This window comes from Mustelus asterias, chromosome 12, assembly GCF_964213995.1.
Source record: "Mustelus asterias chromosome 12, sMusAst1.hap1.1, whole genome shotgun sequence".
Classification (NCBI taxonomy): Eukaryota; Metazoa; Chordata; class Chondrichthyes; order Carcharhiniformes; family Triakidae; genus Mustelus; species Mustelus asterias.
In genome coordinates, this window is record NC_135812.1 from 66,610,083 (window position 1) to 66,754,261 (window position 144,179).

At 42.9% G+C, this 144,179-nt stretch overlaps 3 protein-coding genes and 1 pseudogene across 24 annotated transcripts in view; 3 read left to right on the top strand and 1 right to left on the bottom strand.

The window, feature by feature from the left end:
- LOC144501531 (myosin-4-like) overlaps nt 1-12,010 on the top strand; it is a 24,612-nt gene extending 12,602 nt beyond the window's left edge. Inside the window, exons 27-42 of the mRNA XM_078225353.1 lie at nt 554-644; nt 751-1,140; nt 1,245-1,371; nt 1,463-1,581; nt 1,839-2,035; nt 2,125-2,308; nt 2,994-3,159; nt 3,389-3,513; nt 6,562-6,870; nt 7,113-7,316; nt 7,693-7,818; nt 7,952-8,122; nt 8,272-8,376; nt 8,487-8,582; nt 11,575-11,709; nt 11,880-12,010. Of these exons, the coding sequence (XP_078081479.1) occupies nt 554-644; nt 751-1,140; nt 1,245-1,371; nt 1,463-1,581; nt 1,839-2,035; nt 2,125-2,308; nt 2,994-3,159; nt 3,389-3,513; nt 6,562-6,870; nt 7,113-7,316; nt 7,693-7,818; nt 7,952-8,122; nt 8,272-8,376; nt 8,487-8,582; nt 11,575-11,709; nt 11,880-11,897 (2,563 nt within the window). The 3' untranslated portion in view covers nt 11,898-12,010. The remainder of the gene's footprint in view (nt 1-553; nt 645-750; nt 1,141-1,244; nt 1,372-1,462; nt 1,582-1,838; nt 2,036-2,124; nt 2,309-2,993; nt 3,160-3,388; nt 3,514-6,561; nt 6,871-7,112; nt 7,317-7,692; nt 7,819-7,951; nt 8,123-8,271; nt 8,377-8,486; nt 8,583-11,574; nt 11,710-11,879) is intronic.
- The window catches only part of gas7b (growth arrest-specific 7b), a 718,490-nt gene extending 678,456 nt beyond the window's left edge, over nt 1-40,034 (bottom strand). For 9 of the 21 annotated variants that reach the window (XR_013499141.1, XM_078225370.1, XM_078225385.1 and 6 more), the window contains exons 1-3: nt 39,852-40,034; nt 39,642-39,679; nt 16,927-16,964 (exon numbers count right to left, since the gene is read on the bottom strand). The gene's annotated coding sequence lies outside the window, so the exon portion shown is untranslated. Of the gene's footprint in view, nt 1-16,926; nt 16,965-17,141; nt 17,320-19,304; nt 19,369-36,608; nt 36,706-39,641; nt 39,680-39,851 lie in introns of those variants that run through there. The other 12 variants (XR_013499144.1, XM_078225369.1, XM_078225387.1 and 9 more) reach the window with 9 other exon arrangements.
- A 13,016-nt stretch (nt 40,035-53,050) lies between these two features.
- On the top strand, nt 53,051-75,861 carry LOC144501530 (myosin-4-like). The gene is made up of 41 exons (XM_078225352.1): nt 53,051-53,317; nt 53,534-53,573; nt 54,531-54,749; nt 54,857-55,000; nt 55,083-55,239; nt 55,373-55,400; nt 55,522-55,642; nt 55,744-55,836; nt 55,981-56,044; nt 56,155-56,253; nt 56,611-56,714; nt 57,069-57,207; nt 60,619-60,737; nt 60,833-60,982; nt 61,092-61,262; nt 61,369-61,669; nt 61,774-61,844; nt 62,276-62,363; nt 62,480-62,597; nt 62,706-62,829; nt 63,122-63,258; nt 63,398-63,653; nt 63,744-63,986; nt 64,104-64,280; nt 64,375-64,520; nt 65,364-65,454; nt 65,562-65,951; nt 66,056-66,182; nt 66,275-66,393; nt 66,651-66,847; nt 66,937-67,120; nt 67,817-67,982; nt 68,222-68,346; nt 71,401-71,709; nt 71,952-72,155; nt 72,532-72,657; nt 72,791-72,961; nt 73,111-73,215; nt 73,326-73,421; nt 75,426-75,560; nt 75,731-75,861. Exons 3-41 carry the CDS (start codon nt 54,546-54,548, stop codon nt 75,746-75,748), a joined length of 5,817 nt encoding a protein of 1,938 aa, XP_078081478.1. The 5' UTR covers nt 53,051-53,317; nt 53,534-53,573; nt 54,531-54,545; the 3' UTR covers nt 75,749-75,861.
- An 18,884-nt stretch (nt 75,862-94,745) lies between these two features.
- On the top strand, nt 94,746-120,263 carry LOC144501552 (myosin-4-like; annotated as a pseudogene). The gene is made up of 41 exons (XR_013499146.1): nt 94,746-94,830; nt 95,047-95,086; nt 96,043-96,261; nt 96,369-96,512; nt 96,595-96,751; nt 96,882-96,909; nt 97,031-97,151; nt 99,628-99,720; nt 99,893-99,956; nt 100,053-100,151; nt 100,498-100,601; nt 101,282-101,420; nt 104,822-104,940; nt 105,036-105,185; nt 105,295-105,465; nt 105,572-105,872; nt 105,977-106,047; nt 106,213-106,294; nt 106,409-106,532; nt 106,636-106,759; nt 107,060-107,196; nt 107,336-107,591; nt 107,682-107,924; nt 108,041-108,217; nt 108,310-108,455; nt 109,495-109,585; nt 109,692-110,081; nt 110,185-110,311; nt 110,404-110,522; nt 110,780-110,976; nt 111,058-111,241; nt 111,937-112,102; nt 112,332-112,456; nt 115,890-116,198; nt 116,435-116,638; nt 117,007-117,132; nt 117,266-117,436; nt 117,586-117,690; nt 117,801-117,896; nt 119,828-119,962; nt 120,133-120,263. The product of XR_013499146.1 is annotated as a myosin-4-like (transcript).
- Nucleotides 120,264-144,179: the final 23,916 nt, after the last annotated feature.

The window sequence follows — 144,179 nt, forward strand, 5'->3', positions numbered from 1 at the left end:
CACGGTGGCACAGTGGTTAGCATTGCTGCCTCACAGCGCCAGAGACCCAGGTGCAGTTCCAGCCTCGGGTGACTTTCTGTGTGGACTTTGCACGTTCTCCCCAAGTCTGTGTGGGTTTCCTCCAGGTGCTCTGATTTCCTCCCACAGTCCAAAGATGTGCGGGATAGATTGATTCGCCATTCTAAATTGATCCTAGTGTCAGTGGATTGGCAGGGTAAATGTGTGAGGTTATGGGAATAGGGCTTGGGTGGGATTGTGGTCGATACAGATTCGATGGGCCAAATGGCCTCCTTCTGTACTGTAGGAATTCTATGAAACATTAGTCATTGGAGCATTAGTAACCCATCTAATGTCTATAGTCTAGTGTCACTGTTCAAACAAGAGTGCTCTTCATTGTGAATAATATGAAGTTAACACAAGAAATAAGGCTGCGTTTTAAATAGCCCCACATCTTAGCCTGTCAGTGAAATAGTTCTCTGCTGTGAGTTCATTAAGAATACAGAAATTGCCTTACTAAGTGATTTTGTTGAATTTATCACTCTTACTATTAAAGGAAGGAATTTGAGATCAGCCAACTTCAAAGCAAAGTTGAAGATGAGCAGGCTTTGGCTTCACAACTGCAGAAAAAGATTAAAGAATTACAGGTGATTCATATGTTCATAACATAAGTGATCCATCCTTTGTAAAGGTTATGTGCATGAACTGATGTTACTTGTTCCAAAATTACAATCAATACATATTCATCTTAAGGCTCGTATTGAAGAGCTTGAAGAAGAAATTGAAGCTGAACGTGCCTCTCGTGCCAAGACTGAGAAACAGAGAGCTGATCTTTCCCGGGAACTTGAAGAGATCAGTGAACGTCTTGAAGAAGCTGGCGGTGTCACTGCAGCACAGATTGAAATGAACAAGAAACGAGAAGCAGAATTTCAGAAGATGCGCCGCGATCTGGAAGAGTCCACCCTACAGCATGAAGCCACGGCTGCTGCTCTTCGCAAGAAGCAGGCTGATAGTGTTGCAGAACTTGGGGAACAAATCGACAACCTGCAACGTGTCAAACAGAAACTAGAGAAAGAAAAGAGTGAGTTGAAGATGGAAATTGATGACCTTGCTAGCAACATGGAATCTGTGTCTAAAAACAAGGTATGGTTCCAATGTTACCAAACCTCCTCCTTCCTATAAATATGCCAAATAATTGTTGTCTGTTTGGTTTCACATCCTTTGACAATTCTGCATATTGGCTTTAGGCAAACCTTGAGAAAGTGGCCCGGACTCTTGAGGACCAGGTCAGTGAACTGAAGACCAAACATGATGAGCATCACCGTTTGATCAACGATTTATCAACTCACAAAGCACGCCTTGGAACAGAAAATGGTATTTATCACTTGCATAACCATTTTCATTGGTGTGTAGGAAATACAACATTTTTTGTAATACTTTGCTTGGAATCACTTCTGATTTGCAGGTGAACTGAATCGCCAGTTGGAGGAGAAAGAAGCCTTGGTATCTCAACTAACAAGAGGCAAACAAGCATATACTCAGCAGACTGAGGAGCTCAAGAGACAGCTGGAGGAGGAAACAAAGGTACCAGAATAATTTAAGTAATAAATGCATATTAGCTTCAGAAGAAAATATTAATAATTAATTTAAATTGTCCAATTTGAAACCTTATAAAATATTATGTTTTGCCATTTGATTGTCCAGTAATAGATCTCAGATGCTACCATTATAAGTGGCAATATTCCTTGTCATCCATAAGCAAAGTATCAAGATTTATTAACATAGTAATAACCACAGATATATTAACTATTATGCTATCACCAACTTGGTAATTATTTCAGGCTAAGGGTGCCTTGGCACATGCCCTGCAATCAGCCCGCCATGACTGTGATTTGCTCCGTGAGCAATATGAAGAGGAACAGGAGGCAAAGGCCGAGCTCCAACGTGGCATGTCCAAGGCCAACAGCGAAGTAGCTCAGTGGAGAACAAAATACGAAACTGATGCAATTCAGCGCACAGAGGAACTGGAGGAGGCCAAGTATGTTAGAATGAAATGAGAGTTTGGTTTCCCACAAAATGCTGTTTAAAATGATGTTATTAGAGCATCTTTGCTTTTGCACATTTTAGGAAAAAGCTTGCTCAGCGCTTGCAGGATGCAGAAGAGCACATTGAGGCTGTGAACTCCAAATGTGCTTCACTGGAAAAGACAAAACAGAGATTGCAAAATGAAGTGGAGGATCTTATGATAGATGTGGAGAGGGCAAACTCAGCAGCAGCAGCTCTTGACAAGAAACAGAAGAACTTTGACAAGGTAAGAGTTTGTTTATTATTATTTTTCATTCTCTATCATTCTATATATAACAGCAGTTTCATATTAATGTTAAGCAAATTCAGCTATAGCTAGGTACAGGTTTGACATAGGATTCGACTGGACTTTTGATCGGACAGAGCTCTTCACAACAGTTGAAGTGCAATTCATTCTTCGAGAAAATGCTGTGAATGATGTCCAAATCAAAACGAAGAAGCCTGAAATTGATAGATTTTTGTTGGGTACATTTAACAGGTATAAACAGGGAAGGAGATATATGAAGTTGAGACACATGCTCAGCCATGATCTAATAAGATAGCAGAAGAAACTCAAGGGGTTGAAATACCTACTTCTATTGTTTAAAGACAAGTTTTAAATGCACTCAAACTGTGCACTGCATTTCCTGGACATTTTAAAACTTAGTACTGAATCCTTTTGAGTATCATAAGCATGCAAGTACCATTCCCTCTTCTGCCTAATAAAATATAATCGTTCAGAAGCAGACCTTTGTGCTTCTGTTTAAACATGCATGCATCAAGTTCTTTAACAACAGGCGAGTCGCGTTCCGAAGTTTAGTTCCAGTCTTGCAGTCTGCATTCCATATTCCTCAACTATCATCTCATGTCAGCATTGGGATTGAATCGCATTCTCATACTTCATTTGTACCTTTTTCAATTGTCCACTACAGATCCTGGCAGACTGGAAACAGAAATTTGAAGAAAGCCAGGCTGAACTGGAAGCAGCTCAGAAGGAGTCTCGCAGTGTGAGCACTGAGCTCTTCAAGATGAAGAATGCATACGAGGAGTCTCTGGAACAACTTGAAACTCTTAAACGAGAAAACAAGAATCTGCAGCGTAAGTCTTAAACCTTCCTTATTATTTTAAGCATTTAAGAATGTTAATATTAATAAATGTACATGTGTTTACATTGCTGTTAAAATCTATAGTAAAGTGCTCTTCTTGCCTATTGTGCGTTGCACTATTAAATCAGTCTCACATCAAGAGTAGAAGCATATATTGGTCTGGTAATCTTAGCTAAATCACCACAAAATAGGTATAACTTTAAACTTTTTTCATAAACTAGAGGAGATCTCTGATCTGACTGAGCATCTGGCTGAAAGCAGCAAGGCCCTCCATGAGATAGAAAAGGCAAAGAAGACAGCTGAGCAGGAGAAGAGTGAAATTCAAGCAGCTCTAGAGGAAGCAGAGGTAAAACTAATAATTGTTTTAATTTAATCCTTACACAATAGAAGTTTAGAATCATAGTATTTGTCAAATAAATTAAGAGTTGCAACACTCATCTCATGCATTAAAATTGTTTGAAAGACCTATCAGTCAACAGGCGAAATCTTACCAAAAAATGTTGTTTCTGGTGTGAAAACTGGTGTGTTTCTCTTCAGAGGAACCAGTCAGTTCTCCCCGCAGAACTTATGACATTTGCCAAAAAAAATCAAGGAGACGCTATTTAAGCTATCATACGGGTGAAGGGGCCGAAACTGTTGCTGCACAGAAATCACCATCCTTAAAGGACATCCTGAACAGAGGAGTAAAACCTCACCCACCCCACCATGGTGGCCTCAGTAGTTCCCGTCTCCATGCCCGATCGGAGCCAGCATTCACTCTGACCCCCTTCCACCCCCGCTATCATCAGCCCCTTCGCTACCCATTCCCCCGGGTGATCATCAGCCACTTCTACCTGCCCCTCTGTGCTCCTTGGCCCCATTTGTAACCCCCTGCAATCATGGGCCCCTTTTTTTCCCCCTACCCTTCTCTATCCCTGCCAAACGACCACTGCCAGCATCCACTGCTTGTCAGTCCACTCCTGGCCCACAACCACATCTGTATGTATACCCCGCGCTGCTCCCTAAGAGGCTCCAAACATGCACAGGTTGGCATTGCGAGGATAACACTGCTAGGGTGGCATGGTGCCAACCTGGTATTGCGGACACATGCCAAGAGGCAGTGCCAGAGGGCATTTCCTGGCCAGTCCCTCATCGTTTGGAGGCTATACTTAGCTTTAAGCCCCCAAAGAGAGCCCCATGACAGGTTCACATCTGTGTAAACCTGTTGCAAACGGTTTGAGGATAAGGCCAGGTGTCAACAAACGGCAGTGGAGGTGTCTAATTATATCAAAATGCATGTAAATGACGTCACCAGCAAGGGGCACGGAAAGTTCAAAGTCGTGTTCCTCCCAGCGAAAACCGTGACTTCCAAATCTTGAGCCCCTGCTGACATTTGCACGGACGGCGAACATGGGTTCAAGATCGCCCCCACTATTTGATAGAGAACTCATTCAATGATGTCCATTGAGTGTAATTTCTGAGTGACTTTTCCAAAGGATAATTTTCTGTACATTTGACTAACAGGTAAACCAATGGATTTATACACAAAATTGTCATTGCACATTGATTGGCATAACTTTGTGCCAGGGTTACTGTTTTTACAATGAGTTTTTCAAAATGCATTTTTGAAACTCAGATGTTACAACTCTTACTTTTCCACATTGATATCCGCAAGCTAATGTTCGCTTGCAATCATGAATCAAAGAAACACAAAATCATAGCATTGTTACAGCATAGAAGGAGGTCATTTGGCCCATTCTAACCGTGCTGACTCTCTGCAAGAGCAGCTCAGCAGTCCCACTGCCGCACCATTTCCCTGTAGCCCATCCAAATTTTGTCATCAAATAATTTAAAAAGGTATTGAAAGCCACAACTAAATCTGTCCCGAACATACTCTCAGGCAGGTTATTCCAGACCCTATCCACTCACTGCGTAAAGAAAATTTCCTTGTGCAATTTTTGGATTCTTCAGCTAGTCAACTTGAAATGGTGCCTCTTCATTTTCCACCCTTCCAACAATGGAAATATTTTCTCCCTGTCTACTCTGTCCAGGGCCCTCATGTGTTTGAACACTATTATTAAATCCTTTTTCAACCTATTCTCTAATGAGAGCTGCTCCAGCTTCTCCAATCTATCCATGTGACTGAAGTTCCCTGGAACCATTCTTGAAACTCTTTTCTGCATCTTCTGTGTCTTCACATTCTTCCTGAAGTTTGATGCCCAGAATTAGACACAAGGCTCCAATTGAGACCAAACCAGTGTCTTATAAAGGTTTAGCAGAGCACAATGCTTCTGTTTATAAAGGCCAACTCGCATATGCCTTTTAATCACTGTCTCAACCTGCCTGCTACCTTGAACGATATGTGCACATATACCCTAGGTCCCTCTGCTCCTGCACCCCTTTATTATTGTATCTTTTATTTTATATTACCCCTCCTCACTCTTCCTACTAAAATGTATCACTGCACATTTTTCTACATTATTTCACCTGCCGCATCTCCCCCCCGCCCCCAACTTCCATCAGTCTGTCTAAGTCCCCTTCACGTCTATCACTATCTCCCCACAATTCACAATACTTCCAAGTTACATGTTAAGTAATGATATGTGGCATTTAATCAGCCACCTTTTGGAAATCCATGTACAGCATGTCAATTTCATTACTGTCATCAATCTGTTAACACCTGACAGAACTTTATCAAGTTTCTTAAATACATTTACGTTGTAAACAATCCAGACTGGCATTTGATAATTAATCCATATTTGTTCAACTGATTTAATTTTGTGACAGGTTATAATTTTTGAAAGACTTTGCATCACAGACCTTAAACTAATTGGCCTGTAGTCTCTGGGGTTTCCATACACTCGTTTTTAAACAAATTTTGTACTTATGAATTTGCAAATCCTCAATCCTCTTGCACCACCTCTGTGTCTAAAGTGGATTGGAAGATTATTGCCAGTGCTTCCATACTTTCAACCCTTTTTTTTCTTTTAGTGTCCTTGAATGCATCTAATCCAGTCCTGGTGACTTACCAGCTTTAAGTATTGCCAGCTTTCTTCAGTAGATAATCATCAAATAACATCTACAAACAAACAGTTGCAGAAGTTTGAAAATCTCTTCGACATATGGCAACTGATGCTTGATCAATTTTTGATTGTAAATCAGAAAGCGATAGATATGATATGAACTAAATGTTCAAAGGGATATGAGACAAAGGCAGATATATGAAGTTAAGTCACAGATCAGTCATAATCTCATTGAATGGCAGAACATGCTCAAGTGGCTAAATAACTTACTTCCTTTCCTGTAGTTCTATGTTCCAACAATGTAAGGATAGATGAATTTAGTGCACATTAGGATTATAGAGAGTACAAGCAACTGTTATGACTGTCACATGTGAAATTTTGAAAAATTATAGGCTTCTCTGGAACATGAAGAGAGCAAGATCCTCCGTCTTCAGCTAGAAATGAACCAAATCAAATCTGAAATTGATCGGAAAATTGCAGAGAAAGATGAGGAGATTGACCAGCTGAAGAGGAACCACCAGAGGGTTGTAGAGACAATGCAAAGTGCCTTGGACGCAGAAATCAGAAGCAGAAATGATGCTCTAAGAATCAAAAAGAAAATGGAGGGTGATCTAAATGAAATGGAGATTCAGTTAGGACATGCAAACCGTCAGGCTTCCGAAGCTCAGAAACATCTCAGAAACCTGCAGGGTCAACTAAAGGTTTGTTTCATAGGGTATTTCTATTTGATTTATTGTAAATTTTAATCTACTCCAAAATTCTGTGCAACCTTCTGTCACTAAAGTAAATATAATACATTTTTCCATGAGCTAACTAGCAGTTTTAGAATTGTCAAACTACTCAAGATTTAATTCAATAAATCATTTGAATTTTTGTTAATATAATATAAATACTATGGTTCACTGCAATATCTGCTTTCAACATATTTCTGCCATCTAAATAGGATACCCAGTTACATCTGGATGATGCTGTCAGAAGCCAGGAAGACTTGAAGGAGCAATTGGCCATGGTTGAGCGCAGAAGTGGTTTGCAGCAGGCTGAGATTGAAGAAATGAGAGCAGCACTGGAACAGACAGATAGATCTCGCAAAATTGCTGAACAAGAGCTTGTTGATGTCACTGAGAGAGTACAGCTGCTGCACTCACAGGTTTGTACAGACATTGATGACAATTTGAACTTGGGAAGAGTGTGGCTGAGGCCTAAGATCACCAAGGAAGCTGGCAAGGCCTGCATGAGGTGATTCTGTTGGAATGAATGGCAGAAACTCATTAATAGTGTGAGATGCATTTCCCACCTGGAACCAGATTAACTGGTTGGTTTGAAGGAACATCAGTGACAGGAGGCTGCAGCTTATGCCACCCTTTCACTGCCTCAATTCCCAATTTCTGGAAAACCCACAATAAATTGTAAATTGAATTTCCATTTGTTCAGTCATGGGGCTTATAAACAAGGCTTGAGCCTATTTGTGGTTACAGTTTACAATTCCTACAAAACATGTTTTTACAAATTGACTTTCCTTGCAGAACACAAGTCTCATCAACACCAAGAAGAAGCTGGATGCTGATCTGAATCATCTCCAAACTGAAATGGAGGACACAATTCAGGAATCGAGGAATGCTGAAGAAAAAGCAAAGAAGGCTATCACAGATGTAAGCCACAAGTTAACTTAATTATATGATCATATTTTCACAAATGGTGTTTTGCCACACTCAATTACTTTGTTCATACTATTTCAAGTTGGGGCTTGAATAATGATTTGCTCCATTACCTCGCGGTTATAAGGCTGCCATGATGGCTGAAGAGCTGAAGAAGGAACAAGATACCAGTTCTCACCTTGAAAGAATGAAGAAGAACCTTGAGCAGACAGTGAAGGACCTGCAGCATCGGCTGGATGAGGCTGAGCAGCTGGCAATGAAAGGAGGAAAGAAACAACTCCAGAAACTGGAGGCTAGGGTAAGTGGCATAACTGTGTTATCATGTGCTGCTTGCTAAGGCTTGTGAATATAATGAAGTTTTGGCTGCAAAACAAACTGCATAATTTTGCAGCAGTACGTATCTTGCATGGATGTAAAATAATTAATGCCATTTGGTGGCTGGTTTAGGTGCGTGAGCTGGAAAATGAACTGGAAGCTGAGCAGAAACGAGGTGCTGATGCCGTCAAAGGTGTTCGCAAATATGAAAGGAGAGTCAAGGAACTGACTTATCAGGTATTTATAACCTGGTTATTTGGCATGGGAACATCATTGTGGGAACTGGTGCTAATCATTACTTTTACAAAGTATCAATGTAACTGCTGCCTCTTTTGCATTATTTACAGTCTGAGGAAGACAGGAAAAATGTTCTGAGACTGCAGGACTTAGTTGATAAACTGCAGCTGAAAGTTAAGGCTTACAAGAGGCAATGCGAGGAGACTGTAAGTATCGAGGACTGTAGTTCCTTCAAAATGTTTTTTGGATGTTATTTCGTAAAGCTAAAATTTATCTTCAAATATTTGAGTTTTTTCCTGCAGTGTAAAGTTCATCAAATACTTGTGCAATCTACATTAAAGGCAAGTCAGGAATATCAAAAATCTGATCGTAAATAAATCATAGTGGGTCATTAGGCTTAACACCATCTCATTTCAATGATTTATGTATCCTGTTCAATAAGAACATATTTAGCATTGTGAACTTCAATTCACATTAACGTGAATCCAAATCCAGAACTATGGTACAGAATCATTGCTGTCATTATCAACTGAATCGTCAAATTCAATTGAGTGGCTTGCCAGTCAACCACATTGCTTTGGATCTGTACCACCTGTAGGCAAAACCAATTGAGGATGGCAGAGTTCCTTCCCTAAAGGCCATCAGTGAACCAGAAGGTTCTTTTTTATAATAGTCAACAATGGTCATTATTAGACGTTTTTAATTCCAGATTTTTATTGAATTCAAATGTCACCATTTGCTCTGGGGCTCTGGATTAGCAGTCCAATGACAATACCACTTGCCTCTCCATGGGTTCACCATCAATAAAAGGTTACAATTAACTATATTGTACTCAAGTGCTTTGAGAATTATCTTAGATTTTTTTTCTTTGTTATGGTGAAGTGATGCATTTTGGTAGAACTAACGTAGGGGGGAGCTATACGATAAATGGCAGAACCATAAAGGGTATAGATACGCAGAGGGACCTGGGTGTGCAAGTCCACAGATCCTTGAAGGTGACGTCACAGGTGGAGAAGGTAGTGAATAAGGCATATGGCATGCTTGCCTTTATAGGACGGGGCATAGAGTATAAAAGTTGGGGTCTGATGTTGAAGTTGTATAGAACGTTGGTTCGACCACATTTGGAATACTGCGCCCAGTTCTGAACCAGAAGGACGTGGAGGCCTTAGAGAGAGTGCAGAGGAGGGTTACCAGGATGTTGCCTGGTATGGAAGGGCTTAGTTATGAGGAGAGATTGAGTAAACTGGGGTTGTTCTCACTGGAAAGACGGAGGATGAGGGGTGACCTAATAGACGTGTATAAAATTATGAAAGGCAGAGAAAGGGTGAACGGTGGGAAGCTTTTTCCCAGATCGGTGGTGACGTTCACGAGGGGTCATAGGTTCAAGGTGAGGGCGGGGAGGTTTAACACGGATATCAGAAGGACGTATTTTACACAGAGGGTGGTGGGGGCCTGGAATGCACTGCCGGGCAAAGTGGTGGAGGCGGACACACTGGGAATGTTCAAGACTTATCTAGATAGCCACATGAACGGAGTGGGAATGGAGGGATACAAAAGAATGGTCTTGTTTGGACCAGGGAGCGGCGCGGGCTTGGAGGGCCGAAGGGCCTGTTCCTGTGCTGTAATGTTCTTTGTTCTTTGTTAACAACATAAGCCAGAGCAGCGGAAGGTTTCAGTGAACTATCATTAATCTGAAATTTTTCACCTTTCATTTTATAACCTTTCTATATTAAAATCTGTGCACCATTGCATATTCCAATTAATTGGTCTGGATGTACGCGATTGCATTTAATCACCTTTTATATTTAACAAAGAACAAAGAACAGCCTATCCTCATAAGGCATTCAAAGATTCCAGCACAACCTCTTTGTTAAAGTCCACATACTCAATCTTTTCAGTCCACCGCAAGCCCGCAGCACATCCATCCAGGTCCTTCTCCTCTGTGAAAACCGAGGCAAAATACTCATTCAGCACCTCTGCCATTTCTACTGGTTCCGTACAGATTTTCCCGCCTTCACCTTTTATGGGCCCTATTCCTTCACGTCTCATCCTTTTACTCTTCACATATTTATAGAACGCCTTCGGGTTTTCCTTAATCCTACCTGCCAAGGCCTTCTCGTGACCCCATCTTCAACATTCTATTTCGAAGGAAATTTTCAGTTTACCTCGCAATTGTTAAATTTCCCCTGGCCTCGGATTTAAAAAAAATTACACATGGTTCCTCAAATCCAATGGGCAATCTTCATCTGCTATAGTTTCAAAGAATTCTCAAAATGATTGCTTCTAATTTTTTTTGTTCTTTGGAACCACAAAGTGCAATACCCTCAAACATTTTTCCCAGTAGAGTTAGATTATGATTTCCTGATTCATATCTCACTCTTTTGAATATCAGAAATGTTTGTTCTGTTATCTAGAATCTAAATAAGGTTCTTATGGAACTTGTAAACATATTTATGAAGCTTCACCTATTTTTTCATAGATTATATGTTGTTTTGCACCGACACAGAAATGTTTGGCACAGAAATGATTGTGTCTGTGTTTGAGATGCAAATCAAACACTGTATATATTAATAAAGCTCTCTAACGAATGAAAAGACAGTTCAGAAAGTGAAAATGCTCTCCTTTGTCAAATGCATGGAGACTGAAGTCCCAGATATAAAGGGAAATATTTACACACTGCACAAAGCAATGTCCAATCGGTGTATCGAGACTTCCATCCAATTTAGGCTGGATTCAAATTCAAGTTGCAGATATAAAAGAACAATGTGATAAACGAATTCATTCTTCAGTTTTTTCTCACAAAGAATGAAAAGCTGGTGTAGCTTGTGAATAGTTGGATTATAGGTATCAAAATGTGTGAATCACAGCTTTAGACCTGGTAGTCACCCTTCCAAACATATTTGTCAAATCTTTTGTGAAAGATTCACACTTTTATTAACCAACTCCAAAGATGTGTGGGTCAGGTTGATTAGGCCATTGTAAATTGACCCTTTGTGTCAGTGGGATTAGCACGGTAAATATGTGGGGTTACGGGGATAGGGTCTGGGTGGGATTGTTGTCGGTGCAGGCTCAATAGGCCGAATGGCCTCCTTCTGCACTGTGGAGATTCTATGATTCTAAGTGAACAGCTACATTCTCCTACAATATTCAATATCCAAACCTGCAACCTAATCATTTCTTCGATTATATCCCCTTTAGGAGGAACAGGCCAACATTCACCTGTCCAAGTTTAGGAAGGTGCAGCATGAACTGGAGGAAGCCGAGGAACGTGCTGACATTGCAGAATCTCAAGTCAACAAACTGAGAAGCAAAAGCCGTGACATAAGTGTGAAGGTATGCTGGATGTAAATGATTTCAAAACTGAATAAAGAGTGGAGCTTAAAATACATTGACTAAAAATGTTGGTAAAGATTTCTATTGTTTGTCAAAATATAAATAATATTTTAAAAGCAATCTTTACATGATATTGATTTAACCATTTGCAATTTTGTTTTGCCCATTAGTCCTCCGCTGAAGAGTAGATGACGATTTGAAATGGTCCAAAGAAGAAATCCACAAAATGTGTGTTTCTTTGTAACATAGTTTTATAAAGGTAGCTCTGTCAGTAGAAATAAAAGCGCATCTCTGAAAAATCTTTCTTTGTCATCTTTGTCTGTTAGCTGTCTTGATAATGACTCTGGGAATAAAAATGCTGCACAGAAAAATCCAATGAAATTAGATTGTGAAAAAATGTAGGAAGGAGAATCCATTAGAATGGTGCACATGAAATTGTTGCAATCAAGAAACTGCCATATCTTTATTATACTGTTGAAACTAAGGGGTGGAAATTATTCTGGATCCTCATGAGCCCAACTGGGAGGCCCAGCATTAAAACCAGCCTCAAAGAACAAAGAGAATTACCGCACAGGAACAGGCCCTTCGGGCCTCCAAACCTGCACTGACCATGCTGCCTGATGTGACTAAAAGCCCCTACGCTTCCAGGGACCATATCCCTCTATTCCCATCCTATTCATGTACTTGTCAACCTTAAAAGTCACTACCGTATCCGCTTCCACTACCTCTCCTGGCAACGAGTTCCAGGCACCCTCTACTCTCTGTGTAAAAAATCTACCTTGTACATCTCCTTTAAACCTTGCCCCTCACACCTTAAACCTATCAGGTCTCAGTAAGTTTTTTTTGGCATGAGCTGCCAAAACCTGCGTTGCCTTGACAGGTAACTCCCTCATTTGAGGATGCTGATTGCTGGGTCACTGATTTCAAGTGCAGCAGACCTGGAAGTCGTTCTGAGGAGCAGTATGAGAGAAGGCAGGACAACCGTGGAGTCAAAAGGAGACTTCTGTTCTTCCTGGCTCACCACGAGATTTGCTGAATAATGTTCTATTAAAATGCCTAACCTTTTATTATTGGCTGCTATTACTGAAGAACCCTGACCAGGACAGGCTTATTGATTACAAGAACAGAGGAAACCGGCTTACTGATAAACCTGCTTAGCTCTTCTTTAAATTATGAGAACAGACTGGGAAAACTCTAATGTGAAGTTGCTGAACTGAAGAGGGATAAATTCCATGAGATCGTAGAATCCCTGCGGTGCACAAGGAGGCCATTCGGCCCATCAAGCCTGCACTGACAGCAATCCCACCCAGGCCCTATCCCCGTAACCGGTTCATCCCCCTGACATTAAGGGGTAATTTAGCATGGCCAATCAACCTAACCCACACATCTTTGGAGTTGGAAAGGAAACTGGCTCAAGTAGACGGGAAATAAAGATTGGGAGGCAAAATAATAAACAAAATGACAGAACACTACAAACCAATCAGATGGTTCAGTTACAAACTAGACCCACTGCTCGGAGGGAGATACGAGGGGTGCCCAGACTCTCTTCCCACCTACCCTTGAGCTGTCTAACATGGGGCAGGTGGGCTGGTTTCAAAATCAGCAGCAGACTCACCATATTAAAACAAATAATTAAAATCAAATGCGCTTGTTAACAAACCAATTGACCGGGATATTACACTGCCCAGTTGGTGTGGGTAGGTGGAGAAGCCATTCATGAGGCCAAGTTGAAAAAAGCCAGGAGGTATGTGACGAAGTCGATGGGGAGTGGGGAGGGTGGTACATCATTTGGGGGTGTTTGTAACGCATCATCCCTGTTGATGTAGACAGGGGCATGTCCTCCACTATGCTTCCTGAAGTTGATGACGAGCTCCTTCATTTTATTGACATTGAGGGAGAGATTATTGTCATCGCACCATTTCACCAGATTCTCGAACTCTACCCTGCACTCTGTCTCGTCATTGTTTGAGATCCGACCCAACATGATGGACTCATCAGCAAATTTGAAAATGGAGTTGGAGTGGAATTTGGCCACCTAGTCATAAGTGTATTAAGGAGTTTAGTAAGTAAATAAAGGCAAAATACAGGTTATCTTTAACTTAACTGAATCACTCTTTCTTGCACATTCAATGACGCTTGAACTACAAACCAGGGCAATAAGTATCTTTACACACGAGATGGTTAACTATGGCACGGAATCAGGAGATGGAGTTTGATAGTTGAATACATAATCTGATTGATGGAAGATGGGAGACACCATAAAAAGTTGCATAAACAATTTGAAAATGTCAAATTTTATGAAGCTCTGCAAGAAGAAATCCACCTGATCAGTGACGCCTTTCACTCTGCAAAGGTTTCAGAAACAGATGTGAATCAAATTCACAGTCATTTGATCAGTCTCCAGATGCCATGAATAACCAATGCAGCCATCCCAAAATAGACTGTACTATCTGCCAAAGCAATGTAAAATTAATCAGCCATTCGCCAATACTGAACAGAAATAATATTGAACAATAGGAGAATTGTTTGTTCTGGGCTGATTAAACATTTCCGACAACAAATGTATGGGGAGCAATTCTCCCCAAAAAATTGTAAGTGTTGAATTCACATAAAAACTGCAGTAAATCACACTGAATTTTTCACCAGGAGTTTCAAAATGAATCTCACAATCTCCCACACACAGCGCACTGCAGAGAGTACTTGCGTGAATCACGCTGAAAATCTGTGGGCCCGTTGGAGAGGCCGGTAGGAAAGCACTGAGCGGGCCACTGCGCATGAGCCGATCTGTCAGCGCCGAGATCGGCACATGTGTAAATGGCCCCTGTCTGCTGGCCTCCCAATTGCTGGCCAACCCCGCGACCCCCACATTGCTGGCCCTCCCAGCCCGATTTCTGGCTCCTTGGATGTGTCCGGGCCAGCCTCGTCCCGCCGCCCCCCCCCACCCAACACCCCCCCCCCATAAAAACAGTGCAGCGGGATGGGAGAATCGCCCCCATTGTCTTTTATGCGTTTCTTTGCAGTTCTTTCCAGATAACTTACCTGTTCTGAGCTGATAGCTTTCCATTTAAAAGATGTTTGTATGAAATTGGTATCAATCTCACCATGCTGTTTCTCGCAATACAGAATATAACTCCAATGTTGAATCTATTTAAAAAGTTTATTTCTCCCATATTCAGATGGAAAATTTTAATCTGCCATTGACATTTAAACATGGAACAAGGTCAGTCGTAAATCTTAACATCCAATGGTTGGTTCTAACTCCCCTTATCAGATTTTCCTAACTACCTCAGCGACTCCAAACCTGTTTGAGTCCCCATTTCTTTGGTTTAGGGTCATACAGCTGTCACTACATGAGGCAATTCAGCTCAAGCAGTGTTCATTATGGTGTCACCTGGTTACTTTTAACTAGGCCTACATTTTGAGTCCATTGAGCGCACGCACTGGGTGGACCAGAACTGAAAGCGAAGTGCATTTCCTGAATGCAATTTCACTCTCCTTGACCAATGAACAGGCAGCCAACATGAAACGTGCACTGGGAAAGGCACAGCACTGCTGAGGGAGCGGGAAGAGGTTAGATAGGCACTGAGAAAAGAGAGGGTGCAGGCTGCTACTTCTACTGGGATACCTCAAGGTGGACAGTTGTATGGTTCTGTCACAGGGAGCTGCAAGCCTCTCAAAATTAAGTGATGAAAAGTGCGGCAAACTGTGTCTATGCAGCACAGTCAAACACCTGACAGCAATCTTCAGATCCCAGACATCTCATCCTCCGGATAGGGGCTGAAGCAAAAATATAAATGCCACCTGGCCGATAAACTCATCGACCATAAAAGTGGATGTGCCAAGTGGAATTGATTTTATTTGACTCCTTAACGGGTTTAACTAGGTTTGTAATTGCCGGCAGATGCACTTTCGATTGCTGAGCAGGCCCGCTGAACAAAATGTGGCACAAGTGGACGATGAGGTCAAGACGTGCGCCTAATATCTATTGAAACAATTTCACATGCTGTTGTGTTGAATCTTGGGTGGTCGGGGGGTGAGGGGATCAGATCAGGCCTTGGGGAATTGGGTGGATCGGGCCAATTGGTGTGGGGGTGGCTGGGTTGGCCTTTGAGGGGTGGGGGAGATCAGATCAGAACTTGGGGCATGGGTGTGTGGGTTATGAGGTTGAATCTCGGGAGGGAGATGGGCAAATCGGGCCTTGAGAGGAGAGGAAGGAGGTCTGGCCGGGCCTTGTTGTGTGGAGGGCTCCAACTGCTCGGGCTGTGTCTTCTCATGGGGATGGAATAGGAGAGACGTACAGATGGGTGTCACCTGGGGGTTCAGGATATAAGGGGATTCCTGCGGGTGGGTGGAAAGTGGGGATTTGGTGCACATTTTGCAATAGTTAGAAGTGGTTCTAATTCTTCATACTAGTTCGAGATAAAACAATTGGAACCGTCCAAAGTTTGTGACTTAAATTGCAATTTTCGGATGATTCTAGTGCAAGGAAATTGATTGTTGAAGTTTGCACTTTGCGACCAATTGCCATGACCTGCGTACTTCGGGGGGAGGGGGGTTACTTAGTGGAGGCTTGGAATACGTCCTCAGATACCACACCCTGGAGCTCAGAAGATAGGGACTAATGTTTTACTTTAATAACATTGCAAAAGGAATAAGAACATTGAGGGAGAAAATGTCACCTGTGCATAATTTTTTCAACCTCATGATTCCTTCTGCCATCAGCTGCCTCAACCCTAATTCTCTTCCCTGCCTCTTTGATATCTGCCCGCATCTCATGTCAGTTCATGGGTGTCTAATTTTGTTTGATAAGGCTCCTCATTAAAGGAGCTATATAAATATATTGTAATGTATTGACAACACAGATTTAGACTTACCGCCTTTGAGGATAAGACAAGTATTTATGGGTCATTACATTTCAACCTCTGTATTAATTTAAGAAGAAAAAAGCTGAGTGTTATGAACAGATGAATACATAATACTATGTGCCCCGATTAAATGTCATTGAAATTGACATCTGATATCTTGTGCACGTCATTTCTGAATTAGTTGCTTGTCGTAAGGTATTGAATGACAACCGGGGTACAGTGAATAACGAGCTCCTTCCCTTATATTGAATAATCAGCATTTACAATCAAATTCAACTTTAAGATGATCGATTAAGGCTTGTTTTCACTTTACGCTAAATAGATTAGATTCTGCTATATTATCATCTCTTACCTTGATGAATTCAGCCTTTAAAAGGTGCACAACGGCCACTGTTACAAAAGAAGAGAAAAGAGACAGGTGAATCATCTGTCTATCATTTCTGAAAGCGGAAAGTACTATTTAGAAATTATACAATATGGTGCACAAAGTCATTACATATTAAACGAGGTCCTCACAAATATAAACATTTCAATATTTTAAGTACCACAAGATGTCTAAATAAATACCTCAAAATCACAAATCTCATTCAGAGCGATACTCTAATATCATGAGTACCCTCATAAGCGTGAAGAAAGTTAATGACAAAGAGACAAGATGGTCGGACTCCAGAAACATTCGATGCTCTGTCTGACAACTTATATACACATATTTTTCTGCCTCCACAGCAGTTTCATTCCCATTTGATATGTGAAAAGCCTGACCAGCAGATTTAGTTATTACATGAACTCTCGTGTTCTCACATCAGGATAAAATTAGAGAAGCAATGTCAGTAGTTTTGTGTGGAAATAATCCTGTCCTCATCAAATGTCTCCAGAACTGACCATGTCCAGCTCATGTGGCAATATTTTACGAAGTGCAAAATCTTGATGAGGTTGAAACTTTAAGACAAGTAGCTTTTCCTTAGCCATTACAAAGTGTAAATAAACTTAATTAAATTCATTCCCCCAAAAAACCTTGAGATATAGAAACTTAGTAATACCTTAATTATTACCATTGATCTGATAGCAAGGTTTGACACTTTTTTTCAATTAAATGATATTTAACTGTGGTTTATATTATTAATGAAAAAAAATCAACCCAACCCTAGGATTTCACATGGATTATATGCCAAAATGTGAGTTGTGGCAGTTTTCCAATGAATTTTGAATCTTTTTTCATCAAATTGTATTGCAAGTCCTAATTAAATTGTAAAAACCGTTTTGGGAATGGAACTGATTTATTTGACGTTTAAGTTATAGAGTCCGGACAGTGCAGAATGCGACGATACGGTCCATCGGGTCTGTGCCAACTCTTCGAAAGAGCATCTTACCCAGGCTCACCCGCCCACCACACCGCCCTATACCTGTAACCGCATGCATTTACCATGACTAATCCACCTAAACTATATATCTTTTCGACACTAAAGGGCAATTTAGCATGCCCAATCCACCTAACCTGCACATCTCTGCAGGAGGAAACCAGAGCACTGGGAGGAAACCCATGCAAACATGGGGAGAACGTACAAACTCCACACAGTCACCAAGGCCAGAATTGAACCCGGGTCCCTGGCGCTGTGAGGCAACAATGGTAATCACTGTGCCACCATCAACATGTTATCATTTCCATTAATAAATGAATGGATTACTTATGACTTACTGGCATTCCATAATTCATCCATGCCTTTTCTGTGAGTTAGTGTGTGAAGGGGCAAAGAGTCAAGTGGAGTGTAGATAATTTGGCATTTTCATTAGTGAAGCCATTTTAAAATGAGAAAATGCAATAAAGACAATTATTAAACTATCAATTTAAATTATGAAGAGAAATTGTATATTTTAACACAATTTCTAATAGTACAATGAGTTACTCTATAAAAGTATATTTGCGGAAGTTATGTGAAGTAGGAGCTTGAGATTGAAGAAACAGCTCAGGCGAGACATGCCTTACAATCAAATTCCTCATCATTATCTGTGTAAAATTGGCATGACTGGATGGGGTTGAGTGGGATGTCTCACATAGTCATGTATCCCTCCAAGTGTGGCATTAAACTACTTTCTGGAAACTAATTATTGGGCACTAGCCTGACAGTTGCACAGTTGGTAAACCCATCCTGTTGCCACAGGAAACATTAACTTTGGGCCATTTAAATGTTAGTGCTGGAAGAGGGCAGGTAGTAAATATGTCAACCTCTTGTAGTGGTGAGGAGTCTGAGCATTAAAGTAAGAGTTCTTGGTTTTCCACTGGCAATCTTACAATGTTTATTTTTAGTTTTCTGCAACTAAATCATCAAAATGCATCCGAAATAATTTTGAATTGATGTGAAAATGGTAGCATGACAACAGTGGCAGTGATTCCTAATGTTGACATGGGCATTCTTGTTAACGTAAGATGCAAAGCAGTTTGTGTTGACAATTGAACTGTACATCTGGCATGATTCAATGCCTTTAAGAAAGCAGAGCATGTCAGAAATGCAACGTAAAGTTCTAGAAGAAAAACTTCCGACAAAATAGGATATAAAATGATAAATAATGCTTGAATTTAGAACGCCGCATTCAACACCACAATAATTGAATGGAAGAAATAAATTATCACGAAAACTACTTGTTGGCTAACATGAAAAATGTTAATCTCCATGTACTCGTGGATGTGAACACAATAACAGCAGAAAAAAATATTTTAATTGAACAAATTACCATAATGAATTAAATCTCGACAGAAACAGAAAATGCAGGTAAATCTCAGCAAGTCTAACAGCATCTGCAGAGAGAGAACAGAGAGAAGAATCATCCAGACTTGAAATGTTAACTTTGTTCGTTCTCCACAGATGCTGCCAGACCTGCTGGGATTTTGGGCATTTTCTGTTTTTCTTTCAGATTCCAGCATCCACAGTAATTTGTTTTTTAACCAACAGTTCTATATGGTTTATTTTCTTTCTCCGTCTATACTTGTCATGGATTGCTCCATTTATGGCCTAATGGGGTATTGTTGGGTGTCATTGTGACCTGTTTACAGGAAAATGCAATATTATTTTTGATGCTGCTGTTACACGATCCATTAAATCTTACTGGATTAAATTTGGCACGATAGTGTAGAGATCAGGAAGTCACCCAATCAACAAATCATATACTTAAATCTATAATTTTATTACATAGTATCCAGGGGAAGATACATAAATACTTTGCACGTGTTATTTTTATTTAAATATTATGTTGCATAGTTGCTGGATACCTTCATCTCAGAGAAGTGTTATATTTCAGTCTGAAGTGTAAACACGTATTGCTGATGTTAATACGAGCCCAAGTATTTGCACCATCCACATTCTGGAGGATAACGTAACATAATCCTTCAAGGAGTATTTGGAGATTATAAAGCGTTGCTTGTTCATGAAGCAAATCTATTCATCCTTTCCAAAAGTTGCAGGTGCATTAAAAATGATATTATGTAAATCTATGTTCAAGACATTTTTAAATGTAACTATTAATATCCTTCAACTTAAGTTTTTAGATTAAATAATGCCTTCATTCTTCAATCTCCTTTCACCATGTGCTATTCTGTAATCAAAAGGATAATTGCATTTCAAAAAAAAAAATCAGCTTTATGTCTGAGGCTATCGTGAAAGGTCTAATTCTAGGTTTGGGATTTCCCTTCATAACAATTAATCAACCAAGGATTAATAAGACAAGGATCATTGGCTACCATCAATAGCCAATATTAGTGTACTACAGTATTGGTAGGAGTTTACTTTCTTGATATTTTTAAAATTAACATGGGGAACTGATTCACTCTTTTCACAAAAACATGCATTCATTTAAAAGCAAAATACTGCGGATGCTGGAATCTGAAACAAAAACTGAAGATGCTGGAAAATCTCAGCATGTCTGACAGCATCTGTGGGGAGAGAATTAATTTGCATTAATGTGTTTGTTTTCCATTCCAGTTCAACATGCTCACAAAATAGTTTTATGTTTTGCTCATTGCTGCAACTATGTGCTTAGCTAATCTACAACAGAGCATTTAATCAAGAAAAACCAGCAATAATGCCACTGGACTGTCAATTAACCTGCATAATATACACATAAATGCTAGACGTAATATTCAGCACATCAATTAAGCTGACAAGTCAAATGAATGTGAACTGAAGAGGACAAGGATATCCAAAAAAACCCAGATAATATTTGCAAATGGCCTCAAAAGCAGGACAACTCCAATCCTGCCAATTATCAAACTGTCATTCTATTCTCAATCATCAGCAAAGTAATGGAAGGTGTTAATGACAATGCTGTCAAATGGTGATTTCTCACCAATAACCTGCTCATTTAAGGTCATTTTAAGGTCAAGAGAACATGGCTCCAGACTTCATTGCAGTCTTGGTCCAAACATGGACAAAAAAGGTGAATTCTAGAGATGAGGTGAGACAGTGCCCTTGATATCAAGCCAGCACTTGACCAAGAGTGGCATCAGGAAGCCCTAGTGAAACTGAATTCAATGGGACTCAAAGGAAAACATTTTTAACTGCTTGGAATCATGCCTAACTCAAGGGAAGATGGTTGTGGTTCTTGGAAGCCAAGCATCTTAGCCCTAGAACATTGCTGCGGGTGCACCTCAGGGTAGCATCTCGCACCAATCATCCTCAGCTGCTTCATTGATGAAATTTGCTCTTATCACAAGGTCACACGCAAGTTCCCTTTATCGTGAACCAAAGGAAAAATCAATTTCTGCGGCTTACAGTCTGGTAGTCTTCACCTTGGAACCTACAACTAGTTTCAGGCTTAAGAACCCCTGCTCACTGCTTCCCATTGGGCGAGCCTCCACTCGCTCAATAAGGCAGCTCCACAAAGCCCTCGGTCTATTAATGATCCTCCAAGGCCTTTGTGGCCATCATAACTTTCCTCCACCTTAGGTCCCTGTTTCTCACAGCACCTCCACTGCGAGGATGTCCTTTTTGGTGCTTGGTGCTCGAGCGGATGTCCGTTGAAGGCAGGGCTGGGCCAGGTGACTTATATCGAACAGGGGACCTTCTACTTTGGTGGAAATGTCTTGGAGTTACTGAAGCAGGTTCCTCCTCAAGTTCTGCTTCAACACGGAAGTCTGTTTCTTCAGCCTCCATCTCAGAGTCTGTAACTTTGCTATCTGGAGGGACCAACGTGGAGTCAGTTTCAAGCTGAGGACTGGCACTGATAGCGGCTACCTCCATGGCCGGTGGAAGGGCGCTTCGGGCAAGGATTCCCTGGCCCTGAGGTGATCCAAGTACCCTGAACTTTGACTTTGTAAAATACTGGTCCGGTTTGTTCCATAATGATCCCAGGGACTCATGTTTCTTACATGAATCAGATCACCTGTTGCAAACGTTCTTTCTGCCCTTGTGGAATTGAAGTTTCTTTTTTTGGTTTTCCTGTTGGGACTCCACCTTCCCTGCCAAATTCTGAATAATAGAGTAAATCTGGTACAAAGCCATTGTCCCACCAACATCTATGCTGGAGCAACACCTGTTGTGGTGTGCGGTGTGGTCTTTAATTGAGCAATAATTGTGCCAGTTTAGTCTCCCTGGATGCCACCGGTGTTTCTTCATACCTGATGCGCGTTATCACACACGAGGCTTGAAATGCTCAAGGAAATAATGGCTTTATTTACTATTACAACGAAGCTACCATGTATAGTACACGATCCCAGACTGAGGGGTCCCAGACAGAGCAGTGATCTTTATACCTCTCCCAGGAGGCGGAGCCCGACTGGGATGTACCATAATAACTATAATACAGGTGTAACAGCCCAACCCTAACCCCAACAGCAACAAGTAGAACAACCCATCCCTAACCCCAACAGCAACATATATACATACTCGTAGTACTGGCCAGACCCTGGCTCAGTACTACCTAGTGGGAACCAACGATGGTTCACCACATTCACCCCTCCTTTGAAGACAGGCCGGCGGGGTACAAAAAAATAGAATAATTTGTCATCAGTCTATAAGTTCAGACGGTCAGGGGGACCGCACCGTCGTGACATCCTCAACACCGGTGATAACACCGGAGTAGGCACTCGCGGTGGCGTTCTCCTCAAGGCGATGTCCAACGGTTCCTCCACAGTCTCACGGGCCGGCTGACCCCGAGGTGATGATAATCCGTTGAGTTCCGACACGCCCTGAAGTGGTGACCATCTCCTGGACTCAGGCAAGCTGTACACGGGAGTAAAAGGGTTAAGTAATGGTCCCGATGCTGCCCGCGTCGTGTCAGGAAGAGAAACAATAGTTGGGGGGTCTCTAACAGGAGGTATGGGAGCGACAGGGGTTTCTACGTCCCCTGCTGGCGCCAGGTCTCGAATCGAGACCGTGTCCTCTCGCCCGTTAGGGTATGCCACATAGGCATACTGAGGGTTGGCGTGGAGGAGATGGACCTGTTCGACCAACGGGTCGGACTTGCAGGCCCTTACATGTCGCCGCAGGAGGACAGGTCCTGAGTACGTCAACCAAGACGGTAATGAGGTCCCAGAGGAAGACTTCCGAGGGAATGAAAACAGCCTCTCATGAGGAGTAGCGTTGGTTGCCGTACACAGGAGTGAGCGTATGGAATAGAGCGCATCAGGGAGCACCTCTTGCCAACGGGAGACTGGAAGGCTTTTTGACTTCAACGCCAGTAAGACAGCCTTCCAGACTGTAGCATTCTCACGTTCCACCTGTCCGTTACCCCTAGGGTTGTAGCTCGTGGTTCTACTAGAGGCAATCCCGTATGAGAGCAGGTATTGCCTCAAGTCATCGCTCATGAACGATGAGCCCCTATCGCTGTGAATGTAGCAGGGGTACCCGAACAGAGTAAAAAGATCACGGAATGCCATGATAACCGTGGCAGCGGATGTATCAGAGCAGGGAATAACAAAAGGGAATCTCGAGTACTCATCAATGATGTTGAGGAAGTACACATTCCGATCTGTTGAGAGAAGGGGGCCCTTAAAGTCGACACTCAGTCTTTCGAAGGGACGAGTGGCCTTGACTAGTTGTGCCCGGTCAGGTCGGTAAAAGTGCGGTTTGCATTCCGTGCATACCCGACAACTTCTCGTTATGGACCTGACATCCTCCACCGAGTAGGGCAGATTGAGGGCTTTTACGAAGTGGTAGAGCCGAGTGACCCCAGGATGGCATAGGTCATTATGGAGAGCCTGCAAACGGTCCTCCTGTATACTGGCGCATGTTCCACGCGACAGGGCATCCGAGGGCTCCTTGAGTTTCCCTGGACGATACATGATGTCGTAATTATAGGTGGAGAGTTCGATTCTCCACCTCAAGATCTTGTCGTTCTTGATCTTGCCCCGCAGCGTGTTATTGAACATGAACGCCACGGACCGCTGGTCCGTGATCAGGGTGAACCGTTTTCCCGCCAAGTAATGGCTCCAATGCCTGACGGCCTCCACAATGGCTTGGGCCTCCTTTTCCACCACTGAATGTCGAATTTCGGGGCCTTGGAGGGTGCGGGAAAAAAAGGCGACGGGCCTGCCCGCCTGGTTAAGTGTGGCGGCCAGGGCGAAATCAGATGCATCGCTCTCCACCTGAAAGGGGATGGACTCATCAACAGCGTGCATCGTGGCTTTCGCGATGTCGGCTTTTAGTTTATCAAAGGCCAATCGAGCCTCTGGTGTTAGGGGAAAAGAGGTGGACTTGATGAGCGGACGGGCTTTGTCCGCGTAATTGGGAACCCACTGTGCGTAGTAAGAGAAGAAGCCTAAGTATCTTCTCAGTGCTTTTGCGCTAGTGGGCAGGGGAAGTTCAAGGAGGGGACGCATACGGTCTGGATCAGGGCCAATGACCCCGTTTTCCACCACGTATCCGAGGATGGCTAAACGACGCGTACGAAATACACACTTCTCCCTGTTGTAGGTCAGATTCAGGCGAGATGCAGTGCGTAGGAACTTAAGGAGATTTGTGTCGTGGTCCTGTTGGTCATGGCCGCAGATGGTGACGTTATCCAGGTACGGGAAGGTAGCCCGCAGTCCGTTCTGGTCCACCATTCGGTCCATAGCACGCTGGAAGACCGAGACCCCATTGGTGACACCAAAAGGAACACTGAGAATGTGATACAAGCAACCATCCGCCTCAAAAGCCGTGTATTGTCGGTCCTCTGGGCGAATGGGGAGTTGGTGGTAGGCAGACTTGAGGTCTATGGTGGAGACCACCCGGTACTGCGCAATCTGGTTGACCATGTCAGATATGCGCGGGAGGGGATACGCATCCAGCTGCGTGTATCTATTAATGGTCTGACTATAGTCAATGACCATCCGGGGTTTGTTCCCACTCTTGACCACCACGACCTGCGCTCTCCATGGACTAGCGCTAGATTGTATGGTCCCTTCCTTGAGGAGCCGCTGAACTTCAGATCGAATGAAGATCCGATCCTCAGCGCTGTAACGCCTACTCTTAGTCGCGATGGGCTTGCAGCCTGGCACAAGATTCTGGAACAGGGAGGGTGTGGTAATCTTCAGCGTCGAGAGGCTACAGGCGGGGTGCGTTGGGCAATTTGGAAGCTGCTGTTCTCCCACTGAAAGCGGAGGGAGTGGCCCACCGTACTGTAGGGTTACACTCTTCAAGTGGACCATGAAATTTAGTCCGAGGAGTATTGGCGCGCAAAGGTGTGGTAACACCAGGAGCTTGAAGTGCTCGTAAACCGTGCCCTGCACCGTTAAATTTACCATGCAACTCCCTAGCACGGTGACAGACCGGGACCTTGATGCCATCGAAATCGTCTGTTTGACAGGTTGGATCTGGAGGCCACACTGCTTCACAGCGTCTGGGTGAATAAAACTCTCCGTGCTCCCGCTGTCAAACAGACAATAAATCAAGTGTTTGTTTACCTGAATGTCCATCATAGACTTGTCGAGTCTGTGAGGCTTGGCCTGGTCCAGGATGATCGACACCACCGTTGGTTCGTGAGCACCACTGCAGGCAGCTGAGATAGATGAAGATGACCCCTGCTGGTCGTTCGCGGTCGGTGCTGACCAATATGGCTGCTCCCATAGGTCGCACGTGGGTGATGGCGCCAAAATCAGCGACCCCTGGTGGTCGCGCATCTCTTGCGACTCCGTCGACTGTAATGGCGACGTCCTGGCCTCGCACGTGGACGAAACCCTCGACGATACCGACGACGAAGAACCGGGCTCCGGGGAGTTACAGGCCGCACTGCTGTTCCTGGAAGTAAGTTTGGATCGGCATACCTTCGAATAGTGCCCCTTCTTACCGCAGGCGGAGCACAACACAGCTTTAGCGGGACATCGCTGCCGAGAGTGCTTCACTCCCCCACAGAAGTAACACCGCGGGCCGCCCGGAGCTGCTGCCGTCGTCAGGCCCGTGTGTGGGCATGCCATCACGCAGCTTTTCGAACCCGAGGGACGAGGAGGGATCAGCGACTGCTCCTGCCACGTTGTCTTCACGTGGTCTTCGGGATACAATACTAGGCTTTTGGAGGCCGTCTCCAACGTATCCGCTAGTTCTATCGACTTAGTGAGATCAAGATTACCTTGCTCCAACAGTCTGAGTCGGATATAAGATGATCCGATTCCCGCCACAAACGCATCTCGAGCGAGGTCGTTCATGTTCTGGTCTGCCGACACTGCTTTGCAGTTACAGCCCCTGGCTAGCTGTAGGAGCTCGTTCGCGTACTCTTCCGTCGTTTCGCCGGGCTGCCGTTGTCGAGTGGCTAAGAGGTATCGAGCATGCATCTCGTTTGGCGGTTTAATGTAATGCTTCTTAAGAAGCTCGAGGGCCCTTGTGTAGTTGGTGGCCGCACGGATCGCGAGATATACGGTGTCGCTTACCCTCGTGTGGAGGACCCGGAGTCTGTCGTCGTCTGTGGTGACCGCTGCGGAGGCTGCAAGGTAGTCCTCAAAACATTTCAACCAGTGGTCGAAGGTGTTAGAGGCGCCCGCCGCACGTGGATCCAGTGTAAGACGTTCGGGTTTTAACATTTGCTCCATACTCTATGTATCGTTTTCTTTTTTTTTAACGACGAGAGTTTAATTAATAGTAAATAAAATTGATGCGCGTTATCACACACGAGGCTTGAGATGCTCAAGGAAATAAAGGCTTTTATTTACTATTACAACGAAGCTACCATGTATAGTACACGATCCCAGACTGAGGGGTCCCAGACAGAGCAGTGACCTTTATACCTCTCCCAGGAGGCGGAGCCCGACTGGGATGTACCATAATAACTATAATACAGGTGTAACAGCCCAACCCTAACCCCAACAGCAACAAGTAGAACAACCCATCCCTGACCCCAACAGCAACATATATACATACTCGTAGTACTGGCCAGACCATGGCTCAGTACTACCTAGTGGGAACCAACGATGGTTCACCACAATACCATATTTGAAGGTTTGATCCGTCTGTTCTGCCAATCCATTTGACGACGGGTGATATGGTGCAGTCCGGACATGTCAGATACCATTGGAGAGCATGAAGTTCTGGAATTCACCGTTCATGAAGGCCATGCCATTATCTGAAACCAGGAAGGACTTCCAGTGTCCCACGTGTGCAACAGCTTTGCTGCAATTTCTCAATCGTAGCCTGAGCAGTTATGTGGAGCTCATGCGATGCACCTCCAACCACATGCACTGTGCGTCCACCATGATTAAAACCACAGAACCTGCAGAGGGACCTGAAAAGTCTGCATGTACTCACACCCTTGGCCTGCCAGTACACCTCCATGGATGTTGGCAGCCCTAGGGTGGTCGATTCAAATCTTAAAGGCACAAGTCACATTGCTTTACCAAGTCTATGCTGTTGGAAACAAGACCAGGACACCGAATGGGTGGCCATTATGTGCTTCCTTTAATGTTGGACATCATCCAGGGGGCGGAACAATTACTTGAACCCCCAAAGGACGATTCCATCTCCCACATTAAGTTTGGACTCCTTGGTGAGGTAGGGTTTCATTTCTTCGGAGGGTCATTTTTGGAATCCCCCATGTAGGATCATGTGCCTAATTTTGGATAAGGTTGGGTCTTCTTAGGTCCAGGCTTTGATCTGCCTTGCTGACACTGTCAAGGTCTCCATAAAGTTCAGGGTTATCACAACTTTTTCTATTGCTGGTAAGGGAGCCAGGCCTCTGGGCAACGGGAGGCAACTCAGTCCGTCCGCATTAGCTATCCGGGTTCTGGGATGGTGTTCTAGAGTATGCTCGTAGGCTGCCGATAACAAGCCCAGTGCTGGATCCAAGTGGAGGTGAAAAGGTGAATGGCTTTGTCCTCTTTGAAGAGGCCCAGTCAGTGTTAATGGTCGGCAAATTTAGAAAACCGTCGACTGTAGACCTATTGATGGAATTTCTTCACATCAAATATGACCGGCAATCCTTCTTTCTCATTTTGTGAATATTATTGCTTTGCATCCGAAAGGGTCCTGGAGGCATACGCGATGGGCTTCTCCGTCCTTTCATTCCTGCCATGTGACAGCACTGCAACAACCCTGGACAGGGAAGTTTCACAGGTCATAATAAGTTCCTTCTTTCGAGTCAAAATGGGCCAGTAAGTTGAATGACAATAACTGACCTGAAAAAAAGCCTCTGCTGTGAAGCTCCCCAAGGCCATCTGTGATATTTTTGTAGAAGGGCGTGCAAGGGGGGTAAGCATGGGAAGCCAAATTTGGGATTAATTTTCTGCAATAGTTGACTAACCCGAGGAAGCATTTTAGCTCTGTGGTGTTCCTTGGGGTTGGTGCCTCCTTGATGGCCTTTACTTTATCCTTTACTGGATGTAACCCCTTGCCATCTACTCAGCAACTTAAATAGTTTACGTTGGCCGTTTGGAAAATGCATTTCTCTCTCTTCATGCGGACTCCTGCCCTGAAAAATCGTTGCAGGACTTCTTCTAGTTTGGTCAGGTGTTCCTGTTAACAAGCCACTGTGACCAAGACGTCATCTAAATATACTGCTACCCTGGGTAGCCCTTGAAGGATGTTCTCTATAACGGTCTGGAAGATGGCATAAGCCAAGGAGACACCAAAAGGCAAACTAGTATACCCATAGAGTCCCTTATATGTGTTAATTGTCACACATTTCAAAGAAGACTTGTCGAGTTCAAGATGGAGATAGGCGTGGCTCATATCCAAATTGGAGAATGTTTGCCACTTGTTAACTTGGTGTACAGATCTTCGATCCGGGGCATAGGGTAACTATCGAGTTTGGAGACCCAACTGACTGTCTGTTTATAGAATCATAGAATCCCTACAGTGCAGAAGGAGGCCATTTGGCCCATCGAGTCTGCACCAAACACAATCCCACCCAGGCCCTGTCCCCATAACCCCATGCACTTACCCTAGCTAGTCCCCTTGACACTAAGGACCAATTTAGCATGGCCAATCCACCGAACCCACACATCTTTGGACTGTGGGAGGAAACTGGAGCGCCTGGAGAAAACCCACGCAGATACGGGGAGAATGTGCAAACTCCACTCAGGCAGTGAGTGTCCCAAGTCGGGAATCAAACCTGGGTCTCTGGCGCTGTGTTAGCAGTATGAACCACTGTGCCACCATGCCGCCCCGCAAAGACGACCTGATTTATTGGGTTTAAGAACATGCTTGGTGCCATAGTTACTCTTGACTGGGCTTCAACAGAGCTGGAGAATGATAATTTATAGCAACAATGCCACGCTATGGAAGAAGTTGCAAATGGCCAGCAGTGAAGGGAGCAACAGAGTGGCTGAGCCTTCACAAACACTGCCCACTTAACGGAGTGCACAGACAGAAGCTCAGCTTCCTTTGTGTTTCAGAGAAGCAGCACTACCGATGGCTTAGGTTGACACTTCAAGCGGACATTACATATCCCCAGGCTCTGAGATGAAGATCTATTGCTTACTCTCCAAGTTTAAGGAAGTTTAAGGAAGTCCAAGTTTAGGAAGGTGCAGCATGAACTGGACGAAGCCGGGAAACGTGCTGACATTGCAGAATCTCAAGTCAACAAACTGAGAAGCAAAAGCCGTGACATAAGTAGAAAGGTATGCTGGATGTAAATGATTTCAAAACTGAATAAATAGTGGAGCTTAAAATACATTGACTAAAAATGTTGGTAAAGATTTCTATTGTTTGTCAAAATATAAATAATATTTTAAAAGCAATCTTTACATGATATTGGTTTAACCATTTGCAATTTTGTTTTGCCCATTAGTCCTCCGCTGAAGAGTAGATGACGATTTGAAATGGTCCAAAGAAGAAATCCACAAAATGTGTGTTTCTTTGTAACATAGTTTTATAAAGATAGCTCTGTCAGTAGAAATAAAAGCGCATCCCTGAAAAATCTTTCTTTGTCATCTTTGTCTGTTAGCTGTCTTGATAATGACTCTGGGAATAAAAATGCTGCACAGAAAAATCCAATGAAATTAGATTGTGAAAAAATGTAGGAAGGAGAATCCATTAGAATGGTGCACATGAAATTGTTGCAATCAAGAAATTGCCATATCTTTATTATACTGTTGAAACTAAGGGGTGGAAATTATTCTGGATCCAAATGAGCTCAACTGGGAGGCCCAGCATTAAAACCAGCCTCAAAGAACAAAGAAAATTACAGCACAGGAACAGGCCCTTCGGCCCTCCAAGCCTGCACCGACCATGCGGCCTGATGTAATTAAAACCCCCTACGCTTCCAGGGACCATAACCCTCTATTCCCATCCTATTCATGTACTTGGCAAGATGCCCCTTAAAAGTCACTACCGTATCCGCTTCCACTACCTCCCCCGGCAATGGGTTCCAGGCACCCACTACTCTCTGTGTAAAAAATCTACCTTGTACATCTCCTTTAAACCTTGCCCCTCGCACCTTAAACCTATCAGGTCTCAGTAAGATTTTTTTTGGCATGAGCTGCCAACACCTGCGTTGCCTCGACAGATAACTCCCTCATTTGAGGATGCTGATTGCTGGGTCACCGATTTCAAGTGCAGCAGACCTGGAAGTCGTTCTGAGGAGCAGTATGAGAGAAGGCAGGACAACCGTGGAGTCAAAAGGAGACTTCTGTTCTTCCTGGCTCTCCACGAGATTTGCTGAATAATGTTTTATTAAAATGCCTTACCTTTTATTATTGGCTGCTATTACTGAAGAACCCTGACCAGGACAGGCTTATTGATTACAAGAACAGAGGAAACCGGCTTACTGATAAACCTGCTTAGCTCTTCTTTAAATTATGAGAACAGACTGGGAAAACTCTAATGTGAAGTTGCTGAACTGAAGAGGGATAAATTCCATGAGATCATAGAATCATAGTATCCCTGCGGTGCACAAGGAGGCCATTCGGCCCATCAAGCCTGCACTGACAGCAATCCCACCCAGGCCCTATCCCCGTAACCGGTTCATCCCCCTGACATTAAGGGGCAATTTAGCATGGCCAATCAACCTAACCCACACATCTTTGGGGTTGGAAAGGAAACTGGCTCAAGTAGACTGGAAATAAAGATTGGGAGGCAAAATAATAAACAGAATGACAGAACACTACAAACCAATCAGATGGTTCAGTTACACACTAGACCCACTGCTCGGAGGGAGATAGGAATGGGACCTAAAGCTTGAGTTCCTTTTATGATTAATGAAATAGAGATTTAAGTGAAACAGGAAACCATGATATATGTCAGGTTCATCATTCAGTAGAGATTGAAGCTGATTACAGAAAGTTCAGATGAGAACTGAGAAAGCAAATAAGAGGGGCAAAGAGATTGCATGAGAAAAGAGTAGGGGTAACATACAAAGGAATCGTAAACTCTTCTATAAACATATCAAGCATAAAAGCACAATCAAAGGAAAGTTGGGGCCTTCTCTCATACTGCTCCTCAGAACGACTTCCAGGTCCGCAGCACTTGAAATCAGTGACCCAGCAATCAGCATCCTCAAATGAGGGAGTTACCTGTCGAGGCAACGCAGGTGTTGGGGCCCAATAAATGGAAAAAATTTACAACATTCTGCTGTGCAAAGGGACCTAGGGGTCCTTGTGCATGAGTCGCAAAAACTCAGTCTGCAAGTACAACAGGTGATCAAGAAGGCAAATGGGATGTTGGCATTTATCGCGAGGGGGATAGAATATAAAAGCAGAGAAGTCTTGCTGCATCTGTACAAGGCATTGGTGAGGCCGCAGCTGGAATACTGTGTGCAGTTTTGGTCCCCTTACTTGCGAAAGGATATATTGGCCTTGGAGGGAGTGCAGAGAAGGTTCACCAGGTTGATACCGGAGATGAGGCGTGTAGATTATGAGGAGAGATTGAGCAGATTAGGTTTGTACTCGTTGGAGTTTAGAAGGTGATCTTATAGAGGCATATAAGATAATGAAGGGGCTGGATAGGGTAGAAGTGGAGAGATTCTTTCCACTTAGAAACCAGAACTAGAGGGCACAGCCTCAAAATAAAGGGGGGTCAGTTTAGGACAGAGTTGAGGAGGAACTTCTTCTTTCAGAGGGTGGTGAATCTCTGGAATTCTCTGCCCACTGAAGTGGTGGAGGCTACCTTGTTGAATATGTTTAAGTCACGGATAGATGGCTTTCTGATCGGTAGGGGAATTAAGGGTTATGGGGAGCAGGCGGGTAAGTGGAACTGATTCACTTCAGATCAGCCATGATCTTATTGAATGGCGGGGCAGGCTCGAGGGGCTAGATGGCCTACTCCTGCTCCTATTTCTTATGGTCTTATTAAAAGAAAATCTTCTTGTGGAGGCAGACGACATGGCTGATGTAGATAATAAATACTTTGCATTTGTCTTTGCTAATGAATGGTCAGTAAAGGAGCAAGTAATAGAGAAATTGGACAGGATAAAATGGTTAAAAAATGCTTAAATAGAGTGCTCAAAGCAAAAAACAAATCACCCGGTCCAGATGGGATACATCTCAGGTTGCTGAGAGAAGTAAGGATAGAAATAGGAGTTGGCCACACTCTTTCAATTCCCCTTCAACATGATGTGATATTCAAGCACTGCAGGATTGACAACATTAGATGCCTGTTTAAAAATAGATAGAGATATAAACTGGGAAACCGAAGGCCAGTCAGCCAAATTACAGATCTGGGACACTTCTATGGGCCTTGGGCTGGATTTTACAGCCCCGCGCTGCAGCATGTTTTCAGCAGGGGGAGGGGGATGTAAAATACGAGGGGTGCCCAGACTCTCTTCCCACCTACCCTTGAGCTGTCTAACATGGGGTAGGTGGGCTGGTTTCAAAATCAGCAGCAGACTCACCATATTAAAACAAACAATTAGAATCAAATGCGCTTGCTAACAAACCAATTGACCGGGATATTACACTGCCCAGTTGGTGTGGGCAGGTGGAGAAGCCATTCATGAGGCCAAGTTGAAAAAAGCCAGGAGGTATGTGACGAAGTCGAGGGGGAGTGGGGAGGGTGGTACATCATTTGGGGGTGTTTGTAACGCATCATCCCTGTTGATGTAGACAGGGGCATGTCCTCCACTATGCTTCCTGAAGTTGATGACGAGCTCCTTCATTTTATTGACATTGAGGGGGAGATTATTGTCATCGCACCATTTCACCAAATTCTCGAACTCTATCCTGTACTCCGTCTTGTCATTGTTTGAGATCCGACCCAACATGATGGAGTCATCAGCAAATTTGAAAATGGAGTTGGAGCAGAATTTGGCCACATAGTCATAAGTGTATTAAGGAGTTTAGTAAGTATATAAAGGCAAAATATAGGTTATCTTTAACTTAACTGAATCACTCTTTCTTGCACATTCAATGACGCTTGAACTACAAACCAGGGCAATGAGTAGCTTTACACACGAGATGGTCAACTATGGCACGGAATCAGGAAATTGAGTTTGATAGATGAATACATAATCTGATTGATGGCAAATGGGAGACACCATAAAAAGTTGCATAAACAATTTGAAAATATCAAATTTTATGAAACTCTGCAATGCCCATGAGGAAAATGGATAAGGACTCATATTTCCCAGACTCTTGTTTTGAGAAAGTCTGAGTAAACTCTCAAAAGGCTGGAATGAGGCCAGGAATCTGGATTAAACTGGCACTGTTTCCAGGATTTGGGGCTCGAGTGGATTATACAAACACTGAAGACTATGGAGAAGGGACATTAATCTGATTGGCCAAAGAGTCCTTCCCCCAATATAAGGTTATCCACAAACTTGATAATGTATGTACCAAGCGAGAAATTCTACCAATGTAGGGTCCTGTTATGGGGTTTGAGAATAGGCCAGCACAGGCTACATTATTATGGAGATGGACGGAGCTTAAGAAGGTTCTCTGGTTTCAATGTACCTGTGCATTTGCTGGGAGACGGGTTGCTTGCAGTTTAAAACTCAGTGAGCATTGCAGCTCACAGAGAAGACCAGGGAGGTGTTAGTACGGATTAGGCAGTTTGGGGTCGAAGAAGTCCTTGAGGAGTTGAAATGCTGACAGAAGGTTGCTGGTCCTGTGCTGGTGACAGTGACACCCTGACAGCCATTTATAGCTTGGTGCAATTGAGAGATTAAAGTTCAGAGAAACCCAAGGGCAGCACTAGCTTAGTGAAAATAGGGTCTGCGAAGGAGTTGGAATTGAACTGATATATAGAGGCAGGAATGCAAATCTGCGCAACCCAGGCAGTCGCAGGAGAAGAGATTGAACCATCAACATGTGGCCAGTCACTGAGACAATCCAAGACTTTTCAGTGAATTCAATTTTGAAAATGAAATGTTGAAATTCCTCATGAGAGAGATAAGAGATTTAATGAGATTTTGTGACTCACAATGGACACTGACATCCGGGTGAATTGCTCTGGGATCGGTCTTTGTCACATGCCATTTAAAGTGCGATGTGGCATGCTCGATCATAGTTTGCCTGTTAATTCATACTTACCCCATGTTAAATCTGAATGTTTGAGCTCGATCCTTTTATTTTGGAATGGAAGGTGACTGATCATTGTACACATTTTGTTATTGTAGGCAAAGTGAGGGAGAACCAGTTTGAGACATGAAGCCATCTATAGTATTATCTGTTATCACTCCTTGTATGTAGGCATGCCTGGTCCATTTGTTGAAATTTCATCAAATATAATCTCATTTTGTTACTTTATTCAAGCTTTGTTTAGTATTATGCAGTTTAGTATTATGTTTGCTGAACTAGTTTTATTTATCCTTTACTAGAATTAGTAAAGAGGATGATGTTTAAGTTTGGATTTCTTTAACGCTAGAATTCATTCAGTCAGCCCACTGTCAACATCCTTGGGGTTACCATTGATCAAAAACACAACTGGACTCGCCACATAAACAGAGTGGCTACAACAGCAGGTCAGAGGCTAGGAATACTGCGGCGAGAAACTCATCGCCTGACTCTCCAAAGCCTATCCACCATCTATAAGGCATAGGTCACGAGTGTGATGGAATATTCCCCACTTGCCTGGATGAGTGCAGCTCCAACAACACTCAAGAAGCTTGATACCATCCAGGACAAAGCAGCCCACTTGATTAGCATCACACCCACAAACATCCACTCCCTTCACCACCAACACTCAGTACCAATAGTGTGTACTATCTACAATATGCATTGCAGCAATTCGCCAAAGATCCTTAGACAGCACCTTCCAAACCCACAACCACTTCCATTGAGAAGGACAAGGGCAGCAGATCCATGAGAACACCATGACCTGCAAGTTCCCCTCCAAGTCACTCACCATCCTGACTTGTAAATATATTGCTGTCCCTTCACTGTCGCTGGGTCAAAATCCTAGAATTTCATCCCGAATGGCTTTGTGGATCAACCCACAGCATGTGGACTTCAATGATGCAAGAGGGCAGCTCAATGCCACCTTCTCAAGGGCAACTATTGATGGGCAATAAATGCTGGCCAGCCAGTGACACCCATGAACAAATGAACAAATAAAAAAAGGTTATTAGTTTCCAGGTTTTCAGAAACAAAGGAAATTTGGAGAAAGGCTGAAACAAACAAAGAGGGGGGAGGAGGTGATCTGGACCTGGACATGTTCATGATTAAGCATGGTGGCAAGGTTGGGTGAGGTGGGAAGCCCTTATGGGAGAAATGTGATTTGATGAATTTTGCTGCAGTACAGTTTTAATATATAACTACTGGGCCTCGGGCACATTCAGGGCAGTGCATTTAGCAGGGATGAGAAAAAACTGCAGGAAGTACATGGGACAATGTCACAGCCTTATCCATGGAACAATTTGGTTATGTAATTCTTGTTTGTCTGCTCAAATGTTATATTTATGTTTAAGTAAAAATCACAACTGTTACCAATATGGGGTCAACTTCAAACAGTTCAACAGTCAACCATTTATAAACTACATGTGATAGTAGTATTTCAGAAAGTAATGTCAAACATGTTAACCAGGAATGCATTCATAAAGAACAACCTGAACATTATAGATAGACATTTAGCTGTTTTCTGTGAAATCAGAAATGCACGTGTTAACGTCAATTAACAATCTAAACAAATTGAAGAAGAAATAAAGAAATTGGGAGGAGTATTTCTCTATATTCCAACAGGTTAGACCAGAAAGAAAACTTCTTAGAATAAAATCAAAAAATGAGTTGTAAAACACTTCAAGTTCTTTGCAAATAGAGACAGAGGAGTGTATTTTTATGGTGCTACTATACCAAACGTTTAACTCGCGTCATATACTTGTTCAGGTTCAGCATTACTGACCACTCTTGTAAGAAAGCATTCAACCATTTACAAGTGGAGGACACCAATACCTCGGTAGAAAATTGTGAGGAACAATGATCATCCCAAAAAACTCTTGCAAAAATGCAGTATGTTCCAACATGTGATGCTTCCTTAATGGAAGGGGTGACTAGATTTGCACTCTTATCAAATTGAGCTGCAGGTTTTGGGTCAAAAACTTTATTGACATAAGATAAATATATAAGGAACAAACAGCATTAAATACCTATTTGTCCATGCTTCCTGATGCATAAAAATGATATAAATATCATTCATTTTTTCTCTGGATATAGACTTCAAAAAGAATTCACTTACTGCAACAGCAATTTAACTTAGCATACCTACCTACCTTTGAAAAAATACACAGATCTGCACCTGTTGGCTTCTAGACTAATGGCTCATGGCAGGCTGATCCCACTGGTATTATATAAGTAGAGGTTTCCTGCCTGCAAATCAACAAGAAATCCACCTGATCAGTGACACCTTTCACTCTGCAAAGGTTTCAGAAACAGATGTGAATCAAATTCACAGTTATTTGATCAGTCTCCAGATGCCATGAATAACCAATGCAGCAATCCCAAAATAGACTGTACTCTCTGCCAAAGCAATGTAAAATTAATCAGCCATTCGCCAATACTGAACGGAGATAATATTGAACAATAGGAGAATTGTTTGTTCTGGGCTGATTAAACATTTCCGACAACAAATGTATGGGGAGCAATTCTCCCCAAAAAATTGTAAGTGTTGAATTCACGTAAAAACTGGAGTAAATCACGCTGAATTTTTCATCAGGAGTTTCAAAATGAATCTCCCAATCTCCCACACACAGCGCACTGCAGAGAGCACTGGTGTGAATCACGCTGAAAATCTGTGGGCCCGTTGGAGAGGCCGGTAGGAAAGCACTGAGCGGGCCACTGCGCATGAGCCGATCTGTCAGCGCCGAGATCGGCACATGTGTAAATGGCCCCTGTCTGCCGGCCTCCCAATTGCTGGCAAACCCCGCGACCCCCACATTGCTGGCCTTCCCGGCCCGATTTCTGGCCCCTTGGATGTGTCCGGGCCAGCCTCGTCCCGCCGCCCCCCTACCCAACACCCCCCCCCCCATAAAAACAGTGCAGCGGGATGGGAGAATCGCCCTCATTGTCTTTTATGCGTTTCTTTGCAGTTCTTTCCAGATAACCTACCTGTTCTGAGCTGATAGCTTTCCATTTAAAAGATGTTTGTATGAAATTGGTGTCAATCTCACCATGCTGTTTCTAGCAATACAGAATATAACTCCAATGTTGAATCTATTTAAAAAGTTTATTTCTCCCATATTCAGATGGAAAATTTTAATCTGCCATTGACATTTAAACATGGAACAAGGTCAGTCGTAAATCTTAACATCCAATGGTTGGTTCTAACTCCCCTTATCAGATTTTCCTAACTACTTCAGCTACTCCAAACCTGTTTGAGTCCCCATTTCTTTGGTTTAGGATCATACAGCTGTCACTACATGAGGCAATTCAGCTCAAGCAGTGTTCATTATGGTGTCACCTGGTTACTTTTAACTAGGCCTACATTTTGAGTCCATTGAGCGCACGCACTGGGTGGACCAGAACTGAAAGCGAAATGCGTTTCCTGAATGCAATTTCACTCTCCTTGGCCAATGAACAGGCAGCCAACATGAAACGTGCACTGGGAAAGGCACAGCACTGCTGAGGGAGCAGGAAGAGGACAGGCACGGAGAAAAGAGAGTGCGCAGACTGCTACTTCTATTGGGATCCCTCAAGGTGGACAGTTGTATGGTTCTGTCACAGGGAGCTGCAAGCCTCTCAAAATTAAGTGATGAAAAGTACAGCAAACTGTGTCTATGCAGCACAGTCAAACACCTGACAGCAATCTTCAGACCCCAGACATCTCATCCTCCGGATAGAGGTTGAAGCAAAAATATAAATGCCGCCTGGCCGATAAACTCATCGACCATAAAAGTGGATGTGCCAAATAGAATTGATTTTATTTGACTCCTTAACGCGCTTAACTAGGTTTGTAATTGACGGCAGATGCACTTTCGATTGCTGAGTGGGCCCGCTGAACAAAATGTGGCACAAGTGGACGATGAGGTCAAGACGTGCGCCTAATCTCTATTGAAACAATTTCACATGCTGTTGTGTTGAATCTTGGGTGGTCGGGGGGGTGAGGGGATCTGATCAGGCCTTGGGGAATTGGGTGGATCGGGCCAATTGGTGTGGGGGTGGCTGGGTTGGCCTTTGAGGGGTGGGGGAGATCAGATCAGAACTTGGGGCATAGATGGGGGTTTAGGTCGGGTCTTGGTGTGTGGGTTGTGAGGTTGAATCTTGGGAGGGAGATGGGCAAATCGGGTCTTGAGAGGAGAGGAAGGTGGTCTGGCCGGGCCCTGTTGTGTGGAGGGCTCCAACTGCTCGGGCTGTGTCGTCTCATGGGGATGGAATGGGAGAGACGTACAGGTGGGTGTCACCTGGGGGTTCAGGATATAAGGGGATTCCTGCGGGTGGGTGGAAAGTGGGGATTTGGTGCACATTTTGCAATAGTTAGAAGTGGTTCTAATTCTTCATACTAGTTCGAGATGAAACAATTGGAACCGTCCAAAGTTTGTGACTTAAATTGCAATTTTCGGATGATTCTAGTGCAAGGAAATTGATTGTTGAAGTTTGCACTTTGCAGCCAATTGCCATGACCTGCGTACTTCGGGGGGAGGGGGGTTACTTAGTGCAGGCTTGGAATACGCCCTCAGATACCACACCCTGGAGCTCAGAAGATAGGGACTAATGTTTTACTTTAATAACATTGCAAAAGGAATAAGAACATTGAGGGAGAAAATGTCACCTGTGCATAATTTTTTCAACCTCATGATTCCTTCTGCCATCAGCTGCCTCAACCCTAATTCTCTTCCCTGCCTCTTTGATATCTGCCCACATCTCATGTCAGTTCATGGGTGTCTAATTTTGTTTGATAAGGCTCCTCATTAAAGGAGCTATATAAATATATTGTAATGTATTGACAACACAGATTTAGACTTACCGCCTTTGAGAATAAGACAAGTATTTATGGGTCATTACATTTCAACCTCTGTATTAATTTAAGAAGAAAAAAGCTGAGTGTTATGAACAGATGAATATATAATACTATGTGCCCCGATTAAATGTCATTAAAATTGACATCTGATATCTTGTGCACATCATTTCTGAATTAGTTGCTTGTCGTAAGGTATTGAATGACAACCGGGGTACAGTGAATAACGAGCTCCTTCCCTTATATTGAATAATCAGCATTTACAATCAAATTCAACTTTAAGATGATCGATTAAGGCTTGTTTTCACTTTACGCGAAATAGATTAGATTCTGCTATATTATCATCTCTTACCTTGATGAATTCAGCCTTCAAAAGGTGCACAACGGCCACTGTTACAAAAGAAAAGAGACAGGTGAATCATCTGTCTATCATTTCTGAAAGTGGAAAGTACTATTTAGAAATTATACAATATGGTGCACAAAGTCATTATATATTAAACGAGGTCCTCACAAATATAAACATTTCAATATTTTAAGCACCACAAGATGTCTAAATAAATACCTCAAAATCACAAATCTCATTCAGAGCGATACTCTAATATCATGAGTACCCTCATGAGCGTGAAGAAAGTTAATGACAAAGAGACAAGATGGTCGGACTCCAGAAACATTCGATGCTCTGTCTGACAACTTATATACACATTTTTTTCTGCCCACACAGCAGTTTCATTCCCATTTGATATGTGAAAAGCCTGACCAGCAGATTTAGTTATTACATGAACTCTCGTGTTCTCACATCAGGATAAAATTAGAGAAGCAATGTCAGTAGTTTTGTGTGGAAATAATCCTGTCCTCATCAAATGTCTCCAGAACTGACCATGTCCAGCTCATGTGGCAATATTTTATCAAGTGCAAAATCTTGATGAGGTTGAAACTTTAAGACAAGTAGCTTTTCCTTGGCCATTACAAAGTGTAAATAAACTTAATTAAATTCATTCCCCCTAAAAACCTTGAGATATAGAAACTTAGTAATACCTTAATTATTACCATTGGTCTGAAGCAAGGTTTGACACTTTTTTTCAATTAAATGGTATTTAACTGTGGTTTATATTATTAATGAAAAAAAATCATCCCCAACCCTAGGATTTCACATGGTTTATATGCCAAAATGAGAGTTGTGGCAGGTTTCCAATGAATTTTGAATCTTTTTTCATCAAATTGTATTGCAAGTCCTAATTAAATGGTAAAAACCGTTTTGGGAATGGAACTGATTTATTTGACGTTGAAGTTATATTGTCAAATTCAAGTATATGAATAGAATACCATGAAGATCAATTAACATGTAGACGCATTATTATCACATAGAGTACGGACAGTGCAGAATGCGGCGATACGGTCCATCGGGTCTGTGCCAACTCTTCGAAAGAGCATCTTGCCCAGGCTCACCCGCCCACCACACCGCCCTAGACCTGTAACCGCATACATTTACCATGAAAATCCACCAAACCTATATATCTTTTCGACACGAAAGGGCAATTTCGCATGCCCAATCCACCTAACCTGCACATCTCTGCGGGAGGAAACCAGAGCACATGGGGAGAACGTACAAACTCCACACAGACAGTCACCAAGGCCAGAATTGAACCTGGGTCCCTGGCGCTGTGAGGCAACAGTGGTAATCACTGTGCCACCATCAACGTGTTATCATTTCCATTAATAAATGAATGGATTACTTATGACTTACTGGCATTCCATAATTCCATAATTCATCCATGCCTTTTCTGTGAGTTAGTGTGTGAAGAGGCAAAGAGTCAAGTGGAGTGTACATAATTTGGCATTTTCATTAGTGAAGCTATTTTAAAATGAGACAATGCCATAAAGACAATTATTAAACTAAAAATGAGTGATAAGGCATTGATTCTCCAACTATCAATTTAAATTATGAAGAGAAATTGTATATTTTAACACAATTTCTAATAGTACAATGAGTTACTCATATAAAAGTATATTTGCGGAAGTTATGTGAAGTAGGAGCTTGAGATTGAAGAAACAGCTGAGGCGAGACATGCCTTACAATCAAATTCCTCATCATTATCTATGTAAAATTGGCATGTCTGGATGGGGTTGAGTGGGATGCCTCACATAGTCATGTATCCCTCCAAGTGTGGCATTAAACTACTTTTTGGGAACTAATTATTGGGCACTAGCCTGACAGTTGCACAGTTGGTAAACCCATCCTGTTGCCACAGGAAACCTTAACTTTGGGCCATTTAAATGTTAGTGCTGGAAGAGGGCAGGTAGTAAATATGACAACCTCTTGTAGTGGTGAGGAGTCTGAGCATTAAAGTAAGATTTCTTGGTTTTCCATTGGCAATCTTACAATGTTTGTTTTTAGTTTTCTGCAACTAAATCATCAAAATGCATGTGGAATAATTTTGAATTGATGTGAAAATAGTAGCATGACAACAGTGGCAGTGATTCCTAATGTTGACATGGGCATTCTTGTTAACGTAAGATGCAAAGCAGTTTGTGTTGACAATTGAACTGTACATCTGGTATGATTCAATGCCTTTAAGAAAGCAGAGCATGGCAGAAATGCAATGTAAAGTTCTGGAAGAAAAATTTCCAACAAAATGGGATATAAAATGATAAATAATGCTTGAATTTAGAACGCCGCATTCAACACCAAAATAATTGAATGGAAGAAATAAATTATCATTAAAGCTACTTGTTGGCTAACACGAAAAATGTTAATCTCCATGTACTCGTGGATGTGAACACAATAACAGCAGAAAAAAATATTTTAATTGAACAAATTACCAGAATGAATTAAATCTCTACAGAAACAGAAAATGCAGGAAAATCTCAGCAAGTCTAACAGCATCTGCAAAGAGAGAACAGAGAGAAGAATCATCCAGACTTCAAATGTTAACTCTGTTCATTCTCCACAGATGCTGCAGACCTGCTGGGATTTTTGTGCATTTTCCATTTTTCTTTCAGATTCCAGCATCCACAGTAATTTGTTTTTTAATCAACAGTGCTATATGGTTTATTTTCTATCTCTGTCTATACTTGTCATGGATTGCTCCATTTATGGCCTCATGGGGTGTTGTTGGGTGTCATTGTGACCTGTTTACAGGAAAATGCAATATTACTTTTGATGCTGCTGTTACAAGATCCATTAAATCTTACTGGATTAAATTTGGCACGATAGTGTAGAGATCAGGAAATTACCCAATCAACAAATCAAATACTTAAATCTATAATTTTATTACATAGTATCCAGGGGAAGATACATAAATACTTTGCACGTGTTATTTTTATTTAAATATTATGTTGCATAGTTACTGGATACCTTCATCTCAGAGAAGTGTTATATTTCAGTCTGTAGTGTAAACATGTGCTGCTAATGGTAATACGAGCCCAAATATTTGCACCATCCACATTCTGGAGGATAACGTAACATCATCCTTCAAGGAGTATTTGGAGATTTTAAAGTGTTGCTTGTTCATGAAGCAAATCTATTCATCCTTTCCAAAAGTTGCAGGTGCATTAAAAATGATATTATGTAAATCTATGTTCAAGACATTTTTAAATGTAACTATTAATATCCTTCAACTTAAGTTTTTATATTAAATAATGCCTTCATTCTTCGATCTCCTTTCACCATTTGCTATTCTGTAATCAAAAGGATAATTGCATTTCAAAAAAAAAATCATCTTTATGTTTGAGGTGATAGTGAGAGGTCTAATTCTCGGTTTGGGATTTTCCTTCTTAACAATTAATCAACCAAGGATTAATAAGACAAGGATCATTGGCTACCATCAATAACCAATATGAGTATACTACAGTACTGGTAGGAGTTTACTTTCTTGAAATATTTTTAATTAACATGGGGAATTGATTCACTTTTTTCACAAAAACATTGCATTAATTTAAAAGCAAAATTTTGCAAATGCTGGAATCTGAAACAAAAACTGAAGATGCTGGAAAATCTCAGCAAGTCTGACAGCATCTGTGGGGAGAGAATTAATTTGCATTAATTTGTTTGTTTTCCATTCCAGTTCAACATGCTCACAAAACAGTTTTATGTTTTGCTCATTGCTGCTACGATGTGCTTAGCTAATCTACAACAGAGCATTTAATCAAGAAAAACCTGCAATAATGCCACTGGACTGTCAATTAACCTGCATAATATACACATAAATGCTAGATGTAATATTCAGCACATCAATTAAGCTGACAAGTCAAATGAATGTGAACTGAAGAAGGCAAGGATGTCCAAAGAAACCCAGATAATATTTGCAAATGGCCTCAATGTACTCATTTAGCAGGACAACTCCAATCCTGCCAATTATCAAACCTTCATTCTATTCTCAATCATCAGCAAAGCAATGGAAGGTGTTAATGACAATGCTGTCAAATGGTGATTTCTCACCAATAACCTGCTCATTTAAGGTCACTTTAAGGTCAAGAGAACATGGCTCCAGACCTCATTGCAGTCTTGGTCCAAACATGGACAAAAAAGGTGAATTCTAGAGATGAGGTGAGACAGTGCCCTTGATATCAAGCCAGCACTTGACCAAGAGTGGCATCAGGAAGCCCTAGTGAAACTGAATTCAATGGGACTCAAAGGAAAACATTTTTAACTGCTTGGAATCATGCCTAACTCAAGGGAAGATGGTTGTGGTTCTTGGAAGCCAAGCATCTTAGCCCTAGAACATTGCTGCGGGTGCACCTCAGGGTAGCATCTCGCACCAATCATCCTCAGCTGCTTCATTGATGAAATTTGCTCTTATCACAAGGTCACACGCAAGTTCCCTTTATCGTGAACCAAAGGAAAAATCAATTTCTGCGGCTTACAGTCTGGTAGTCTTCACCTTGGAACCTACAACTAGTTTCAGGCTTAAGAATCCCTGCTCACTGCTTCCCATTGGGCGAGCCTCCACTCACTCAATAAGGCAGCTCCACAAAGCCCTCGGTCTATTAATGATCCTCCAAGGCCTTTGTGGCCATCATAACTTTCCTCCACCTTAGGTCCCTGTTTCTCACAGCACCTCCACTGCGAGGATGTCCTTTTTGGTGCTTGGTGCTCGAGTGGATGTCCGTTGAAGGCAGGGCTGGGCCAGGTGACTTATATCGAACAGGGGACCTTCTACTTTGGTGGAAATGTCTTGGAGTTACTGAAGCAGGTTCCTCCTCAAGTTCTGCTTCAACACGGAAGTCCGTTTCTTCAGCCTCCATCTCAGAGTCTATAACTTTTCTATCTGGAGGGACCAACGTGGAGTCAGTTTCAAGCTGAGGACTGGCACTGATAGCGGCTACCTCCATGGCCGGTGGAAGGGCGGTTAGGGCAAGGACTCCCTGGCCCTGAGGTGATCCAAGTACCCTGAACTTTGACTTTGTAAAATACTGGTCCTGTTTGTTCCATAATGATCCCAGGGACCCATGTTTCTTACATGAATCAGATCACCTGTTGCAAAAGTTCGTTCTGCCCTTGTGGAATTGAAGTTTCTTTTTTTGGTTTTCCTGTTGGGACTCCACCTTCCCTGCCAAATTCTGAATAATAGAGTAAATCTGGTACAAAGCCGTTGTCCCACCAACATCTCTATTGGAACAACATCTGCTGTGGTGTGCTGTGTGGTCCTGTAATTGAGCAATAATTGTGCCAGTTTAGTCTCCATGGATGCCACCGGTTGTTTCTTCATACCATATTTGAAGGTTTGATCCGTCTGTTCTGCCAATCCATTTGATGACGGGTGATAAGGTGCAGTCCGGACGTGTCAGATACCATTGGAGAGCATGAAGTTCTGGAAATCACTGTTAATGAAAGCCATGCCATTATCGGAAACCAGGAAGGACTTCCAGTGTCCCACATGTGCAACAGCTTGGCTGCAATTTCTCAATCGTAGCCTGAGCAGTTATGTGGAGCTCATGCGATGCACCTCCAACCACATGCACTGTGCGTCCACCATGATTAAAACCACAGAACCTGCAGAGGGAACTGAAATGTCTGCATGTACTCATACCCTTGGCCTGCCAGTACACCTCCATGGATGTTGGCAGCCCTAGGGTGGTCGATTCAAATCTTAAAGGCACAAGTCACATTGCTTTACTAAGTCTATGCTGTTGGAAACAAGACCAGGACACCGGATGGGTGGCCATTATGTGCTTCCCTTAATGTTGGACGTCATCCAGGGGGCGGAACAATTACTCGAACCCCCAAAGAACGATTCCATCTCCCACACTAAGTTTGGACTCCTTGGTGAGGTAGGGTTTCATTTCTTCGGAGGGTCATTTTTGGAATCCCCCATGTAGGATCATGTGCCTAATTTTGGATAAGGTTGGGTCTTCTTAGGTCCAGACTTTGATCTGCCTTGCTGACACTGTCAAGGTCTCCATAAAGTTCAGGGTTATCACAACTTCTTCTTTCGCTGTTAAGGGAGCCAGGCCTCTGGGCAACGGGAGGCAACTCAGTCCGTCCGCATTAGCTATCCGGGTTCTGGGATGGTGTTCTAGAGTATGCTCGTAGGTTGCCAATAACAAGCCCAGTGCTGGATCCAAGCGGAGGTGATAAGGTGAATGGCTTTGTCCTCTTTGAAGAGGCCCAGTCAGTGTTAATGGTCGGCAAATTTAGAAAACCATCAACTGTAGACCTATTGATGGAATTTCTTCACATCAAATATGACCGGCAATCCTTCTTTCCCAATTTGTGAATATTATTGCTTTGCATCCGAAAGGGTCCTGGAGGCATACGCGATGGGCTTCTCCGTCCTTTCATTCGTGCCATGTGACAGCACTGCAACAACCCTGGACAGGGAAGTTTCACAGGTCATAATAAGTTCCTTCTTTCGAGTCAAAATGGGCCAGTAAGTTGAATGACAGTAACTGACCTGAAAAAAAAAAGCCTCTGCTGTGAAGCTCCCCAAGGCCATCTGTGATATTTTTGTAGAAGGGCGTGCAAGGGGGGTAAGCATGGGAAGCCAAATTTGGGATTAATTTTCTGCAATAGTTGACTAACCCGAGGAAGCATTTTAGCTCTGTGGTGTTCCTTGGGTTTGGTGCCTCCTTGATGGCCTTTACTTAATCCTCTACTGGATGTAACCCCTTGCCATCTACTCAGCAACTTAAATAGTTTACTTCAGCAGCCTGGAAAATGCATTTCTCTCTCTTCATGCGGACTCCTGCCCTGAAAAATCGTTGCAGGACTTCTTCTAGTTTGGCCAGGTGTTCCTGTTAACAAGCCACTGTGACCAAGACGTCATCTAAATATACTGCTACCCTGGGTAGCCCTTGAAGGATGTTCTCTATAACGGTCTGGAAGATGGCATAAGCCAAGGAGATGCCAAAAGGCAAACAAGTATACCCATAGAGTCCCTTATGTGCGTTAATTGTCACACATTTCAAAGAAGACTTGTCGAGTTCAAGATGGAGATAGGCTTGGCTCATATCCAAATTGGAGAATGTTTGCCACTTGTTAACTTGGTGTACAGATCTTCGATCCGGGGCATAGGGTAACTATCAAGTTTGGAGACCCAACTGACCGTCTGTTTATGGAATCATAGAATCCCTGCAGTGCAGAAGGAGGCCATTTGGCCCATCGAGTCTGCACCAAACACAATCCCACCCAGGCCCTATCCCCATAACCCCATGCACTTACCCTAGCTAGTCCCCTTGACACTAAGGGCCAATTTAGCATGGCCAATCCACCTAATCCACACATCTTTGGACTGTGGGAGGAAACTGGAGCACCTGGAGGAAACCCACACAGATACAGTGAGAATGTGCAAACTCTACATGGGTGAATGACCCATGTCGGGAGTCAAACCTGGGTCTCTGGCGCTGTGTTCGCAGTATGAACCACTGTGCCACCATGCTGCACCGCAAAGACAAACTCATTTATTGGGTTTAAGAACATGTTGTTTGGTGCCATAGTTACTCTTGACTGGGCTTCAACAGAGCTGGAGAATGATAATTTATAGAAACAATGCTACGCTATGGAATAAGTTGCAAATGGCCAGCAGTGAAGGGAGCAACAGAGTGGCTGAGCCCTCCCAAACACTGCCCACTTAACGGATTGTACAGACAGAAGCTCAGCTTCCTTTGTGTTTCAGAGAAGCAGCACTACCGGTGGCTTAGGTTGACACTTCAAGCAGACATTACATATCCCCAGGCTCTGAGATGAAGATCTATTGCTTACTCTCCAAGTTTAAGGAAGTTTAAGGAAGTCCAAGTTTAGGAAGGTGCAGCATGAACTGGACGAAGCCGAGAAACGTGCTGACATTGCAGAATCTGTTCAATGAAACAAAATCTAAAGAACAAGTGACAGACGACACTGTTGGGGGTTGCATTGAAATAGATTTTTTAAAAGGGTCAAGATGGAGGAGAAAGTTAACAATTTAAAGTTGTTGGACACAATGCTGAGGCCAGTAGGCTGTCACTTGCCTAATCAGAAGATGAGGTGGTGTTCCTCCAGTTTGCATTGGGCTTCACTGGAACATTCCAGCAGGCCAAAGATGGACATGTGGGCACGAGAGCAAAATAGTGAGTTGAAATGGAAAACAACAGGAAAGTTGGCATCATGCTTGCGGACTGAGTGAAGTTGTTCCACAAAATGGTCACCCTGTCTGCGTTTTGTCTCCCCAGTGTGGAGGAGAATACACCGTGCAGCTTCACCTAAAGTGAATGTCTGGGGCTTTAGACAGTGAGGATGGAGGAGGTGATGGGGGAAAGGCATGAGGGGTTTGGGGTGATGGAAGAGTGGGTCCCTGTGTAATCCCTGTGGAATGCTGATGGTGGAATGGGAAGGGGGAGAGCTGAAGAGAAGAGGAGCTTCATCATGGCATTATGCTGAAATTGGTGGAAATGGTGAAGGATGATCCTTTGCATCTGGAAGCTGATGGGATAGAAAGTGAGGATAAGGGGGACCCTATCGTGTTTCTGGGAGGGAGGGGAAGGGTTGAGGGCAGAGATGTGGGAGATGGGTCAGACATGGTTGAGTTAATGAAAAAGGCAGACATGTCAGAATGCTGTTTTCGAAGGTGGCATCAATAATTGCCTGGGATAAATAATTCCAAATCGGACTTATATGGAGCATGACTGTTTCGCGCTGATTCCGGATGGGCAAACGCGGTGGTAAAGGGGGAAGTGCCGGTAAAGTTGGGCGCGCAGCCTATTAAGTCAATTTAAATGTAAAGGTGGAACTGGCGCAGAGGCGGGCGTAGATCACACGACTCGCCTCACACCCGACTTTACCAAGTTTTCACACCCAAAAATGGGCGCAACTTGATGGTAATTCGGGCCCAATGTGTGCAATGTCTGTAAGAATATTGATGTGGAGATGCCGGCGTTGGACTGGGGTAAACACAGTAAGAAGTTTAACAACACCAGGTTAAAGTCCAACAGGTTTATTTGGTAGCAAAAGCCACACAAGCTTTCGAGGCTCTAAGCCCCTTCTTCAGGTGAGTGGGAATTCTGTTCACAAACAGAACTTATAAAGACACAGACTCAATTTACATGAATAATGGTTGGAATGCGAATACTTACAACTAATCCAGTCTTTAAGAAACAAAACAATGGGAGTGGAGAGAGCATCAAGACAGGCTAAAAAGATGTGTATTGTCTCCAGACAAGACAGCCAGTGAAACTCTGCAGGTCCACGCAACTGTGGGAGTTACAAATAGTGTGACATAAACCCAATATCCCGGTTGAGGCCGTCCTTGTGTGTGCGGAACTTGGCTATCAGTTTCTGCTCAGCGACTCTGCGCTGTCGTGTGTCGCGAAGGCCGCCTTGGAGAACGCTTACCCGAATATCAGAGGCCGAATGCCCGTGAACGCTGAAGTGCTCCCCAACAGGAAGAGAACAGTCTTGCCTGGTGATTGTCGAGCGGTGTTCATTCATCCGTTGTCGCAGCGTCTGCATAGTTTCCCCAATGTACCATGCCTCGGGACATCCTTTCTTGCAGCGTATCAGGTAGACAACGTTGGCCGAGTTGCAAGAGTATGTACCGTGTACCTGGTGGATGGTGTTCTCACGTGAGATGATGGCATCTGTGTCGATGATCCGGCACGTCTTGCTGAGGTTGCTGTGGCAGGGTTGTGTGGTGTCTTGGTCACTGTTCTCCTGAAGGCTGGGTAGTTTGCTGCGGACAATGGTCTGTTTGAGGTTGTGCGGTTGTTTGAAGGCAAGAAGTGGGGGTGTGGGGATGGCCTTGGCGAGATGTTCGTCTTCATCAATGACATGTTGAAGGCTCCGGAGGAGATGCCGTAGCTTCTCAGCTCCGGGGAAGTACTGGACAACGAAGGGTACTCTGTCCACTGTGTCCCGTGTTTGTCTTCTGAGGAGATCGGTGCGGTTTTTCGCTGTGGCGCGTTGGAACTGTTGATCAATGAGTCTAGCGCCATATCCTGTTCTTATGAGGGCATCTTTCAGCGTCTGGAGGTGTCTGTTGCGATCCTCCTCATCCGAGCACTTACTGTGTTTACCCCAGTCCAACGCCGGCATCTCCACATCATGACTACCATCGACACCGCAAACTGCCGGCTCCAAGTGGAGAGGATCGCCAAGAAGATCGCGCATATCGACACAGACATCAAGTTTCTACAAAGATGCAAGAAAGCAGACAAGATACCGAAAGGACTACAGATCACGAACCCACTCAGGTCAACCTATAACACAGACTACGCTGAGAGACTTTGCCGTCGCACCTCTCTCACCCTCCTCAACCACCTCATACACCAACTCTACAGCAAACGCCGCAGCCTGGAAACCAAGATCGAATCCATGTTCTCAACTTGCGCTCAGGACGCAGACCAGCTGCGAAACTCTGCCAAGCAGACGAGACAAAGGAACTACACCATCTACATGCACACCAAGAACAGGAAACTTGAGAAACTCGGCATCACCACCAGCAGCAACCAAGCCTCCCCCGGTACCACAGTAGAAAACAGTACCACTGCAGGGAAGTCCATTGTCAACTTGTCCGACTACACACTTCAACCAGATGAAATCGAAGTTCTCAGCCGAGGGCTTAATTTTTGCCCCACCACCAAAATAGACCCCATCAGTCTCGCAGCAGACACAGAGGAATTCATCAGGCGAATGAGGCTGAGGGAGTTCTTCCACAAACCCCAAGAGGCCAACAACGAACACAATGAGACAGCCAATGAACCGGAACAGCCGACAGAGAGATCCGCAGTGCATCCGAAGAGGAAAGAGTCGAATTGGACTCCTCCGGAAGGCCGCTGCCCTCGACTTGACATGTATGCCCAAGCCGTCAGGAGGTGCGTCAACACCAAATTCATCAGCCGCACTCACAAGACAGCCCCGAACATCACCCAAGCACAACGTAACGCCATCCACGCTCTCAAGACCAACCGCAACATTGTCATCAAACCAGCAGACAAAGGAGGGGCCATCGTCATACTGAACAGAACGGATTACTGCAAAGAAGTGTACCGACAACTCAACAACGAGGAACACTACAGACAGTTACCTGCAGATCCGACCAAAGAACACACCCGTCAACTCAACACTCTGATCAAGACCTTTGATCCGGACCTTCAGAACACCCTCCGTGCTCTCATCCCACGTACTCCCCGCGTTGGAGATCTCTACTGCCTCCCGAAGATACACAAGGCAAACACACCCGGCCGTCCCATCGTATCGGGCAATGGGACCCTGTGCGAGAACCTCTCCGGCTATGTCGAGGGCATCCTGAAACCCATTGTACAAAGAACCCCCAGCTTTTGTCGCGACACGACGGACTTCCTACAGAAACTCGGCACACATGGAGCAGTTGAACCAGGAGCGCTCCTCGTCACAATGGATGTCTCAGCACTCTACACCAGCATCCCCCATGACGATGGCATTGCTGCAACGGCCTCAGTGCTCAGCGCCAACAACTGCCAGTTTCCAGATGCAATTTTACATCTCATCCGCTTCATCCTGGACCACAATATCTTCACCTTCAACAACCAGTTCTTCATCCAGACACACGGAACAGCCATGGGGACCAAATTTGCACCTCAATATGCCAACATCTTCATGCACAGGTTCGAACAAGACTTCTTCACCGCACGGGACCTTCAACCGATGCTATACGCTAGATACATCGATGACATTTTCTTCCTTTGGACTCATGGTGAACAATCACTGAAACAACTCTATGATGACATCAACAAGTTCCATCCCACCATCAGGCTCACCATAGACTACTCTCCGGAATCGGTTGCATTCTTGGACACGCGCATCTCCATTAAGGACGGTCACCTCAGCACCTCACTGTACCGCAAGCCCACGGATAACCTCACGATGCTCCACTTCTCCAGCTTCCACCCTAAACACGTTAAAGAAGCCATCCCCTACGGACAAGCCCTCCGTATACACAGGATCTGCTCGGATGAGGAGGATCGCAACAGACACCTCCAGACGCTGAAAGATGCCCTCATAAGAACAGGATATGGCGCTAGACTCATTGATCAACAGTTCCAACGCGCCACAGCGAAAAACCGCACCGACCTCCTCAGAAGACAAACACGGGACACAGTGGACAGAGTACCCTTCGTTGTCCAGTACTTCCCCGGAGCGGAGAAGCTACGGCATCTCCTCCGGAGCCTTCAACATGTCATTGATGAAGACGAACATCTCGCCAAGGCCATCCCCACACCCCCACTTCTTGCCTTCAAACAACCGCACAACCTCAAACAGACCATTGTCCGCAGCAAACTACCCAGCCTTCAGGAGAACAGTGACCAAGACACCACACAACCCTGCCACAGCAACCTCAGCAAGACGTGCCGGATCATCGACACAGATGCCATCATCTCACGTGAGAACACCATCCACCAGGTACACGGTACATACTCTTGCAACTCGGCCAACGTTGTCTACCTGATACGCTGCAAGAAAGGATGTCCCGAGGCATGGTACATTGGGGAAACTATGCAGACGCTGCGACAACGGATGAATGAACACCGCTCGACAATCACCAGGCAAGACTGTTCTCTTCCTGTTGGGGAGCACTTCAGCGTTCACGGGCATTCGGCCTCTGATATTCGGGTAAGCGTTCTCCAAGGCGGCCTTCGCGACACACGACAGCGCAGAGTCGCTGAGCAGAAACTGATAGCCAAGTTCCGCACACACAAGGACGGCCTCAACCGGGATATTGGGTTTATGTCACACTATTTGTAACTCCCACAGTTGCGTGGACCTGCAGAGTTTCACTGGCTGTCTTGTCTGGAGACAATACACATCTTTTTAGCCTGTCTTGATGCTCTCTCCACTCCCATTGTTTTGTTTCTTAAAGACTGGATTAGTTGTAAGTATTCGCATTCCAACCATTATTCATGTAAATTGAGTCTGTGTCTTTATAAGTTCTGTTTGTGAACAGAATTCCCACTCACCTGAAGAAGGGGCTTAGAGCCTCGAAAGCTTGTGTGGCTTTTGCTACCAAATAAACCTGTTGGACTTTAACCTGGTGTTGTTAAACTTCTTACTGTGTAAGAATATTGCCATTTTCTAATGTGTGATACTTTAGAAAAAGTATACATCTCTACAATATTGCATTTTAAATAAAATGTGACGTATACAAGATGTTGTGGCCATACTTCCAAAATATGTGAGCCACAAAGGAAGGAGTAAACTTATATGTTATATGTTATCTATTTGCAAATAGATTTTGTAACAATATATGCCGTTTTTACTTACAAGGAAAGTTCCACGTGGCCAGCACAAGTTTATTTTAGAGATTCAGTCGATGAGGGTTTTAGAAAAAAGACTTGTCATATTCAGTTTCACGGGCTCAACTAATATGGAAATACATGATGGGGACTGGATCGATGGACAAAAATTCCAAACCAAATTACTGATCTTGCTTGTCTAATTATATCCTGATATTAGAATACCACTTAAAGCAACCATCGTGATTTTGTACGCTAAATATAGGAACGGGACCTGCTGTGCCGACAAAAAAAATGTATATAAGTTATCCAGGAAACAAAGAAAGCTGCTGGTGTCCAACCATCAGGGTAAGTTTCTTGCTAACTTTCTCAAGTATCTGAGTGAAGGTATTGATTTTATTTTTCAGTACAGAGATGATCTCATCAAATTATGTAAAGTTTAACAGAATGAATCAATCCAGAAAATTCTCTCAAAATAAGCGTCACAAGACATGAATGTAATTCGTCCGTTAAAATCAGATCCAGAAGTAAAATTAATTGATTTGTTGTGCATTTTTTTACTAGAATTGCTGTGAAGGATTTTTCTTACCTGGGACGCATAAAGGTAACGGATGTTATGACAACCAAATGTAAACTCAAATTTCTTGAATAGAAAACGAGTCAATGCCACTGTTTGGGTTTGACAATAGGTCTTGCAGACAAAAGGACCTCAGGGTCATTTCACATCTAGTTTGTCTTACTGCCATCAAAGAGGCTGTTACCTCATAAATATCTCACTGCAAGCAGCTGGTTCAGCTGCAAGAAGCACAACACCATGTATCAGACCAAGGGCACATAAACCGTACACGGTCTATGTAAAAGTGGCTGGGCGATCGGGCATTGCTTCCTACAGTTTGGAAATCATTTAACACAGAATTATTCAGGACCATTAAAACCTTTAAATCGCTTTGGCATTCTGAAGATGCCAGACAAATTCACATGACAGGACGTTTCCAACCTACTAAATTCAGCGGCACACAACACAAATGCTCTGGTTTTGAAAATGTCAAGGCACACCCGGCCTTTTGGCAGTAACCTGGGATCACCAAACCAAAGATGTGTTTTCTTTTCCTAGAAATGAATAAACCAGGAAAATCGTAACAATAGGCTTCATGTGAGAAACAGCTACTCCTGAATGTGCTAACATGCCGCTCGCGGAGACGTCTTACAGATTTTATCGTCTTTAACACACAAATTGCATTTCGTAATCTTGTGTCAATCAAATCACAGATCATCAATCATTTTAAGGATCTGAATAGCTTTCATGTTTAGAGGGGCTCGTCATTACGTTTTAAAGTTTATTTATTCGTGTCACAAGTCGGCTTTACATGAGCACGGCAACGGAGTGACTGTTAAAATAGGAATTGACACTTTTACCTCTACAAGCAGTTAGATTAGATTGAGTTCAAATGTGAGGGATCTTGCTTTCCGATAAACCAAGGAAGTATTTAATCGTGTCAAGAAATGATGCAATATAAGATGCTGATTCTGTTATTTATATAAACACACCTGTCTATTTTAGCAATAAACCGAAGCCATGGGGGATGCGGAAATGGCAGTGTTTGGAAAGGCGGCGCCCTTTTTGCGTAAAAGCGATAAGGAGCGATTGGAGGCTCAGAACAAACCATTCGATGCTAAAACAGCCTGCTATGTCCCCGAACCAAAAGAATTGTACGTGAAAGCTACAGTCAAGAGTAGAGAGGGTGGTAAAGCCACCGTCGAGACACTTGAGTCCAAGCAGGTCGGTTGAAATTTTAAAAATAAGTAAATCATCCTGAAACGCTTTAGTGTTTTCACAAAACACACATTACTTTAAATAACATGGTAGGTTTGTGGATCATTTTTCAGACACTAACTGTCAAAGACGACGACGTCCTCCCAATGAACCCTCCGAAATTCGATAAAATCGAGGACATGGCCATGATGACCCACTTGAATGAAGCATCTGTGCTGTTTAACCTCAAAGAGCGTTATGCAGCCTGGATGATCTATGTAAGTACAGAAACTTCAGATTGCTAAATGAAAACGATAATTGTAGACATTAAAGATCTTTAATTGCTTCCTCTGACTTTAGACCTACTCCGGGTTGTTCTGTGTCACTGTGAATCCCTACAAGTGGTTGCCAGTGTACGATCCAGAGGTGGTGACCGGTTACAGAGGCAAGAAGCGACAAGAGGCTCCTCCACACATCTTCTCCATCTCTGACAATGCCTATCAGTTCATGCAAACTGGTGAGTCTGTGGGTTTTAATTCGTTGTGTCGGGTGTTCAGCGAGGAATTCTTTTCATTCTCGTCGAAAATCGGAATAAATTTTGGCGAAACTCAGTTATCTAAACTTTGATCTCACGTTCGTTTTATTTGCAGATCGTGAAAACCAGTCCATTTTGATCACGTAAGTGTTGCTGCTTTAACATATTCAGCAGAGTTGTTAATGCAATTGGAATTCACTCCGGCATTTTTAATCGCCTCTGGTAATTCACGAATTCGTCATTTTCTACTCTTGCCCCGTCCAGCGGAGAATCTGGTGCCGGAAAGACTGTGAACACGAAACGTGTCATCCAGTACTTTGCATCAGTTGGTGCTGGCGCGGGGGACGCCAAGAAGAAAGAGGCTCAACAATCCGGAAAGATGAAGGTAAAAGAAAATCGATACAGTAAAATTCGCCAATTTCTTGCTGTTTGGCTGTAACTCATTTCTTGACTCGGTAAATGCTCCAAGTCCTGATATTTTTACAGGGCTCCCTGGAGGATCAAATCATCCAGGCCAACCCACTGCTGGAAGCCTTTGGTAATGCCAAGACCGTGAGGAATGACAACTCGTCTCGCTTCGTAAGTTTCCTGCACATTTCCTGCAGTTGCATAAATCGGAGCCCCGAGTGTGCGCGACACTTATTGGCAACACAATGGATGATTCAATAATACAAACTCAACTGTGCACCCGTTGTGAAATTATAAATGATCTTTACTTTCCAGGGTAAATTCATCAGAATTCACTTTGGCACCACTGGGAAACTGTCTTCTGCTGATATTGAAACCTGTAAGTTCTGCTGAACTTTATTTGTAAATATCAGCCAATCAAATTTTCAACATACATAGAAATACGGGTTCTTCAGTGGATCTATATTTGTGTGTGTACATTCTCTCTAGATCTACTGGAAAAATCCAGAGTAACATTCCAGCTAAAAGCGGAAAGGAGTTACCACATTTTCTATCAGATGATGACCAATCACAAACCAGAAATTGTTGGTAAGGATGGAAGTTTTGGCAAGTTGCTCCCTTTATTTCTGTTCTTTGCCAGGTTGAAATGATTAGTTCTAACACGGTAAATATACCTTAATCTCGTCCTATGAATAGATCGTTTGAAATAAAATCTGGTCTCTTCTAATTAATGATGTTATTTGTCAACTTTATCTGATATTCATTTCATTAATCCAATCATTAGTTTGTCAGTATAATGAATACCATTCAAATGGCGAATTGAAACTGAATTTGACAGGTTGTCTGAGTGGGAAGGGAAAGCCTGACTATAAAATTGGGTGAAACACAAGTTTCATTCCCTTCATCACAATTCCTCCAACAAAACACTTGTTTTGCTTTCTGCAGAGAGTTGTCTCATTACCACCAACCCCTATGATTATCAGTTCATCAGCCAGGGTGAGATTTCCGTTACTAGTATCGACGATACAGAAGAATTGGTGGCGACTGATGTGAGTATCAGCCGTGCATCTTCAGTTGTATTTTCTTATCCTGACTCATGCCTCCTAAAGTATTTAAAAATTCAGGCAGTCAGCGCCAATCCCTTTTTCACTGGTGCAAAACACGTCTAGAATGAAAACAATATGGAATATACACCGACAGGATAAAGTCAAGTAATGTTTATCAGAAATGAAATGAAAATGTAGACTGTTTTGAGGTATAATATGGCAGAATGATATTTTAAAGTAAATTTCTTTTTATCCATAATTAAGTAGATGAAAGATTTCAAACCGTTTGAAACTGTTTCCAGTTATAACAAGTAATTTATTTTTGCTGGATCCTAAATCTATTGTTTGGGTTTAAAGACTGCCATCGACATCCTGGGCTTCACCAATGATGAGAAATGGGGCATCTACAAATTCACTGGTGCAGTAATGCACTTTGGGAACATGAAATTCAAGCAAAAACAACGTGAGGAGCAGGCCGAGCCAGAAGGCACAGAAGGTAACAGTTTCATACATCTCACATCACGACAGTATTTACTAAAGTCTGGACATTCAGAAGAATATTCTGTGACATAGTGTATTTCAATTTATAATCTCATACAATACAGGCGTTATTTTAACATTCTGGAACAATACTGGGGCAATTTTGCGCTGCTGACCTCAAAGAAAGCTCTTGTGATGTCTGTGGCAATCACCTCCCCTTCCTGACAATCTGCTGCCAAATAAAGACGTTTACAAGGTGTGCAGTAGCAGTGAGGTCACCAAGGAGGAAAATCAACCAATTACACTGAAGTGTTCTTCCAGACCATAACCAGGAAGTTATCATAGAAACCCTCCAGTACAGAAAGAGGCCATTCGGCCCATCGAGTCTGCACCGACCACAATCCCACCCAGGCCCTACCCCCATATCCACCCACTAATCCCTCTAACCTACGCATCTCAGGACACGAAGGGCAATTTTAGCATGGCCAATCAACCTAACCCGCACATCTTTGGACTGTGGGAGGAAACCGGAGCACCCGGAGGAAACCCACGCAGACACGAGGAGAATGTGCAAACTCCACACAGACAGTGACCCAAGCCGGGAATCAAACCTAGGTCCCTGGAGCTGTGAAGCAGCAGTGCTAACCACTGTGCTACCGTGCCGCCCTTAAAGTTAGAAAAACTTTATGTATTATTTTTAATTTAAATCTCCAAATAGTGAAATTAATGATTAGATTGCAGAAAGACAGAGGCTAAAATATCAAGTAAAAAGAGCCTATTTATATTTGTAAAACGTGGAAGTATTTATCCTCCTAATAAGGAAATAGTTATATCTGAAACCTGACATTGAACAAGCATGAAATTAATCTTCCAGGGCCAGTGAAGCTGTTTAGCAATAATTACGAATTTAACACACAATTAAAAGCCCAGTTACATGTCATCCAACAAGCTATACTTTTTAAGGGATTTTGAGAGAAACTAACAGTATAAGAGAGGAAATGCTCATTAGTTCATTTCCCTTGGTAGCAGATTGGGGAACTCAATGTCACAGACTCTGGGGAAATCTTGAATGACTGACAGTAACTTCAGATTTTCCACATTATTCTATGCATGTGTAGACTCCCAAAGTTTCTGTCCGTTTCAGTGGGGTAATAATGGTGAACACTGACAGCCTTGCTGCCATGATCACTGTAAAGTCTAAGCCATTCTTAAATGTGGAAGGAATTATCTGCATCTCCTTTATTAGTCCAGTGCCTGTATATACTATGGTTAGTATCATGATCCCTTCAGTCAGTTAGATTGCAGAGATAGAGAACACTGTCCTCTAATCAGTTATTTCAGCGATTTCACTATGGTACATCTACAGAGTGTGTATGTGTGCGTGTGCGTCTGAAAAATGGCAGTGGAATACTTTTCAGGATACACCTTAAACCAAATGTTAAATTATTACTCTGTAGAACAGGAAGCATGATTGGCTGCAATTAAAAAGTAACCCTTTGGTATAAAGTGTGATATCCTGTGATGTAAACATGTGCAAGTACTGTCCTTATTTTACATTATCCATTGAAGCAATTTAGACTTAGTCCAAAAAGGACCATAGGTATATCTCTCTCCATTAGTGAGAAAGAGACAAAAACAGAAAATGCTGGAAAAATTCAGCAGGTCTGACAGCATCTGTGGAGAGAATAGAGCCAACGTTTTGAGTATGGATGACCCTCTGAAAGAGACCACTGGTTATACATAGCTTACTCCATAAGCGTTGCCAAGGTAAGAAAGCAGGCCGGAATGAACTATCACAGCCAGTATGGGAATTGAACCCACACTGTAGACGTCATTCTGCCTCACAATCTGGCCACCTAGCCAACAGAGCTAATGTCGCATGAAAGAAAGACATAACATAACATTCCCCACTTTATACAGGAACAAACTTTGCATTTGCCAATCTGATATCTGTATAGTACTATTATCTTGAACACTGTGTGGAAAATAAGTGTGTTGACCTTTAGGTCCCCAGTGGTGTATTACATGTCACTCAGGGAGTATGGATGTCTATAGCAACATGCACTTTTACCTGACGTACTCTGGAGCCATAGACAGTAGAGGATCCGACTTTTCTTGCTAGATGACCAGCAATCTCTGCCATGGTTACTGCCTACCATTGGCACGTGTTGAAAGGATTTGTAGGTTGATACGCAACCTGTTTGACCACATCATGAATGTACTCATACAATAAATGGCAGAGCCATCAGGAGTATAGAAACACAGAGGGACCTAGGTGTGCAAGTCCACAAATCCTTGAAGGTGGCAACACAGGTGGAGAAGGTGGTGAAGAAGGCATATGTTATGCTTGCCTTTATAGGACGGGGTATAGAGTATAAAAGCTGGAGTCTGATGATGCAGCTGTATAGAACGCTGGTTAGGCCACATTTGGAGTACTGCATCCAGTTCTGGTCGCCGCACTACCAGAAGGACGTGGAGGCGTTAGAGAGAGTGCAGAGAAGGTTTACCAGGATGTTGCCTGGTATGGAGGGTCTTAGCTATGAGGAGAGATTGGGTAAACTGGGGTTGTTCTCCTTGGAAAGACGGAGAATGAGGGGAGATCTAATAGAGGTGTACAAGATTATGAAGGGTATAGATAGGGTGAACAGTGGGAAGCTTTTTCCCAGGTCGGAGGTGACGATCACGAGGGCTCACGGGCTCAAGGTGAGAGGGGCGAAGTATAACTCAGATATCAGAGGGACGTTTTTTACACAGAGGGTGGTGGGGGCCTGGAATGCGCTACCAAGTAGGGTGGTGGAGGCAGGCACGCTGACATCGTTTAAGACTTACCTGGATAGTCACATGAGCAGCCTGGGAATGGAGGGATACAAACGATTGGTCTAGTTGGACCATGGAGCGGCACAGGCTTGGGGGGCCGAAGGGCCTGTTTCCTGTGCTGTACTGTTCTTTGTTCTTTGTTCACTTTCCATGGCCATCAGGTCCTGCAGTGGGGTATGAACCCAAAGGGATTCTTGTCATTGTGACACAAGACCTCGCAGCAGTGATGTAAGACATGTTAACTAGAACATAGAACATAGAACAGTACAGCACAGAACAGGCCCTTCGGCCCACGATGTTGTGCCGAGCTTTATCTGAAACCAAGATCAAGCTATCCCACTCCCTATCATCCTGGTGTGCTCCATGTGCCTATCCAATAACCGCTTAAATGTTCCTAAAGTGTCTGACTCCACTATCACTGCAGGTAGTCCATTCCACAGCCCAACCACTCTCTGCGTAAAGAACCTACCTCTGATATCCTTCCTATATCTCCCACCACGAACTCTATAGTTAAAATTTTGTTTCGTAATGTTCTTCTCAGAGCAGCATTCCATATTTAAAATGAGATGTTATACACAAATATACTGGATTGTCATTTCTATTTTATTAGATGCCGACAAGGTTGCTTACCTAACTGGACTCAACTCTGCAGATTTGCTGAAGGCTTTATGTTATCCAAGAGTGAAGGTTGGCAATGAATTTGTGACCAAAGGTCAAACTGTTCGGCAGGTAAACTTTGAAGAATTTTGTAAAGTGACATCTATGTAAACCCTGAATATATTTACTTTAGGTTTTTGGCTAAAATGATTACTGTATTCTTTCAGGTCTACAACTCAGTTGGTGCCCTTGCCAAATCCATTTTTGAGAAAATGTTCTTGTGGATGGTTATCCGTATCAATCAGCAATTGGACACCAAACAGGCCAGACAGTTCTTCATTGGTGTGCTGGATATTGCTGGGTTCGAAATTTTTGATGTAAGAATCAGAAACATAGATATCAACAAAATAAATTACTGAAACGTTACTGCACTAAAAAGCACAATCCAACACTTAAATGAGACATTAATTTGCTCTGTATATTTAGTACAACAGCTTGGAACAGTTATGTATCAACTTCACCAATGAGAAACTGCAGCAGTTCTTCAACCACCACATGTTTGTTCTGGAACAAGAAGAGTACAAGAAGGAAGGAATTGAATGGGAATTCATTGACTTTGGAATGGATCTGGCTGCTTGCATTGAACTCATTGAAAAGGTCAGTAATATCATGCAAGACATTAATTAGACCTGAAATACATTTATGTGGACCCGACTTTATTAATCAAGTGTCTCAATGTTAAATATCTTTCTCATTGCTCCAGCCCATGGGTATCTTCTCAATCCTGGAAGAGGAGTGCATGTTCCCCAAGGCCTCAGACACTTCTTTCAAGAATAAGCTGTATGATCAGCATCTTGGTAAGTCAAACAACTTCCAGAAACCCAAGCCTGCCAAAGGAAAGGCTGAAGCTCACTTCTCACTGGTCCATTATGCTGGCACTGTGGACTACAACATTACTGGCTGGCTGGACAAGAACAAGGACCCCCTGAATGAAACTGTAATTGGCCTATTCCAGAAATCATCAGTGAAACTATTGGCTCAACTCTACGCTGTATCCGCTGAAGGTAAATTTCCAAGACACTCAAATATTGATATTGCTTTTTGTTAACATTGTGTTCACATGTTTCCTAATCAGTTTAGAACAAACTAATTTGTTGCTTTGTTGTAGCTGAAGCCGCGGGAAAGAAAGGTGGCAAAAAGAAGGGTTCTTCCTTCCAGACAGTATCTGCTCTGTTTAGGGTGAGTTGCTCTGACATATATATTTATACAGTAAGAGTTTTAACAACACCAGGTTAAAGTCCAACAGGTTTGTTTGGTAGCAAATACCATTAGCTTTCGGAGCGCTGCTCCTTCATCAGATGGAGTTGAAATGTCATCATTCATTTCCACTCCATCTGACGAAGGAGCAGCGCTCCGAAAGCTAATGGTATCTGCTACCAAATAAACCTGTTGGACTTTAACCTGGTGTTGTTAAAACTCTTACTGTGTTCACCCCAGTCCAACGCCGGCATCTCCACATCATATATATTTACAACATGCAGCAAACCAAATTTTAGTAAATTTGAGTCAGCTAGCATAATATTGATTAATAAATTGTTTCTCTTGTATTATTGTTACAAATAAATTGGGACAAAACTGAAGATCAAATTACTTTTCTGTTCAATGCACAGGAAAACTTAGGCAAGCTGATGGCTAACTTGAGAACCACACACCCACACTTTGTGCGTTGTCTCATCCCCAATGAGACAAAGACACCAGGCAAGTGTGATTCCCTTGCTATATACTAATGGATGCAGTCAATTGTTGTCAATCTTTCAGGTCTTGGGATAATTGTTTGATGTGCTGCATTTTAATCATTCTGTCGCATTCATCAGGTGCCATGGAAAACTTCCTTGTCATTCACCAGCTGAGGTGCAATGGTGTGCTTGAAGGCATCAGAATCTGCAGAAAGGGATTCCCAAGCAGAATCATCTACGGTGACTTCAAGCAAAGGTAATGGAACTCAAACACTGCACCTAAATTTTCTATTCTATGGAATTGTAAGGATGTGGAATTTTAAAGAGAAAAATCAATAATGTGCTTAAAACTCTGATGCAACAGATACAGGATTCTTAATGCAAGTGCTATTCCTGAAGGCCAGTTCATCGATAGCAAGAAGGCTTCTGAGAAGTTACTGGGATCCATTGACGTAGATCATACACAGTACAGATTTGGACACACAAAGGTAATTAGATTTAAAATTGACGTTTCTCACTGTGAAATAACATGTTAATGAACCTATAAATACAGCTTTGCTTTTATATTAGGAAAGCATCAAAGTTCACTTATAGTTCTTGCATTATTATGGGGTTAGATATATGGAGCTAATCCAGACCCACTACAAACCATTCCATTTGGAGGGAATGAACCATTTCCACACACAAACATTCTAGTATCAATTCAAAACCAAATTGATTTTAAAATTTTATTTGGTGCGTTGATCATGAAATGTGAACACTTACTTTAATTTTTTTAAGGTGTTCTTTAAGGCTGGTCTCTTGGGTACACTTGAAGAGATGAGAGACGATAAGTTGGCGCAACTCGTGACCCGTACCCAGGCTATGTGTCGTGGATTCCTAATGAGAGTTGAATTTCAGAGAATGATGGAAAGGAGGTAAACATCTTCATATATGAACATCAAAAAAGTATAATTGTCAGTAAAAATGTTTATACATTTCATGAGTTTCTTCTGATACAAAATCTATTGAAGGATGATTATGAACTGTGTTCCTTTGTCTAACTGTATTCTTCAGGGAAGCACTGTATACTCTACAGTACAACATCCGTTCATTCACAAATGTCAAACACTGGCCATGGATGCAATTGTATTTCAAGATCAAACCTCTTCTGAAGAGTGCAGAAACTGAGAAGGAAATGGCAAATATGAAAGATGAGTTTGAGAAAACTAAGGAGGCACTTACCAAATCTGAAGCACGAAGGAAGGAATTGGAAGAGAAAATGGTGGCTTTTGTACAGGAAAAGAATGACCTTGAACTCCAAGTCCAAGCGGTATCAATGTTTACAATTTTATTATGGCAAGTTTCTAAACAACATATAAAACCATAGCCTGATATAACTAACTGTATCAATTTTCTGCAGGAAAGTGAAACTCTGGCAGATGCAGAAGAAAGATGCGAGGGATTGATTAAGAATAAAATTCAACTGGAAGCAAAAGTGAAAGAATCTAATGAAAGATTGGAAGATGAAGAAGAGATAAATGCTGAACTTACAGCTAAGAAGAGGAAACTGGAGGATGAGTGTTCAGAATTGAAGAAAGACATTGATGATTTGGAGCTCACTTTAGCCAAAGTTGAAAAAGAAAAACATGCAACAGAGAACAAGGTATGAAGAGGCGGTCTTTAAAATGTATAGTAGATCTGTAACTCACTGCAGAATGCTCATATCTGTTGATTACACTTTATGAAATTATTTTGTGCACTTGATTTTTGATGAACACAGGTAAAAAACCTCACTGAAGAGATGGCTACTCTTGATGAAAGCATTGCGAAAGTAACTAAGGAAAAGAAAGCCCTCCAAGAGGCCCATCAGCAGACCTTAGATGATCTTCAGGCAGAGGAAGACAAAGTCAACACTCTGACGAAAACAAAGACTAAGCTGGAGCAACAAGTTGATGATGTAAGTCTTCTTAAACAGAACGAGAGCAAATGGATTTGAAGGTACAATCATTGTTTGTGCCAAATTTTGATCAAATTTTTTTTTCCCTTTAAAGCTTGAAGGTTCTCTAGAGCAGGAGAAGAAACTTCGCATGGATCTTGAACGTGCTAAGAGAAAACTTGAAGGTGACTTGAAGCTGGCACAGGAAACCACGATGGATTTGGAAAATGATAAGCAGCAGCTGGATGAAAAGTTAAAAAAGTCAGTATTTTTCTTAGTTTTTGCTCACCTTCCTTTGAATATCTTTACTATCTGCCCTGTTGATAAGAAAATGGAACTCATTATTGGAGACGTTGAATCTTCAGTCAGAAGATATTAACTCAACCATTTGATCTCGTGATTATTTTCTGATTTTATGTTTTCTAACATAGTTATTCTAACCAGAGTACTGTTCATAGAAAGTAATATGATGATACTTAATGATGCATTATATGTATTCCCTAGTTTCAGCATATCAGTGAAAACAGATTTCGGACATTATGACTGGGCAGCACGGCGGCACAGTGGTTAGCATTGCTGCCTCACAGCGCCAGAGACCCAGGTGCAGTTCCAGCCTCGGGTGACTTTCTGTGTGGAGTTTGCACGTTCTCCCCAAGTCTGTGTGGGTTTCCTCCGGGTGCTGTGGTTTCCTACCACAGTCCAAAGATGTGCGGGATAGATTGATTCGCCATTCTAAACTGATCCTGGTGTCAGTGGATTGGCAGGGTAAATGTGCACGGTTATGGGAATAGGGCTTGGGTGGGATTGTGGTCGATACAGACTCGATGGGCCAAATGGCCTCCTTCTGTACTGTAGGAATTCTATGAAACATTAGTCATTGGAGCATTAGTTACCCATCTAATGTATATAGTCTAGTGTCACTGTTCAAACAAGAGTACTCTTCATTGTGAATAATATGAAGTTAACACAAGAAATAAGGCTGCATTTTAAATAGCCCCACATCTTAGCCTGTCAGTGAAATAGTTTTCTGCTGTAAGTTCATTAATAATACAGAAATTTCCATACTAAGTGATTTTGTTGAATTTTTCACTCTTACTATTAAAGGAAGGAATTTGAGATCAGCCAACTTCAAAGCAAAGTTGAAGATGAGCAGGCTTTGGCTTCACAACTGCAGAAAAAGATTAAAGAATTACAGGTGATTCATATGTTCAATAATATTAGTGATCCATCCTTTGTAAAGGTTATGTGCATGAGCTGATGTTACTTGTTCCAAAATTACAATCAATACATATTCATCTTAAGGCTCGTATTGAAGAGCTTGAAGAAGAAATTGAAGCTGAACGTGCCTCTCGTGCCAAGACTGAGAAACAGAGAGCTGATCTTTCCCGGGAACTTGAAGAGATCAGTGAACGTCTTGAAGAAGCTGGTGGTGCCACTGCAGCACAGATTGAAATGAACAAGAAACGAGAAGCAGAATTTCAGAAGATGCGCCGCGATCTGGAAGAGTCCACCCTACAGCATGAAGCCACGGCTGCTGCTCTTCGCAAGAAGCAGGCTGATAGTGTTGCAGAACTTGGGGAACAAATCGACAACCTGCAACGTGTCAAACAGAAACTAGAGAAAGAAAAGAGTGAGTTGAAGATGGAAATTGATGACCTTGCTAGCAACATGGAATCTGTGTCTAAAAACAAGGTATGGTTCCAATGTTACCAAACCTCCTCCTTCCTATAAATATGCCAAATAATTGTTGTCTGTTTGGTTTCACATCCTTTGACAATTCTGCATATTGGCTTTAGGCAAACCTTGAGAAAGTGGCCCGGACTCTTGAGGACCAGGTCAGTGAACTGAAGACCAAACATGATGAGCATCACCGTTTGATCAACGATTTATCAACTCACAAAGCACGCCTTGGAACAGAAAATGGTATTTATCAGTTGCATAACCATTTTCATTCGGTGTGTAGAAAATACAACATTTTTTGTAATACTTTGCTTGGAATCACTTCTGATTTGCAGGTGAACTGAATCGCCAGTTGGAGGAGAAAGAAGCCTTGGTATCTCAACTAACAAGAGGCAAACAAGCATATACTCAGCAGACTGAGGAGCTCAAGAGACAGCTGGAGGAGGAAACAAAGGTACCAGAACAATTTAAGTAACAAATGCATATTAGCTTTAGAAGAAAATATTAATAATTAATTTAAATTGTCCAATTTGAAACATTATAAATTATTAAGTTTTGCGATTTGATTGTTCAGTAATAGATCTCAGATGCTACCATTATAAGTGGCAATATTCCTTGTCATCCATAAGCAAAGTATCAAGATTTATTAACGTAGTAATAACCACAGATATATTAACTATTATGCTATCACCAACTTGGTAATTATTTCAGGCTAAGGGTGCCTTGGCACATGCCCTGCAATCAGCCCGCCATGACTGTGATTTGCTCCGTGAGCAATATGAAGAGGAACAGGAGGCAAAGGCCGAGCTCCAACGTGGCATGTCCAAGGCCAACAGCGAAGTTGCTCAATGGAGAACAAAATACGAAACTGATGCAATTCAGCGCACAGAGGAACTGGAGGAGGCCAAGTATGTTAGAATGAAATGAGAGTTTGGTTTCCCACAAAATGCTGTTCAAGATGATGTTATTAGAGCATCTTTGCTTTTGCACATTTTAGGAAAAAGCTTGCTCAGCGCTTGCAGGATGCAGAAGAGCACATTGAGGCTGTGAACTCCAAATGTGCTTCACTGGAAAAGACAAAACAGAGGTTGCAAAATGAAGTGGAGGATCTAATGATAGATGTGGAGAGGGCAAACTCAGCAGCAGCAGCTCTTGACAAGAAACAGAAGAACTTTGACAAGGTAAGAGTTTGTTCATTATTATTTCTCATTCTCTATCATTCTATATATAACAGCAGTTTCATATTAATGTTAAGCAAATTCAGCGACAGCTAGATACAGGTTTGACATAGGATTAGACTGGATTTTTGATAGGACAGAGCTCTTCACAACAGTTGAAGTGCAATTCATTCTTCGAGAAAATGCTGTGAATGATGTCCAAATCAAAACGAAGAAGCCTGAAATTGATAGATTTTTGTTGGGTAAATTTAACAGGTATATACAGGGAAGGAGATATATGAAGTTGAGACACATGCTCAGCCATGATCTAATAAGATAGCAGAAGAAACTCAAGGGGTTGAAATACCTACTTCTCTTCTATTGTTTAAAGACAAGTTTTAAATGCACTCAAACTGTGCACTGTATTTCCTGGACATTTCAAAACTTAGTACTGAATCCTTTTAGTATCATAAGAATGCAAATACCATTCCCTGTTCTGCCTAATAAAATATAATCGTTCAGAAGCAGACCTTTGTGCTTCTGTTAAAACATGCATGCATCAAGTTCTCTTACAACAGGCAGAAAGCGAGTTGCGTTCCGAAGTTTAGTTCCAATCTTGAAGTCTGCATTCCATATTCCTCAACTATCATCTCATGTCAGCATTGGGATAGAACCGCATTCTCATACTTCATTTGTACCTTTTTCAATTGTCCGCTGCAGATCCTGGCAGACTGGAAACAGAAATTTGAAGAAAGCCAGGCTGAACTGGAAGCAGCTCAGAAGGAGTCTCGCAGTGTGAGCACTGAGCTCTTCAAGATGAAGAATGCATATGAGGAGTCTCTGGAACAACTTGAAACTCTTAAACGAGAAAACAAGAATCTGCAGCGTAAGTCTTAAACCTTCCTTATTATTTTAAGCATTTAAGAATGTTAATATTTATAAATGTACATGTGTTTACATTCCTGTTAAAATCTATAGTAAAGTGCTATTCTTGCCTATCAGTCTATTGCCTATCAGTCTATTGCTTATCAGTCTCACATCAAGAATATAAGCATATATTGGTCTGGTAATCTTAGCTAAATCACCACAAAATAGGTATAACTTTAAACTTTTTTCATAAACTAGAGGAGATCTCTGATCTGACTGAGCATCTGGCTGAAAGCAGCAAGGCCCTCCATGAGATAGAAAAGGCAAAGAAGACAGCTGAGCAGGAGAAGAGTGAAATTCAAGCAGCTCTAGAGGAAGCCGAGGTAAAACGAATAATTGTTTTATTTTAATCTTTACACAATAGAAATTTAGAATCATAGTATTTGTCAAATAAATGAAGAGTTGCAACACTCATCTCATGCATTAAAATTGTTTGCTATAAATCAATAGGCGAAATCTTACCAAAAAATGTCGGTCCTGGTGTGAAAACTGGCATGTTTCTCTTCAGAGGAACCAGTCAGTTCTCCCCGCAGAACTTATGACATTTGCCAAAAAAAATCAAGGAGACGCGATTTAAGCTGTCATACGGGTGAAGGGGCCTAAACCTGTCGGCAAAAACTTGCTGCACAGAAATCACCATCCTTAAAGGACATCCTGAACAGAGCAGTAAAAACCTCACCCACCCCACCATGGTGGCCTCAGTAGTTCCCGTCTCCATGCCCGATCGGAGCCAGCATTCACTCTGACCCCCTTCCACCCCCGCTATCATCAGCCCCTTCGCTAACCATTCCCCCGGGTGATCATCAGCCACTTCTACCTGCCCCTCTGTGCTCCTTGGACCCATTTGTAACCCCCTGCGATCATGGGCCCCTTCTTTCCCCTCCACCCTTCTCTACCCCTGCCAAACGACCACTGCCAGCATCCACTGCTTGTCAGTCCACTCCTGGCCCACAACTACATCTGTATGTATCCCATGCGCTGCTCCCTAAGAGGCTGCAAACGTGCACAGGTTGGCATTGCGAGGATAACACTGCTCGGGTGGCATTGTGCCAACCTGGTAGTGCGGACACATGCCAAGAGGCAGTGCCAGAGAGCATTTCCTGGCAAAGTCCCTCATCGTTTGGAGGCTATACTTAGCTTTCAGCCTCCCAAGAGAGCCCCATGACTGGTTCACATCTGTGTAAACCTGTTGCAAACGGTTTGAGGATAAGGCCAGGTGTCAACAAACGGCAGCGGAGGTGTCTAATTATATCAAAATGCATGTAAACGACATCACCAGCAAGGGGCACGGAAAGTTCAAAGTCGCGTTCCTCCCGGCGAAAACCGCGACTTCCAGATCTTGAGCCCCCGCCGACATTCGCCCGGATGGCGAACATGGGTTCAAGATCGCCCCCACTATTTGATAGAGAACTCATTAAATGATGTCCACTGAGTGTAATTTCTGAGTGACTTTTCCAAAGGATAATTTTCTGTACATTTGACTAACAGGTAAACCAATGGATTTATACACAAAATTGTCATTGCACATTGATTGGCATAACTTTGTACCAGGGTTACTGTTTTTACAATGAGTTTTTCAAAATGCATTTTTGAAACTCAGATGTTACAACTCTTACTTTTCCACATTGATATCAGCAAGCTAATGTTCGCTTGCAATCATGAATCAAAGAAACACAAAATCATAGAATTGTTACACACAGAAGGAGGCCATTTGGCCCATTCTAACCATGCCGACTCTCTGCAAGAGCAGCTCAGCAGTCCCACTGTCGCACCATTTCCCTGCAGCCCATCCAAATTTTGTCACCAAATAATTAAAAAAGGTATTGAAAGCCATAACTAAATCTGTCCCGAACATACTCTCAGGCAGGTTATTCCAGACCCTATCCACTCACTGCGTAAAGAAAATTTCCTTGTGCAATTTTTGGATTCTTCAGCTAGTCAACTTGAAATGGTGCCTCTTCATTTTCCACCCTTCCAACAATGGAAATATTTTCTCCCTGTCTACTCTGTCCAGGGCCCTCATGTGTTTGAACACTATTATTAAATCCTTTTTCAACCTATTCTCTAATGAGAGCTGCTCCAGCTTCTCCAATCTATCCATGTGACTGAAGTTCCCTGGAACCATTCTTGAAACTCTTTGCTGCATCTTCTGTGTCTTCACATTCTTCCTGAAGTTTGATGCCCAGAATTAGACACAAGGCTCCAATTGAGACCAAACCAGTGTCTTATAAAGGTTTAGCAGAGCACAATGCTTCTGTTTATAAAGGCCAGTTCGCATATGCTTTTAATCACTTTCTCAACCTGCCTGCTACCTTGAACGATTTGTGCACATATACCCTAGGTCCCTCTGCTCCTGCACCCCTTTATTATTGTATCTTTTATTTTATATTACCCCTCCTCACTCTTCCCACTAAAATGTATCACTTCACATTTTTCTACATTATTTCACCTGCCGCATCTTTGCCCCCCAACTTCCATCAGTCTGTCTAAGTCCCCTTCACGTCTATCACTATCCTCCCCACAATTCACAATACTTCCAAGTTACATGTTAAGTAATGATATGTAGCATTTAATCAGCCACCTTTTGGAAATCCATGTACAGCATGTCAATTTCATTACTGTCATCAATCTGTTAACACCTGACAGAACTTTATTAAGTTTCTTAAATACATTTACGTTGTAAACAATCCATACCGGCATTTGATAATTAATCCATATTTGTTCAACTGATTTAATTTTGTGACAGGTTATAATTTTTGAAACACTTTGCACCACAGACCTTAAACTAATTGGCCTGTAGTCTCTGGGGTTTCCATACACTAGTTTTTAAACAAATTTTGTACTTATGAATTTGCAAATCTTCAATCCTCTGGCACCACCTCTGTGTCTAACGTGGATTGGAAGATTATTGCCAGTGCTTCCATACTTTCAACCCTTTTTTTTCTTTTAGTGTCCTTGAATGCATCTAATCTAGTCCTGGTGACTAACCAACTTTAAGTTTTGCCAGCTTTCTTCAGTAGATAATCATCAAATAACATCTCCAAACAAACAGTTGCAGAAGTTTGAAAATCTCTTCTACATATGGCAACTGATGCTTGATCAATTTTTGATTTTAAATCAGAAATCGATAGATAGATATTTTGTGAACTAAATGTTCTCAGGGTATGAGGCAAAGGCAGATATATGGAGTTAAGTCACAGATCAGTCATAATCTCATTGAATGGCAGAACATGCTCAAGTGGCTAAATGACTTACTTCCTTTCCTGTAGTTCTATGTTCCAACAATGTAAGGATAGATGAATTTAGTGCACATTAGGATTATAGAGAGTACAAGCAACTTTTATGACTGTAACATGTGAAATTTTGAAAAATTATAGGCTTCTCTAGAACATGAAGAGAGCAAGATCCTCCGTATTCAGCTAGAAATGAACCAAATCAAATCTGAAATTGATAGGAAAATTGCCGAGAAAGATGAGGAGATTGACCAGCTGAAGAGGAACCACCAGAGGGTTGTAGAGACAATGCAAAGTGCCTTGGATGCAGAAATCAGGAGCAGAAATGATGCTCTAAGAATCAAAAAGAAAATGGAGGGTGATCTGAATGAAATGGAGATTCAGTTGGGACATGCGAACCGTCAAGCTTCCGAAGCTCAGAAACATCTCAGAAACCTGCAGGGTCAACTAAAGGTTTGTTTAATAGGACATTTCTCTTTGGTTTATTGTAAATTTTAATCTACTCCTAAATTCTGTGCAACCGTCAACCAATAAAGTAAATATAATATATTTTTCCATGAGCTAACTAGCAGTTTTAGAATTGTCAAACTACTCAAGATTTTATTCAAAAAATCATTGGAATTTTTGTTAATATCATATAAATATTATGGTTCACTGCAATATCTGCTTTCAACATGTTTCTGCTATCTAAATAGGATACCCAGTTACATCTGGATGATGCTGTCAGAAGCCAGGAAGACTTGAAGGAACAATTGGCCATGGTTGAGCGCAGAAGTGGTTTGCAGCAGGCTGAGATTGAAGAAATGAGAGCAGCACTGGAACAGACAGATAGATCTCGCAAAATTGCTGAACAAGAGCTTGTTGATGTCACTGAGAGAGTACAGCTGCTGCACTCACAGGTTTGTACAGACATTGATGACAATTTGAACTTGGGAAGAGTGTGGCTGAGGCCTAAGATCACCAAGGAAGCTGGCAAGGCCTGCATGAGGTGATTCTGTTGGAATGAATGGCAGAAACTCATTAATAGTGTTAGATGCATTTCCCACCTGGAACCAGATTAACTGGTTGGTTTGAAGGAACATCAGTGACAGGAGGCTGCAGCTTATGCCACCCTTTCACTGCCTCAATTCCCAATTTCTGGAAAACCCACAATAAATTGTAAATTGAATTTCCATTTGTTCAGTCATGGGGCTTATAAACAAGGCTTGAGCCTATTTGTGGTTACAGTTTACAATTCCTACAAAACATGTTATTACAAAATGATGTCTCCTGCAGAACACAAGTCTCATCAACACCAAGAAGAAGCTGGATGCTGATCTGAATCATCTCCAAACTGAAATGGAGGACACAATTCAGGAATCGAGGAATGCTGAAGAAAAAGCAAAGAAGGCTATCACAGATGTAAGCCACAAGTTAACTTAATTATATACTCATATTTTCACAAATGGTGATTTGCCACATTCAATTACTTTGTTCATACTATTTCAAGTTGGGGCTTGAATAATGATTTTCTCCATTACCTCACTGTTATAAGGCTGCCATGATGGCTGAAGAGCTGAAGAAGGAACAAGATACCAGTGCTCACCTTGAAAGAATGAAGAAGAACCTTGAGCAGACAGTGAAGGACCTTCAGCATCGGCTGGATGAGGCTGAGCAGCTGGCAATGAAAGGAGGAAAGAAGCAACTCCAGAAACTGGAGGCTAGGGTAAGTGGCATAACTGTGTTATCATGTGCTGCTTGCTAAGGCTTGTGAATATAATGAAGTTTTGGCTGCAAAACCAGATTCATAATTTTGCAGCAGTACGTATCTTGCATGGATGTAAAATAATTAATGCCATTTGGTGACTGGTTTAGGTGCGTGAGCTGGAAAATGAACTGGAAGCTGAGCAGAAACGAGGTGCTGATGCTGTCAAAGGTGTTCGCAAATATGAAAGGAGAGTCAAGGAACTGACTTATCAGGTATTTATAAGCTGGTTATTTGGCATGGGAACATCATTGTGGGAACTGGTGGTAATCATTATTTTTGCAAAGTATCAATGTAACTGCTGCCCCTTTTGCATTATTTACAGTCTGAGGAAGACAGGAAAAATGTTCTGAGACTGCAGGACTTAGTTGATAAACTGCAGCTGAAAGTTAAGGCTTACAAGAGGCAATGCGAGGAGACTGTAAGTATCGAGGACAGTAGTTTCTTCAAAATGTTTTTTGGATGTTATTTCGTAAAGCTAAAATTTATCTTCAAATATTTGAGTTTTTTCCTGCAGTGTAAAGTTCATCAAATACTCGTGCAATCTACATTAAAGGCAAGTCAGGAATATCAAAAATCTGATCGTACATAAATCATCGTGTGTCATTAGGTTTAACACCATCTCATTTCAATGATTTACTATCCTGTTCAATAAGAACATATTTAGCATTGTGAACTTCAATTCACATTAACGTGAATCCAAATCCAGAACTATGGTACAGAATCATTGCTGTCATTATCAAATGAATCGTCAAATTCAATTGAGTGGCTTGCCAGTCAACCACATTGCTTTGGATCTGTACCACCTGTCGGCAAAACCAATTGAGGATGGCAAAGTTCCTTCCCTAAAGGCCATCAGTGAACCAGAAGGTTCTTTTTTATAACAGTCAACAATGGTCATTATTAGACTTTTTTAATTCCAGATTTTTATTGAATTCAAATGTCACCATTTGCTCTGGGGCTCTGGATTACCAGTCCAATGACAATACCACTTGCCTCTCCATGGGTTCACCATCAATAAAAGGTTACAATTAACTATATTGTACTCAAGTGCTTTGAGAATCTCAGATTTTTTTTCTTTGTTAACAACATAAGCCAGAGCAGGGGAAGGTTTCAGTGAACTATCATTAATCTGAAATTTTTCACCTTTCATTTTATACCCTTTCTATATTAAAATCCATGCACCATTGCATATTCCAATTAATTGGTCTAGATGTACGTGATTGCATTTAATCACCTTTTATATTTGTCATACAACTGCAACATAATTTAAGAATATTGTGACCAGAAGAAATCTGAACATGGCATTCAGATGAGAAATCATATGTGACAGAGCTCTTCATTTTATTTTCATCTTCAACATTCTATTTCAAAGGAAATTTTCAGTTTACCTGGCAATTGGTAAATTTCCCTTGGCCTTGTATTTTAAAAAAATTACACATGGTTCCTCAAATCCAATGGGCAATCTTCATCTGCTATAGTTTCAAAGAATTCTCAAAATGATTGCTTCTAATTTTTTTTGTTCTTTGGAACCACAAAGTGCAATACCCTCAAACATTTTTCCCAGTAGAGTTAGATTATGATTTCCTGATTCATATCTCACTCTTTTGAATATCAGAAATGTTTGTTCTGTTATCCAGAATCTAAATAAGGTTCTTATGGAACTTGTAAACATATTTATGAAGCTTCACCTATTTTTTCATAGATTATATGTTGTTTTGCATCGACAGGGGAACATTTTGGCACAGAAATGATTGTGCCTGTGTTTGAGATGCAAATCAAACACTGTATATATTAATAAAGCTCTCTAACGAATGAAAAGGCAGTTCAGAAAGTGAAAATGCTCTCCTTTGTCAAATGCATGGAGACTGAAGTCCCAGATATAAAGGGAAATATTTACACACTGCCCAAAGCAATGTCCAATCGGTGTATCGAGACTTCCATCCAATTTAGGCTGGATTCAAATTCAAGTTGCAGATATAAAAGAACAATGTGATAAACGAATTCATTCTTCAGTTTTTTCTCACAAAGAATGAAAAGCTGGTGTAACTTGTGAATAGTTGGATTATAGGTATCAAAGTGTGTGGATCACAGCTTTAGACCTGGTAGTCACCCTTCCAAACATATTTGTCAAATCTTTTGTGAAAGATTCACACTTTTATTAACCAACTCCAAAGATGTGTGGGTCAGGTTGATTAGGCCATTGTAAATTGACCCTTCGTGTCAGTGAGATTAGCGGGGTAAATATGTGGGGTTTTGGGGATAGGGTCTGGGTGGGATTGTTGTCGGTGCAGGCTCGATAGGCCGAATGGTTTCCTTCTGCACTGTAGAGATTCTATGATTCTATGTGAATAACTACATTCTCGTACAATATTCAATATTCTAACCTGCAACCTAATCATTTCTTCTACTATATCCCCTTTAGGAGGAACAGGCCAACATTCACCTGTCCAAGTTTAGGAAGGTGCAGCATGAACTGGAGGAAGCCGAGGAACGTGCTGACATTGCAGAATCTCAAGTCAACAAACTGAGAAGCAAAAGCCGTGACATAAGTGTGAAGGTATGCTGGATGTAAATGATTTCAAAACTGAATAAAGAGTGGAGCTTAAAATACATTGACTAAAAGTGTTGGTAAACACTTCTAGTGTTTGTCAAAATATAAATAATATTTTAAAAGCAATCTTTACATGATATTGATTTAACCATTTGCAATTTTGTTTTGCCCATTAGGCCTCCGCTGAAGAGTAGATGACGATTTGAAATGGTCCAAAGAAGAAATCCACAAAATGTGTGTTTCTTTGTAACATAATTTTATAAAGATAGCTCTGTCAGTAGAAATAAAAGCGCATCTCTGAAAAATATTTCTTTGTCTGTTAGCTGTCTTGATAATGACTCTGGGAATAAAAATGCTGCACAGAAAAATCCAATGAAATTAGATTGTGAAAAAATGTAGGAAGGAGAATCCATTAGAATGGTGCACATGAAATTGTTGCAATCAAGAAATTGCCATATCTTTATTATACTGTTGAAACTAAGGGGTGGAAATTATTCTGGATCCTCATGAGCCCAACTGGGAGGCCCAGCATTAAAACCAGCCTCAAGGAACAAAAGAACAAAGAAAATTACAGCACAGGAACAGGCCCTTCGGCCCTCCAAGCCTGCACCGACCATGCTGCCAGATGTAACTAAAACCCCCTACGCTTCCGGGGACCATATCCCTCTATTCCCATCCTATTCATGTACTTGTCTAGACGCCCCTTAAAAGTCACTACCATATCCGCTTCCACTACCTCCCCCGGCAACGAGTTCCAGGCACCCGCTACTCTCTGTGTAAAAAATCTACCTTGTACATCTCCTTTAAATCTTGCCCCTCGCAGCTTAAACATATCAGGTCTCAGTAAGATTTTTTTTGGCATGAGCTGCCAACACCTGCGTTGCCTCGACAGGTAACTCCCTCATTTGAGATGCTGATTGCTGGGTCACTGATTTCAAGTGCAGCAGAGCTGGAAGTCGTTCTGAGGAGCAGTATGAGAGAAGGCAGGACAACCGTGGAGTCAAAAGGAGACTTCTGTTCTTCCTGGCTCACCACGAGATTTGCTGAATAATGTTCTATTAAAATGCCTTCCCTTTTATTCTTGGCTGCTATTACTGAAGAACCCTGACCAGGACAGGCTTATTGATTACAAGAATAGAGGACACTGGCTTACTGATAAACCTGCTTAGCTCTTCTTTAAATTATGAGAACAGACTGGGAAAACTCTAATGTGAAGTTGCTGAACTGAAGTGGGATAAATTCCATGAGTTCATAGAATCATAGAATCCCTGCGGTGCACAAGGAGGCCATTCGGCCCATCAAGCCTGCACTGACAGCAATCCCACCCAGGCCCTATCCCCGTAACAGGTTCATCCCCCTGACATTAAGGGGTAATTTAGCATGGCCAATCAACCTAACCCATACATCTTTGGGGTTGGAAAGGAAACTGGCTCAAGTAGACTGGAAATAAAGATTGGGAGTCAAAATAATAAACAGAATGACAGAACACTACAAACCAATCAGATGGTTCAGTTACACACTGGACCTACTGCTCGGAGGGAGATAGGAATGGGACCTAAAGCTTGAGTTCCTTTTATGATTAATGAAATAGAGATTTAAGTGAAACAGGAAACCATGATATATGTCAGGTTCATCATTCAGTGGAGATTGAAGCTGATTACAGAAAGTTCTGATGAGAACTGAGAAAACAAATAAGAGGGGCAAAGAGATTGCATGAGAAAAGAGTAGGCGGTAACATACAAAGGAATCGTAAAGTCTTCTATAAACATATCAAGCATAAAAGCATAATCAAAGGAAAGTTGGGGCCCAATAAGGACTTAAAAGAAAATCTTCTTGTGGAGGCAGAAGACATGGCTGATGTGCATAATAAATACTTTGCATTTGTCTTTGCTAATGAATGGTCAGTAAAGGAGCAAGTAACAGAGAAATTGGACAGGATAAAATGGTTAATAAATGCTTAAATAGAGTGCTCAAAGCAAAAAGAAAATCACCCGGTCCAGATGGGATACATCTCAGGTTGCTGAGAGAAGTAAGGATGGAAATAGGAGTTGGCCACACTCCTTCAATTCCCCTTCAACATGATGTGATATTCAAGGATTGCAGGGTTGACAACATTAGATGCCTGTTTAAAAATAGATAGAGATATAAACTGGGAAACCGAAGGCCAGTCAGCCAAATTAGATCTGGGAAACTTCTATGGGACTTAGGCTGGATTTTACAGCCCCGCGCTGCAGCATGTTTTCAGCAGGGGAGGGGGATGTAAAATACGAGGGGTGCCCAGACTCTCTTCCCACCTACCCTTGAGCTGTCTAACATGGGGTAGGTGGGCTGGTTTCAAAATCAGCAGCAGACTCACCATATTAAAACAAATAATTAGAATCAAATGCGCTTGTTAACAAACCAATTGACTGGGATATTACACTGCCCAGTTGGTGTGGGCAGGTGGAGAAGCCATTCATGAGGCCAAGTTGATAAAAGCCAGGAGGTATGTGATGAAGTCGAGGGGGAGTGGGGAGGGTGGTACATCATTTGGGGGTGTTTGTAATGCATCATCCCTGTTGATGTAGACAGGGGCATGTCCTCCTCTATGCTTCCTGAAGTTGATGACTAGCTCTTTCATTTTATTGACATTGAGGGGGAGAATATTGTCATCGCACCATTTCACCAAATTCTCGAACTCTATCCTGTACTCCGTCTCGTCATTGTTTGAGATCCGACCCAACATGATGGAGTCATCAACAAACTTGAAAATGGAGTTGGAGCAGAATTTGGCCACATAGTCACAAGTGTATTAAGGAGTTTAGTAAGTATATAAAGGCAAAATATAGGTTATCTTTAACTTAACTGAATCACTCTTTCTTGCACATTCAATGACGCTTGAACTACAAACCAGGGCAATAAGTAGCTTTACACACGAGATGGTCAACTATGGCACGGAATCAGGAGATGGAGTTTGATAGATGAATACATAATCTGATTGATGGCAGATGGGAGACACTATAAAAAGTTGCATAAACAATTTGAAAATGTCAAATTTTATGAAGCTCTGCAATGCCCATGAGGAAAATGGATAAGGACTCATGTTTCCCAGACTCTTGTTTTAAGAAAGTCTGAGTAAACTCTCAAAAAGCTGGAATGAGGCCAGGAATCTGGATTAAACTGGCAGTGTTTCCAGGATTTGGGGCTGGAGTGGATTATACAAACACTGAAGACTATGGAGAAGGGACATTAATCTGATTGGCCAAAGAGTCCTTCCCCCAATATAAGGTTATCCACAAACTTGATAATGTATGTACCAAGCGAGAAATTCTACCAATTTAGGTCCTGCTATTGGGTTTGAGGATGGGCCAGCACAGGCTACATTATTATGGAGATGGACGGAGCTTAAGAAGGTTCTCTGGTTTCAATGTACCTGTGCATTTGCTGGGAGACGGGTTGTTTGCAGTTTAAACCTCAGTGAGCATTACAGCTCACAGAGAAGACCAGGGAGGTGTTGGTACGCATCAGGCAGTTTGGGGTCGAAGCAGTCCTTGAGGAGTTGAAATGCTGACAGAAGGTTGCTGGTCCTGTGCTGGTGACAGTGACACCCTGATACCCATTTGTAGCTTGGTGCAACAGAGAGATTAAAGATTAATGGAAAGGGTGACTGGATTTGCACTCTTATCAAATTGAGCTGCAGGTTTTTGGTCAAAAGCTTTATTGACAAAAGATAAATATATAAGGAACAAACAGCATTAAATACCTATTTGTCCATGCTGCCTGACGCATGATAATGATATTAATATTATTCATTTTTTCTCTGGATATAGACTTCAAAAAGAATTCACTTACTGCAACATCAATTTAACTTAGCATACCTACCTACCTTTGAAAAAATACACAGATCTGCACCTGTTGGCTTCTAGACTAATGGCCCATGGCAGGCTGATCCCACTGGTATTATATAAGTAGAGGTTTCCTGCCTGCAAATCAACAAGAAATCCACCTGATCAGTGACGCCTTTCACTCTGCAAAGGTTTCAGAAACAGATGTGAATCAAATTCACAGTCATTTGATCAGTCTCCAGATGCCATGAATAACCAATGCAGCCATCCCAAAATAGACTGTACTATCTGCCAAAGCAATGTAAAATTAATCAGCCATTCGCCAATACTGAACGGAGGTAATATTGAACAATAGGAGAATTGTTTGTTCTGGGCTGATGAAACATTTCCGACAACAAATGTATGGGGAGCAATTCTCCCCCAAAAATTGTAAGTGTCGAATTCACGTAAAAACAGGAGTAAATCACGCTGAATTTTTCATCAGGAGTTTCAAAATGAATCTCCCAATCTCCCACACACAGCGCACTGCAGAGAGCACTTGTGTGAATCACGCAGAAAATCTGTGGGCCCGTTGGAGAAGCCGGTAGGAAAGCACTGAGCGGGCCACTGCGCATGAGCCGATCTGTCAGCGCCGAGATCGGCACATGTGTAAATGGCCCCTGTCTGCCGGCCTCCCAATTGCTGGCCAACCCCGCGACCCCCACATTGCTGGCCCTCCCAGCCCGATTTCTGACCCTTTGGATGTGTCCGGGCCAGCCTCGCCCGCCGCCCTCCCACCCCACCACCCCCATAAAAACAGTGCAGCGGGATGGGAGAATCGCCCCCATTGTCTTTTATGCGTTTCTTTGCAGTTCTTTCCAGATAACTTACCTGTTCTGAGCTGATAGCTTTCCATTTAAAAGATGTTTGTATGAAATTGGTGTCAATCTCACCATGCTGCTTCTAGCAATACATAGTATAACTCCAATGTTGAATCTATTTAAAAAGTTTATTTCTCCCATATTCAAATAGAAAATTTTAATCTGCCATTGACAATTAAACATGGAACAAGGTCAGTCGTAAATCTTAACATCCAATGGTTGGTTCTAACTCCCCTTATCAGATTTTGCTGACTATTTCAGCTACTCCAAACCTCTTTGGGTCCCCATTTCTTTGGTTTAGGATCATACAGCTGTCACTACATGAGGCAATTCAGCTCAAGCAGTGTTCATTATGGTGTCACCTGGTTACTTTTAACCAGGCCTACATTTTGAGTCCATTGAGTGCACGCACTGGGTGGACCAGAACTGAAAGCGAAATGCGTTTCCTGAATGCAATTTCACTCTCCTTGGCCAATGAACAGGCAGCCAACATGAAACGTGCACTGGGAAAGGCACAGCACTGCTGAGGGAGCGGGAAGAGGATAGGCACTGAGAAAAGAGTAGCAGGCTGCTACTTCTACTGGGATCCCTCAAGGTGGACAGTTGTATGGTTCTGTCACAGGGAGCTGCAAGCCTCTCAAAATTAAAAAAGTGATGAAGAAAAGTGCGGCAAACTGTGTCTATGCAGCACAGTCAAACACCTGACAGCAATCTTCAGACCCCAGACATCTCATCCTCCGGATAGAGGTTGAAGCAAAAATATAAATGCCGCCTGGCCGATAAACTCATCGACCATAAAAGTGGATGTGCCAAATAGAATTGATTTTATTTGACTCCTTAACGCGCTTAACTAGGTTTGTACTTTCGATTGCTGAGTGGGCCCGCTGAACAAAATGTGGCACAAGTGGACGATGAAGTCAAGACGTGCACCTAATATCTATTGAAGCAATTTCACATGCTGTTGTGTTGAATCTTGGGTGGTCGGGGGTGAGGGGATCAGATCAGGCCTTGGGCAGTTGGGTGGATTGGGCCAATTGGTGTGGGGGTGGCTGGGTTGGCCTTTGAGGGGTGGGGGAGATCAGATCAGAATTTGGGGCAGAGGTGGGGGTTTAGGTCGGGTCTTGGTGTGTGGGTTGTGAGGTTGAATCTTGGGAGGGAGATGGGCAAATCGGGGCTTGAGAGGAGAGGAAGGTGGTCTGGCCGGGCCTTGTTGTGTGGAGGGCTCCAACTGCTCGGGCTGTGTAGTCTCATGGGGATGGAATGGGAGCTACGTACAGGTGGGTGTCACCTGGAGGTTCCGGATATAAGGGGATTCCTGCGGGTGGGTGGAAAGTGGGGATTTGGTGCACATTTTGCAATAGTTAGAAGTGGTTCTAATTCTTCATACTAGTTCAAGATGAAACAATTGGAACCATCCAAAGTTTGTGACTTAAATTGCAATTTTCGGATGATTCTAGTGCAAGGAAATTGATTGTTGAAGTTTGCACTTTGCAACCAATTGCCATGACCTGTGTACTGCGGGGGGAGGGGGGTTACTTAGTGCAGGCTTGGAATATACCCTCAGATACCACACCCTGGAGCTCAGAAGATAGGGACTAATGTTTTACTTTAATAACATTGCAAAAGGAATAAGAACATTGAGGGAGAAAATATCACCTGTGCATAATTTTTTCAACCTCATGATTCCTTCTGCCATCAGCTGCCTCAACCCTAATTCTCTTCCCTGCCTCTTTGACATCTGCCCACATCTCATGTCAGTTCATGGGTGTCTAATTTTGTTTGATAAGGCTCCTCATTAAAGGAGCTATATAAATATATTGTAATGTATTGACAACACAGATTTAGACTGACCGCCTTTGAAAATAAGACAAGTATTTATGGGTCATTACATTTCAACCTCTGTATTAATTTAAGAAGAAAAAAGCTGAGTGTTATGAACAGATGAATACATAATACTATGTGCCCCGATTAAATGTCATTGAAATTGACATGTGATATCTTGTGCACATCATTTCTGAATCAGTTGCTTGTCGTAAGGTATTGAATGACAACCGGGGTACAGTGAATAATGAGCTCCTTCCCTGATATTGAATAATCAGCATTTACAATCAAATTCAACTTTAAGATGATCAATTAAGGCTTGTTTTCACTTTATGCTAAATAGATTAGATTCTGCTATATTATCACCTCTTACCTTGATGAATTCAGCCTTTAAAAGGTGCACAACGGCCACTGTTACAAAAGAAGAGAAAAGAGACAGGTGAATCATCTGTCTATCATTTCTGAAAGCGGAAAGTACTATTTAGAAATTATACAATATGGTGTACAAAGTCATTACATATTAAACGAGGTCCTCACAAATATAAACATTTCAATATTTTAAGTACCACAAGATGTCGAAATAAATACCTCAAAATCACAAATCTCATTCAGAGCGATACTCTAATGTCATGAGTACCCTCATGAGCGTGAAGAAAGTTAGTGACAAAGAGACAAGATGGTCGGACTCCAGAAACATTTGATGCTCTGTCTGACAACTTATAAACACATTTATTTCTGACTACACAGCAGTTTCATTCCCATTTGATCTGTGAAAAGCCTAACCAGCAGATTTAGTTATTACATGAACTCTTGTGTTCTCACATCAGGATAAAATTAGAGAAGCAATGTCAGTAGTTCTGTGTGGAAATAATCCTGTCCTCATCAAATGTCTCCAGAACTGACCATGTCCAGCTAATGTGGCAATATTTTATCAAGTGCAAAATCTTGATGAGGTTGAAACTTTAAGACAAGTAGCTTTTCCTTGGCCATTACAAACTGTAAATAAACTTAATTAAATTCATTCCCCCAAAAAACCTTGAAAGATAGAAACTTAGTAAAACTTAATTATTACCATTGATCTGATAGCAAGGTTTGACACTTTTTTTCAATTAAATGGTATTTAACTGTGGTTTATATTATTAATGCAAAAAAATCATCCCCAACCCTAGGATTTCACATGGATTATGTGCCAAAATGTGAGTTGTGGCAGGTTTCCAATGAATTTTGAATCTTTTTTCATCAAATTGTATTGCAAGTCCTAATTAAATTGTAAAAACTGTTTTGGGAATGGAACTGATTTATTTGACGTTGAAGTTATATTGTCAAATTCAAGTATATGAATAGAATATCATGAAGATCAATTAATATGTAGACGCATTGTTATCAGAAAGAGTCCGGACTGTGCAGAATGCGGCAATACGGTCCATCGGGTCTGTGCCAACTCTTCGAAAGAGCATCTTGCCCAGGCTCACCCGCCCACCACACCACCCTATACCTGTAACCGCATGCATTTACCATGACTAATCCACCTAACCTATATATCTTTTCGACACGAAAGGGCAATTTAGCATGCCCAATCCACCTAACCTGCACATCTCTGCAGGAGGAAACCAGAGCACATGGGGAGAACGTACAAACTCCACACAGACAGTCACCAAGGCCAGAATTGAACCTGGGTCCCTGGCGCTGTGAGGCAACAATGGTAATCACTGTGCCACCATCAACATGTTATCATTTCCATTAATAAATTAATGGATTACTTATGACTTACTGGCATTCCATAATTCATCCACGCCTTTTCTGTGAGTTAGTGTGTGAAGGGGCAAAGAGTCAAGTGGAGTCTACATAATTTGGCATTTTCATTAGTGAAGCCATTTTAAAATGAGAAAATGCAATAAAGTCAATTATTAACCTAAAAATGAGTGAAAATGCATTGATTCTCCAACTATCAATTTAAATTATGAAGAGAAATTGTATATTTTTAAACAATTTCTGACAGTACAATGAGTTACTCATATAAAAGTATATTTGCGGAGGTTATGTGAAGTAGGAGCTTGAGATTGGAGAAACAGCTGAGGCGAGACATGCCTTACAATCAAATTCCACATCATTATCTGTGTAAAATTGGCACGTCTGGATGGGGTTGAGTGGGATGTCTCACATAGTCATGTATCCCTCCAAGTGTGGCATTAAACTACTTTTTGGGAACTAATTATTGGGCACTAGCCTGACAGTTGCACAGTTGGTAAACCCATCCTATTGCCACAGGAAACATTAACTTTGGGCCATTTAAATGTTACTGCTGGAAGAGGGCAGGTAGTAAATATGACAACCTCTTGTAGTGGTGAGGAGTCTGAGCATTAAAGTAAGAGTTCTTGGTTTTCCACTGGCAATCTTACAATGTTTATTTTTAGTTTTCTGCAACTAAATCATCAAAATGCATCTGAAATAATTTTGAATTGATGTGAAAATGGTAGCATGACAACAGTGGCAGTGATTCCTAATGTTGACATGGGCATTCTTGTTAACGTAAGATGCAAAGCAGTTTGTGTTGACAATTGAACTGTACATCTGGTATGATTCAATGCCTTTAAGAAAGCAGAGCATGGCAGAAATGCAACGTAAAGTTCTCGAAGAAAAATTTCCGACAAAATGGGATATAAAATGATAAATAATGCTTGAATTTAGAACGCCGCATTCAACACCAAAATAATTGAATGAAATAAATAAATTATCATTAAAACTACTTGTTGGCTAACATGAAAAATGTTAATCTCCATGTACTCGTGGATGTGAACACAATAACAGCAGAAAAAAATATTTTAATTGAACAAATTACCAGAATGAATTAAATCTCTACAGAAACAGAAAATGCAGGAAAATCTCAGCAAGTCTAACAGCATCTGCAGAGAGAGAACAGAGAGAAGAATCATCCAGACTTGAAATGTTAACTTTGTTCGTTCTCCACAGATGCTGCAGACCTGCTGGGATTTTTGTGCATTTTCTGTTTTTCTTTCAGATTCCAGCATCCACAGTAGTTTGTTTTTTAACCAACAGTGCTATATGGTTTATTTTCTATCTCCGTCTATACTTGTCATGGATTGCTCCATTTATGGCCTAATGGGGTGTTGTTGGGTGTCATTGTGACCTGTTTACAGGAAAATGCAATATTATTTTTGATGCTGCTGTTACACGATCCATTAAATCTTACTGGATTAAATTTGGCACGATAGTGTAGAGATCAGGAAGTCACCCAATCAACAAATCAGATACTTAAATCTATAATTTTATTACATCGTATCCAGGGGAAGATACATAAATACTTTGCACGTGTTATTTTTATTTAAATATTATGTTGCATAATTACTGAATACCTTCATCCCAGAGAAGTGTTATATTTCAGTCTGAAGTGTAAACACGTGCTGCTAATGTTAATACGAGCCCAAATATTTGCACCATCCACATTCTGGAGGACAACATAACATAATCCTTCAAGGAGTATTTGAAGATTTTAAAGCATTGCTTGTTCATGAAGCAAATATATTCATCCTTTCCAAAAGTTGCAGGTGCATTAAAAATGATATTATATAAATCTATGTTCAAGACATTTTTAAATGTAACTATTAATATCCTTCAACTTAAGTTTTTATATTAAATAATGCCTTCATTCTTCAATCTCCTTTCACCATGTGCTATTCTCTAATCAAAAGGATAATTGCATTTCAAAAAAAAAGATTAGCTTTGTGTCTGAGGCTATAGTGAGAGGTCTTATTCTCGGTTTGGGATTTCCCTTCATAACAATTAAGGAACCAAGGATTAATAAGACAAGGATCATTGGCTACCATCAATAGCCAATATTAGTGTACTACAGTATTGGTAGGAGTTTACTTTCTTGATATTTTTTAAATTAACATGGGGAATTGATTCACTCTTTTCACAAAAACACTGCATTAATTTAAAAGCAAAATATTGCGAATGCTGGAATCTGAAACAAAAACCGAAAATGCTGGAAAACCTCAGCAAGTCTGACAGCATCTGTGGGGAGAGAATTAATTTGCATTAATGTGTTTGTTTTCCATTCCAGTTCAACATGCTCACAAAACAGTTTTATGTTTTGCTCATTGCTTCTCCTATGTGCTTAGCTAATCTACAACAGAGCATTTAATCAAGAAAAACCTGCAATAATGCCACTGGACTGTCAATTAACCTGCATAATATACACATAAATGCTAGACGTAATATTCAGCACATCAATTAAGCTGACAAGGATGTCCAAAAAAACCCAGACAATATTTGCAAATGGCCTCAAAAGCAGGACAACTCCAATCCTGCCAATTATCAAACCATCATTCTATTCTCAATCATCAGCAAAGTAATGGAAGGTGTTAATGACAATGCTGTCAAATGGTGATTTTTCACCAATAACCTTCTCATTTAAGGTCACTTTAAGGTCAAGAGAACATGGCTCCAGACCTCATTGCAGTCTTGGTCCAAACATGGACAAAAAAGGTGAATTCCAGAGATGAGATGAGTCACTGCCCTTGATATCAAGGCAGCACTTGACCAAGAGTGGCATCAGGAAGCCCTAGTGAAACTGAATTCAATGGGACTCAAAGGAAAACATTTTTAACTGCTTGGAATCATGCCTAACTCAAGAGAAGATGGTTGTGGTTGTTGGAAGCCAAGCATCTTAGCCCTAGAACATTGCTACGAGTGCACCTCAGGGTAGCATCTAGCACCAATCATCATCAGCTGCTTCATCGATGAAATTTGCTCTTATCATAAGGTCACACGCAAGTTCCCTTTATCGTGAACCAAAGAAAAAATCAATTCCTGCGGCTTACAATCTGGTAGTCTTCACCTTGGAACCTACAACTAGTTTCAGGCTTAAGAACCCCTGCTCTCTTCTTCCCATTGGGCGAGCGTCCACTCGCTCAATGAGGCAGCTCCACAAAGTCCACGGTCTATTATTGATCCACCAAGGCCTTTCTTGCCATCATAACTTTCCTCCACCTTAGGTCCCTGTTTCTCACAGCACCTCCACTGCGAGGATGTCCTTTTTGGTGCTTGGTGCTCGAGCGGATGTCCGTTGAAGGCAGGGTTGGACCAGATGATTTATATCAAACAGGGGAACTTCTACTTCGGTGGAAATGTCTAGGAGTTACTGAAGCAGTTTTCTTCTTAAGTTCTGCTTCAGCCTGGTTGTCCGTTTCTTCAGCCTCCATCTCAGAGTCTATAACTTTGCTATCTGGAGGGACCAATGTGGAGTCAGTTTCAAGCTGAGGACTGGCACTGATAGCGGCTACCTCCATGGCCGGTGGAAGGGTGGTTTGGGCAAGGATTCCCTGGCCCTGAGGTGATCTAAGTACCCTAAACTTTGACTTTGTAAAATACTGATCCTGTTTGTTCCATAATGATCCCAGGGACCCATGTTTCTTACACGAATCAGATCACGTGTTGTAAAAGTTCTTTCTGTTCTTGTGAAATTGAAGTCTATAGGTATGTCAAGAACAGAAGGTTGGTTAGGGCAAGTTTAGGGCCAGTTATAGATGGCAGAGGGAAGTTATGTGTGGAACCGGAGGAGATTGGTGAAGCATTGAACCAATATTTCTCTTCGGTGTTCACGCAAGGGGACATGAATATAGCTGAGGAGGACACTGGGTTGCAAGGGAGTAGAATAGACAGTATTACAGTTGATAAGGAGGATGTGCAGGATATTCTGGAGGGTCTGAAAATAGATAAATCCCCTGGTCCGGATGGGATTTATCCAAGGATTCTCTGGGAGGCAAGAGAAGTGATTGCAGAGCCTCTGGCTCTGATCTTCAGGTTGTCGTTGGCCTCTGGTATAGTACCAGAAGATTGGAGGTTAGCGAATGTTGTCCCATTGTTTAAGAAGGGGAACAGAGACTTCCCCGGGAATTATAGACCGGTGAGTCTCACTTCTGTTGTCGGCAAGATGTTGGAAAAAATTATAAGGGATAGGATTTATAGTTATTTGGAGAGTAATGAATTGATAGGTGATAGTCAGCATGGTTTTGTGGCAGGTAGGTCGTGCCTTACTAACCTTATTGAGTTTTTTGAGAAAGTGACCAAGGAGGTGGATGGGGGCAAGGCAGTGGACGTGGTATATATGGATTTTAGTAAGGCGTTTGATAAGGTTCACCATGGTAGGCTTCTGCAGAAAATGCAGATGTATGGGATTGGGGGTGATGTAGGAAATTGGATCAGGAATTGGCTAGCGGATAGGAAACAGAGGGTGGTGGTTGATAGTAAATATTCATCATGGAGTGCGGTTACAAGTGGTGTACCTCAAGGATCTGTTTTGGGGCCACTGCTGTTTGTAATATTTATTAATGATCTGGATGAGGGTATAGTTGGGTGGATTAGCAAATTTGCTGATGACACCAAAGTCGGTGGTGTGGTAGACAGTGAGGAAGGGTGTCGTAGTTTGCAGGAAGACTTAGACAGGTTGCAAAGTTGGGCCGAGAGGTGGCGGATGGAGTTTAATGCGGAGAAGTGTGAGGTAATTCACTTTGGTAGGAATAACAGATGTGTTGAGTATAGGGCTAACGGGAGGACTTTGAATAGTGTGGAGGAGCAGAGGGATCTAGGTGTATGTGTGCATAGATCCCTGAAAGTTGGGAATCAAGTAGATAAGGTTGTTAAGAAGGCATATGGTGTCTTGGCGTTTATTGGTAGGGGGATTGAATTTAGGAGTCGTAGCGTTATGTTGCAACTGTACACAACTCTGGTGCGGCCGCACTTGGAGTACTGTGTGCAGTTCTGGTCCCCACATTACAGGAAGGATGTGGAGGCTTTGGAGAGGGTGCAGAGGAGGTTTACCAGGATGTTGCCTGGTATGGAGGGGAGATCCTATGAGGAGAGGCTGAGGGATTTGGGATTGTTTTCGCTGGAAAGGCGGCGGCTAAGAGGGGATCTTATTGAAACATATAAGATGATTAGAGGTTTAGATAGGGTGGATAGTGATAGCCTTTTTCCTCTGATGGAGAAATCCAGCACGAGGGGGCATGGCTTTAAATTGAGGGGGGGTAGTTATAGAACCGATGTCAGGGGTAGGTTCTTTACCCAGAGGGTGGTGAGGGATTGGAATGCCCTGCCAGCATCAGTAGTAAATGCGCCTAGTTTGGGGGCGTTTAAGAGATCCGTAGATAGGTTCATGGACGAAAAGAAATTGGTTTAGGTTGGAGGGTCACAGTTTTTTTTTAACTGGTCGGTGCAACATCGTGGGCCGAAGGGCCTGTTCTGCGCTGTAATGTTCTATGTTCTATGTTCTAAGTTTCTTTTTTTGGTTTTACTGTTGGGACTCCACCTTCCCTGCCAAATTCTGAATAAGAGAATAAATCTGGTACAAAGCCACTGTCCCACCAACATCTCTGCTGGAGCAAAACCTGTTGTGGTGTACGGTGTGGTCCTGTAATTGAGCAATAATTGTGCCAGTTTCGTCTCCATGGATGCCACCGGTTGATTCTTCATACCGTATTTCAAGGTTTGATCCGCCTGTTCTACCAATCCATTTGACGACGGGTGATAAAGTGCAGTCTGGACGTATCAGATACCATTGGAGAGCATGAAGTTCTGGAAACCACCGTTAATGAAGGCCATGCCATTATCATGAAACCAGGACTTCCAGTGTCCCACGTGTGCAACAGCTTTGCTGCAATTTCTCAATCGTAGCCTGAGCAGTTATGTGGAGCTCATGCGATGCACCTCCAACCACATGCACTGTGCGTCCACCATGATTAAAACCACAGAACCTATAGAGGGACCTGAAAAGTCTGCATGTACTTGCACCCATGGCTGCCAGGACACTTCCATGGATGTGGGCAGCCCTAGGGTGGGAGATTCAAATCTTAAAGGCACAAGTCACATTGCTTTATTAAGTCTATGCTGTTGGAAACAAGACAAGGAAAGCAGACAGGTGGCCATTATGTGGTTCCTTTAATGTTGGACGTCATCCTGGAGGCGGAACAATTACTCGAACCCTCAAAGAATGATCCCATCTCCCACGCTAGGTTTGGACGCCTTGGTGAGGTAGGGTTTCATTTCTTCGGAGGGTCATCCTTGGAATCCCCCATGCAGGATCATGTGCCTAATTTTGGATAAGGTTGGGTCTTCTTAGGTCCAGGCTTTGATCTGTCTTGCTGACACTGTCAAGGTCTCCAAAAAGTTCAGGGTTATCACAACCTCTTCTATTCTGGTCAGGGAGTCAGGCGTGTGAGCAACAGGAGGCAATTCATTCCGTCCGCATTAGCTATCAGCTTCTGGGGCGGTGTTCTAGAATATGTTCGTAGGCTGCCAATAACAAGCCCAGTGCTGGATCCAAGCGGAAGTGATAAGGTGAATGGCTTTGTCCTCTTTGAAGAGGTCCAGTCAGTATAAGTGGTCGGCAAATTTAGAAAACTGTCGACCTATTGATGGAATTTCTCTTGATGGAATTGATGGGCAGCACGGTAGCACAGTGGTTAGCACTGCTGCTTCACAGCTCCAGGGACCTGGGTTCGATTCCCGGCTTGGGTCACTGTCTGTGTGGAGTTTGCACATTCTCCTCGTGGCTGCGTGGGTTTCCTCGGGGTGCTCCGGTTTCCTCCCACAGTCCAAAGATGTGCGGGTTAGGTTGATTGGCCATGCTAAAAATTGCCCCTTAGTGTCCTGGGATGCGTAGATTAGAGGGATTAGTGGGTAAAATATGTAGGGATATGGGGGTAGGGCCTGGGTGGGATTGTGGTCGGTGCAGACTCGATGGGCTGAATGGCCTCTTTCTGTACTGTAGGGTTTGTATGATTCTTCACATCAAATATGACCGGCAATCCTTCTTTCTCAATTTGTGAATATTATTGCTTTGCATCCGAAAGGGTCCTGGAGGCATACGCGATGGGCTTCTCCGTCCTTTCATTCCTGCCATGTGACAGCACTGCAACAACCCTGTATGGGGAAGTGTCACAGGTCATAATAGGTTTCTTCTTTCGAGTCAAAATGGGCAAGTAAGTTGAATGACAGTAACTGACCTGAAAAAAAACCTCTGCTGTGAAGCTCTCCAAGGCCATCTGTGATATTTTTGTAGAAGGGCGTGCAAGGGGGGTAAGCATGGGAAGCCAAATTTGGGATAAATTTTCTGCAATAGTTGACTAACCCGAGGAAGCATTTTAGCTCTGTGGTGTTCCTTGGGGTTGGTGCCTCCTTGATGGCCTTTACTTTATCCTCTACTGGATGTAACCCCTTGCCATCTACTCGGCAACTTAAATAGTTTATGTTGGCCGTTTGGAAAATGCATTTCTCTCTCTTCATGCGGACTCCTGCCCTGAAGAATTGTTGCAGAACTTCTTCTCGTTTGGCCAGGTGTTCCTGTTAACAAGCCACTGTGACCAAGACGTCATCTAAATATACTGCTACCCTGGGCAGCCCTTGAAGGATATTCTCTATAACGGTCTGGAAGATGGCAGAAGCCAAGGAGACGCCAAAAGGCAAACTAGTATACCCATAGAGTCCCTTATGTGTGTTAATTGTCACACATTTCAAAGAAGACTTGTCGAGTTCAAGATGGAGATAGGCGTGGCTCATATCCAAATTGGAGAATGTTTGCCACTTGTTAACTTGGTGTACAGATCTTCGATCTGGGGCATAGGGTAACTATCGAGTTTGGAGACCCAACTGACTGTCTGTTTATAGAATCATAGAATCCCTACAGTGCAGAAGGAGGCCATTTGGCCCATCGAGTCTGCACCAAACACAATCCCACCCAGGCCCTATCCCCATAACCCCATGCACTTACCCTAGCTAGTCCCCTTGACACTAAGGGCCAATTTAGCATGGCCAATCCACCGAACCCACACATCTTTGGACTGTGGGAGGAAACTGGAGCACCTGGAGAAAACCCACTCAGATATGGGGAGAATGTGTAAACTCCACTCAGGCAGTGAGTGTCCCAAGTCGGGAATCAAACCTGGGTCTCTGGCGCTGTGTTAGCAGTATGAACCACTGTGCCATCATGCCGCCCCGCAAAGACGACCTGATTTATTGGGTTTAAGAACACATTTGGTGCCATAGTTACTCATGACTGGGCTTCAACAGAGCTGGAGAATGATAATTTATAGCAACAATGCTACGCTATGGAAGAAGTTGCAAATGGCCAGCAGTGAAGGGAGCAACAGAGTGGCTGAGCCCTCGCAAACACTGCCCACTTATTGGAGTGCACAGACAGAAGCTCAGCTTCCTTTGCGTTTCAGAGAAGCAGCACTACCGATGGCTTAGGTTGACACTTCAAGCGGACATTACATATCCCCAGGCTCTGAGATGAAGATCTATTGCTTACTGGACCTCGCGGGCACATATTACCAGTGGCGCTTGGCCTCTGGTTTCTTCCAGGACATTGTTGGAGGTACATTCAGCTGCACATAAATACATAAAACATGCAATGGATAAATTGTTTGCCTGGGCTGAGAGGTGATGAGATTAGATAGACTGAGTGGGCACTCAGATCAATGTCTCTAGTTGGCTTGCCACAGGTGTAAGATGCAATCCACTGCATATACATGGCCACCCGAGCAGCCCTGATCCAACAGGATGTTTGCCAAGCACAAGGAATTTCATTTAATCACTCTGCAGCTGTTGTACAACCATTAAAAAAAAGGTTCATGCAGGCTTATGTGAAAGTTACCAGGAGCTGCTTGATACATTTGTACTGTGGCAGTCCTTCATATTTGACTTGTTCAGAGCTGCAGACAACCTCAAAGAATTGCTGAAATAAATGCAAAATACTGCAGTGCCGGAAATACGAAACCGAAATAGAAAATGCTGGAAACACTCAGCAAGTCTAGCAACATCTGCGGAGAAAGAAACAGTTAACATTTAGAATCCATGTGAGTCGTCTTCAGAGCTAAAGAGAGGAAAAAATGTGATGGGTTTCATACTAAGAAGTTTCACAACACTAGGTTAATTTCCACATCATGAATTTGATACTGTTAGAGAGGGGTGGAGCAGGTGGAGCAAAAGAGAAGGTCAATGATAGGTATGAACTAGGAGAGATTGCACAAAACGTTTAGGGCACAAGGCAAAGGAAGTGTTAATGGTAGTGTTAAGGACTATAGACTGTGTTGATAATGGCATAAGGCATAAAAGTAAAATAGCCGTATGTGTTAAAAGGATAACAAAGGTCACTGTTCAATGAAACAAAATCTAAAGAACAAGTGACAGATGACACTGTTGGGGGTTGCATTAAAATGGATTTAAAAAAAGGGTCAGGATGGAGGAGCAAGTTAACAATCTAAAGTTGTTGGACACAATGCTGAGGCCAGTAGGCTGTCACTTGCCTAATCAGAAGATGAGGTGGTGTTCCTCCAGTTTGCATTGGGCTTCACTGGAACATTCCAGCAGGCCAAAGATGGACATGTGGGCACGAGAGCAAAATAGTGAGTTGAAATGGAAAACGACAGGAAAGTTGGCATCATGCTTGCGGACTGAGTGTAGTTGTTTCACAAAATGGTCACCCTGTCTGCGTTTTGTCTCCCCAGTGTGGAGGAGATTACACCGTGCAGCTTCACCTAAAATGAATGTCTGGGGCTTTCGACAGTGAGGACGGAGGAGGTGATGTGGGGAGGGCATGAGGGTTTTAGGGTGATGGAAGAGTGGACCAGGGTGTCACAGAGGGTGAAATCCCTGTGGAATGCTGATGGTGGAATTGGGATGGGGCAGAGCTGAAAAGAGGAGGAGCTTCATAATGGCATGATGCTGAAATTGGTGGAAATGGTGAAGGATGATCCTTTGCATCTGGAAGCTGATGGGATAGAAAGTGAGGATAAGGGGGACCCTATCGTGTTTCTGGGAGGGAGGGGAAGGGTTGAGGGCAGAGATGTGGGAGATGGGTCAGACACGGTTGAGTTCCATGTTCAACCACAGTTAGAAGGAAACCACAATTAATGAAAAAGACAGACATGTCAGAATGCTGTTTTCGAAGGTGGCATCAATAATTGTCTGGGATAAACAATTCCAAATCAGACTTACATGAAGCATGTCTGTTTCGCGCTGTTTCTGGATGGGTGAACGCGGTGGTAAAGGGGGAAGTGCCGGTAATGTTGGGCGTGCAGCCTATTAAGTCAATTTATATGTAAAGGTGGAACTGGCGCAGAGGAGGGCGTAGATCACACGACTCGCCTCACACCTGACTTTACCAAGTTTTCACACCCAAAAATAGGCGCAACCTGATGGTAAATTCGGGCCCAATGTGTGCAATGTCTGTAAGAATATTGCCATTTTCTACTGTATGATATTTTAGAAAAAGTATACATCTCAACAATATTGCATTTTAAATAAAATGTTACATATACAAGATGTTGTGGACATATTTCCAAAATATGTTGCCACAAAGGAAGGAGTAAATTTATATGTTATATGTTTGCAATTAGATTTTGTAAAAATATATGCAGTCTTCCCTTCCAAGGAAAGTTCCACGTGGCCAGCACAAGTTTATTTTAGAGATTCAGTCGATGAGGATTTTAGAAAAAAGACTTGTCATATTCAGTTTCACGGGGTTAACTAATATGAAAATACATGATGGGGACTGGATCAATAACAAAAATTCCAAGCCAAATTACTGATCTTGCTTCTCTAATTATATCCTGATATTAGAATACCACTTAAAGCAACCATCGTGCTTTTGTACGCTAAATATAGGAACGGGACCTGCTGTGCCGACAAAAAAAAATGTATAGAAGTTATTCAGGAAACAGAGAAAGCTGCTGGTGTCCAACCATCAGGGTAAGTTTCTTGCTAACTTTCTCAAGTATCTGAGTGAAGGTATTGATTTTATTTTTCAGTACAGAGATGATCTCATCAAATTATGTAACGTTTAACAGAATGAATCAATCCAGAAAATTCTCTCAAAATAAGCGTCACAAGACATGAATGTAATTCGTCCGTTAAAATCAGATCCAGAAGTAAAATTAATTGATTTGTTGTGCATTTTTTTACTAGAATTGCTGTGAAGGATTTTTCTTACCTGGGACGCATAAAGGTAACGGATGTTATGACAACCAAATGTAAACTCAAATTTCTTGAATAGAAAACGAGTCAATGCCACTGTTTGGGTTTGACAGTGGGTCTTGCAGACAAAAGGACTTCAGGGTCATTTCACATCTAGTTTGCCTTGCTGCTATCAAAGAGGCTGTTACCTAATAAATATCTCACTGCAAGCAGCTAGTTCAGCTGCAAGAAGCACAACACCATGTATCAGACCAAGGGCACATATACCGTACACGGTCTATGTAAAAGTGGCTGGGCGATCGGGCATTGCTTCTTACAGTTTGGAAATCACTTAACACAGAATTATTCAGGACCATTAAAAGCTTTAAATCACTTTGGCATTCTTCAGATGCCAGACAAATTCACATGACAGGACGTTTCCAACCTCTAAATTCAGCGGCACACAACACAAATGCTCTGGTTTTGAAAATGTCAAGGCACACCCGGCCTTTTGGCAGTAACCTGGGATCACCAATCCAAAGATGTGTTTTCTTTTCCTAGAAATGAATAAACCAGGAAAATCGTAACAATAGGCTTCATGTGAGAAACAGCTACTCCTGAATGTGCTAACATGTCGCTCGCGGAGGCGTCTTACAGATTTTATCGTCTTTAACACACAAATTGCATTTCGTAATCTTGTGTCAATCAAATCAAAGATCATCAATCATTTTAAGAATCTGAATAGCTTTCATGGTTAGAGGGGCTCGTCATTACGTTTTAAAGTTTATTTATTCGTGTCACAAGTCGGCTTTACATGAGCACGGCAACGGAGTGACTGTTAAAATAGGAATTGACACTTTTACCTCTACAAGCAGTTAGATTAGATTGAGTTCAAATGTGAGGGATCTTGCTTTCCGATAAACCAAGGAAGTATTTAATCGTGTCAAGAAATGATGCAATATAAGATGCTGATTCTGTTATTTATATAAACACACCTGTCTATTTTAGCAATAAACCGAAGCCATGGGGGATGCGGAAATGGCAGTGTTTGGAAAGGCGGCGTCCTTTTTGCGTAAAAGCGATAAGGAGCGGTTGGAGGCTCAGAACAAACCATTCGATGCTAAAACAGCCTGCTATGTCCCCGAACCAAAAGAACTGTACGTGAAAGCTACAGTCAAGAGTAGAGAGGGTGGTAAAGCCACCGTCGAGACACTTGAGTCCAAGCAGGTCGGTTGAAATTTTAAAAATAAGTAAATCATCCTGAAACGCTTCAGTGTTTTCACAAAACACACATTACTTTAAATAACATGGTAGGTTTGTGGATCATTTTTCAGACACTAACTGTCAAAGACGAGGACGTCCTCCCAATGAACCCTCCGAAATTCGATAAAATCGAGGACATGGCCATGATGACCCACTTGAATGAAGCATCTGTGCTGTTTAACCTCAAAGAGCGTTATGCAGCCTGGATGATCTATGTAAGTACAGAAACTTCAGATTGCTAAATGAAAACGATCATTGTAGACATTAAAGATCTTTAATTGCTTCCTCTGACTTTAGACCTACTCCGGGTTGTTCTGTGTCACTGTGAATCCCTACAAGTGGTTGCCAGTGTACGATCCCGACGTGGTGACCGGTTACAGAGGCAAGAAGCGACAAGAGGCTCCTCCACACATCTTCTCCATCTCTGACAATGCCTATCAGTTCATGCAAACTGGTGAGTCTGTGGGTTTTAATTCGTTGTGTCGGATGTTCAGCGAGAAATTATCATTCTCGTCGAAAATCGGAATAAATTTCGGCGAAACTCAGTTATCTAAACTTTGATCTCATGTTTGTTTTATTTGCAGATCGTGAAAACCAGTCCATTTTGATCACGTTAAGTGTTGCTGCTTTAACACATTCAACAGAGTTGTTAATGCAATTGGAATTGACTCCAGTATTTTTGATCGCCTCTGATAATCATGAATTCATCATTTTCTACTCTTGCCCCGTCCAGCGGAGTATCCGGTGCTGGAAAGACTGTGAACACGAAACGTGTCATCCAGTACTTTGCATCAGTTGGTGCTGCCGGGGGGGACGCGAAGAAGAAAGAGGCTCAACAATCCGGAAAGATGCAGGTAAAAGAAAATCGATACAGTAAAATTCATCAATTTCTCGTTGTTTTGTGTAATTCAGTATGTGGATGGCCCGTCCAGAGGGGGGAAAACTTGACCTCCTCTTGGGAAATAAGGAAGGGCAGGTAACAGAAGTGTTAGTGTGGGATCACTTTGCGACCAGTGACCATAATTCTATTGGTTTTAAGATAGCTATGGAGAATGCTAGGTCTGGCCCAAAAGTTAAAATTCTAAATTGGGGCAAGGCCAATTTTGATGGTATCAGGCAGGAACTTTCAAAAGTTAATTGGGGGAGTCTGTGGGAAGTAAAAGGACATCTGGTAAGTGGGAGGTTTTCAAAAGTGTGTTAACCAGGGTTCAGGGTAAGCATATTCCTCTTAGAGTGAAGGGTAAGGCTGGTAGAAGTAGGGAACCCTCGAAGACTCGGGATATTGAGGTCCTGGTCAAGAAGAAGAAGGAGGCACATGACATGCATAGGCAACTAGGATCAAGTGAATCCCTTGAAAAGTATAGGGGGTGTTGGAGTAGACTTAAGAGAGAAATCAGGAGGGTAAAAAGGGACACAAGATTGTTTTGGCAGATAAGGCAAAGGAGAATCCAAAGAGCTTCTACAAATACATAAAGGCCAAAAGAGTAATTGGGGAGAGAGTAGGGCCTCTTAAGGATTAACAAGGCCATCTCTGTGCAGATCCACAAGAGATGGGTGAGATCCTAAATGAATATTTCTCATCAGTGTTCACTGTTGAGAAAAGCATGGATGTTCGGGAACTTGGGGAAATAAATAGTGATGTCTTGAGGAGTGTACATATTACAGAGGAGGTGGTGCTGGAAGTCTTAAAGCGCATCAAAGTAGATAAATCCCCGGGACATGATGAAGTGTATCCCAGGAGATCGTGGGAGGCTAGGGAGGAAATTGTGGGTCCCTAACAGAGATATTTGAATCATCGATAGTCACAGGAGAGGAGCCTGAAGATTGGAAGGTGACAAATGTTGTGCCTTTGTTTAAAAAGAGCTGCAGGGAAAAGCTTGGGAAATATAGGCCATTGAGCCTCACATCTGTGGTGGATAAGTTGTTGGAAGGTATTTTGAGAGACAGGATCTACAGGCATTTAGAGATGCAAGGACTGATTGGGGACAGTCAGCATGGCTTTGTGAGTGGAAAATCATGTCTCACAAATTTGATTGAGTTTTTGTAAGGGGTAACCAAGAAGGTAGATGAGGGCAGTGCAGTTGATGTTGTCTACATGGACTTTAGCAAGGCCTTTGACAAGGTACCGCATGGTAGGTTGTTGCATAAGGTTAAATCTCATGGAATCCAGGGTGAGGTAGCTAAATGGATACAAAATTGGCTTGATGACAGAAACCACAGGGTGGTTGTAGAGGGTTGTTTTTCAAACTGGAGGCCTGTGACCAGTGGTGTGCCTCAGGGAATCGGTGCTGGGTCCACTGTTACTTGTCATTTATATTAATGATTTGGATGAGAATATAGGAGGCATGGTTAGTAAGCTTGCAGATGACACCAAGATTGGTGGCATAGTGGACAGTGAAGAAGGTTATCTCGGATTGCAACGGGATCTTGATCAATTGGGCTAGTGGGCTGACGAATACCAGATGGAGTTTAATTTAGATAAATGCGAGGTGATGCACTTTGGTTGACCGAACCAGGGCAGGACTTACTCAGTTAATGGTAGGGCGTGAGGGAGAGTTACAGGACAAAGAGATCTAGGGGCACAGGTTCATAGCTCCTTGGAAGTGGAGTCATAGGTGGTCAGAGTGGTGAAGAAGGCATTCGGCATGCTTGGTTTCATTGGTCAGAACACTGGATACAGGAGTTGGGACGTCTTGTTGAAGTTGTGCAAGACATTGGTAAGGCCACACTTGGAATACTGTGTACAGTTCTGGTCACCCTATTATAGAAATAATATTATTAAACTGGAAAGAGTGCAGAAAAGATTTACCAGGATGCTACCGGGACTTGATAGTTTTGAGTTATATGGAGAGGCTGGATTGACTGGGACTTTTTTCTCTGGACCGTAGGAGGCTGAGGGGTGAACTTATAGAGGTCTATAAAATAATGAGGGGCATGGATCAGCTAGAAAGTCAATATCTTTTCCCAAAGGAAGGGGAGTCTAAAACTAGAGGGCATAGGTTTAAGGTGAGAGGGGAGAGATACAAAAGGGTCCAGAGGGGCAATATTTTCACACAGAGGGTGGTGTGTGTCTGGAACGAGCTGCCAGAGTAGTAGCAGAGGTGAGTACAATTTTGTCTTTTGTTTTGTTTAGACAGTTACATGGGTAAGATAGGTATAGAGGGATATGGGCCAAATGCAGGCAATTGGGACTAGCTTAGGGCTTTAAAAAAAAGGGCAGCATGGACAAATTGGGCTGAAGGGCCTGTTTCCATGCTGTAAACCTCTATGACTATGACTTTAATTCATTTCTTGACTCGGTAAATGCTCCAACTCCTGATATGTTTGCAGGGCTCCCTGGAGGATCAAATCATCCAGGCCAACCCACTGCTGGAAGCCTTTGGTAATGCCAAGACCGTGAGGAATGACAACTCGTCTCGCTTCGTAAGTTTCCTGCACATTTCCTGCAGTTGCATAAATCGGAGCCCCGAGTGTGCACGATTCTTATTAGCAACCAAGTGTAACACAATGGATGATTCAATAATACAAACTCAATTGTACACCTGTGGTGAAATTATGCTTGAAATCTCTGATTTAAATTACCTTCACATTCCAGGGTAAATTCATCAGAATTCACTTTGGCACCACTGGGAAACTGGCTTCTGCTGATATTGAAACCTGTAAGTTCTGCTGAATTTTATTTGTAAATATGCCAATCAAATTTTCAACATACATACGGGTTCTTCAGTGACTCAGTGTGTGTACATTCTCTCTAGATCTACTGGAAAAATCCAGAGTAACATTCCAGCTAAAAGCGGAAAGGAGTTACCACATTTTCTATCAGATGATGACCAATCACAAACCAGAAATTGTTGGTAAGGATGGAAGTTTTGGCAAGTTGCTCCCTTTATTTCTGTTCTTTGCCAGGTTGAAACGATTAGTTCTAACACTGTAAATATACCTTAATCTCATTTGAAGTAAAATCTGGTGTATTCTTCTAATTTATTGATGATATTTGTCAACTTTATCTGATGTTCATTTTCCAAATCCAACCATTAGTTTGTCAGTATAATGAATACCAGTCAAATGGTGAATTGAAACTGAATTTTACAGGTTAACTGAATGGAAGAGGGAAAGCCTGACTATAAAATTGGGTGAAACACAACTTTCATTCCCTTCATCACAATTCCTCCGACTAAACATTTGTTTTGCTTTCTGCAGAGAGTTGTCTCATTACCACCAACCCCTATGATTATCAGTTCATCAGCCAGGGTGAGATTTCTGTTAAGAGTATCGACGATACGGAAGAATTGGTGGCAACTGATGTGAGTATCAGCCATGCATCTTCAGTTGTATTTTCTTACCCTGACTCGTGCCTCCTAAAGTATTTAAAAATTCAAGCAGTCAGCGCCAATCCCTCTTTTACTAGCACAAAACATGTCTAGAATGGGCGGCTTGGTGGCACAGTGATTAGCACTGCTGCTTCACAGCACCAGGGACCCGGGTTCGATTCCCGGTTTGGGTCACAGTCTGTGTGGAGTTTGTACATTCTCCCCGTGTCTGCGTGGGTTCCTTCCAGGTGCTCCGGTTTCCTCCCACAGCCCAAAGATGTGTGGGTTAGATGGATTGACCATACTAACATTCTCCTCAGTGGGGGGACTAGCTGGGGTAAATGCATGGGTTATGGGGATAGGGTCTGGGTGGGACTGTGGTCGGTGCAGCCTCTATGGGCCGAATGGCCTCCTTCTGCACTGTAGGATTCTATGATTCGAATCAAGATGATATGGAATAGAAGTCAACTGGACAAAATCAAGCAATGTTTATCAGAATTGAAATGAAAATGTACACTGTTTTGAGGTATAATATGGCAGAATAATATTTTAAAGTAAATTTCTTTTTATCCATAATTAAGTAGATGAAAGATTTCAAACTGTTTGAAACTGTTTCCAGTTATAACAAGTAATTTATTTTTGTTGGATTTTGAATCTATTGTTTGGGTTTAAAGACTGCCATCGACATCCTGGGCTTCACCGGTGATGAGAAATGGGGCATCTACAAACTCACTGGTGCAGTAATGCACTTTGGGAACATGAAATTCAAGCAAAAACAACGTGAGGAGCAGGCTGAGCCAGACGGCACAGAAGGTAACAGTTTCATACATCTCACATCACGACAGTATTTACTAAAGTCTGGACATTCAGAAGAATATTCTGAGACATAGGGCCTGATTTTACCAACAATTTGCGCCCGTTTATGGGCGGGGAATCGTGGTAAAGTCGGGTGTGGGGCCTTTATCGCAATCTGCACCCGCGTCCGCGCAGATCGCCATTTAAATTGAATTAATGAACTGCCCGCCCAACTCTATCAGCATTTCCCCCTTTACCACCGCATTTACCAATCCGGAACCGTGCTTTTAGGGACCTGCTGAATAAAAGTCTGAGTCGGGTGCCCCAACTTCTGAAGAGCGCGTTCAGTGTTTCCAACGGCTCTCTGACTCAGATCAGTGGTGGGGGTGGAGGCGGGTCAGATCATTCTCTGGTTGGAGGGGGGATGGAGGGGAGTGAGGTCAGATCGTTGTCTGGTTGGGGGGGGGGAGGAGGAGGAGGCGGGTCAGATGGATCTCTGGCGGGGGTGGGGGGGAGGGCCGACTGTTGTCTGGTGGAAGGGGGGGAGGGCTGATCGTTTCATGGTGGTGGGGGGCGGAGGGCTGATCGTTGTCTGGTGGTGGGGGGGAAGGGCCGATCGTTCTCTGGTGGTGGGGGGGTGGGGAGGAGCCGGGTCAGATGTTCTTCTGGAGGGGAGGGGGAGTGAGGCCAGATCGTTTTCGGGGGAGGGGAGGAGGGAGGCGGGTAAGATGAGGGAGGGGGGGGGGATGGATCTCTGGTGGGGGGGCAGATGGATGTCTGGTGGGGGGCCAGGGGGGTCTGCTGCCACTCTGCAGGCAATCGGTGGGGGGGAAGGGGTGATGATCGGTCTGGGTAGTGGGGGGGTGGATAAGGGGCGCAGTGATGTGTGCGTTTCCCCCTTATCCATCCCCCCCACTACCCACACACATCACTGCCCCCCTCATGCACCCCCCCACTGCCCAGACCGATCGCCACCCCTGCCCTCCTCTCACCCCACCGATCACCCGCAGAGTGGCAGCGGATGCCCCTGCCCCCCCCACCAGAGATCCATCTGCCCCCCCCAGAGATCCATCTGCCCCCCCCCCTCCGAGATACATCTTGCGTGCCTTCCTCCTCCTTGCCCCCCCTCCCCCCCCCCCCCCCCCAACAAGATATACCCTCGCTCCCGCTTTTCGCTCCCGGGCTGCTTTCTCCACTTTCTGTGGCTCGGGAGCGCTTTGACACGGGAGCGCTTTTTCCAATTTTTTTCTAATTGCGCATGCGCAGTTCAGAGCTCTGATCGTTCCGGCAGCACTAAGCCCCGCCCACAGCGCGAATGGGACTGGAGACGGCTGAGAGCGTGTGGGGGCACCTGAAAGCAGATTTCTAAGTCGGATCTGTACTACGCCCAGGTTCGGCACTTAGAATGAAAATGGTAAAATCGGGCCCATAGTGTATTTCAATTTATAATCTCATACAATACAGGCATTATTTTAACATTCTGGAACAATACTGGGGCAATTTTGCACTGCTGACCTCAAAGAAAGCTCTTGTGATGTCTGTGGCACGGACCTCCCCTTCCTGACAATCTGCTGCCAAATTAAGGTCATTTCAAGGTGTGCAGCAGCAGTGAGGTCACCAAGGAGGAAAATCAACCAAATACACGGAAGTGTTCTTCCAGACCATAACCAGAAAGTTAGAAAAACTTTATCTCATGTTTAATTTAAATCTCCAAATAGTGAAATTAATGATTAGGATTGCATCAAGACAGAAGCTGAAGTATCATGTAATCATGCTTTAAAAAAAGCCTATTTGTATTTGTAAAAAGTGGACGTACTTATCCTCCAAATAAGGGTATTGTTATATCTGAAATCTAACATTGAACAAGTATGAAATTAATCTTCCAGGACCAGTGAGGCTGTTTAACAGTAATTATGAATTTAACACACAATTAAAAGCCCAGTTACATGTCATCCAACAAGCTATATTTTTTAAGGGATTTTGAGAGAAACTAACAGTATAAGAGAGGAAATGCTCATTAGTTCAATTCCCTTGGTAGCAGATTGGGGAACTCAATGTCACAGACTCTGGGGAAGTTTTGAATGACTGACAGTAACTTCAGGTTTTCCACATTATTCTGTGCATGTGTAGACTCCTAAAGTGTCTGTCAGTTTCAGTGGGGCAATAATGGTGAACACTGACAGCCTTGCTGCCATTATCACTGTAAAGTCTGGGCCATTCTTAAATGTGGAAGGAATTATCTGCATCTCCTTTATTAGTCCAGTGCCTGTATGTCGATGGTTAGTATCATGATCCCTTCAGTCAGTTAGATTGCAGAGATAGAGAACACTGTCCTGTAATCAGTTATTTTATCCAGAAAGCTGATCAGTATCGGCTGGCAAATCTGTTGTTTCTGCAAACTGAAGGCTTTAAGATTTCACTGAGGTATTTTTACACAGTTATTTCAAATGTGTCCTTTACTTGTGCATGTGTGTCAGATGGCAGAGGAATTCTTATCATGATACACCTTAAACCAAATGTCAAATTATTACTCTGTATAGCAAGAAACATAATTGGCTGCAATTAAAAAGTAACTCTTTGGTGTAAAGTATGACATCCTGTGATATAAACATGTGCAAGTACTGTCCTTATTTTACATTATCCACTGAAGCAATTTAGCATTAGTCGAAAAATAACTACAGGTATATCTCTCTCCATTAATGAGAAAGAGACAAAAACAGAAAATGCTGAAAAGCTCATCAGGTCTGACAGCATCTATGAAGAGATAATAGAGCCAACAATTCGAGTCTGGATGACCCTTTAAAAGAGACCATTGGTGATACATAGCTTGGAGGTATTTCTCCATAAGTGTTGGCAAAGTAAGAAAGCAGACCGGAATGAACTATCACAGCCGGTATGGGAATTGAACCCATGCAGTAGATGACATTCTGCATCACAGTCTGGCCACCTAGCCAACTGAGCTGAAGTCTCATAAAAGAAAGACATAAAATAGCATTCCCTGCTTCATAAAGGAACAAACTTTGCATTTGCCAATCTGATATCTCGATAGCATTATTGTCTTGAACAATAATGTGTGCGTTGATCTGAAGGTCCCCAGCGGTGTATTACACGACTCAAGGAGTCTGGGTTTCTATAGCAACATGCACTTTTACCTGATATAATCTGGAGTTGCAGATAGTACAGGCTCCAACATTCCTTCCTGGCTGATCAGGAATCTCTCCCATGGCTACTGCCTATCATTGGTATGTGTTGAAAGGATTTGCAGGTTGATCCTCAACCTGTTTGACCACATCATGAATGCACTTTCCGTGCCAACCAAGTCCTGCAGTGGGGTATGAACCCAAAGGCAGAGGTACGGTCCAAATTTAAAATTAGATGTTATACACAAATATACTGGATTGTCATTTCTATTTTATTAGATGCCGACAAGGTTGCTTACCTGACTGGACTCAACTCTGCAGATTTGCTGAAGGCTTTATGTTATCCAAGAGTGAAGGTTGGCAATGAATTTGTGACCAAAGGTCAAACTGTTCAGCAGGTAAACTTTGAAGAATTTTGTAAAGTGACATCTATGTAAACCTTGAATATATTTACTTTAGGTTTTTGACTATGATGATTATTGTATTCTTTCAGGTCTACAACTCAGTTGGTGCCCTTTCCAAATCCATTTTTGAGAAAATGTTCTTGTGGATGGTTATCCGTATCAATCAGCAATTGGACACCAAACAGGCCAGACAGTTCTTCATTGGTGTGCTGGATATTGCTGGGTTCGAAATTTTTGATGTAAGAATCAGAAACATAAATATCAACAAAATAAATTACTGAAACTTTACTGCACTAAAAAGCACAATCCAACACTTAAATGAGACATTAATTTGCTCTGTATATTTAGTACAACAGCTTGGAACAGTTATGTATCAACTTCACCAATGAGAAACTGCAGCAGTTCTTCAACCACCACATGTTTGTTCTGGAACAAGAAGAGTACAAGAAGGAAGGAATTGAATGGGAATTCATTGACTTTGGAATGGATCTGGCTGCTTGCATTGAACTCATTGAAAAGGTCAGTAATATCATGCAAGACATTAATTAGAACTGAAATACATTTATGTGGACCCGACTTTATTAATCAAGTGTCTCAATGTTAAATATCTTTCTCATTGCTCCAGCCCATGGGTATCTTCTCAATCCTGGAAGAGGAGTGCATGTTCCCCAAGGCCTCAGACACTTCTTTCAAGAATAAGCTGTATGATCAGCATCTTGGTAAGTCAAACAACTTCCAGAAACCCAAGCCTGCCAAAGGAAAGGCTGAAGCTCACTTCTCACTGGTCCATTATGCTGGCACTGTGGACTACAACATTACTGGCTGGCTGGACAAGAACAAGGACCCCCTGAATGAAACTGTAATTGGGCTATTCCAGAAATCATCAGTGAAACTATTGGCTCAACTCTATGTTGTATCCGCTGAAGGTAAATTTCCAAGACACTCAAATATTGATATTGCTTTTTGTTAACATTGTGTTCTCCCATTTCCCAATCAGTTTAGAACAAACTAATTTGTTGCTTTGTTGTAGCTGAAGCCGCGGGAAAGAAAGGTGGCAAAAAGAAAGGTTCTTCCTTCCAGACAGTATCTGCTCTGTTTAGGGTGAGTTGCTCTGACATATACATTTACAACATGTAGCAAACCAAGTTTTAATGAATTTGAGTCAGCTGGAAAAATATTGATTAATAAATTGTTTGTCTTGTATTACTGTTACGAATAAATTGGGACAAAACCGGAAATCAAATTACTTTTCTGTTCAACTCACAGGAAAACGTAGGCAAGCTGAAGGCTAACTTGAGAACCACACACCCACACTTTGTGCGTTGTCTAATCCCCAATGAGACAGACACCAGGCAAGTGTGATTCCCTTGCTATATACGAATGGATGCAGTCAATTATTGTCAATCTTTCAGGTCTTGGGATAATTGTTTGATGTGCTGCATTTTAAACATTCTGTTGCATTCATCAGGTGCCATGGAAAATGCCCTTGTCATTCACCAGCTGAGGTGCAATGGTGTGCTTGAAGGCATCAGAATCTGCAGAAAGGGATTCCCAAGCAGAATCATCTACGGTGACTTCAAGCAAAGGTAATGGAACTTAAAAGCTGCACCTAAATTTTCTATTCTATGGAATTGTAAGTGGAATTTTATAGAGAAAGTCAATAATGTGCTTAAAACTCTGATGCAACAGATACAGGATTCTTAATGCAAGTGCCATTCCTGAAGGCCAGTTCATTGATAGCAAGAAGGCTTCTGAGAAGCTACTGGGATCCATTGACGTTGATCATACACAGTACAAATTTGGACACACAAAGGTAATTAGATTTAAAATTGACGTTTCTCACTGTGAAATAACATGTTAATGAACCTATAAATACAGCTTTGCTTTTATATTAGGACGCATAAAAGTTCCCTTATAGTTCTTGCATTATTATGGGGTTAGATATATGGAGCTAATCCAGACCCACTACAAACCACTCCATTTGGATGGGATTGAACCATTTGCACGTGCAAACATTCTATCATCAATTCAACAACGTAAAACCAAATTGATTCTAAAATGTTATTTGGTGCATTGATCCTGAAATGTGAACACTTAGTTTAATTTCTTTAAGGTGTTCTTTAAGGCTGGTCTCTTGGGTACACTTGAAGAGATGAGAGATGAAAGGTTGGCGCAACTTGTGACCCGTACCCAGGCTATTTGTCGTGGATTCCTAATGAGGGTTGAATTTAAGAGAATGATGGAAAGGAGGTAAACATTTTCATATATGAACATCAAAGAAGTATATTTGTCAGCAAAATGTTTTATACATTTTATGAGTTTCTTCTGATACAAAATCTATTGAAGGATGGTTATGAACTGTGTTCCTCTGTCTAACTGTATTCTTCAGGGAAGCACTGTATACTCTACAATACAACATCCGTTCATTCACAAATGTCAAACACTGGCCATGGATGCAATTGTATTTCAAGATCAAACCTCTTCTGAAGAGTGCAGAAACTGAGAAGGAAATGGCAAATATGAAAGATGAGTTTGAGAAAACTAAGGAGGCACTTGCCAAATCTGAAGCACGGAGGAAGGAATTGGAAGAGAAAATGGTGGCTATTGTACAGGAAAAGAATGATCTTGAACTCCAAGTCCAAGCAGTATCAATGTTTACAATTTTATTCTGGCAAGTTTGTAAACAATATATAAAACTGTAGCCTGATGTAACCACCTGTATTAATTTTCTGCAGGAAAGTGAAACTCTGGCAGATGCAGAAGAAAGATGCGAGGGATTGATTAAGAATAAAATTCAACTGGAAGCGAAAGTGAAAGAAGCTAATGAAAGATTGGAAGATGAAGAAGAGATAAATGCTGAACTTACAGCTAAGAAGAGGAAACTGGAGGATGAGTGTTCAGAATTGAAGAAAGATATTGACGATTTGGAGCTCACTTTAGCCAAAGTTGAAAAAGAAAAACATGCAACAGAGAACAAGGTATGAAGAGGCGGTCTTTAAAATGTATAGTAGATCTGTAACTCACTGCAGAATGCTCACATCTGTTGATTACACTTAAGAAATTATTCTGTGCATGTGATTTTTGATGAACACAGGTAAAAAACCTCACTGAGGAGATGGCTACTCTTGATGAAAGCATTGCAAAAGTAACTAAGGAAAAGAAAGCCCTCCAAGAGGCCCATCAGCAGACCTTAGATGATCTTCAGGCAGAGGAAGACAAAGTCAACACTCTGACCAAAACAAAGACTAAGCTGGAGCAACAAGTTGATGATGTAAGTGTTCTTAAACACAATGAGAGCAAATGGATTTGAGGGTACAATCATTGTTTGTGCCAAATGTTGATCAAATTTTTTTTCCTTTAAAGCTTGAAGGTTCTCTGGAGCAGTAGATGAAACTTCGCATGGATCTTGAACGTGCTAAGAGAAAGCTTGAAGGTGATTTGAAGCTGTCACAGGAAACCACAATGGATTTGGAAAATGATAAGCAGCAACTGGGTGAAAAGTTGAAAAAGTAAATATTTATCTGAGTTTTTGTGCACCTTCCTTTGCTGGAATTCTTAACCCATCTGTCCTATTGATTAGATTATTGGAGACACTGACACTTCAGACAGGGAATTTCCAGTAATTAATATGACCAAATGAAACATCAGTCATTGAAGGATTAGTCACTGATCTGGTGTACGTAGTCAAATGTCAGTGTTCAGAAAAGAGGACTCTTCATTGGGAGTAAGATGTTAACTCAAGAATTAAGGTTACATTTAAAATAGTCCATCGTTTCAGCATGTCAGTAAAAACAGATTTCATACTATCAAAGAATACCAACAATGCAGAAGGAGGCCATTCGGCCATCCTGTCTGTTCTGACATTCCATCAGAACATCCCACCCAGGCCCGAAACCCATAGCCCCATGTATTTGTCCCGCTAATCCCCCTAACCGACACACCTTGGGACACTTAAAGGACAATTTAGCATGGCTAATCCACCTAACTGCATATCTTTGGACTGTGGGACGAAACCCACGCACACACGGGGAGAACGCGCATGCTTCACAGAATCACCCAAGGCCAGAATTGAACCCAGGTCCCTGGCGCTGTAAGGTAGCAATGCTAACAAATGTGCCACCCTAATATGAGTTCATTAAAAATGGGTGGCACAGTGGTTGGCACTGCTGTCTCACAGTGCCAGGGATCCAGGTTTGATTCCACCTTTGGTGATTCTGTGTGCATGCTCTCCCTATGTCTGCATGGTTTCCTCTGGCTGTTCCAATTTCCTCCCAGAGTCCAAATATATGTAGGTCAGGTGGATTGGCCATGCTAAATTGCCCCTTAGTGTCCAAAGGAGTGGAGGTTAGATATAGTTGGATTTGCCACAGTAAATGCGAGGTGTTATGAGGATAGTGCTGGTGGGGTTCCCAGGGTAACATGCTCTTTCAGAGAGTCGGTGCAGATGCGATGGGCCAAATGGCCTCCTCCTGCACAGTCGGGATGAGAATAATACAGTAATTTCCTTACTAAATGATTTCGTTGAATTTTTCACTCTTACTATTAAAGGAAGGAATTTGAGATCAGCCAACTTCAAAGCAAAGTTGAAGATGAGCAGGCTTTGGCTTCACAACTGCAGAAAAAGATTAAAGAATTACAGGTGATTCATATGTTCATAACATAAGCGATCCATCCTTTGTAAAGGTTATGTGCATGAACTGATGTTACTTGTTCTAAAATTACAATCAATACATATTCATCTTAAGGCTCGTATTGAAGAGCTTGAAGAAGAAATTGAAGCTGAACGTGCCGCTCGTGCCAAGACTGAGAAACAGAGAGCTGATCTTTCCTGGGAACTTGAAGAGATCAGTGAACGTCTAGAAGAAGCTGGCGGTGCCACTGCAGCACAGATTGAAATGAACAAGAAACGAGAAGCAGAATTTCAGAAGATGCGCCGCGATCTGGAAGAGTCCACCCTACAGCATGAAGCCACGGCTGCTGCTCTTCGCAAGAAGCAGGCTGATAGTGTTGCAGAACTTGGGGAACAAATCGACAACCTGCAACGTGTCAAACAGAAACTAGAGAAGGAAAAGAGTGAGTTGAAGATGGAAATTGATGACCTTGCCAGCAACATGGAATCTGTGTCTAAAAACAAGGTATGGTTCCAAATGTTACTAAACCTCCTCCTTCCTATAAAATGCCAAATAATTGTTGTCTGTTTGGTTTCACATCCTTGACAATTCTTCATATTGGTTTTAGGCAAACCTTGAGAAAGTGGCCCGGACTCTTGAGGACCAGGTCAGTAAGCTGAAGACCAAACATGATGAGCATCAGCATTTGATCAATGACTTATCAACTCACAAAGCACGTCTTGGAACAGAAAATGGTATTTATCAATTGCACAACCATTTTCATCAAGTGTGTAGAAAATACAACTTTTTTTGTAATACTTTGCTTGGAATCACTTCTGATTTGCAGGTGAACTGAATCGCCAGTTGGAGGAGAAAGAAGCCTTGGTATCTCAACTAACAAGAGGCAAACAAGCATATACTCAGCAGACTGAGGAGCTCAAGAGACAGCTGGAGGAGGAAACAAAGGTACCAGAACAATTTAAGTAACAAATGCATATTAGCTTTAGAAGAAAATATTAATAATTAATTTAAATTGTCCAATTTGAAACCTTATAAAATATTATGTTTTGCCATTTGATTGTCCAGTAATAGATCTCAGATGCTACCATTATAAGTGGCAATATTCCTTGTCATCCATAAGTAAAGTATCAAGATTTATTAACATAGTAATAACCACAGATATATTAACTATTATGCTATCACCAACTTGGTAATTATTTCAGGCTAAGGGTGCCTTGGCACATGCCCTGCAATCAGCCCACCATGACTGTGATTTGCTCCGAGAGCAATATGAAGAGGAACAGGAGGCAAAGGCCGAGCTCCAACGTGGCATGTCCAAGGCCAACAGCGAAGTAGCTCAGTGGAGAACAAAATACGAAACTGATGCAATTCAGCGCACAGCGGAACTAGAGGACGCCAAGTACGTTAGAATGAAATGAAAGTTTGACAAAAAACATCATTCGAGATGATATTACAACATCTTTGGTTTTGCACATTTTAGGAAAAAGCTTGCTAAGCGCTTGCAGGATGCAGAAGAGCACATTGAGGCTGTGAATTCCAAATGTGCTTCACTGGAAAAGACAAAACAGAGATTGCAAAATGAAGTGGAGGATCTAATGATCGATGTGGAGAGGGCAAATTCAGCAGCAGCAGCTCTTGACAAGAAACAGAAGAACTTTGACAAGGTACGAGTGTGTTTCCTATTGTTTCTCATTCTTTATCATTTTATATATAAAGCAGTTTCATATTAATGTTAAGTAAATTCTGCTCTAGATAGATACAGGTTTGACAAAGGATTAGACTGAATTTTTGAATGGACAGAGCTCTTCACAACAGTTGAAGTGCAATTCATTCTTCGAGAAAATGCTGTGAATGATGTCCAAATCAAAATCAATAAGCCTGAAATTGACAGATTTTTGTTGGGTAAATTTAACAGGTATATACAGGGAAGGAGATATATGAAGTTGAGACACATGCTCAGCCATGATCTAATAAGATAGCAGAAGAAATCCAAGGGGCTGAAATACCTACTTCTCTTCTTTTTTATAAAGACAAGTTTTAAATGCACTCAAACTGTGCACTGCATTTTCTGGACATGCTAAAACTTGGTACTGAATCTTTTTAGTATCAAAAGAATGCAAATACCATCCCTTGCTCAGCCTAATTAAATATAATTGTTCAGAAGCAGACTTTTGTGCTTTTGTTTAAACATGCATGCATCAAGTTGTCTTACAACAGGCAGAAAATGAGTTGCGTTCCGAAGTCTAGTTCCAGTCTTCCAGTCTGCATTCCATATTCCTCAACTATCATCTCATGTCAGCATTGGGATAGAACCGCATTCTCATACTTCATTTGTACCTTTTTCAATTTTCCGCTGCAGATCCTGGCAGACTGGAAGTAGAAATTTGAAAAAAACCAGGCTGAACTGGAAGCAGCTCAAAAGGAGTCTCGCAGTGTGAGCACTGAGCTCTTCAAGATGAAGAATGCGTACGAGGAGTCTCTGGAACAACTTGAAACTCTTAAATGAGAAAACAAGAATCTGCAGCGTAAGTCTTAAACCTTCCTTATTATTTTAAGCATTTAAGAATGTTAATATTAATAAATGTACATGTGTTTACATTCCTGTTAAAATCTATAGTAAAGTGCTATTCTTGCCTATTGTGCTTTGCACTATTAAATCAGTCTCAAATTAAGGGTAGAAGCATATATTGGTCTGGTAATCTTAGCTAAATCACCACAAAATAGGTATAACTTTAAACTTTTTTCATAAACTAGAGGAGATCTCTGATCTGACTGAGCATCTGGCTGAAAGCAGCAAGGCCCTCCATGAGATAGAAAAGGCAAAGAAGACAGCTGAGCAGGAGAAGAGTGAAATTCAAGCAGCTCTAGAGGAAGCTGAGGTAAAACTAATAATTGTTTTATTTTAATCTTTATACAATAGAAATTTAGAATCATGGTATTTGTCAAATAAATTAAGAGTTGCAACACTCATCTCATGCATTAAAATTGTTTGAAAGACCTATAAGTCAACAAGCGAAATCTTACCAAAAATGTTTTTTCTGGTGTTAAAACTGGCATGTTTCTCTTCAGAGGAACCAGTCAGTTCACCCCCAAGAACTTATTGACAATTGCCAAAAGAAATCAAGCAGACGCTATTTAAACTGCCATATGTGGGGCGGGGGGTGAGGGGAGGGGGGTTGGAGAAGAGGCCTAAACCTGCCGGCAAAAACAAGCTGCTCAGAAAGTGCCATCCTTAAAGGGCACACTGATCAGAGCAGCAAAAACCTCCCCCACCCCACCATGGTGGCCTCAGTAGTTCCCCTCCCCATGCTCGATCAGAGCCAGCATTCACTCTGACCCCCTTCCACCCTCACCATCATCAGCCCATTCTCTACACCCCCCAGCGATCATCAGCCCCTTCTACTTGCCCCCCTCCACTCACTGGCCCCATTCGTAAGCCCCTGCGATCGTGGGACCCTTCTTCCCTCCTCTACCCTTCTCTACCCCCGCCAAACAACCATTGCCAGCATCCACTGCTTGTCAGTCCACTCTTGGCCCAAAGCCACATCTGCATGTAACCCCCGCGCTCCCCCTGCCATGAGCCTCCAACTGTGCACAGGTTGGCATTGCCAGGATAACACTGCTAGGGTGACATGGTGCCAATCTGGCAGTGCCAACCCATGCCAAGGGACAGTGCCAAGGGGCATTGCCTGGCAAAGTCTCTCATCCTTTGGAGGCCATATTTAGCTTTAAGCCCCCCGGGGAGACCACCATGACAGGTTCACGCCTGTGTAAACCTGTTGGAAATCGTTTGAGGATAAGGCCAGGAGTCAACAAAAGGTAGAACGGGTGTTCACTTATATTAAAATGCATGCAAATTACGACAGGTAAAGTTCAAAGTTGCGTTCTTGCCGGCGAAAACCGTTGCTTCCAGATTTTGAGCTCCTGCCGGCATTCGCACAGATGGTGAATGTGGGTTCAAGATCGCCCCCACTATTTGAAAGATAACTCATTAAATGATGTCCACTGAGTGTAATTTCTGAGTGATTTTTCCAAACCATAATTTTCTGTACATTTGGCTAATAGGTAAACCAATGGATTTATACACAAAATTGTCATTGCACATTGATTGGCATAACTTTGTGCCAGGGTTACTGTTTTTACAATGAGTTTTTCAAAATGCATTTTTGAAACTCAGATCAATCATAGAATGATGAATCATAGAAACCCTACAGTGCAGAAGGAGGCCATTCGGCCCATCGAGTCTGCACCGACCACAATCCCACCCAGGCCCTACGCCCACATATTTACCCACTAATCTATACATCCCAGGACTCTAAGGGGCAATTTTTAACCTGGCCAATCAACCTAACCCGCACATCTTTGGACTATGGGAGGAAATCGGAGCACCCGGAGGAAACCCACGCAGACACGAGGAGAATGTGCAAACTCCACACAGACAGTGACCCGAGCCGGGAATCGAACCCGGGACCCTGGAGCTGTGAAGCAGCAGTGCTAACCACTGTGCTACCGTGCCGCCCTGATGTTACAACTCTTACTTTTGCACATTGATATTAGCAAGCTAACATTTTCTTGCAATCATGAATCAAAGAAACACAAAATAATAAATTGTTACAGCACAGAAGGAGGCCATTTGGCCCATTCTAACCATGCCGACTCTCTGCAAGTCAGCCAGTCCCACTGTCGCACCATTTCCCTTTGGCCCATCCAAACTTTGTCATCAAATAATTTTAAAAGGTTTTGAAAGCCACCACTAAATCTGTCCCGAAAATACTCTCAGGCAGGTTATTCCAGACCCTATTCACTCACTGCGTAAAAGAAAATTTCCTTGTGCAATCTTTGGATTCTTTAGCTAGTCAACTTGAAATGGTATCCCTTCATTTCCCACCCTTCCAGCAATGGAAATATTTTCTCCCTGTCTACTCTGTCCAGGCCCCTCATGTGTTTGAACACTATTATTAAATCCCTTTTCAACTTTTTCTCTAATGAGAGCTGCTCCAGCTTCTCCAGTCTATCCATGTGACTGAAGTTCCCTGGAACCATTCTTGAAACTCTTTTCTGCATCTTCTGTGTCTTCACATTCTTCCTGAATTTTGATGCCCAGAATTAGACACAAGACTCCAATTGAGACCAAACCAGTGTCTTATAAAGGTTTAGCAGAGCATCCTTGCTTCCATGCACAATGCTTGTGTTTATAAAGGCCAGCTCGTATATGCCTTTTAATCACTTTCTCAACCTGCCTGCTTCCTTGAACGATTTGTGCACATATACCCTAAGTCCCGCTGCCCCTGCACCCCTTTATTATTGTATCTTTTATTTTATATTACCCCTCCTCATTCTTCCTACTAAAATGTATCACTTCACATTTTTCTACATTATTTCACCTGCCGCGTCTTTCCCCCCCAACTTTCACCATTCTGTCAAAGTCCCCTTCACGTTTATCACTATCCTCCCCACAATTCACAATACTTCCAAGCTACACGTTAAGTAATTTTATGTGGCACTTAATCAGCCACCTTTTGGAAATCCATGTACAGCATGTCAATTTCATTACTGTCATTAATTTGTTGATACCTGGCAGAACTTTATCAAGTTTCTTAAAAACATTTGCATTGAAAACAATCCATACTGGCATTTGATAATTAATCCATATTTTTTCGACTGACTTAGTTTTGTGACAGGTTATAATTTTTGAAAGACTTTGTGTCACAGAGCTTAAACTAATTGGCTTGTAGTCTCTGGGGTTTCCATGCACTACTTTTTAAACAAGTTTTGTACTTATAATTTGCAAATCTTCAATCCTCTGGCACCACCTCTGTGTTTAAGGTGGATTGGAAGACTATTGCCAGCGCTTCCATACTTTCAACCCTTTCTTTCTTTTAGTGTCTTTGAATGCATCTAATTTAGTCCTGGTGACTAACCAACTTTAAGTATTGCCAGCTTTCTTCAGTAGATAATCATCAAATAACATCTACAAACAGTTACAGAAGTTTGAAAATCTCTTCTGAATATGGCAACTGATGCTTGATCAATTTTTAACTTTACATCTGAAATTGTTCGATATTATATGAACTAAATGTTCTCGGGGTATGAGGCAAAGGCAATTATATAGAGTTAAGTCACAGATCAGTCATAATCTCATTGAATGGCAGAACATGCTCAAGTGGCTAAAAGACTTACTCCCTTTCCTGTATTTCTATGTTCCAACAATGTAATAGTCTGGAAGAATGGATGAATTTGATGCATAGCAAGATCATAGAGAGTACAAACAACTTTTATGACTGTAACATGTGAAATTTTGAAAAATTATAGGCTTCTTTGGAACATGAAGAGAGCAAGATCCTCCGTATTCAGCTAGAAATGAACCAAATCAAATCTGAAATTGATAGGAAAATTGCAGAGAAAGATGAGGAGATTGACCAGCTGAAGAGGAACCACCAGAGGGTTGTAGACACAATGCAAAGTGCCTTGGACGCAGAAATCAGGAGCAGAAATGATGCTCTAAGAATCAAAAAGAAAATGGAGGGTGATCTGAATGAAATGGAGATTCAGTTGGGACATGCGAACCGTCAGGCTTCCGAAGCTCAGAAACATCTCAGAAATCTGCAGGGTCAACTAAAGGTCTGTTCAGCATTGTCTTTAATTTATTGTTCATTTTAATCTATTTCTAAATATTGTGCAACCTTCTGTCACTAAAGTAAATATAATGCATTTTTCCATGAGCTAACTAGCAGTTTTAGAATTGTCAAACTACTCAAGATTTTATTCAATAAATCATTTGAATTTATGTTAATATAATATAAATACTATGGTTCACTGCGATATCTGCTTTCAACATATTTCTGCCATCTAAATAGGATACCCAGTTACATCTGGATGATGCTGTCAGAAGCCAGGAAGACTTGAAGGAGCAATTGGCCATGGTTGAGCGCAGAAGTGGTTTGCAGCAGGCTGAGATTGAAGAAATGAGAGCAGCACTGGAACAGACAGATAGATCTCGCAAAATTGCTGAACAAGAGCTTGTTGATGTCACTGAGAGAGTACAGCTGCTGCACTCACAGGTTTGTACAGATATTGATGTCAACTTGAACTTTGAAGAGTGTGGATGAGGCCTAAGATCACCAAGGAAGCTGGTATAGCCTGGGTGAGGTGATTCTGTTGGAATGAATGGCGGGAACTAGTGTTAGATGCATTTCCCACCTGGAACCAGATTAACTATTTGGTATGAAGAAACATCAGTGACAGGAGGCTGCAGCTTATGCCACCTTTTCATTGTCGCAATTCCCAATTTCTGGAAAACCCACAATAAATTGTAAATTGAATTTCCATTTGTTCAGTCATGGGGCTTATAAACAAGGCTTGAGCCTATTTGTGGTTACAGTTTACAAATCCTACAAAACATGTTTTTACAAATTGACTTTCCTTGCAGAACACAAGTCTCATCAACACCAAGAAGAAGCTGGATGCTGATCTGAATCATCTCCAAACTGAAATGGAGGACACAATTCAGGAATCGAGGAATGCTGAAGAAAAAGCAAAGAAGGCTATCACAGATGTAAGCCACAAGTTAACTTAATTATATACTCATATTTTCACAAATGGTGATTTGTCACACTCAATTACTTTGTTCATACTATTTCAAGTTTGAGCTTGAATAATGATTTGCTCCATTACCTCACTGTTATAAGGCTGCCATGATGGCTGAAGAGCTGAAGAAGGAACAGGATACCAGTGCTCACCTTGAAAGAATGAAGAAGAACCTTGAGCAGACAGTGAAGGACCTTCAGCATCGGCTGGATGAGGCTGAGCAGCTGGCAATGAAAGGAGGAAAGAAACAACTCCAGAAACTGGAGGCTCGGGTAAGTAGCATGACTGTGTTATCATGTGCTGCTTGCTAAGGCTTGTGAATATAATGAAGTTTTGACTGTAAAACCAGATTCATAATTTTGCAGCAGTACGTATCTCGCACAAATGTAAAATAATTAATGCCATTTGGTGACTGGTTTAGGTGCGTGAGCTGGAAAATGAACTGGAAGCTGAGCAGAAACGAGGTGCTGATGCCGTCAAAGGTGTTCGCAAATATGAAAGAAGAGTCAAGGAACTGACTTATCAGGTATTTATAAGCTGGTTATTTGGCATGGGAACATCATTGTGGGAACTGGTGGTAATCATTACTTTTACAAAGTATCAATGTAACTGCTGCCTCGTTTGCATTATTTACAGTCTGAGGAAGAAAGGAAAAATGTTCTGAGACTGCTGGACTTAATTGACAAACTGCAGCTGAAAGTTAAGGCTTACAAGAGGCAATGCGAGGAGACTGTAAGTATCGAGGACTGTAGTTCCTTCAAAATGTTTTTTGGATGTTATTTCGTAAAGCTAAAATTTATCTTCAAATATTTGAGTTTTTTCCTGTAGTGTAAAGTTCATCAAATACTCGTGCAATCTACATTAAAGGCAAGTCAGGAATATCAAAAATCTGATTGTACATAAATCATAGTGGGTCATTAGGTTTAACACCATCTCATTTCAATGATTTATGTATCCTGTTCAATAAGAACATATTTAGCATTGTAAACTTCAATTCACATTAACGTGAATCCAAATCCAGAACTATGGTACAGAATCATTGCTGTCATTATCAACTGAATCGTCAAATTCATCAAAACTTTCTGGAAATCAGGTACCCCAAAAATACACTCGGTATATTAATTAATTTTTATTATTACTCATGGCATGTTGGTGTGACTGGCTGGGCCAGCATTTATTGCCCTTCAACTGAGTGGCTTGCCAGTCAACCACATTGCTGTGGATCTGTACCACCTGTAGACAAGGCCAATTGACGATGGCCGAGTTCCTTCCCTCAAGGCATTTGTGAACCAGAAGGTTCTTTTTTGTAACAGTCAACAATGGTCATTATTAGACTTTTTTAATTCCAGATTTTTATTGAATTCAAATGTCACCATTTGCTCTGGGTCTCTGGATTACCAGTCCCGTGACAATACCACTTTGTCATCGCCTCTCCATGGGTTCACTATCAATAAAAGTTTACAATTAACTATATTATACTCAAGTGCTTTGAGAATTATCTCAGAATTTTATTTCTTTTAAACATCATTTAAGAATATTGTGAGCAGAATAAATCTGAACATGGCATTCAAATTAGAAATCATATGTGACAGAGCTCTTCATTTTATTTTCATCTTCAACTTTCTATTTCAAAGGAAATTTTCAGTTTACCTGGCAAATTTGTAGCTTTCCCTTGGCCTTGGATTTTAAAAAAATTACACATGGTTCCTCAAATCCAATGGGCAATCTTCATCTGCTATAGTTTCAAAGAATTCTCGAAATGATTGCTTTGGATTTATTTTGTTCTTTGGAACCACAAAGTGCAATACCTTCAAACATTTTTCCCAGTAGAGTTAGATTATGATTTCCTGATTCATATCTCACTCTTTTGACTATTAGAATTGTTTTTTTTATCTAGACTCCAAATGCGGTTCTTATGGAACTTTTAAACATAGTTATGAAGCTTCACCTATTATTTCATAGAATATGTGTTGTTTTGCAATGGGAACATTTTGGCACAGAAATGATTGTGCCTGTGTTTGAGGTGGAAATCAAACACTGTATATATTAATAAAGCTCTCTGACGAATGAAAAGGCAGTTCAGAAAGTGAAAATGCTCTCCTCTGTCAAATGCATGGAGACTGAAGTCCCAGATATAAAGGGAAATATTTACACACTGCACAAAGCAATGTCCAATCGGTGTATCGAGACTTCCATCCAATTTCGGCTGGATTCACATTCAAGTTGCAGATTTAAAAGAACAATGTGATAAACTAATTCATTATTCAGTTTTTTCTCACAAAGAATGAAAAGCTGGTGTAGCTTGTGAATAGTTGGATTATAGGTATCAAAATGTGTGAATCACACTGGTAGTCACCCTTCCAAACATATTTGTCAAATCTTTTGTGAAAGATTCACACTTTTATTAACCAACTCCAAAGATGTGTGGGTCAGGTTGATTTGCCCATGGTAAATTGATCCTGTGTCAGTGGGATTAGCAGGTGAAATACATGGGGTTACGGGGATAGGGTCTGGGTGGGATTGTTGTCGGTGCAAGCTCGATAGGCTAAATGGCCTCCTGCTGCACTGTAGGGATTTTATGATTCTAAGTGAACAGCTGCATTCCCCTTCCGTCAATATTCTAACCTGCAACCTAATCATTTTTTCTACTATATCCCCTTTAGGAGGAACAGGCCAACATTCACCTGTCCAAGTTTAGGAAGGTGCAGCATGAACTGGAGGAAGCCGAGGAACGTGCTGACATTGCAGAATCTCAAGTCAACAAACTGAGAAGCAAAAGCCGTGACATAAGTGTGAAGGTATGCTGGATGTAAATGATTTCCAAACTGAATAAATAGTGGAGCTTAAAATACATTGACTAAAAGTGTTGGTAAAGATTCGTATTGTTTGTCAAAATATAAATAATATCTTTAAAGCAATCTTTACATGATATTGATCTCACCATTTGCAATTTCTTTTTGCCCATTAGGCCTCCGCTGAAGAGTAGATGACGATTTGAAATGGTCCAAAGAAGAAATCCACAAAATGTGTGTTTCTTTGTAACATAGTTTTATAAAGGTAGCTCTGTCAGTAGAAATAAAAGCGCATCTCTGAAAAATCTTTCTTTGTCATCTTTGTCAAATGCTGCACAGAAAAACCCAATGAAATTAGATTGTGAAAAAATGTTTGGTGTGACAATTGGAAGGAGAATCCATTAGAATGGTGCACATGAAATTGTTGCAATCAAGAAACTGCCATATCTTTGTTATACTACTGAAACTATGGGATGGAAATTATTCCGGACCCACATGAGCCCAACTGGGAGGCCCAGTGTTAAAGTCAACCTCAGGCCTCAGTAAAAAGTTTTTTGGCATGAGCTGCCAACACCTGCGTTGCCTTGACAGGTAACTCCCTCATTTGAGGATGCTGATTGCTGGGCACCGATTTCAAGTGCAGTGGACCTGGAAGTTATTCCGAGGAGCAGTATGAGAGAAGGCAGGACAACCATGGAGTCAAAAGGAGACTTCTGTTCTTCTTGGCTCTCCACAAGACTTGCTGAATAATTTTCTATTAAAATGCCTTACCTTTTATTATCGGCTGCTATTACTGAAGAACCCTGACCAGGACAGGCTTATTGATTACAAGAACAGAGGCTTACTGATAAACCTGCTTCGCTCTTCTTTAAATTATGGGAACAGACTGGGAAAACGCTAATGTGAAGTTGCTGAACTGAAGAGGGATAAATTCCATGAGTTCATAGAATCATAGAGTCCCTGCGGTGCACAAGGAGGCCATTCGGCCTATCAAGCCTGCACCGACAACAATCCCACCCAGGCTCTATCCTGTAGCTCCATGTAACCTGCTCATCCCTAAGGGGCAATTTAGCATGGCCAATCAATCTAACCCACACATCTTTGGAGTTGGAAAGGAAACTGGCTCAGGTAGACTGGAAACAAAGATTGTGAGGCAAAATAATAAACAAAATGACAGAAAACTACAAACCAATGAGATGGTTCAGTTACATACTAGACCCATTGCTAGGAGGGAGATAGGAAAGGGATATAAATAGAGTCATAGAGGTTTACAGCATGGAAACAGGCCCTTCGGCGCCGAACTTGACAATGCCTCCCATTTTTTTTCACCACTAAACTAGTCCCAATTGCCCGCGTTTGACCATATCCCTCTATACCCATCTTACCCATGTAACTGACAAAACGCTTTATGAAAGACAAAATTGTACCCGCCTCTACTGCCACCTCTGGCAGCTTGTTCCAAACACTCACCACCCTCTGTGTGAAAAAAATTGCTCCTTTGGACCCTTTTGTATCTCTCCCCTCTCACCTTAAACCTATGCCCTCTAGTTTTAGACTCCCCTACCTTTGGGGAAAGATATTGACTATCTAGCTGATCTATACCCCTCATTATTTTATAGACCTCTGTACGATCACCCCTAAGCTTCCTATGCTCCAGAGAAAAAAGTCCCAGTCTATACAGCCTCTCCTTATAATTCAAACCATCAAGTCCTGGTAGCATCTTAGTAAATCTTTTCTGCACTCTTTCTAGTTTAATAATATCCTTTCTATAATTGGGTGTCCAGAATTGTACACGGTTTGAGAGTTTAGAAAGCTTGAGTTCCTCGTACGATTAAAGAAATAGAGATTTAAGTGAAATAGGAAACCATGATATAAGTCAGGTTCATCATTCAATAGAGATTGAGGTTGATTACAGAACGTTTGGTCACCTAGTTACAGGAAGGATGTAAATAAGGTTGAAAGAGTGCAGAGAAGGTTCACAAGGATGTTGCCGGGACTTGAGAAGCTGAGTTACAGAGAGAGATTGAATAGGTTGGGACTTTATTCCCTGGAGCGTAGAAGATTGAGGGGAGATTTGATAGAGGTGTATAAGATTTTGATGGGTATAGATAGAGTGAATGCAAGCAGGCTTTTTCCGCTGAGGCTCGGGGAGAAAAAAACCAGAGGGCATGGGTTAAGGGTGAAAGGAGAAAAGTTTAAAGGGAATATTAGCGGGGGCTTCTTCACACAGAGAGTGGTGGGAGTGTGGAATGAGCTGCCAGATAAAGTGGTACATTTAAGAAAAACTTGGACGGGTTCATGGATGAGAGGGGTGTGGAGGGATATGGTCCAAGTGCAGGTCAGTGGGACTAGGCAAAAAATGGTTCGGCACAGACAAGAAGGGCCAAAAGGCCTGTTTCTGAGCTGTAATTTTCTATGGTTCTATGGTTCTATGGTTCAGATGTGAACTGAGAAAGCAAATAAGAGGGGCAAAGAGATTGCATGAGAAAAGAGTAGGGGGTAACATACAAAGGAATCGTAAACTCTTCTATAAGCATTATCAAGCATAAAAGCATAATCAAAGGAAAGTTGGGGCCCAATAAGGACATAAAAGGAAATCTTCTTGTGGAGGCATGGTTGATGTACGTGATGAATACTTTGCATTTGTCTTTGCTAATGGTCAGTAAAATGTAATAGAGAATTTGGATAGGATAAAATGGTTAAGAAATGCTTAAATAGAGTGCTCAAAGCAAAAGAAAACACACCTGGTCCAGATGGGATACATCTCAGGTCGCTGAAAGAAGTAAGGATGGAAATAGGAGTTGGCTACACTCTTTCAATTCCCCTTCAACATGATGGGATACCCAAGGACTGCAGTGTTGACAACATTAGATGCCTGTTTAAAAATGGATAGAGATATAAGCTTGGAAACCAAAGGCCAGTCAGCCAAATTACAGATCTGGGAAATTTCTATGGGACTTGGGCTGGATTTTACAGCCTTGTGCTGCAGCATGTTTTCAGCATGGGGAGGCGATGGCCTAATGATATTATCACCAGACTATTAATCCAGAAACTCAGCTAATGTTCTGGGGGATCCGGGTTCGAAACCCTCCATGGCAGATGGCGGAGTTTGAACTCAATAAAAAATATCTGGAATTAAGAATCTACTGATGACCATTGTCGATTGTCGGAAAAAATCATCTGGTTCACTAGTGTCCTTTAGAGAAGGAAATCTGCCATCCTTACCTGGTCTGGACTGCATGTGATTCACAGTAATGTTGTTGACTCTCAACTGCCCTCAGGCAACTAGGGATGGGCAATAAATGATGGCCAGCCAGCGATGTCCATGTCCCACAAATGAATTTTTAAAAAATACGAGGAGTGCCCAGACTCTCTTCCCACCCACCCTTGAGCTGTCTAGCATGGGATTGGTGGGCTGCTGACAAAATCAGCATGTGGAAATGCTGGCGTTGGACTGGGGTAAACACAGTAAGGAGTCTAACAGCACCAGGTTAAAGTCCAACAGGTTTATTTGGTAGCAAACGCCACTAGCTTTCGGAGCGCTGCTCCTTCGTCAGATGGAGTGGAAATCTGCTCTCAAACGGGGCACAGAGACACAAAATCAAGTTACAGAATACTGATTAGAATGCAAATTTCTACAGTCAACCAGGTCTTAAAAATACAGACAATGTGAGTGGAGGGAGCATTAAGCACAGGTTAAAGAGATGTGTATTGTCTCCAGACAGGACAGCCAGTGAGATTCTGCAAGTCCAGCAGGCAAGCTGTGGGGGTTACTGATAGTGTGACATAAACCCAACATCCCGGTTTAGGCCGTCCTCATGTGTGCGGAACTTGGCTATCAGTTTCTGCTCAGCGACTCTGAGCTGTCGTGAAGGCCGCCTTGGAGAACCTTGGGGAAACCATGCAGACGCTATGACAACGGATGAATGAACACCGCTCGACAATCACCAGACAAGACTGTTCTCTTCCTGTGGGGGAGCACTTCAGCAGTCACGGGCATTCAGCCTCTGATCTTCGGGTAAGCGTTCTCCAAGGCGGCCTTCATGACACACGACAGCGCAGTCGCTGAGCAGAAACTGATAGCCAAGTTCCGCACACATGAGGACGGCCTAAACCGGGATGTTGGGTTTATGTCACACTATCACAGCATGCCTGCTGGACTTGCAGAATCTCACTGACTGTCCTGTCTGGAGACAATACACATCTCTTTAACCTGTGCTTAATGCTCCCTCCACTCACATTGTCTGTATCTTTAAGACCTGGTTGGCTGTAGAAATTTGCATTCTAATCAGTATTCTGTAACTTGATTTTGTGTCTCTGTGCCCCGTTTGAGAGCAGATTTCCACTCCATCTGACGAAGGAGCAGCGCTCCGAAAGCTAGTGGCGTTTGCTACCAAATAAACCTGTTGGACTTTAACCTGGTGTTGTTAGACTCCTTACTGACAAAATCAACAGCAGACTCACCATATCAGAACAAATAATTAAATTCAAATGCGCTTGTTAACAAACCAATTGACCGGGATATTACACTGCCCAGTTGGTGTGGGCAGGTGGAAAAGCCATTCTTGAGGCCTAACTGAAAAAAGTCAGAAAGTATGTGGCGGAGTCGGGGGGAGGGGTGGTGGTTTGGAGGTGGTACATCATTTGGGGGTGTTTGTAATCCTTCAGGGCCACCGCCCCTCCCCACACTTTCATCCCTCACAGACTGCTCTCCAAATTCTGGCCCCACATAACCCTGTGACTCTTGCCAAATCTCTCCAAACCATCCCTTCTCTTAAAGCCCAAGACTTAACTCTCTCGAGCAGCCATCGCTCATCTTCCTGCTCATCCTTGCAGCCCCAGCAGTGCCCACTACTAAGCTGTGAAACTCCTGGGACTGCTAGATCTGCTGGCCAATCTGGGTTGTTCATGTTTGCCGGCTGGCAACTGACTTTGTTCCTCCGCCACTGCCATAAATTGCAGCTCCATAAATCCAGATAAAGTGGATTGTCACATGGAAGAACATTGACTAATACGTAGTAATCATTATGTGTTTGTTTAAACAATTTGACTGGAATCATCTGGTCGTTCACACTGGCGGATTCTCTGGTCCCACCGGCAGCGCACCTTCGTCTGCAGGTTTCATGGCGCTGTGAGGTGACATCAATGTGAAATCCCATTGACAAGGAAAGGACCTGTCGAACAGCAGGCCGCCTTCCACTGCCAGGAAACACGTGGCTGGGAGGCTGTAGAATCTAACCCACTATGTTTGACTAACTTCATAGAATAAAAGTCCCAGTTGGAACATTGATAAGAAGTTGGCTAATTGATAGAAAATAGGAAGGAGTAATGACCAGTTGTTTCTTAGACTGGAAGAAGGGATATAGTGGGCTCCCCAAGTGTCAGTTCTGGGACCACTGCTTTTCTTGATCTATATATTTAATCTATATATCTTGACCGATATATCATCCAGACACACGGAACAGCCATGGGGACCAAATTCGCACCTCAATATGCCAACATCTTCATGCACAGGTTCGAACAAGACTTCTTCACCGCACGGGACCTTCAACCGATGCTGTACACTAGATACATCGATGACATTTTCTTCCTTTGGACTCATGGTGAACAATCACTGAAACAACTCTATGATGACATCAACAAGTTCCATCCCACCATCAGACTCACCATAGACTACTCTCCGGAATCGGTTGCATTCTTGGACACACGCATCTCCATTAAGGACGGTCACCTCAGCACCTCACTGTACCGCAAGCCCACGGATAACCTCACGATGCTCCACTTCTCCAGCTTCCACCCTAAACACGTTAAAGAAGCCATGCCCTACGGACAAGCCCTCCGTATACACAGGATCTGCTCGGATTAGGAGGATCGCAACAGACACCTCCAGACGCTGAAAGATGCCCTCATAAGAACAGGATATGGCGCCCGACTCATTGATCAACAGTTCCAACGCGCCACAGCGAAAAACCGCACCGACCTCCTCAGAAGACAAACACGGGACACAGTGGACAGAGTACCCTTCGTTGTCCAGTACTTCCCCGGAGCGGAGAAGCTACGGCATCTCCTCCGGAGCCTTCAACATGTCATTGATGAAGACGAACATCTCGCCAAGGCCATCCCCACACCCCCACTTCTTGCCTTCAAACAACCGCACAACCTCAAACAGACCATTGTCCGCAGCAAACTACCCAGCCTTCAGGAGAACAGTGACCATGACACCACATAACCCTGCCACAGCAACCTCTGCAAGACGTGCCGGATCATCGACACAGATGCCATCATCTCACGTGAGAACACCATCCACCAGGTACACGGTACATACTCTTGCAACTCGGCCAACGTTGTCTACCTGATACGCTGCAAGAAAGGATGTCCCGAGGCATGGTACATTGGGGAAACTATGCAGACGCTGCGACAACGGATGAATGAACACCGCTCAACAATCACCAGGCAAGACTGTTCTCTTCCTGTTGGGGAGCACTTCAGCGGTCACGGGCATTTGGCCTCTGATATTCGGGTAAGCGTTCTCCAAGGCGGCCTTCGCGACACACGACGGCGCAGAGTCGCTGAGCAGAAACTGATAGCCAAGTTCCGCACACACGAGGACGGCCTCAACCGGGATATTGGGTTCATGTCACACTATCTGTAACCCCCACAGAGTTTCACTGGCTGTCTTGTCTGGAGACAATACACATCTTTTTAGCCTGTCTTGATGCTCTCTCCACTCACATTGTTTTGTTTCTTAAAGACTTGATTAGTTGTAAGTATTCGCATTCCAACCATTATTCATGTAAATTGAGTCTGTGTCTTTATATGCTCTGTTTGTGAACAGAATTCCCACTCACCTGAAGAAGGGGCTTGCAGCTCCGAAAGCTTGTGTGGCTTTTGCTACCAAATAAACCTGTTGGACTTTAACCTGGTGTTGTTAAACTTCCTACTGTGTTTACCCCAGTCCAACGCCAGCATCTCCACATCATGACTATATATTTAACCCAGACTTGGATGCCCTGGGCAGAACTTCAAAATCTGCAGGTGTCACAAAACTTGGAAGTACTGCACTGCGAAATGTGAAGAGAATAGTGATAAATTTCAAAGAGACGTAGACAGGATGGCAGAAGGGGCAGACATGTGACAGAAAAATCTCATGCAGAGAAATGTGAAGTGATACAGTTTGAGGGAAAAAATGAGGGGAGGTGATTTATAAAGGGTACAATTCCAAATGGGGTGCAGAAGCAGAGGGACCTGCGGGATATAACTCTTTTTATATATGCACAAATTATTGAAGGTGATAGGGCAGTCAATAAGGAAAATGCAATCTTGGGTTTTATAAGTAAAGTCATGGGACGGAATTATCTGCTCCCACCATCAATGGGAATCTGGGGGGGCAGGGGCACTTAATCTGGCAGCAGGCAAAAAATATGTTTCCGACAGTAGGATAGGCTGTTGGAATTTTGCTCTCTTGACTTTCAAAGTGAGTTAAAGGTGGGTCAAGTTTCCTGATGATCAATGTTAGGAGTTCCAGGATATTCCCCCAGCGACAGTAAAGAGCAGCGATATAGTTCTGAACAGTGATATCAGTCAAGATGGTGTGTTACTTAGAGGAGAACTCATAGGCAGTGGAGTTCCCCTGCATCTGATACTCTTGTCCTTCTAGGTGGTAGAAGTTATGGGTTTGTAAGATGTTTTCTAAGGAGCCTTGATGAGTTGTTGCAATGCATCTTGTAGATGGTACACTCTACTGCCACTGCGTCAGTGATGGAGGGAGCGGCTATTGGAGGTGGTTGATGGAAATGCGAATAAAGCAGGTTGCTTTGCCCTGGATGGTGTCAAGCTTTGTAGGCCTACAGCCAGAAATCACTATTTTTTGTAATTTTATTTCTGCTTCAGTTTTGATTTTTAAGTGAACATTTATTGAATCTTACTTTTTTGACATTGATTTAAACCTAGGTGTGATTTTTCTTTTATTAATGAATCGATCGTAAGCAGTAGTGACATTATTAACTTTAGACGTGTGTTGAGACCCAGGCCAGAAACTCCAAGGTGCTTGTGAGTTAGCCCAGACCCTAAGTTTTACATTTGATTTTGGCATTGGTGAGCATAAGGTATTTCAGTCTAGGTATGATTCAAGTGACCCACGAGGAAGCTTTTATCAAACAAAGTTTATTTAAGAACACAGTTAGAATATAACAAAAATAATTACCATACCTTTTACCAATTACAAGATTTAAACATGACACAGTTTAAGTCTCAACAGCTAGCTATCTTTGTTGGACCAACTTAAAACAAAATCCCACAAACATACACCCTTCCTCAGAATTAGTTAGCACAAACACAAGTATGCTCACATGATGCTGGATTTCCAGCTTTGTAACACCCATGGACAGAAATTGAAGCAGTTTTCAGGATATATCCTGAGAGAAGGATATATCCTCAAAACAGCCAAACCTGAAAGAGGTAAACCCATTCCCTGTCAGCTTCCAGTCTCCAGACTTCAGAGAGAAGAAAAGAGGGAGACTACTCTCCCTTAACTCAAAAGTAGCATCTAAAACAGCAACATTTAGACAGTAAAACTCCAATCCAGAGAGGGGGAAAACATTGCTATTTCTCTCAGATCCAAGAAGCTTCTGAAAACCGAAACTGAAACTCGACTTCTCTGTGAAAACATAGCTGTTCCTAGCCCTATGACCTGACTTGTCAATGACCCCCAATCATGCTCTACTCCGCCATCCCAGGGAAGACTGAATCAACAGAACACTAGTTCACAAATAAAACCAAAATGATGCCAATTATACTGCTTCAGTAACAATAAAAGGCACCGGTTGCAGACAACTGGGGTGGCACGGTGGCACAGTGGTTAGCACTGCTGCCTCACAGCACCAGGGACCTAGGTTTGATTCCCGGCTTGGGTCGCTGTCTGTGTGGAGTCTGCACATTCTCCCTGTGCCTGCGTGGGTTTCCTCCAGGTGATCTGGTTTCCTCCCACAGTTCGAAGAATATCCTGGTTAGGTGTATTGGCCATGCTAAATTTTCCCTCAGTGTACCCAAACAGGTGCTGCAGTGTGGCGACTAGGGGATTTTCACAGTAACTTCATTTCAGTGTTAATTTAAGCCTACTTGTGACACTAATAAATAAACTTTAAACAACACAGCTCTGACAAAATCCCAGGGACTAAAATCATCCTGCAGAGAAACATGATTAAACTATATTTCTTAAAGGCACAGTATCATAACACATGTTTTCCAAGATCTTGTTTTTCATATTGGCCATTCACAACCGGCATTTGGCCTGCATTTTTGTCTTCACTTTTCAAGTCAGACAACTAAAGATTTGATTTGATATTGTCACATGTACTGGGATACAGTGAAAAGCATTGTTTCTTGCACACTATACAAACAAAGCATACTGTTCATAGAGTACATAGGGGAGAAGGAAAGGAGAGGGTGCAGAACATAGTGTTACAGTTATAGCTCAGAGGCAGAGAAGGATCAACTTAATATAAGGTAGATCCATTAAAAGTCTGATGGCAGCAGGGAAGCAGCTGTTCTTGAGGTGGTTGCCACGTGATTTCAGACTTCTATATCTTTTTTCCGACGGAAGAAAGTGGAAGAGAGTATGCCTCGGGTGCATGGTGTCCTTGATTATGCTGGCTGCTTTTCCGAGGCAGCGGGAAGTGTACTCGCAGCCAATGGATAGGAGGCTGGATTGCGTGATGGACTGCGCTACATTCACAATCCTTTGTAATTTCTTGCGGTCTTGGTCAGAGCAGGAGCCAAGCTGTGATACATCCAGAAAGGATGCTTTCAATGGTGCATCTGTAAAAATTGGTGAATCTTGTAGCAGACATGCCAAATTTCCTTAGCCTCCTGAGAAAGTAGAGGCTTTGGTGGGCTTTCTTAACTATTGTTTTGGCGCGGAGAGTCCAGGACAGGCCATTGGTGATCTGGACACCTAGAAACTTGAAGCTCTTAACCATTTCCACTTCATCCCCACTGACATAGACAGAGGCATGAGCTCCAGTATGCTTCCTGAAGTTGATGAGAATCTCCTTCATTTTACTAACATTGAAGGAGAGATTATTGTCATTGTGTCACTTCACAGAATCTCTCATTTTTAGAGATCTGATCCAACATGGTGGAGTCATTAGCAAACTTAAAAATGGAGTTGGAGCAGAATTTGGCCACACAGTCATAAGTGTATGAAGGACTTTAGCAAGTACATAAAGGCAAAATATAGGCTATCTTTAACATAACTGAATCACTCTTTCTTACCACATTCAATGACCCTTGAACTACAAACCAGGGCAATAAGTAGCTTGACACATGAGATGGTCAATTATGGCATGGAATCAAGAGATGAAGTTTGATAGATGAATGCATAATCTGATTGATGGCAAATGGGAGACACCACAAAAAGTTGCGTAAACAATTTGAAAATGTCAAATTTAATGAAGCTCTGCAATGCCCATGAGGAAAATGGATAAGGACTCATATTTCCCAGACTCTTGTTTTGAAAAACTCTGAGTAAACTCTCAAAAGGCTGCAATGGAGCCAGGAATCTGGATTAAAATGGCACTGTTTCCAGGATTTGGGACTGGAGTGGATTATACAAACACTGAAGACTATGGAGAAGGAACATTAATCTGATTGGCCAAAGAGTCCTTCCCCCAATATAAGGTTATCCACAAACTTGATAATGTATGTACCAAGCGAGAAATTCTACCAATGTAGGGTCCTGTTATGAGGTTTGAGAATAGGCCAGCACAGGCTACATTATTATGGAGATGGACGGAGCTTAAGAAGGTTATCTGGTTTCAATGTACCTGTGCATTTGCTGGGAGACGGGTTGGTTGCAGTTTAAAACTCAGTGAGCATTGCAGCTCACAGAGAAGACCAGGGAGGTGTTAGTACGCATCAGGCAGTTTGGGGTCGAAGAAGTCCTTGAGGAGTTGAAATGCTGACAGAAGGTTGTTGGTCCTGTGCTGGTGACAGTGACACCCTGAAAGCTTTTTATAATTTGGTGCAATTGGGAAATTAAAGTCCAGAGAAACCCAGGGACAAACAAAAGAACAAAGAACAAAGAACAGTACAGCACAGGAAACAGGCCCTTCGGCCCTCCAAGCCTGTGCCGCTCCTTGGTCCAACTAGACCAATCGTTTGTATCCCTCCATTCCCAGGCTGCTCATGTGACTATCCAGGTAAGTCTTAAACGATGTCAGCGTGCCTGCCTCCACCACCCTACTTGGCAGCGCATTCCAGGCCCCCACCACCCTCTGTGTAAAAAACGTCCCTCTGATGTCTGAGTTATACTTCGCCCCTCTCAGCTTGAGCCCGTGACCCCTCGTGATCGTCACCTCCGACCTGGGAAAAAGCTTCCCACTGTTCACCCTATCTATACCCTTCATAATCTTGTATACCTCTATTAGATCTCCCCTCATTCTCCGTCTTTCCAAGGAGAACAACCCCAGTCTACCCAATCTCTCCTCATAGCTAAGACCCTCCATACCAGGCAACATCCTGGTAAACCTTCTCTGCACTCTCTCCAATGCCTCCACGTCCTTCTGGTAGTGCGGCGACCAGAACTGGACGCAGTACTCCAAATGCGGCCTAACCAGCGTTCTATACAGCTGCATCATCAGACTCCAGCTTTTATACTCTATACCCCGTCCTATAAAGGCAAGCATACCATATGCCTTCTTCACCACCTTCTCCACCTGTGTTGCCACCTTCAAGGATTTGTGGACTTGCACACCTAGGTCCCTCTGTGTTTCTATACTCCTGATGACTCTGCCATTTATTGCATAACTCCTCCCTACATTATTTCTTCCAAAATGCATCACTTCGCATTTATCCGGATTAAATTCCATCTGCCACCTCTCCGCCCAATTTTCCAGCCTATCTATATCCTGCTGTATTGCCTGACAATGCTCTTCGCTATCCGCAATTCCAGCCATCTTTGTGTCATCCGCAAACTTGCTGATTACACCAGTTACACCTTCTTCCAAATCATTTATATATATCACAAATAGCAGAGGTCCCAGTACAGAACCCTGCGGAACACCACTGGTCACAGACCTCCAGCCGGAAAAAGACCCTTCGACCACTACCCTCTGTCTCCTATGGCCAAGCCAGTTTTCCACCCATCGAGCCACTTCTCCTTGTATCCCATGAGCCTTAACCTTCTTAACCAACCTGCCATGTGGGACTTTGTCAAATGCCTTACTGAAATCCATATAGACGACATCCACGGCCCTTCCTTCATCAACCGTTTTTGTCACTTCCTCAAAAAACTCCACCAAATTTGTAAGGCACGACCTCCCTCTTACAAAACCATGCTGTCTGTCACTAATGAGATTGTTCCGTTCTAAATGCACATACATCCTGTCTCTAAGAATCCTCTCCAACAACTTCCCTACCACGGACGTCAAGCTCACCGGCCTATAATTTCCTGGGTTATCCCTGCTACCCTTCTTAAACAACGGGACCACATTCGCTATCCTCCAATCCTCAGGGACCTCACCCGTGTCCAAAGAAGCGACAAAGATTTCCGTCAGAGGCCCAGCAATTTCACCTCTCGTCTCCCTGAGCAGTCGAGGATAGATGCCATCAGGCCCTGGGGCTTTGTCAGTTTTAATGTTCCCTAAAAAACCTAACACTTCCTCTCTCGTAATGGAGATTTTCTCTAACGGGTCAACACCTCCCTCCAAGACACTCCCGGTTAACACGCCCCTCTCCTTCGTGAATACCGATGCAAAGTATTCATTTAGGATCTCCCCTATTCCCTTGGGTTCTAAGCATAATTCCCCTCCTTTGTCCCTGAGAGGTCCGATTTTCTCCCTGACAACTCTTTTGTTCCTAACGTATGAATAGAATGCCTTAGGATTCTCCTTAATCCTGCCTGCCAAGAACATCTCGTGCCCTCTTTTTGCCCTTCTAACTCCCCGTTTGAGATCTTTCCTACTCTCTCTGTATTCCTCCAGAGCTCCATCTGTTTTCAGTTGCCTGGACTTAACGTACGCCTCCCTTTTCATTTTAATCAGATCCTCAATTTCCCTGGTTATCCACGGCTCTCGAATCCTACCTTTCCTATCTTTCCTTTTTACAGGCACATGCCTATCCTGCAGCCTTATCAATAGTTCCTTAAAAGACTCCCACATGCCAGACGCGGACTTACCCTCGAACATCCTCTCCCAATCAACATCCACCAATTCCTGCCTAATCCGGCTATAGTCAGCCTTCCCTCAATTTAGCACCCTGCCCGTAGGACAGCACTCATCCTTGTCCATTACTATCCTAAAGTTAACAGAGTTGTGGTCACTATTTGCCACATGTTCCCCTACCGAAACTTTGACGACCTGACCGGGCTCATTTCCCAGAACTAGGTCCAGTATAGCCCCCTCTCTAGTCGGGCTATCTACATACTGTTCCAAAGAACCTTCCAAAGAAGGGGACAGCACTAGCTTAGTGAAAATAGGGTCTGCGAAAGAGTTGGAATTGAACCAGCATATGGAGGCAGGAATGCAACTTTGTGAAACCCAGGCAGTCTCAGGAGAAGAGATTGAACCATCAACATGTGGCCAGTCACTGAGACAATCCAAGACTTTTCAGCGAATCCAACTTTGAAAGTGAAATGTTGAAATTCCTCATGAGAGAGATAAGAGATTTAATGAGATTTTGTGACTCACAATGGACACTGACATCTGGGTGGATTGCTCTGGGATCGGTCTTTGTCACATGCCATTTAAAGTGTGATGTGGCATGCTCGATCATAGTTTGCCTGTTAATTCATACTTACTCCACATTAATTTTGAATGTTTGAACTAGATTATTTTATTTTGGAATGGAAGGTGACTGATCATCATGCATATTTTGTTATTGTAGGCTAAGTGAGGGAGAACCAGTTTGAAACATGAAGCCATCTTTAGCATTATCTGTCATCACTCCTTGTATGTAGGCATGCCTGGTCCATTTGTGGAAATTTCATCAAATATAATCTCATTTTGTTACTTTATTCAAGCTTTGTCCAGTTGCAGTTTAGTATTATGTTTGCTGAACTAGTTTTATTTATCCTCTACTAGAATTAGTAAAGAGAATGATGTTTAAGTTTGGATTTCTTTAACGCTAGAATTCATTCAGTCAGCCCATGTCAACATCCTTGGGGTTACCATTGATCAAAAACACAACTGGACTCGCCACATAAACAGAGTGGCTACAACAGCAGGTCAGAGGCTAGGAATACTGCGGCGAGAAACTCATCTCCTGACTCCCCAAAGTCTATCCACCATCTATAAGGCATAGGTCACGAGTGTGATGGAATATTCCCCACTTGCCTGGATGAGTGCAGCTCCAACAACACTCAAAAAGCTTGACACTATCCAGGACAAAGCAGCCCACTTGATTAGCACAACCCACAAACATCCACTCCCTCCACACCAACACTCGGTGGCATACGTGTGTTATCTACAATATGCGCTGCAGCAATTCACCAAAGATCCTTAGACAGCACCTTCCAAACTCACAACCACTTCCATCTAGAAGGACAAGGGCAGCAGATCCATGGGAACACCACCACCTCCAAATTTCCCTCCAAGTCACTCACCACCCTGACTTGGAAATATATCACTGTTCCTTCCCTGTCGCTCAGTCAAAATTCTAGAATTTCATCCCTAATGGCTTTGTGGATCAACCCACAGCAAGTGGACTGCAGCGATTCAAGAGGGCAGCTCACCACCACTTCTCATGGGCAACTATTGATGGGCAATAAATGCTGGCCAGCCAGTGACACCCATGTCCCATGAATGAACAAAACAATGGTTATTAGTTTCCAGGTTTTCAGAAACAAAGGAAATTTGTAGAAAGGCTAAAACAAAGAGGGGTGATGAGGTGATCTGGACCAGGACATGTTCATGATTAAGTAGAATGGCAAGATTGGGTGAAGTGGGAAGCACTCATGGGAGAAATGTGATTGGATGAATTTTGCTGCAGTATAGTTTTAAGATATTACTACTGGGTCTAGGGCACATTCAGGGCAGTGCATTTAGCAGGGATGAGAAAAAAACTGCAGGAAGTACATGGGACAATGTCACAGCCTTATCCATGGAACAATCTGGTTAGGTAATTCTTGTTTGTCTGCTCAAATGTTATATTTATGAAGTCATTTATGCTTAAGTAAAAATCATAACTGTTACCAATATGGGGTCAACTTCAAACAGTTCAACAGTCAACCATTTATAGACTACATGTGATCGTAGTATTTCAGAAAGTAATGTCAAACATGTTAACCAGGAATGCATTCATAAAGAACAACCTGAACATTGTAGATAGACATTTAGCTGTTTGTTGTGAAATCAGAAATGCATGTGTTAAAGTCAATTAACAATCTAAACAAATTGAAGAAGAAATAAAAAAATTGGGAGGAGTGTTTCTTTAAATTCCAACAGGTTAGACCAGAAGGAACACTTCTTGGAGTAAAGTCAAAAAATAAGTTCTAAGACACTTCAAGTCTCATTCCAAATAGAGACAGAGGAATGTATTTTGATTGTGCAACTATAACAAACTTTTAACTCTTGTGTCATATATTTGTTCAGGTTCAGCCTTACTGACCACTCTTGTAAGAAAGCATTCAACTGTTTACAAGTGAAGGACACCAACACCTCGGTAGAAAACTGTGAGAAACAATGATCATAGCAAAAAAAACTTGCAAAAATGCCTCCAGAAATGCAGCATGTTCCAACATGCAATGCTTCTTTAATGGAAAGGGTGACTGGATTTGCACTCTTATCAAATTCAACTGAAGGTTCTGGGCCGCCGAAAGCTTTATTTACACAAGATAAATATTTAAGCAACAAACAGCATAACATACCTATTTGTCCATGCTTCCTGATGCATGAAAATGATATAAACATTACTCATTTTTTCTCTGGATACAGACTTCATAAAGAATTCACTTACTGCAACACCAATTTAACTTAGCATGCCTATCTACCTTTGAAAAAATACACAGATCTGTAGCCATTGGCTTCAAGACTGAAGGCTCATGGCAGGCAGACGCTGATCCCACTGGTATTATATAAGTAGAGGTCTCCTGTCTGCAAATCAACAAGAAATCCACCCGATCAGTGATGCCTTTCACTCTGTAAAGGTTTCAGAAACAGATGTGAATCAAATTCACAATCATTTGATCAGTCTCCAGATGCCATGAATAACCAATGCAGCAATCCCAAAATAAACCGTGCTATCTGCCAAAGCAATATAAAATTAATCAGCCATTCATCAATAATGAACGGAGATAATATTGAACAGTAGGAGAATTGTTTGTTCTGGGTTGATTAAACACTTCCGACAACAAATGTATGGGGTGGGCGATTCTCCCCCAAAATGAATCTCCCAATCTCCCACACACAGTGCACTGCAGAGAACACTAGCGTGAAGCTGAAAATGAGTGGGCCCATTGGAAAGGCCGGCAGCAAAGTGCTGAGCGGGCCACTGTCAGCGCTGAGATTGGCACATGCGCAGTGGCCACACATTGCTGACCCCCGCATTGCTGGCCCTCCCATCCCCCACGCCCTAATTGCTGCCCCCCCCCCCGACGTGTCCGGGCCAGCCTCAATGCCCCCCAGCCCACCTCAATGTGTGTCCTCCCCACCTGCCCCCCGCCCCCCCTCCCCCCTCCTCCCCAGTACGGAAGCAGCGCAGCAGGATGGAAAAAACTTACTCCTATGGTCTTATGCGTCTCTTTGCAGTCCTTTCCAGATAACTCACCTGTTCTGAGCTGATAGCTTTCTACTTAAAAGATGTTTGTATGAAATTAGTGCCAATCTCACCATGCTGTTTCTGGCAATGCAGTATATAACTCCAATGTTGAATCTATTTAAAAAGTTTATTTCTCCCATATTCAGATGGAAAATTTTAATCTGCCATTGAAATTAACCATGGAACAAGGTCAGTCATAAATCTTAACATCCAATATTGGTTCTACCTCCTCTTATCAGATTTTGCTGACTACTTCAGCTACTCCAAACCTCTTTGGGTCCCCATTTCTTTGGTTTAGGATCATACAGCTGTCACTACATGAGGCAATTCAGCTTAAGCAGTGTTCATTATGGTGTCACCTGGTTACTGTTAACCAGGCCTAAATTTTGAGTCCATTGAGCGCACGCACTGGGTGGACCAGAACTGAAAGCAAAATGTGTTTCCTGAATGCAATTTCACTCTCCTTGGCCAATGAACAGGCAGCCAACATGAAACGTGCACTGGGAAAGGCACAGCACTGCTGAGGGAGCGGGAAGAGGACAGGCACTGAGAAAAGAGAGGGTGCAGGCTGTTACTTCTACTGGGATCCCTCAAGGTGGACAGTTGTATGGTTCTGTCACAGGGAGCCGCAAGCCTCTCAAAATTAAAAAAGTGATGAAGAAAAGTGCGGCAAACTGTGTCTATGCAGCACAGTCAAACACCTGACAGCAATCTTCAGACCCGAAAGCTCATCCTCCAGATAGAGGTTGAAGCAAAAATATAAATGCCGCCTGGCCGATTAACTCATCGACCATAAAAGTGGATGTGCCAAATAGAATTGATTTTATTTGACTCCTTAACGGGCTTAACTAGGTTTGTAATTGACGGTGGATGCACTTTTGATTGCTGAGCGGGCCCGCTGAACAAAATGTGGCAAAAGTGGATGATGAAGTCAGGACGTGCGCCTAATATCTATTGAAGCAATTTCACACGCTGTTGTGTTGAATCTTGGATGGCTGGGTTGGACCTTGGAGGGTGAGGGGATCAGATCAAGCCTTGGGGAGTAGGGTGGGCCTTTGAGGGGTGGGAGAGATCAGATTAGACTTTGGGGCATGGGTGGAGTATAGGTCGGGCCTTGGTGTGTGGGTTGTGGGGTTGAATCTTGGGAGGGAGATGGGCAAATTGGGTCAGACCAGGCCTTGGGAGGAAAGGGAGGTGGTCTGGCCGGGCCTTGTTGTGTGGAGGGCTCCAACTGCTCGGGCTATGTAGTCTCATGGGGATGGAATGGGAGAGATCTACAGGTGGGTGTCACCTGGGGGTTCAGGATATAAGGGGATTCCTGTGGGTGGGTGGAAAGTGGGGATTTGGTGCACATTTTGCAATAGTTAGAAGTGGTTCTATTCTTCTAACTAGTTTGAGATAAAACAATCGGAAGCATCCAAAGTTTGTGACTTAAATTGAAATTTTCAGATTATTCGAGTGCAAGGAAATTGACTGTTGGAAGTTTGCACTTTGCAGCCAATTGCCATGACCTGCGTACTTCGGGGGGAGGGGGGTTACTTAGCGCAGGCTTGGAATACGCCCTCAGATACCACACCCTGGAGCTCAGAAGATAGGGACTAATGTTTTACTTTAATAACATTGCAAAAGGAATAAGAACATTGAGGGAGAAAATATCACCTGTACATAGTTTTTTCAACCTCATGATTCCTTCTGCCTCAACCCTAAGTTCAAGAATTCTCTTCCCTGCCTCTTTGACATCTGCCCGCATCTCATGTCAGTTCATGGGTGTCTAATTTTGTTTGATAAGGCTCCTCATTAAAGGAGCTATATAAATATATTGTAATGTATTTACAACACAGGTTTAGACTTACCGCCTTTGAAAATAAGACAAACATTTATGGATCATTCATTTCAACCTCTGCATTATTTTAGTAGAAAAAAGATGGGTGTTATGAACAGATGAATATATAATACTATGTGCCCCGATTAAATGTCATTGAAATTGACATATGACATCATTCCTGAAACAGTTGCTTGCAGTAAGGTATTGGATGACAACTATATTGAATAATCAGCATTTACAATCAAATTCAACTTTAAGATGATCGATTAAGGCTTGTTTTTGCTTCATGCCAAATGGATTAGATTCTATGTTATCATCTCTTACCTTGATGAATTCAGCCTTTAAAAGGTGCACAACAGCCACTGTTACAAAAGAAAAGAGGCAGGTGAATCATCCATATATCATTTCTGAAAGCAGAAAGTACTATTTAGAAATTATACAATACGGTGTACAAAGTCATTATATATTAAACGAGGTCCTCACAAATATGTTGCAAAATACACAATACACATTTCAATATTTCAATCACACGTTATATCTAAATAAATACCTCAAAATCACAAATCTCATACGAAGCGATACTCTAATATCATGAGTAGCCTCATGAGCGTGAAGAAAGTTAATGATGAAGAGGCAAGATGGTTGGACTCCAGAAACATTCGATGTTCTGTCTGACAACTTACATACACATTTTCTTCTGCCGACACAGCAGTTTCATTCCCATTTGATACGTGAAAATCCTGACCAGCAGATTTAGTTATTACGTGAACTCTCGTATTCTCACATCAGGATAAAATTAGAGAAGCAATGTCAGTAGTTTTATTTGGAAATAATCCTGCCCTCATCGAATGTCTCCAGAACTGAACATGTCCAGCTAATGTGGCAATTTTTAATCAAGTGCAAAATCTTGATGAAATTTAAACTTTGGGCCCTATTTTACCATTTACCATTATTTTACCATCTAAGTGCTGGGCGGACTTGAAACTGGGACTTCAGATCTGACTTTTAGGCCTGTCTTGAGGCGCCCCCATATGCACTCTGCCTACAAAAATAGTGGCGATTCGGAATCGCGCTGCACAAGCCTGTGAGCGGGGCTTAACACACCCGAAACCCTGCAGCTCCGATCGGTGCCTACAACTGCACGTGCGCAAAAAAAAACAATAGAATGCTGCTCCCCTGCCACATCCCTCCCGGGCTGGATAATGCCTCGCCCTGGTCCCACAAACATTGCCCCACCCCCATAACATTATCGATCCCCTTGTCCCCCCCACCACCCAGCCATCCAGACAGATCGCAGCCCCCTCCCCCCTTCCCCTTCACTGAACTCAGGCAGAGTGGCAGCAGACCCCCCTTCCCCTCCACTGATCTCAGGCAGAGTGGCAGCGGACCCCCCCTTCCCTCCCCCACTGACCTCAGGCAGAGCAGCAGCAGACCCACCTTCTCCTCACCGATCTCAGGCAGAGAGATCCCCCTTCCCCCTTCTGATCTCAGGCAAAGATATTTCTCCTCCCCCTTCTTCCCCCACCGATCTCCCTCATTCCCTCCACCCCAGACCCTCCTGCACATGGCCACATCCCCTCATGTCTCCGATGGCTGTATGATACCTCCCTCTCTCTCCTCTGTCCCCAATCATAGAGGCGCTGATCCACCACCCACCCCCCTTCAGCACACCTGCAAGTGCTCACGTGCCTTCCCCTCAATGCTAACAAGCAAACTGCATGTAACTTGCTGGAATGCTCTGTCAAATTGCTTGCAGCTGATCTGCCCTAAAAAGGGGCAGCTCCATAAAATCCCCAAGGATGGACAGGTAAGAAGGCAGTGCAGGAAAGACTGAGCACACGACTAGCCCCCCGATTTACTGAGGGCGTCCCCGGGAGGCTGCTGCGTGCGGCAGAGGCGAAGCGGGACACTCTCTTCACCCCAGGAGGACGCAGACCCAAGGGTTTGATGGCAATGTGGCGTGGGAGGCAGTTGCTGCCTCGGTTAGTGCCATGGCACTGGCCCCCAGAACAGGGAAGTAGAGGTGCAAGAAGGTCAATGACCTCATCCGGGCAGCAAGGGCGAGTGGTTAACCCCATCTAGCTTCTTCCCACAAATCGACCCCAGATCCCATCCCCAGCACCCTGCATGTTTCCAGCCCCTGGCCCCCAAGCACCTCCTTCCTACCCACCACCACCCCCCCAATCCCACCCCCTCCCCCCCTACCCCCCAACAGTAGCTCTGTGCTCGACCTCTAATAGCCACCACCTGATACTCTGCAGGAGTCACGCCATCATTTCTTTCATGGCTCCTTCAGCCTCCACAGGAGAAGACCGACCATAACACCAGAGAGAGGATAAAGACAGGGGTGGTGAGCCAGAGCTCCAGGTCCTCATCCTCTTTGAAGAGCAGGCGCTGGAGCTATCCAGGGAAGGGGAGATGCGGGCTGTCAGCGACAGCATGGTTGGGCTGGAGTCAAGAAGTGAGAACCTGTCAATCCTCCACTCAATGTGAGGCAACTTCTAGGGGGCATAGGTTTGGGTGTGAAGGGCCAGGTTCAAAGAAGATATATGAGGCATGTGTATTTGCACAGAGAGGGTGGTGGGTGCCTGGAACTTGCTGCCAGGGGAGGTCGTGGAGGCAGATACGAAAGTGACCTATCAGGGGCGTCTTTACAGCTACGTGAATGGGATGGGAATAGAGGCATTAGGTCCGCGGAAGGGTAGAAGGTTACAATTCAGATGGGCAGTCTGGTCGCTGCAGACTTGGAGGGCCGAAGGGCCTGTTCCTGTGATGTAATCTTCGTTGTGCTTTGTCCTATGTTCACTGGAGAAATGTGAATCACGTTTTTTGCATCCCAGATTCCTCTCCCTCCCTTGCACTTAATCTTGTGTCCTGTGTTGCAGGGACAAATGCGGACGTCCTGGGGTCATCTGGCATCATGGCCCCCACTCATCCTGGTCCAGACAGCTCGGATGAGTCCTCAGAGGATATGGGTGAAGGGGCCTCTGAGGGTGGCACCTTTTTGGCTTCAGCTTCCACCTCACAACTCACCAACCCAGGTACTGACACTTCGGTGGGTCCAGTTAGTGGTGAGGCTTCTGGGTCACTCTCTGGTGAGCACGACACATCTGATAATGTACATCGGGTGGAGGAGGGAACGTCCGAGACCTCTGGCATGGGGGGGCCTGCCGGAGGCGAGGCCTCAGCTGGCCCCAGGCTACATGCTCGGCCTCTGAGATCACTTCTCCGTCAGCTGCTGGAGATGCAGCAACAGAGCCAGGGAATGCAGGAGTGGCTGATGGCCACACTGGACTAACTGCGAGGCTGTTGGGAGGAGTCCCAAAGCTTTCAGATGGACCAGCTATTGCCTGTCTTGTGTGGTTCCCAGGCCAACACTGCAAGGGTGGCATCCGCGGTGGAAAGCCTGGGGCAGTGAATCCTCATCATGACTGGCAGTCTCCATGTGATGGCCGAGTCACAGCAGGCCATAGCGGAGTTCCAGAGGGCTGCAGCTGAGTCATAGCGGGCCACAGCTGACGGACTGAACAGGATTCTTGAGATTCTGCCGCCCATGGCTGAGAGGCTCGAGAGCTTGCAGGAGACCCAGCAGGACAGTGCTGAGACACAGCAGGCTATAGCAGCAGCCTTTGAGAACGTGGTCCAGTCGCAGAGGGTCATGGCTGAGGGGCTGCAGAGCATCGCCCAGTCTCAGAGGGCACTTGCTGCAGCCATTGACAGGTTGCCCCTGACTCAGGTGGCCATCGTAGAGGGCTCAACCACCATGGGTAGGACACAGGCGGTCCTCCAGGTGACGCCAGAGCTTCTGGAGCCCACTGCAGAAGCACCGCCGGACCATGGAGTGATCCAGGGGACCACAGGAACCCCAAGGGAGGAGGAAAGGCCTGAGCCCATGCCGGGGCCCTCCAGCCAGGAGACTGTGGCTGTGGCTACACCTTCTGACTCCCCCCTTCCTGACACTGGGGCATCTCAGGGGCAGCGGGATGAAGAGGGTGTCATGGAAACGTTCCAGACACCTGGAAGCTGGCCAGGGCTGTCAAGGTCCAGGGCCTCCAGATGATGTCCGCCACACGCATTACAGGCAACGGGGCGAGGTAGGCAGCTGACCCCTTCCACATCCAATGTACATTCTGTGGAGACACTGAGATGTAGTGGTAGGCCACGTAAGGTTAGGAATTTATAGTTGCTCTAAGATTGATCTTTAAGCACCTTAACGTTTTCCGTTCGCATGTTTTTATGTTAGAACTTACTATTTAAACACCTTTATTGTAATCATTAAATGTTTTTTCACCACCCACCTGTGACTAATTTGTCTCAGATTTGTCTCAAACAGGAATGCTCTTCCATTGATGACTGCCAGAGGTATTGCTTCATGTTGATGTCAGTTGGGGAGACACTCAATGCTGTTGCACTGAGAAAATGAAGCCATTGGTTCCCCACCCCACCAGCCCCAGGGCCCTGTATGGGGGTTTCAGATCCCTTACCCACGACACAGATGTGGGTCCAGGTGCCAGCATGCATGTGGAGCTCAGGTAGGAGTCAGACTAGTTGGCGCCAGGGCATCATCATAATGGTGCTTAGCGAGTTGTCATCACCGTCCTGCCTGCCAAAGAAACTCGCTAACACAGCGTACCCAGGCCCACCACTCTGGTGTGGCCATGTTGCAGGAGATAGAAGGACTTTGAGCTGCCAGCCCTCCAGTGCCTGGGTAGTGTTGCTTGGCATGCTCCTCTTCTTTCTTCCTCCTCCTCTTCCTCCTCCTCCTGCTGGGCAGCCTCCTCTCCAGCGACGCCTGGCTGGTCAGCCTCCACATCCTCATCCTCCTCCTCCAATAGGTCACCTCTCTGCTGTGTCAGGTTGTGCAAGGCACAGCACGCCACCACATTGCGGGAAGGGATCAGCGGGCTGTATTGTTGGGCCTCGCCAGAGCGGTTCAGGCACCGGAACCGCATTTTGAGAAGCCCTATGCACCTCTCCACTATCGCGCAGGTAGCTACATGGGCCTCATTATAGTGGATCTCCGCCTCAGTCACAATCCTCCATACAGGCGTCATCAGCCATATCTGGCACGGTAGCACAGTGGTTAGCACTGCTGCTTCACAGCTCCAGGGTCCCGGGTTCGATTCCCGGCTCGGGTCACTGTCTGTGTGGAGTTTGCACATTCTCCTTGTGTCTGCGTGGGTTTCCTCCGGGTGCTCCGGTTTCCTCCCACAGTCCAAAGATGTGCGGGTTAGGTTGATTGGCCAGGTTAAAAAATTGCCCCTTCGAGTCCTGGGATGTGTAGGTTAGAGGGATTAGCGGGTAAATATGTGGGGGTAGGGCCTGGGTGGGATTGTGGTCGGTGCAGACTCAATGGGCCGAATGGCCTCCTTCTGCATTGTAGGGTTTCTATGATTTCTATGATCTGAAATGGGTAACCCACATCACCCACGAGCCACCCCTGCAGCCTGGGCTCCTCCTCAAATGCCTCCGGTATGTCAGAGCTCCTGAGAATGAGGCTGTCATGCACACTGCCAGGGCGCAGACGTGCATAATGTTCACATTGTTGTCACACAGCAGTTGGACATTAAGGGAGTGGAACCGCTTTCTGCTGATGAATCTTCGTGGATTCTGCAGCGGGGCCTTGAGGGCGATGTGGATGCAGTC

Bases quoted from the DNA above. Each gene is read 5' to 3' on its own strand.
- LOC144501530 (XM_078225352.1), top strand. From the start codon at position 54,546: ATGGGGGATGCGGAAATGGCAGTGTTTGGAAAGGCGGCGCCCTTTTTG. The intron at 57,208-60,618 runs GTAACAGTTTCA...CTATTTTATTAG, and splicing joins CGAGCCAGAAGGCACAGAAG to ATGCCGACAAGGTTGCTTAC. The intron at 67,121-67,816 runs GTAAGAGTTTGT...TGTCCGCTGCAG, and splicing joins AACAGAAGAACTTTGACAAG to ATCCTGGCAGACTGGAAACA.